This window comes from Procambarus clarkii, chromosome 61, assembly GCF_040958095.1.
Source record: "Procambarus clarkii isolate CNS0578487 chromosome 61, FALCON_Pclarkii_2.0, whole genome shotgun sequence".
Taxonomy (NCBI): Eukaryota; Metazoa; Arthropoda; class Malacostraca; order Decapoda; family Cambaridae; genus Procambarus; species Procambarus clarkii.
This window is the reverse complement of record NC_091210.1, coordinates 26,316,701-26,429,200: the sequence shown is the minus strand read 5'-3', so window position 1 is coordinate 26,429,200 and position 112,500 is coordinate 26,316,701. Positions and strand designations below refer to the sequence as shown.

Below are 112,500 nucleotides of genomic sequence, written 5' to 3'. Positions count from 1 at the left end.
TATACATATATATATATATACACATATATATACATATATATATATACATATATATATATACATATATATATATACATATATATATATATATATATATATATATATATATATATATATATATATATATATATATATATATATATATATATATATATATATATATGCAGGCCACGAGGCCACCTTGCCACCCGCCCATAGAAGCTGGGAGGCTCCCATGTGTGTCTACGCCACCCACCCACCCAATGTATACCCACACATTGTGTAGAGGTGGTATATGTATTACCACTCATCTGAGTAGTAAGTGCCACGGCCAGCTGATCATCCCCCCAGCCTCCAACCGCCGCCCACCCTCCAGTCTCCACCCGCCGTCCACCTTCCCGCTCAGCGCCCGTCCATGTCGCAGCTCTCAACAGACAGCCAGGCTTCTCCAAGCCAAGATGAGCCATCAAGCAGGGGTAGACAAGGTAGATGTCAGACGTGTGACAGGGTATGCTATATCCGGTTGAGGGACGATAATGTGCGCATTCATTCCAACAACAGAGCCAGGTGTTTGGGTTCTGAGCGCCCTCCCAGGGAGAACTCCAATCAACAGCCCACACCGCCCGTAAGGCAAAACACCTCCCAGACCTTCATTTCCACAGAAAATTTATTAGAAGCTATCAAAGCAACATCGGCCAGAACCTTGCAACACATCCCTAAAGCAGCCCGCCCCCATGCAGCAGCCTTATTATCATTCCTCCTGAGAAAGGTCAACGACTCTCCTGGAACGACCCAAGCATGGCACAACCTCCTAATGTTTGGCAACATATGTCTAGCCACCCCTGCAAGGAGAGACAAAACCTTAGCTGCCTCAGTCATCAAAGCTATAAATGATTTTCCCAGGGAGGACAACCAGGTGCGCCTTCCCACTCGCGCGAGAAACACCCACGGCAGGAAGAGCAACAGTGGCATATCCGAGACATCAAAAATCAGAACATCAGTCACCAAGAAAATAGAAGAAGGAAACACTATTGGCGCAATACGAGTCATCACCAGTGAGGACTCAATTGCCGACAGAGATGCCGCAACAGCTCAAGCCCTAAGGGTGAAACACCCACCCAGGGCTCCGCGTGAGGACGACATTGTACAAGTGGGGGCTACCGAAGCAGAACCTCTCTGGGTGGCTGAATCTGTGGTCCATAAAGCAGCCATGTCCTTCCCTACAGGATCAGCAGGTGGGTTCACAGGACTAAAACCCAACCACCTCAAGCAAATGCTCAACCCTGCACTGGGTGACATTGCAAAGAACCTCTTGGTGGAACTAACCAGATTCACCAACACATGTCTAGCTGGCAACATACCAGCGTCCATAAGACCTATCTTTTTTGGAGCATCTCTCTGTGCTCTAAAGAAAAAGGATGGAGGGATCAGGCCAATAGCTGTGGGCAGTTCTCTCCGGCGTCTCGTCGCAAAGGCAGCTGCAAGAACAGTTAGTGATGCAGCGGCCAACATGCTGAAGCCAAAACAGCTCGGGTTTGGCAATCCACAAGGGTGTGAGGCGGCAGCCCATGCAGCTCGAGCCTTCATCGCCAACATCACAGACGAAAAGGCCCTTATCAAGCTAGATTTCAAAAATGCCTTCAATTTGGTGCGGAGGGATGCTGTACTCCGTGCGGTTCATAGTCATTTCCCTTCCCTCTACCCTTTTGTACATTCATGCTACAGTATGGATCTTAAGCTACATTTTGGTGAACATGAAATTGACTCGCGAGAAGGCGTCCAACAGGGTGACCCCCTTGCTCCTCTCCTTTTCTGCTTAGTCATCAAACAAGTCACAGAGGTCCTGTCCAGCGAGCTTAACATCTGGTTCTTGGATGATGGTACCCTAGCTGGTTCCCAAGACTCAATCCTGGAGGACATTAGAAAAATCCAGGAGCAAGGTGCAGTTTTAGGCCTCACCCTGAACCCTTCTAAATGTGAAACAATATGTTCCAATCAGGGCATCGTAGAGAGAATAGAGGGTCTTCTGCCAAATATCCATAAAACTAAACCTGAAGACAGCACACTCCTAGGAGCTCCCCTGGGGTTGAAAGCCATCGATGAGGTCCTTGATAAGAAAATCGCCGACCTTAAGAGGATGGATGGGAGGATTGAGGATATTGATGCTCATGATGCACTCTACCTCATCACCAGATGTCTGTCCCTCCCCAGGTTAACCTACTTTCTGAGGTGTTCACCATCTTACAGTAGCCAAAAACTAAGTGAGTATGACCGGTTACTGAAATCAATGCTAGAAAAAGCCCTTAACCTCTCTCTCGATGACCTACAGTGGAAACAAGCCTCTCTTCCCGTAAGACTTGGGGGCCTCGGAGTTCGAACAGCAATGCAAATCGCTGTTCCAGCCTTCCTGTCCTCCTTATCAGCATCCGACGACCTTGTGAAGGAAATTCTACCTGCCCACTTACATCAGCTGGCAGGTGTACGTGATCCCAATTTTACACGCTGTGCCACAGAGTGGGCCTCTCGTGCAGGCCAATCACCTCAACCACCATCCCCAAAAGCCCACAAGCAATCCAGCTGGGATGGCCCCATTGTAGACCAAGTTGCTGCAGAGTGCCTGGGTGCTGCAACAACACAACACGACATTGCTCGCCTCACAGCAGTAGCAGCACCACATGCAGGGGATTTCCTGTTAGCAACCCCAATGTCAGCAACTGGCACGCATCTCACACCACACGCCCTCCGAATGGCTGTGGCCCTCCGCCTTGCTGCCCCAATCCACACCAGATGTAGGTGTATTTGCGGCGAGGTGGTGGCTGACAGGTACGGCCACCATGGCCTACTCTGCCAAAGCACAGGGGGATGGCACTCGAGGCACAGTGAAGTTAACGACATCATCAAGAGGAGCCTCACCACAGCTGGATGCCCAGCTGAAAGAGAGCCCCGTTACCTAACGCCCCGTAACTCTGATGCTCTTATTGATCGCCCAGATGGTATCACAGTGAACCCCTGGAAGAATGGCAAGCAGTTGGTATGGGACTACACGTCCGTATCAACCCTGGCTAACACCTACAATAACCTCAGTGTTGCACAACCAGGTGGCGCTGCCACCCACAGGGAAGCAGCCAAATCCCGTAAGTATAGAGAACTGGATCACCACTACAATTTTGTCCCCATTGCTTCTGAGACACTCGGCGCCTGGGGGAAAAGTGCTACCAGTATTTTGAAGGAACTGGGTTCTAGGCTCATTGAAACAACAAGGGACCCAAGAGCTGCAAGCTTTCTTTTCCAGCGCCTCAGTGTGGCGATACAGAGGGGAAATGCGCACTGCATCCAGGGTTCCTGCCCGCCATCTGAGGAGCTGGAGGAACTCGACAACCTATGATAACCATCTTTGTAACCCTTATGTAACTCCTTTTTTGTAACAAAGTTCAAATAAAGTAAATATATATGTGTACATACAAAAGAATGGGGGTGGTAGGAGAAGATAATATTAGTGTTCAGTGAGAAACCACAAGGTCTCCTCTGAATACTTTTTATTTTCTTCTCCGAGGCAATGGGTCCCCACATTGGTACCAGAGGTGGTACCCTCACAAACTTTTATATATATATATATTTATATATATATATATATATATATATATATATATATATATATATATCTTCAGAAGGTGAAGATATCACCTTCTGAAGATGTATTTAATATACGAAAGTACTTAAGGAAATTTCCTGTTTCATTTTTCCTCCGTGGTCTGACATTGTCATATATATATATATATATATATATTAGTATATTTTGGTAGCAGTCTTTCCTGTAGACATATATTATTAAATATGACCGAAAAAGTAAGATTAATAATTCTAACACGAATTTTCTCGATCTTTCGTACATTTCTTTTCAATGTTGGAGGTAATTCAAAAATCAGTTCTCCAAAATTCATTTTTATTTCTAGTCTGACGCGACACGAGCGCGTTTCGTAAAACTTATTACATTTCAAAGACTTTAGTTTACAAATACACAACTGAATAGAACTTAAACATCTCCGATTTTGTTTATATCTACATTTGAGTGAGGTGGATGGGGTGAGGTGGCATTAATAGGGAATAAATTTCATCAACACAAGACAGAACAAGAGGTGGCATTAATAGGGTATTAATTTCATCAACACAAGACAGAACACGAAACAATGGGTATTGAAATGGAAGTGATTGTAGAAAGCCTATTGGTCCATATTTCTTGATGCTTCTATATTGGAGTGGAGTCTTGAGGTGGGTAGAATATAGTTGTGCATTAATTGGCTGTTGATTGCTGGTGTTGACTTCTTAATGTGTAGTGCCTCGCAAACGTCAAGCCGCCTGCTATCACTGTATCTATCGATGATTTCTGTGTTGTTTACTAGGATTTCTCTGGCGATGGTTTGGTTGTGGGAAGAGATTATATGTTCCTTAATGGAGCCCTGTTGTTTATGCATCGTTAAACGCCTAGAAAGAGATGTTGTTGTCTTGCCTATATACTGTTTTTTTTGGAGCTTACAGTCCCCAAGTGGGCATTAGAAGGCATAGACGACGTTGGTCTCTTTTAAAGCGTTCTGCTTTGTGTCTGGAGAGTTTCTCATGAGTAGGCTGGCCGTTTTTCTGGTTTTATAGTAAATCGTCAGTTGTATCCTCTGATTTTTGTCTGTAGGGATAACGTTTCTATTAACAATATCTTTCAGAACCCTTTCCTCTGTTTTATGAGCTGTGGAAAAGAAGTTCCTGTAAAATAGTCTAATAGGGGGTATAGGTGTTTTGTTAGTTGTCTCTTCAGAGGTTGCATGGCGTTTCACTTTCCTTCTTATAATGTCTTCGACGAAACCATTGGAGAAGCCGTTGTTGACTAGGACCTGCCTTACCCTACAGAGTTCTTCGTCGACTTGCTTCCATTCTGAGCTGTGGCTTAGAGCACGGTCGACATATGCGTTAACAACACTCCTCTTGTACCTGTCTGGGCAGTCGCTGTTGGCATTTAGGCACATTCCTATGCTCGTTTCCTTAGTGTAGACTGCAGTGTGGAAACCTCCGCTCTTTTCCATGACTGTTACATCTAGAAAGGGCAGCTTCCCATCCTTTTCCATCTCGTAAGTGAAACGCAGCACAGAACTCTGCTCAAATGCCTCCTTCAGCTCCTGCAGATGTCTGACATCAGGTACCTGTGTAAAAATGTCGTCAACATACCTGCAGTATATGGCCGGTTTCAAGTTCATGTCGACTAAGACTTTTTGCTCGATGGTACCCATGTAGAAGTTTGCAAACAGGACACCTAGGGGAGAACCCATGGCGACCCCATCTACTTGCTTATACATGTGCCCATCCGGGCTCAAGAAGGGTGCCTCTTTAGTACAAGCTTGGAGTAGTTTCCTTAGAATGTTTTCGGGTATGTCAAGAGGAGTACAGGCTGGATCACGATACACTCTGTCGGCTATCATCCCGATTGTCTCGTCCACAGGTCCGTTGGTAAACAGCGATTCTACGTCCAACGAGGCTCTTATCCCTGTGGCCCGTGTGCCCCGCAGTAAGTCAACAAATTCCTTTGGAGACTTCAGGCTGAAGGCGCAAGGAACATAACAGTGGAAAGAAATGTACGAAAGATTGAGAAAATTCGTGTTAGAATTATTAATCTTACTTTTTCGGTCATATTTAATAATATATATATATATATATATATATATATATATATATATATATATATATATATATATATATATATATATATATATATATATAATATATATATATATAAATATGTATAAACCTAACCTATAAAGATAGGTTAGGTAAGGTAGGGTTTGTTAGGTTCGGTCATATATCTACGTTAATTTTAACTCCAATAAAAAAAATTGACCTCATACATAATGAAATGGGTAGCTTTATCATTTCATAAGAAAAAAATTGAAGAAAATATAATAATTCAGGAAAACTTGGCTTATTAGGGAAATCGGGCCTTGCATAGTAGGCTGAGAAGTGCGTTCTGGCTACTAGGTACGACATATATATATATATATATATATATATATATATATATATATATATATATATATATATATATATATATATATATATATATATATACATATATATATATATATAATATATATATATACATATATATATGTCGTACCTAGTTGCCAGAACGCACTTCTCAGCCTACTATGCAAGGCCCGATTTGCCTAATAAGCCAAGTTTTCATGAATTAATTGTTTTTCGACTACCTAACCTACCTAACCTAACCTAACCTAACCTAACTTTTTCGGCTACCTAACCTATAAAGATAGGTTAGGTTAGGTAGGGTTGGTTAGGTTCGGTCATATATCTACGTTAATTTTAACTCCAATAAAAAAAAATTGACCTCATACATAATGAAATGGGTAGATTTATCATTTCATAAGAAATAAATTTGAGAAAATATATTAATTTAGGAAAACTTGGCTTATTAGGCAAATCGGGCCCTGCATAGTAGGCTGAGTAGTGCGTTCTGGCTACTAGGTACGACATATATATATATATATATATATATATATATATATATATATATATATATATATATATATATATATATATATATATATATATATATATATATTTATATATTAGTATATTTTGGTAGCAGTCTTTCCTGTAGACATATATTATTAAATATGACCGAAAAAGTAAGATTAATAATTCTAACACGAATTTTCTCGATCTTTCGTACGTTTCTTTTCACTGTTGGTGGTAATTCAAAAATCAATTCTCCAAAATTCATTTTTATTTCTAGTCTGACGCGACACTTGAGCGCGTTTCGTAAAACTTATTACATTTTCAAAGACTTTAGTTTACACATACACAACTGAATAGAACTTACACATCTTCGATTTGTTTATATCTACATTTGAGTGAGATGGATGGGGTGAGGTGGTATTAATAGGGTATTAAATTCCTAAACACAAGACAGAACACGAAACAATGGGTATTGAATGAAAGTGATTGTAGAAAGCCTATTGGTCCATATTTCTTGATGCTTCTATATTAGAGCGGAGTCTTGAGGTGGGTAGAATATAGTTTTGCATTAATTGGCTGTTGATTGCTGGTGTTGACTTCTTGATGTGTAGTGCCTCGCAGACGTCAAGCCGCCTGCTATCGCTGTATCTATCGATGATTTCTGTGTTGTTTACTAGGATTTCTCTGGCGATGGTTTGGTTGTGGGAAGAGATTATATGTTCCTTAATGGGGCCCTGTTGCTTATGCATCGTTAAACGCCTAGAAAGAGATGTTGTTGTCTTGCCTATATACTGGGTTTTTTGGAGCTTACAGTCCCCAAGAGGGCATTTGAAGGCATAGACGACGTTGGTCTCTTTTAAAGCGTTCTGCTTTGTGTCTGGAGAGTTTCTCATGAGTAGGCTGGCCGTTTTTCTTGTTTTATAGTAAATCGTCAGTTGTATCCTCTAATTTTTGTCTGTATCTATCATCGCTGTATCTATCATCTATAGATACAGCGATAGCAGGCGGCTTGATGTCTGCGAGGCTCTACACATCAAGAAGTCAACACCAGCAATCAACAGCCAATTAATGCACAACTATATTCTATCTACCTCAAGACTCCGCTCCAATATAGAAGCATCAAGAAATATGGACCAATAGGCTTTCTACAAATCACTTCCATTCAATACCCATTGTTTCGTGTTCTGTCTTGTGTTTAGGAATTTAATACCCTATTAATACCACCTCACGCCATCTACCTCACTCAAATGTAGATATAAACAAATCGAAGATGTGTAAGTTCTATTCAGTTGTGTATGTGTAAGCTAAAGTCTTTGAAAATGTAATAAGTTTTACGAAACGCGCTCAAGTGTTGCGTCAGACTAGAAATAAAAATGAATTTTGGAGAATTGATTTTTGAATTACCATCAACAGTGAAAAGAAACGTACGAAAGATCGAGAAAATTCGTGTTAGAATTATTAATCTTACTTTTTCGGTCATATTTAATAATATGTGATATATATATATATATATATATATATATATATATATATATATATATATATATATATATCACACACTTGCATTAAAGTGCAAGGAATTTCAACAAACAGAACCCTTATGAGAGAATCGAAACCTGGGCCACCCAGGTGGCTGGCCAGAGCACTAACCAATAGGTCATGCCTCAGATCGTTAAAAAGGACTGAAACTCGAGCGGCTTTTCCACAAAATCTCAGTCCCCAACGAAACCAAAAGGATGCCTACAGATCAGACACTCATTTTCTATAAATCATATTTATTAGGAAAAACTCGTGCCTTGAATATACCACACACTTGCATGATCGCGCAAGGAATTTTTACAAACAGAACACTTCCCCTAGCCAGGTGGCTTGCCAGAGCATTAACCAATAGGTCACATTTCAAATCGTTAAAAAGACTTCGTTGGGACTGATAAAAAATATCAGTCCCAACGATACCAGAGAGATGGCTACAGATTAGACAATAATTTTCTGTCAATCATATATACTAGTGAAAACTCGTATCATGAATATACCACACACTTTCATGAACACATAAGGAATTTTAACAAACAGAACACTTCCCCTATGAGAGAATCGAAACCTGAGCCAACCAGGTGGAAGAGCACTAACCTCAGTTCTGAGGTAACCTCCTTCTGAGTTCTCGCCTCAGATTGTTAAATGGACTGAAACTCGGGCGGCTTTTCCACGAAATTTCAGTCCCCAACGACACCAGAGGGATATCTACTGATCAGACATTCATTTTCTATCAATCATACTTACGAATCTGAGGTGTATAAAGCAGCCATGTCTTTCCCAACAGGTTCAGCAAGGGAGCTTCACAGGCCTAAGACCCCAGTACCTCAAACAAATGCTGAACCCCGTGTTTGGAGATGCTGCAAAGGACCTTCTAATGGAATTTACCAGATTCTCCGACATGTGTTTGGCTGGCGGTATCCAGTCCCATTACCTGAGCAGAACTCCTAGGACATGCCCCCACTTTTATATATGAGTAATACTCCTGGTAAGACAATCTCACTTTTATGTGACGTTGATGTGAAAGAATAGAGCAGTGGCTATTCTGGCTAGTGTTAAGCCAATCACATAAAATAAAAAAAAGTAAAATAAAGTAAATAAGACTGCTACTGACCTCTTTACGGTGTGAGAGCTGCGGGATCAAATCCAAATGAATTAAAATCTTTAAATATTTAATATATCAAAAATGACTTTAACAACAATTAAAATAATTCCCATATTCTACTTGGTGATACACAATACAAATGAAATATGAACATGTGACAGTTGCGTTAATGACAAAGAAAGGTGTAAATTATTACAATATACAAAATGCTGTACACATCTACTGTTTCCTGGGAAGGCTACAGTACATGTTACTGTATAAGAGCTTTGTGCTTGAGAGCACGAGGCGAATTGCGAAGTGAGCTACTTAGATAGGCGGGCCAGGCTTAGTGTAGAGGGCGCTGATGTGCAGGTAACTATCGCCGGCAGTCTCAAACAAGCAGTAAAGGGCTGGTCGATCAGCTAGTGGCGTTAGGCCCCCGACAGCTGCTGTCCAAGTGTCTTGAGTACAAAAAGCTGTACGCATCTACTGTGTCCTGGGAAGGCTACAGTACATGTTACTGTATAAGCGCTTACAAGCTCTTTGTGCTTGAGAGCACGAAGCGTATTCTGAAGACTGGCTGGTGGTGAGCCGCTTACATTGGGGGACCAAGACTTAGTGTACATGGCGCTGATGTGCCATCTACACTAAGCGCTGATGTGCCACACTACACTAAACCATCTACACTAAGCCAACTATCGCCTTCAGTCTCAATAAAGCAGTAGAGGGCTAGTCGAAAGGTGAGTTACGCTAGGCCCCAGACAGGTAGTTCTTATACAGTAACAGTAGATGTGTATAGTCTTGAGTACATGAGGATGGAGGGGGGGGGGTGGTGTCTTGTCTAGACACGGACTTCTGAGTACGTATTGTTGTTGTTGTTGATGTTGATTTCTTATACTGGAGTATGCAGATATGTTGTTGAATAGGCAGGATCTCCTTGCCAAAGCAGGTGTTAACCGTAACAGCTCTCTCAGAAGCATGTTCCTATCGCCTCTGATGCTCCTGTGGAGTGGAGAGTTGAAGTGGGAGATTTCATCTCGCAGACTCGGGAGAGAGCGTTGGCGACGACGTTTTCCGAGCCTATGACGAAGATGTTGAGATTGTAGTTCTGCAGGTACAAGGCCCTGTGAAGCAGGTGCTAATTGGAGAATTGGGTCTGCTGCAGGAACTGAAGAGGATGTTGATTGTAGAAGATGTTAATTTAGTGCTATAGGGCTCAGTGAAGTACAAATCGGTTGGAGAACTGAGCCTGGTTAATGGATCAAAGGGAATGGTGATGCGAGAAGATGTTGAGGAGATGGTTTGTCAGATGCAAGGCCTAGCGAAACAAGTGCTGGTTGGAGAACTGGGTCTGCTATAGGAACCGAAGGAGATTGTGATAGGAGGTGTTGTTGATGTGGTGCTGCAGGACCCAGCGAAGTACGAGTCTGTTGAAGAACTGGGTCGGCTGCATGGACCGAAGAATATTGAGGTCCGAGGAGATTTTGATGTGGTGCTGCAGGACCCAGCGAAGTACTAGTCTGTTTGAGAACTGGGCCTGCTGCATAGACCGAAGAATATTGAGGTCCGAGGAGATGTTGATGTGATTGTAACCTTGTAGATTTGATGGATCGTTGTGTTGTACGCTGGTTAGGATGTTGAGTGGCTCCTTTATGACGGAAGTAGCTGCAGTGCACGATCCCATCTCGCTATAGTGTCAGGGTATTCCTATCGCCAGTGTTGCTGTTGTTAACATGGAAGACGAAAGGTTTCCTAACACCTGGTGAGGCGAGAATGGAATTATTACAAGATAAGGGTTTACGCCTTTCATATGAAATGGAATGTAAGTTTGTCCTACAATATTTTAGCTGAGGGCTGGTAAAGTTATCAAGAGGTGCACGTTTATTTGGAATTGGTTCGTAGATAGGAGGATCTTTCCTGGTGTTAGAACAGATCAGGGATTTAGAACCATTGCATTCAGGAGAAGTACAACAAGAAGGGCTAGTCAGTACCTGGGAGATGTTGATAGTTTTACACAGGTCGTTGGAGAGAATGGTGTCACCCTGCTCTCACTAGCCTGGGGATGTCTGCACTGCGGGCACTGTTTCACGAGGTGCTTCACAACGTTAACAGCCGTACAGTTCTTGACGGAAACTGCTGTAGGAAACCTGGTGGTAGAACACAAGATATTACTGATAGCTATGTTACCTGAGCTTGTCTTAGTGGCTCGACATTGTTGTTGATGAGATGGCTGAAAGGCTCAGAAGGCACTATTACCTGAATCAGTGGTGCCTTGGGTATAAGAGCGTTCGGCTTACCTGTTCTTTGACACGTGTTGCAGGTATTTACAAAGGTCTTGATGTCACGGATTATACCTGGCCAGTAGTAGTCTTGTTTTAGGCGTTGTAGGTCTTGTTGAAGTCGTAGCGTGAGAGAGGGCCGTGGGCCAGACGTACAATATCTGGCCGTAGGCTGGTAGGAACTACCAGTTAGTTGACGTTAGCCAAATCTTCATCCTCATTCAATTTACTGAGTGTATAACGGCGGTAGATTACATGGTTGTCCACAAAAAAACTAGGGATAGAATCTGATTGTGTCTCGGCCTGAAAGAATAAAGATGTTAGGGATTGATCTTCTCTCTGCAGCTCATGGAACTCCAGCAGGTTGAGATTCAGTGGGAGGGCCCTGAGAATCTTGAGGAACCGCTGGAGCGGCTGGTTGCGATTGAGTAGCTTGGCACGTGTAGTCACCATGACAGACTGGGAGATGTCCGCAGAATCGTCGGTCGATTTGACCTCCTCTGCAACATATTCCATAACAGGATCTTCTACGGATGAGTCATATATCTGGGGTTTGTCTCTGATGATGAGGTTCGTGGGTTGTTGATCTTCTCCCAAGCCGTTGCCCAGGAGAAGTTGAACTCCTGGCATGGGGAAGGTTTTACCCGGATGGCGACTTGGACTTCGCCATGAACGATTAAGCAATCCAGGTGTTCTGGCATGGGTGAGGGTTTCCCCCATGTATAATGAGGCATCTCCGGCTGCCTCTCCAATGGAGAAAGTGCGTCCCCCTCATCGCATTCCGGAGCCGTTGCGTCTGGCTCCGCTGGTACTGGAGCAGAAGTGAAGAAGGAAAGCTGCCTGTTTTGATGTTGTTATTCTGATGCTCTAATGTTGCCTGGTTGTGATTCACTGATTGTAAGGATGCGGTGGAAGAGTAGGAAGCGATGGCTGTGATTTGCGGTTGGTGTTGAAGTGGGGTCTGTCGCCCCTTCTCTAGGGAATTCCCTTTCTCCAACTCCCCCCCCCCCCCCACTTGCAGTTCAGAGTTCTGTGAGTGTTTTCAGGGATGGTGGTCCGGTACTGTTGGGACTTCCAGGGCAATGTTGCGGTACTGTCGGGGCTACCACCGCATGTTGGTTACGGTTTACTTGCTTGTGTGCTGGAGCTGTGCCTCTGCTTGAGCTAGAGTGTGCTCTCTCCGTTTGTTGCTTGCTTTGTTTGTCTTGAGAGTTGGTAGTGAGGGGTTTATTGTTATATTCCGTATGAGTGCGTTTTATTGCAAGAGTCGGAAGTGATCCCCCCCTTCATGCTTGCTTCGTGAAAGCTGTGTATGCATGTGTGCATGGTGCAGCTCTGATTTTGGAATGTACTCATTCCGCTCTTGTATGTGCCTCTATCTTCTGACCGTGGTCAGTTGTATTATTTTTTTTATCTTTGTTATGCTGTTTTTTTTTTTTTACTCTTTCACTTGTTGGGACTTATTTGTTATAGTTTCCTCTGTATTTTCTTGGTTTGGTGAAGGTGCCGGCCTCCGTTTGTTGAGGGCCAATGTGTATGTTTTCTTTTCTTTTATGTATTGTGTATTTTCGTGTCGTGTAGTCCTGGTTCTATCTTTGCAGTGCGTTAACAGTGTTTCCATAGTGTAGCTCAGTTCCCCTTTATGCTTGCATTTGCCTGGTGCTCTGGTACTTGTATTTCATTGGTATTTTTTGGTATATATGTACTGATTTGGAGTATTTGTTTTTTGTATTGGAATGATGCTCTGTTGCTGGTGATATATCCTGTGGTGTTTGACGTTTTAATGGTGATTCGGTACCTTGCATTTTAGTTGTATTTATATGCCATTTTATAATAAGGAAAAAACTAAAAAAATTGGATGGTGGTAGTGGGTGCAGTCCACTTCTGCTAGGCTTACGGTTTGTTCCCCAATACACTCATGTTTCGTAGAAGGTAGTAACTGTATCAACGAGGACTCTGGAGAAGGCCTCAACATTCGTTATTGTGTAATCATGATAGCATTTTGAAATACAATTAATTAAGTGGTTATGAAAACCATGTGGAATAATAATTTGCATCTCTGATATCTATTAGGTACATCACACTGTACTTTATTAGGAAGCAATAATTGCATAGTGATCGGCAACCAAGTGATTTACCAATGAGCATTCCATATTATCCTGCACAAGGATTCTACCCATTACGTAATCAAGTCTGCCTCCCAATAAATGCGTTTGGGTATCCGTAGTATACACAGTTAATCTGTTGTCATAAAATATTTTTAAAATTTTCATCCATTATCATTGTTAGTACTGTCTCCCAACATAATGTGTCTAGCATTAAGATCTCCCATGTATATTGTCCCATAATTGTCTAGATTTGGGAGCAATGTTACATTGAGTTTCTGATTTCTGATATATACGTTGAGGAATGAGAAGTGGACTGCTTCAGTTTGTACAAGGAAGTGATGGTACTGTGTATGTACATTGTGTGACGTGCTCACAAGAGCATGCGGTAAATCACTTCTGATGTATGTTAATAGGCCTGTGGCGTTACTGTTCGTATACGATACATACTCTCTGGTCTTTGGTAGGGTTTTCTTTATCATGTTGGACGTGTAGGGCTCTTGTATAGCTATTATAGCAATTTTGATGCTGGTAAAATGTGCAATTAGGTCATTCAGTCTTCTGGTGATGCTACAAATGTTCCAAATGAGAAACCTAATGTTCCTTGTGTCAGCAGCACCCATTGTGGCGCTGTGATAGTGACACCTATTTCTGTGTCACTATCACTGCTGTCATCACTGAGATGACTGACGACGACGTCGCCGCCTCTTCCTCTGCCGCCACTGCTGTGACACAGCTTTGTGGAGGCAGTTGTATCTCTTGTGAAGATGCCCGACATAGCGTCTGTATGGGTTTTGCCATTTCTGCTACCTGCGCTTGCAAGGCTGCCAACTTTCCTTCAAGTGTTGTCTCAGCCTGTTGTGTGTTGTTAGGGGTGGTTGCTGGCACTGTTACCACTATGGGATGGGTCACCAGTACTAGAGCTGGCTCCCATGGCTCATTAACAGTGAGTGAGTGAGCCATTAACTTGGCTCACTCATTAACATGGCTCACCCATTAACAGTGAGCCATGGGAGCCATTAATAGTGAGTGTGTGAGTGAGTGAGCCATTAACAGTGAGTTAGTTGTATGCGCTTGAAAAGATTCAATGCGCATACAACTATTGTATGCGCTTTTTGAGTCGTAGTCAATTGCCTCCTTGTGCCAAGGGAGGGTGGTCGTTTGGTACAGTCTGGTTGCTAAATGATTTCTCTTTCCTTACTACATTTGATACACATCAGCAGCGGTTTAGAAGGAGGCACAGTTTCAGGTTGTTTTCCTGCTTCTGTTACCATGCGCTGGTGTTCCTGGTTCAGCTTTCTTTGGTCTCTTGTCTTTTTTATTGACAGCCCTCAGTGCATGAGTACCGGAACAGCTGTTATGCACTTGGGTGTGTACCAGCAGTGCTTAGATATGTGCTCATTACCAAGGCATCCATAACACTCCACAGGGTCTTGCTGCCACATCCTGCACCTGCGTGGTGGCGCTTACCACCCGCCAAACAATACTGGTCAGGTGGGGGTTCAGACTTGTTCCAGACTATGATTATATTATTGGAAGGTTTACCAGTCTTATACATTCTCCTTGCTCTGTGTACTCTTAATTCATATAAAATTCTAGTGGATACTCTTGATGGTAACTGTAGACTACGTATTCATTCACTTTCTTGTTTTGTGATTGATTATCTTGAAGGGAGAGCTTTACATAACCTATTATCCCTTGCAGAAGATCATCCACAACATGATGATCCTTTCTTAAAAGTACACTGGGGAATTGACATGTCGAAGTACTAGGGAAAGTACATTAGGGAAGGCCACTCGCTCTTTAGTGTTAGTGGAGCTCGTCCACTCTGTTGTTCACCAAGTTTTTCTTTCCGTTGTTTTCTTTTCTGGTTTCTAGTTAACACCATCATAAACACATCACTGTATGTTGGGATAAGAGTATCACTGGTCATGTTGGCGGAGAGCCCTGATCCCAGCAAATATTAAACGATTTCTGACGTTTTTTCTGTCTCACTAAGGTGACACTGTAACTATTTATATAAAGTCGTCTTTTTAACATCTACAATTTATGTACGTTAATTTCAGTCAATCAAATGTGCGAATATGTGTATGTTTGTGTGTGTGAGAGTGTGTGTGTGTTTGTGTGTGTGTGTGTGTGTGTGTGTGTGTGTGTGTGTGTGTGTGTGTGTGTGTGTGTGTGTGTGTGTGTGTGTGTGTGTGTGTGTGTGTATGTGTGTGTGTGTGTAATTACCTAAGTGTAGTTACAGGATGAGAGCTACGCTCGTGGTGTCCCATCTTCCCAGCACTCTTTGTCATTGTGAGATTTTTTTCTACGCCTACCTCCCTTAGGAGGTGGACTACAAGTTTAAAGGCTGCTCACGGCAGTTAAGCATGAGTCCAATAGAAAAAGGGAAAGCGGGAGCAAACCGCCAGGCTTTCACCACTAGGGGTGAAAACCTGTTCACAATAGGTTCCTCCTAGTTAAACAGGACGTTAAAACTAATAAAGGGTAACCGACGGGTTCTCACAATCAAATATTTATATTTGATGTGGCGCTATGAATTGGAATTCGAATTCCCAAGAACAGCCGTCATATCAAGATCACATCAACATTCAATCGTATAAAGCAGAACATGGGTGGAAAAGAATGGCTGAAGGGTTGACATCAAAGACCGTTTTCTATAACATAACAATTTATTAATAACAAGAGACTAACTACTACATTACCAAGTTTACGTTACGTTAATGTACATCCAGTGGCACGATAACAAACAGCTAAATAGCAACCCTTGCTGTGAGGCTGCATACTGAACTAACCTGAACACAGGTGTGCCCACTGATGACGCAATATTGCAAATCAAAAAAATATCACAGACTAAGTTACACCACAGCGAGTGGTTACGTCATTGTCCATCCAGTCGCAATTGCAACACAGCTATTCAACAGCCCCTCGAGAAATGATAGCAGGCTCCATCCTGCTGACACTTCGGGCTGACAAGTGAACTAACTGAATAATGATGCCCACTGAAGACACAAGCATGCAATCAATATTGTCACGGCTTCCCCGACAGATACTCTAATCACAAGCTTAAGGGTCCTCCTTCCAAACAGGATTGACCCCTGTAACTAGGCGGGTAGTCCAACAGTGACTCCCCCTATCACAACCTAGTGTGAACACTCTTTGCAACTCCCTACAAGAAGTTTTTTTTTTTTTTTTTTACATGCGAACATGCAAATAAATACAATACAATAAATATAATAAAAGAAGAAACCAAGAACAAACAATCAGACAAACAAAATACAAAAGCACAAAGCAAATTAACACAAATACACTAAATACTGGCCTGAAGGGCCTACAACAAAATCACAACAATGAACATAAATACAATGAAACACAGGAAAAAGAAACAACAGTACTGGACAGAAGGGTAACGGAAATACAATAAATACAACAAAACAACAGTCATGAAAAACACAACACCGGCCTGAAGGGCACACAATAGGTACAATACATTGCAAACAAACCACAGGTCACAGCAAGCACACAGACTACTCAAATTGTTCATATATCCGGCCACTCTGCCGCCGGGAACCGAACACAATACGCCTCCCACAGTAACATGATGTCATCCGGAACAGGCACAGTATTAACAGTACGAGGATCAGGCATCAACTCGGGCACATCCACAACAAAACACCGAGCCCGCTGTACCCAGATGGAAGAAGGGCACCACGGAACAGGATGCACGCAGTCAATAATGTCAAACTGCAGAGGATGCTGCGCACCATGCGCCACCCCGGAGGCCAAGATGAGAGGGAGGGGCTCCTTCCCACGAGGCCGGGCAATGGGCAGCGCACTGGGAGCCTCCTCGGCCGCCTCACAGCGCTCCGCGTCAACCACCGGACGTTGTTCCTGCCGGGACTCCCCACGCTTGGCATCCTTCTTCAGCACCAGCTTGATGCCTCGGCGTGCACCAGAACTCTCACCATCCACGTCAGTAGGAGCGACTACCCCCCACTGCGGAGAACCTTCTGCAGGAGAAAGAACAGGAGGCAAATCATAGCTACAAACATCTTCAACAGCAGACACATGGACGTCAGCCACCACCAGCGTCGTAGAACGCGAAGCACCCGGAGGCGCCACATCATCCCCCGAAGCTCCACCCGCGTCGTAGTCCTCCGCATAAGTCCAAGCAGTAGAAGAACGCCTGGACCACTTGGACACTGGCCGCACATCCTCACAGCCGGAGGCGGACCCAGAACCACTGGCCTCACGAACCGGGCGAACCGACGCCCGTCGCAGAACGGCAGCAGCCTCTACCACAGGGGGAACCGGACAACACACAGCAGGAGGCACCGCAGCCATCCCATCACCCAGCACAGGAGGAACCCGAGGGCCAGGGCCAGGGTCCACAGCCGAAGACGAGGAAGCCGACGGCGACACTCCACAGGGATCACCAGGAAGGTCCATGGGAACGGCAGGGCCAGAGACAAGGTCAGGAGGAACATCCGACGGCACCGCAACACCCGGAGGAGGGTCTGCAACAACCGGGGGAACGTCGGGTGACACTGGGGGAGCCGCAGCAGCGAACGGGACGCTCACCTCCTCACCCCCGGAGTCCTCCTCCAGAGGGAGGGGCGGGAAATCCTCCTCACGGAACAAGTTCACAGGAGCGTCCGGATCAGCAGTACACCCGGCAGCCTGATGCCTCAACAAGCCACACCGGAAGCAAGTACGGGGTTGCCGGGCATAAAACACACGCACGTGGTACCCCAACAGCCGGACAGAGCACGGTATGTCCGACCTCAGTCGCATCCCGAGGGTCCGAATGTTGGTCTTCACACCCGAATAAGTGCCAGACGACAGTGAGTTCATCCGCACACTGACGACGGAGCCGTACCTCTGGAAGAATCGCCGGAGGAGAGTCTCAGGAAACTCCATGGGGGCGCCATGAACACTGACATACGTCACAGCACCACTACGGTCTGAAATGGTCACAGACCCGGTGCCGTCCTGTAGCTGCAAAGTACGTCCCTCGTACCTCCGTAAGAAAGCACGGTACACCGCCTCACCCACAAACTTGACAACAACACGGTGAGCAGTTACCAGCTCAATGCCATATACGTCCCCAACCGGGACACGAAGCATGGCACTCAATACCACGTCCACCAGCGGGTATCCAGCACGGCCAGTAAACTCCAATCCGATGGAGTTTACCCTCACGACAGGGGGAAGATGGCCGCCCATCGTAGAAGCGCCACGTCCACACCACCAGGAACAGCAGGGAGGGTAGCGACACCCACACCCCCTGCCGGCGAAAACGTCAACCACCTCAAACTACCGGAGCGAGCAGGCGACACGTCCTCACTGCACGGTAGCTCAGGAGCAACTCAAGAAGTTGCACTGTAAACAGTAAACAAAGTCAGGCAAGGTGGGATTCTAGGACACAGCTCCAGTAATCCCTAAGTTACTCTACTCTCGTCACCAGACGATAAACAAAAGAAATTGTCTTAATCAATTACCAAACTGATTATGTGATTCATTATGTTAATTGACTGATCACAGCAGTCAGCAACAAAGTACTACGGTAATCACAAACAATTGTCTCTCATAGACAACAACATGATGGTACTCTACGTTAATCATTAACACTTGTCTCTCTTAACACATGTCATCTTGTTAACATTAACTCAAAACTCTCTTACATTACATCACACTTGATTCCTTGCAAGTATTCAGTGAGTAATTCTTAATTAAGGTCAAACGGACCACTAATTACATCCCCATTGAGTTACGTTAACTAAGCCTACCCTAACTTGGTAGCTTCTCAACAGTCTGTGTCAAAATTTACTTTACTGAGTGTTAATTACCCTAATTAACTCCGAGCAATTAATTAACTGTCACCAGGACCGATAATTAATCATACCTAAATACGTCTCACTCCGCACTGCCTAAGCAGGTCTCACCAAACACTGTGAATTCACGGCAGAGGAGTTAATTACCCTAATTAACATGAGTGAAATTAATCCACTGTCCTCAGACAGGATATGATTAATATAACGATTTATGCTAGCGCCATGACCTCGCTTTACCGAGTCGTCTGAGTCCTCAATTATTCCACTAATTATCATGAGCCACTAATTGCTATACCCCAGAAAGGTAATTAGTCTCGAGCAATTTATGTTAACACAAATACAGACAGATCCTCTCCCACTACATGAATTCATGATGAGAAGGCTAATTGCATAATTAGCTAGAGTGGTCAATTAGTTGTCACACGGACAATTAATTGCTCCCGAGACATATCTCACTCAAGCTCAACACTGTTCTCCTATAACAGCTTTCACTTACTCAACAATAAGTGTGCACTCCTTATCCAGTTAATTTCCCCTTTAATTAACTCACTGAATCCTTAAGTCCTCAACACAACTTAAAGAACAAAGTAACCCCAGTGTTACATAGGTCACACTACAATGGCATGCAACATAAATGCACTGCTCACATACGGTTGCGGCTACTGCAACTCGTTAATTACTGTGCCCACACAGTAATGACACACGGCTGTGCAACAACAAGAGTATACCAATATTACTGCCCCCCTTATCTTGCAACCGTTGCAAAGGACTACTTCAGCAAGACAATTTACGTTAATATAAAGCAGCATCGCTACGCGGACAGCTGGCACTAATTCTCTTAATTAGGCAATTAACAAATCAATTGCTTGCTCTCATTAAGTACTGTGAATTCCCCTGAATAATCAAAGAGGCCCCTCGAAGCCTCAACACTGTTCCTAGGGCAGTAATATTGTATACCTGATAACAACACTGCACAAACCTACAGCATAATGATGCCGTCAGAATACCCCACATGCTAATGACATCATTAGGCAATCAGTCAGCAATCTCATCTACTGACTCACCACACAACACAGTACATAACATGCAAATGAACACATAGAAATGGCATTCACATAATCAATGAAAATTATATCACCAGATAAATGTATCCCTAACTACACAGACCTCAGGGTATCCACTGACATTCCTGCAACACTGGCATGCCTACCTCTGCAATGATATAATTAACATGCGGTACTCTAGCTTAATCCAGTCTGACCGATTATATAGAATCGACAACTGGATCATTATATGGTGTATCTCTACACTGGCCGGTTACATACCCGAGTCAGTCTACACACTTATATATAGCTATATATATATCTACCTGGACGACAGTCACCTGGATGACAGTACAGACAGCTGTCTCTCAGCTGCTTCCTCACTGTAACAACTTTTATTGTACTCACGGCTCCTCAAATCCTCAACAATCCTTTCCCTGGTCACTACCTCTCTGGCTGTAAACACCTAGCTTGCTCCTCGTGCGAGGTGTGGCCCTAGAATGTCCAGGGAAGGTGGCAAAAGCATGTGGCCAAAACATGTGGCCACCTCGTGGCCCTAGGGGTTGGCCACGGGTAGCGCATGACGTCACAGCACCCCACCCGGGCTGAGCTGGCGTGCAGGGTGGGGTGGGGTTTTGGCCGGGGTGGCCCTCCCGGGTGGCTGGCCAAGGTGGCTGGCGGCGTCACCACATGGCGGACCCAACACGGTGGAATACCAAGTCCAACAGGGGCCTGTAATAACACCTCACACTGCCCTTATTCCACAAATTGTCCATTGTCCATTAACACTCGACAGGATACTCAGACCCGAGGGATGAGGGATCAATCTGATACACCATGAGGCCAGCTGCCTCATGGGTTAACACTGTTACTGTCTCTTAGTTTGTCACTGTACCTTCCGTACCTCATCGGCCCCAATTTCACACAAATTGGGCCTTGACACAACCCAGGATGGCAGGAGTGCCATCCCCAATGAGTAACAAGGGATGACACAGCGATTAATGGGGGTGGAGGTGGCAGGCTGCCACCTCCACCCAATCACTTCTTCCCCAGCTTGCCGCCCAGCTCAAACTGAAGATTTGGCAGGCTTGTGGAACACAAAATGCCCATATCTCCCCCCCCCCCTACTTTGTCTTGACCAATCAGCACAAAGTCGGCACAACCTAAGGTGCCGCTACAAATCACAGCTGTTCGCGCCAAAACTCAGCTAGGAGTAGAGATGCCTAAACCAATCACAGGCCTCCCTCACCCTCAGGAGTCCCGTGACGTCACAAGGAGGGGGAGGCCTAAAGACAATGTCTGCCTGTCTCACATGTTTTGGGGGGGGGGGGGGCAACGTTCACCTCTCTGTCCTTCCCCCCTCTAACGGTTTTAGACAAGTATACTCCCACACCGCTCACTTTCAACTCCCATCCTATTTCACAATAACAGGAAAATTTCTGTAATTCTTTCTACAGAGCAATCACAGACTTCTGACTAGTCTTAAATGATAGTCCATAGCAAGAGCTTTCATCCAACACCCCACAAGTGTATGTTAGGTTGAAAACTTCTTGACTAGAGTTCCTAGAGCGACTAGCCTAATCTAGAAAACTAGGAAAACTAGCCGAGGGAATCTACATTCCCTCACAGTCATATAACGCTTTGAAACTACTGACGGTCTTGGCCACCACCACCTTCTTATGTTAGAGGGTGGTGTGTGTGTGTGTGTGTGTGTGTGTGTGTGTGTGTGTGTGTGTGTGTGTGTGTGTGTGTGTGTGTGTGTGTGTGTGTGTGTGTGTGTGTGTGTGTGTGTGTGTGTGTGTGTGTGTGTGTGTGTGTACTTACCTAATTGTGCTTGTGGGGGTTGAGATCTGGTTCTTTGATCCCGCCTATCAACTGTCCATCAACTAATGTACAGGTTTCTGAGCCTATTGGGCTCTTTCATATCTACACTTCAAGCTGTGTATGGAGTCAGGCTCCACCATATCACTGTGAGATTTTTCTCTACGCCTACCTCCCTTAAGAGGTGGACTACAAGTTTAAAGTCTGCTCACGGCAGTTAAGCATGAGTCCAGTAGAAAAAGGAAAAGCGGGAGCAAACCGCCAGGCCTCCACCAACAAGGGTGAAAACCTGTCCACAATTGGCCGCTGGCTCCTTCTAGTTAAACAGGACGTTAAAACTAATAAAGGGTAACCGACGGGTTCTCACAATCAAATATTTATATTTGAAGTGGCGCTATGAATTGGAATTCGAATTCCCAAGAACAGCCGCCTTATCAAGATCACATCAACATTTAATGATATTATGCAGAAATATAGTGGAATAATATGGTTGAAGGGTTGACATCAAAGACTGTTTTCTATAACATAACAATTTATTAATAACAAGAGACTAACTACTACATTACCGAGTTTACGTTACGTTAATGTCCATCCAGTGGCACGATAACAAACAGCTAACTAGCAACCCTTGCTGTGAGGCTGCATACTGAACTAACCTGAACACAGGTGTGCCCACTGATGACGCAATATTGCAAATCAAAGAAAAATATCACAGACTAAGTTACACCACAGCGAATGGTTACGTTATTGTACATCAAGTGGCATTTGCAACACAGCTATTCAACAACCCCTCGAGAAGTGACAGCAGGCTCCATCTTGCTGACACTTCGGGCTGATAACATGAACTAACTGAACAAATGAAGGATCCACTGAAACAAAGACACAAGCAGGCAATCAATAGTGTCACGGTTTCCCTGACAGCTACTATAATCACAAGCTTAGGAGTCCTCCCGCCCCCCAGGAGAGACCCACGTAACTAGGCGGAAGTCTAACAGTGACTCCCCCCTATCACAACCCCGTGTGAACACTCTTTGCAACTCCCACTAAGAAGTTGCCCTGTTGTAACCCGATACACCGACAGGCAAGGCGGGAATTCTGGGACACAGCTCCACAGATCCCTAGTATGACTCTACTCTCGTCACCAGACGACAACCAAAAGAAATTGCCTGAAGTGATTAATTACGTTAATTGACTGATCGCAGCAGTCAGCAACAAAGTACCACGGTAATCACAAACAATTGTCTCCCACTAGACAACAACATGATGATACTCTACGTTAATCTTTAACACTTGTCTCTCTCTTGTTAACAATAACTCAACATATTACAACACACTTGACTCCTTGCAAGTATTCAGTGAGTAATTCTCAATTAAGGTCAAACGGACCACTAATTACATCCCCATTGAGTTACGTTAACTAAGCCTACCCTAACTTGGTAGCTTCTCCACAGTCTGTGCCAAAAAATTACTAGTGAGTGTTAATTACCCTAATTAACCCACTAATTACTGAGCCATTAATTAACTGTCACCAGGACCGATAATTAACCATCCATAAATACGTCTCACTCCGCACTGCCTAAGCAGGTCTCATCAAACACTGTGAATTCACGGGAAAGGAGTTAATTACCCTAATTAACAAGATGTGCCAATAATCCACTGTCCTCAGACAGGATATGATTAATACAACGATTTATGCTAGCTCCATGACCTCGCTTTACCGAGTCACCGGAGCTCTCCAATGCTAATTACTCCACTAATTAACATGAGCCACTAATGCTATACCCCTGAAAGGTAATTAGTCTCGAGCATATTACGTTAACACAAATACTGACAGACTCTGACAGAACCTCTCCCACTACGTGAATTCATGATGAGAAGGCTAATTACATAATTAGCTAGAGTGGTCAATTAACTGTCACATGGACAATTAATTGCTCCCGAGACGTATCTCATTATAGCTCAACACTGTTCCCTTAACAGCCCCCACTCACTCCCCAATACTAAGTGTGCACCCCTTATCCAGTTAATTACCCCTAAATTAACTCACTGAATCCTTAAGTCCTCAACATAATTTAAAGAACAAAATAACCCCAGCGTTACATAGGTCACACTATAATGGCCTGCGACAACATATCAGCACTACCCACACATATAGTTGCAGCACTGCAACTCGCTAATTACTGTGCCCACACAATAAAACACACGGTTGTGCAACACACACAAGTATACTAATATTACTGCCCCTCCTCTTCTTTTACTTGCACCCGATTGCAAAGGAATACTGTGAACACACACATACTTCAGCCAGGCAATTAACCCATCAATTGCCTGCTCTCATTAAGTACTGAAAATTCCCCTGAATAATCCTAGAGGTCCCTTACTCTCAACACAGTTCCTGGGGCAATAATATTGTATACTGATAACAACACTGCACAAACCTGCAACATAATGATGCCGTCAGCATACCCCACATGCTAATGACATCATTAGGCACTCGGTCAGCAATCACCTCTACTGACCACCGCACAACACAGTACATAGACATGCAAATAAACACATAGAAATGGCCTTCACATACACTCTGAAAATTATATCACCAAGTAATATGTACTAATTACACATACTTCAGGGGTCCTCACTGACACTCCTGACTACCTCTAATGATTATAATTTTACCGTACTCAATGGCATTAATCCAGCCTGAACGATTATATAGAATCGACAGGCTGGATCACTTACATGGTAAATCTCTACACTGACTGGTCACATCCTCTAGTCAGTCTACCAACATACTACCATACAGCGTGGTCCCGTGTATAATCTCTATCTCCAGGTACCGCCCCTACCCGACATCTGGATTCCACTGACAGCTGCCCCCCAGCTGTTTTTTCCTAGCCTGGCGAGGCTCTGAGATAACTCTTACCGGGAACATCCACCGGTACTCATCACACTGTAATAGTACTCATTTCTACTCATTTCTACTGCCTTATTTTTTTCTCATTCCCAAAACTGACTACCACACTTAGCTTTTAGCTGACACACTTAGCTGGCTTGCTCCTCATGCGTCGACAAGATGTGGCCCTAGGCTGTCCCGGGAAAGTGGCCAAGGCAGGTGGCCAAGGCAGGTGGCCACAGCGCCCCTCCCGAGCTGAGAGAGGGGGGGGGGGTTGGGTGGCCTGGGGTGGCCGGCTCGCGGGTGGCCTGGGTGGCCGCCTCGCGGGCAGGCGGGTGGGTGGCCTGGGGTGGCCGGCGCGCGGGCAGGCGCGGGTGGCCACGGGTGGCCGCGGGCTGGCAGGCTGCCGCCCACAGGAGTACCCATGCGGCTGGGGAATCTCCACCCCATCACTCTAGAACCATGCCTTTGTTCTACACTGGGGTGACAATGGTTGGTGGCGTCCCCAGGCGGCGTCCCCCTACTGACGCAGCCTGGCGGAATGCAGAGTCCAACATGGGCCTGCAATCACACATACGCGTACACTGGCCAACATCAATTGTCCATTGCCACTAGACAGGATGCTCAGACCCGAGGGATGAGGGATCAATCTGATACTCCACGAGGCTTCTGCCAGCCTGCCTCATGCGTTCACACAGTCAACTGTCCCTTAGCTTTTTACTGTTTCTACCGTAAATCCCTGGCCCCAATTCACTTAATTAGGCCTTGAGACAACCCCTGATGGCAGGAGTGCCACCAATCGAGTAATTTGGACGACAGAAGCGATTAACAGGGGGTGGAGGCGGCAAGCGTGCCGCCCCACCCAAACACCTCTTCCTTCCCTGGCCGCCCAATTCAAACTGAAGATTTCGCGGGCTAAGGGTACCAGATACCCATACCTACTCCCTACACTGCCTAAACCAATCAGCTTGGAGCCGGCACAGGCCCTCGTGCCGCCCCCAATCAGAATTCTTCGCGCCAAAACTAGGCTTGGACCACACGTGCCCCAAACCAATCACCTCTCTCCGTCACCCTCGGCGTCTTGTGACGTCACAAGGAGGAGGAGGCCTAAGGAGTGGCGTGATGTCTCCCATGTGGGGGGGGAAGAGGCAGCGCTCACCCCACTCTCCCCCCCACCTCTAACGGTTTTAGTCAAGTATCCTCTCACACTCACTCTCAACTCACATCCTATTTCACAGAAACAGGAAAATCTCTGTAATTCTCTCTACAGAGCAATCACAGACTTCTAACTACTCTCAAGTGATAGTTCTTGACATAAGCTTTCATTCAACACCCAACAAGCATATGTTATTTTTTTGAAAGCTTCAATTTCTAGAGTGTCTAGCCTGCTCTAGAAACTAGGAAAACTAGCTGAGGGATCTAGATCCCTCACACAACCTCCCACTAAAGAATATATTTTCCTGCAAGGAAAATACATTCAAAACACCAGCTAGTTTTTCTGCACACACCTGCCCAACAGGTGTACTAGCTAAACAAGCGTGGAGTGTGAAACTCTGTTTCCTATCCATCCTGGCCTGAGGGTCTCTGCACTACCACCGGATCACCCTGGTGGTGCTGCCCGACCTTGGAGTGGCAACCTGTTCGGCTCCAGCTCTGGTCCTGGCCGGTTCAACACCTCGCAACCATTTCCATCACTGGACCTCCCATTTCCATCCTCGGTCTGTGTCATACTGGACACATGAGCAACACACTGGTGTGGCCTTACCGGTGAAGCACTTCTACACTCCCCTCAGCCTACAAAAGACTTACTGTCAGTCCTCCACCTGACCTAGCAACAAGTTGACAGGATCACTCTCACTGTCCAACTGCCCAACACCAGCCGGTCTTGCTCTACCGACTGAACTATCTGGGAGAAAACCCTCTTCTACAAGTACCTATGCTCCCCTACTGAGCCTGGGGTCCCTCCCTTGCTTCTCCTAGGTCCCCCTACTCTAACAAGGACTCAAGCACAACTTTTGACATCTGTCGAACCCTCTTGTCTAGTTCTCCCCTGGACCTAACTTGGAATGTGATCAGCATTCCCTCTGCAGATCTACTATAACCCTTTACCAAGGCAATCCTTAAAGAACAAAATCATTATGCTGCTGGGGATCTGAACCATGGAAAATCACCAGCCCAAAATGACCCTTGCCATCTTGCATTGGCAGCCTTTCTTCAAAAGGCGATCGATGTATGCATCCATCGAATCGTCTTTCTCAGAACTGCCAAGCTAGGCATCTTTACCTTCATACCTTGTCGCCGGGTTAAGTGCACTAGGGTGGGTTTGGCTTCCCTTCCCTGTGTGAGATTGACTCCTTGCAATCTGCACTGGAGCCAGCACTGACTTGCTGCGCTCTCACCTTCAGGCTCGAACTCGGCCCTGCTGTCACCTCTGCAAACGGGAGCCTCTGCTCAACCTCTCTAGTGACTACCATGAATTCTTCCTGGGGTTGTACCGTCCCCACTCTGGCAAGAAATTCCATCACCTGTCTAACTACAGATGAATTACTCACTTCCTCTAAAGAAGTCTACTCGGATCCTACTCTGGTGGCGCGACCTCCCACTAAGATCCTACTGTGTAACAATAACTACACTCCTATGACACCCTTGACAACTACAGTGTCGTCCAATAAGACCTCTCACACTTGAGGTCACTTCTAGAAGCTTCTTCTACCCTAAGGTAGGTGGTGTCTTGCACCTCAGGCAGATCCTGAGTGCACTCTTGCAACCACTGTTGCACGCTGGCTGTGTGTCCACGACACCTGCTGCTGAGCTGACACCCCTCACCAATGAGTGTGTCAATGTCCACTAGCTCGCAGCCACAAAAAGCCAGACAGATTTCCCCATATCTACCATGAAATACCTCTTTCATACTGTGTGTGTGTGGTGTGTGTACCTACGTGTGACAACCGTGCACAAAACATACCTCCAACAATACTGTTCCACAATATTCTGCAACGATATTTTATGTTACTTTAAAAATTCAATAAGACTACTCTTCATGGGCTCGAACCCAAGTTGCATAGCCCCACGTTGGGCGCCAGCTGTGAGATTTTTCTCTACGCCTACCTCCCTTAAGAGGTGGACTACAAGTTTAAAGTCTGCTCACGGCAGTTAAGCATGAGTCCAGTAGAAAAAGGAAAAGCGGGAGCAAACCGCCAGGCCTCCACCAACAAGGGTGAAAACCTGTCCACAATTGGCCGCTGGCTCCTTCTAGTTAAACAGGACGTTAAAACTAATAAAGGGTAACCGACGGGTTCTCACAATCAAATATTTATATTTGAAGTGGCGCTATGAATTGGAATTCGAATTCCCAAGAACAGCCGCCTTATCAAGATCACATCAACATTTAATGATATTATGCAGAAATATAGTGGAATAATATGGTTGAAGGGTTGACATCAAAGACTGTTTTCTATAACATAACAATTTATTAATAACAAGAGACTAACTACTACATTACCGAGTTTACGTTACGTTAATGTCCATCCAGTGGCACGATAACAAACAGCTAACTAGCAACCCTTGCTGTGAGGCTGCATACTGAACTAACCTGAACACAGGTGTGCCCACTGATGACGCAATATTGCAAATCAAAGAAAAGTATCACAGACTAAGTTACACCACAGCGAATGGTTACGTTATTGTACATCAAGTGGCATTTGCAACACAGCTATTCAACAACCCCTCGAGAAGTGACAGCAGGCTCCATCTTGCTGACACTTCGGGCTGATAACATGAACTAACTGAACAAATGAAGGATCCACTGAAACAAAGACACAAGCAGGCAATCAATAGTGTCACGGTTTCCCTGACAGCTACTATAATCACAAGCTTAGGAGTCCTCCCGCCCCCCAGGAGAGACCCACGTAACTAGGCGGAAGTCTAACAGTGACTCCCCCCTATCACAACCCCGTGTGAACACTCTTTGCAACTCCCACTAAGAAGTTGCCCTGTTGTAACCCGATACACCGACAGGCAAGGCGGGAATTCTGGGACACAGCTCCACAGATCCCTAGTATGACTCTACTCTCGTCACCAGACGACAACCAAAAGAAATTGCCTGAAGTGATTAATTACGTTAATTGACTGATCGCAGCAGTCAGCAACAAAGTACCACGGTAATCACAAACAATTGTCTCCCACTAGACAACAACATGATGATACTCTACGTTAATCTTTAACACTTGTCTCTCTCTTGTTAACAATAACTCAACATATTACAACACACTTGACTCCTTGCAAGTATTCAGTGAGTAATTCTCAATTAAGGTCAAACGGACCACTAATTACATCCCCATTGAGTTACGTTAACTAAGCCTACCCTAACTTGGTAGCTTCTCCACAGTCTGTGCCAAAAAATTACTAGTGAGTGTTAATTACCCTAATTAACCCACTAATTACTGAGCCATTAATTAACTGTCACCAGGACCGATAATTAACCATCCATAAATACGTCTCACTCCGCACTGCCTAAGCAGGTCTCATCAAACACTGTGAATTCACGGGAAAGGAGTTAATTACCCTAATTAACAAGATGTGCCAATAATCCACTGTCCTCAGACAGGATATGATTAATACAACGATTTATGCTAGCTCCATGACCTCGCTTTACCGAGTCACCGGAGCTCTCCAATGCTAATTACTCCACTAATTAACATGAGCCACTAATGCTATACCCCTGAAAGGTAATTAGTCTCGAGCATATTACGTTAACACAAATACTGACAGACTCTGACAGAACCTCTCCCACTACGTGAATTCATGATGAGAAGGCTAATTACATAATTAGCTAGAGTGGTCAATTAACTGTCACATGGACAATTAATTGCTCCCGAGACGTATCTCATTATAGCTCAACACTGTTCCCTTAACAGCCCCCACTCACTCCCCAATACTAAGTGTGCACCCCTTATCCAGTTAATTACCCCTAAATTAACTCACTGAATCCTTAAGTCCTCAACATAATTTAAAGAACAAAATAACCCCAGCGTTACATAGGTCACACTATAATGGCCTGCGACAACATATCAGCACTACCCACACATATAGTTGCAGCACTGCAACTCGCTAATTACTGTGCCCACACAATAAAACACACGGTTGTGCAACACACACAAGTATACTAATATTACTGCCCCTCCTCTTCTTTTACTTGCACCCGATTGCAAAGGAATACTGTGAACACACACATACTTCAGCCAGGCAATTAACCCATCAATTGCCTGCTCTCATTAAGTACTGAAAATTCCCCTGAATAATCCTAGAGGTCCCTTACTCTCAACACAGTTCCTGGGGCAATAATATTGTATACTGATAACAACACTGCACAAACCTGCAACATAATGATGCCGTCAGCATACCCCACATGCTAATGACATCATTAGGCACTCGGTCAGCAATCACCTCTACTGACCACCGCACAACACAGTACATAGACATGCAAATAAACACATAGAAATGGCCTTCACATACACTCTGAAAATTATATCACCAAGTAATATGTACTAATTACACATACTTCAGGGGTCCTCACTGACACTCCTGACTACCTCTAATGATTATAATTTTACCGTACTCAATGGCATTAATCCAGCCTGAACGATTATATAGAATCGACAGGCTGGATCACTTACATGGTAAATCTCTACACTGACTGGTCACATCCTCTAGTCAGTCTACCAACATACTACCATACAGCGTGGTCCCGTGTATAATCTCTATCTCCAGGTACCGCCCCTACCCGACATCTGGATTCCACTGACAGCTGCCCCCCAGCTGTTTTTTCCTAGCCTGGCGAGGCTCTGAGATAACTCTTACCGGGAACATCCACCGGTACTCATCACACTGTAATAGTACTCATTTCTACTCATTTCTACTGCCTTATTTTTTTCTCATTCCCAAAACTGACTACCACACTTAGCTTTTAGCTGACACACTTAGCTGGCTTGCTCCTCATGCGTCGACAAGATGTGGCCCTAGGCTGTCCCGGGAAAGTGGCCAAGGCAGGTGGCCACAGCGCCCCTCCCGAGCTGAGAGAGGGGGGGGGGGTTGGGTGGCCTGGGGTGGCCGGCTCGCGGGTGGCCTGGGTGGCCGCCTCGCGGGCAGGCGGGTGGGTGGCCTGGGGTGGCCGGCGCGCGGGCAGGCGCGGGTGGCCACGGGTGGCCGCGGGCTGGCAGGCTGCCGCCCACAGGAGTACCCATGCGGCTGGGGAATCTCCACCCCATCACTCTAGAACCATGCCTTTGTTCTACACTGGGGTGACAATGGTTGGTGGCGTCCCCAGGCGGCGTCCCCCTACTGACGCAGCCTGGCGGAATGCAGAGTCCAACATGGGCCTGCAATCACACATACGCGTACACTGGCCAACATCAATTGTCCATTGCCACTAGACAGGATGCTCAGACCCGAGGGATGAGGGATCAATCTGATACTCCACGAGGCTTCTGCCAGCCTGCCTCATGCGTTCACACAGTCAACTGTCCCTTAGCTTTTTACTGTTTCTACCGTAAATCCCTGGCCCCAATTCACTTAATTAGGCCTTGAGACAACCCCTGATGGCAGGAGTGCCACCAATCGAGTAATTTGGACGACAGAAGCGATTAACAGGGGGTGGAGGCGGCAAGCGTGCCGCCCCACCCAAACACCTCTTCCTTCCCTGGCCGCCCAATTCAAACTGAAGATTTCGCGGGCTAAGGGTACCAGATACCCATACCTACTCCCTACACTGCCTAAACCAATCAGCTTGGAGCCGGCACAGGCCCTCGTGCCGCCCCCAATCAGAATTCTTCGCGCCAAAACTAGGCTTGGACCACACGTGCCCCAAACCAATCACCTCTCTCCGTCACCCTCGGCGTCTTGTGACGTCACAAGGAGGAGGAGGCCTAAGGAGTGGCGTGATGTCTCCCATGTGGGGGGGGAAGAGGCAGCGCTCACCCCACTCTCCCCCCCACCTCTAACGGTTTTAGTCAAGTATCCTCTCACACTCACTCTCAACTCACATCCTATTTCACAGAAACAGGAAAATCTCTGTAATTCTCTCTACAGAGCAATCACAGACTTCTAACTACTCTCAAGTGATAGTTCTTGACATAAGCTTTCATTCAACACCCAACAAGCATATGTTATTTTTTTGAAAGCTTCAATTTCTAGAGTGTCTAGCCTGCTCTAGAAACTAGGAAAACTAGCTGAGGGATCTAGATCCCTCACAATCACTTCCTAATGCATTCCATTTGTCTACTACTCTGACACTGTAAAAAGTTCTTTCTAACGTCCCTATTGCACATTTGGGTACTCAATTTTCACCTGTGCCCCCTAGTGCATATGCCCCTTGGGTTAAATTGTCTGTATTTATATGCCCTATCAATTCCTTTGAGAATCTTGTATGCGGTGATCATGTCCCCTCTAACTCTCCTGTCTCCCAGTGAGGTTTAATTCCAGTAGTCTTTCCTCGTAGCTCATACCCCTCAGTTCGGGTACTAGTCTGGTGGCAAACCTTTGAACCTTTTCCAGTTTAGTCTTATGCCTGACTAGATGTGGTTTCCATGCTGGAGCCACATACTCCACACGCATACTCCAGGTTTGGTCTGACATATGTGGTATACAAAATTTTGAAAGATTCCTTACAAAGTTTCTAAAGGCCGTTCTTATCTTAGCCAACCTGGCATATGCCGCTGAAGTTATCCTCTTGATATGAGCTTCAGGGGACAGGTCTGGTGTGATATCAACCGCCAGGTCTTTCTCTCTCTCTCTCTCTCTTTCTCTCTCTTTCTAACTCTGGAAGTGTTTCATCTCTCAAATGATATCTTGTATCTGGTCTCCTTCTCCCTACACCTGCCTTTATTACATTGCATTTGCTCGGGTTATATTCTAACAACCTTTTGTTGGTCCATTCCTGCAGCTTGTCCAGGTCTTCTTCAAGTCTAAAGCTGTCCTCCTCTGTCTTAATCCTTCTCATAATTCTGGCGTCGTCACCAAACATTGAGAAGAACGAGTATACCACATATGTGGTATACTCGTTCGTCCTCTGGGAGATCATTTATGTATATCAGAAACAGGATAGGTCCGCGTAGTCCCTGTCGGACTCCTCTGGTAACTTCACACTAATCTGAGGTCTCACCCCTCACTGTAACTCTCTGCTTCCTATTGCTTAGGTACTCCCGAATCCACTTAGGTAATCCATACACTTAGTATACACTTACCATACACTTAGGTAATCCAGGAGTAACTGGAGCGCCCTACCAGTTACTCCTGCCTGTTTCTCCAGCTTATGCATCAGCCTTTTATGGGATACTGCATCAAAGGTTTTCTGACAATCCAAAGAAATGCAGTCCACCTGTCCTTCTCTTTATTGCATAATCTGTGTCACCTGATTGTAGAATTCTATAAAGCCTGCAAGGCAAGATTTACCCTCCCTGAACCCATGTTGATGGGTGGTCACGAAGTCCCTTTTCTCCAAATGTGTTACTAGTTTTTTTCTCACGATCTTCTCCGTCACCTTGCATGGTATACAAGTTAAGGACACTGGCCTGTAGTTCAGTGCCTCTTGTCTGTCACCCTTTTTGTATATTAAGACTGCATTAGTCGTCTTCCAAACTTCTGGTAGGTTTCCCATCTCCAGTGACCTACTATACACTATGGAGAGTGGCAAGCAAAGCGCTCCTGCACACTCTTTCAATACCCATGGTTAGATTTCGTCTGGGCCAACGGCTTTTCTCACGGCCAGATCCAACAGGTGCCTCTTGACCTCATCTCTTGTAACTTCGAACCCTGCCAAGGCCACCTGGGATACTGCCACCTCTCCTAGCGCAGTGACCTCTCCTTGTTCAATTGTGAAGACCTCCTAGAACCTCTTGTTGAGTTCTTCACACACCTCTTTGTCATTCTCTGTGTACCTGTCTTCCCCTATTCTAAGTTTCATTACCTGTTCTTTCACTTTTGTTTTCCTCCTGATGTGACTGTGTAGTAGCTTTGGTTCGGTCTTGGCTTTATTAGCTATATCATTTTCATACTTTTTCTGAGCTTCTCTTTCCACACTAACATACTCGTTCTTTGTTCTCAGGTATCTCTCTCTACTGTGTGGTGTTCTGTTATTTCGGAAGTTCCATCACACTCTTTTGTTCAGTTCCGTTGCTTTCATACATGCCCTATTAAAACACAGATTCTTGTTTTGCTTCTCGTTTTTTTCCTGTCGGGCCAGGATAAACTTGTTTGCTGCCTCCTGACTCTTTTGAGTGACATAGTCCATCATGTCTTGTATGGACTTAGTTGTGAGTTCTATGTCCCTTGGTATATCCCAAGGAATTTTCTCATCTCATAATTGCCCCTCCGGTATGCCAGCCCTTTGTTACCCATTCTTTTTTGGGGGAGATAATTTCTAGATCTACCAGGTACTCAAAGATCAGTACACTGTGATCACTCATTCCCAAGGGGTCTTCCAACTTAACTTCCTTTATATCCGACACATTTAGGGTAAATATCAGATCAAGCATAGCTGGTTCATCCTATCCTCCCATTCTTGTCGGTCCCTTGATGTGTTGGCTTAGAAAGTTTCTTGGTGCTACGTCCAGCAGCTTAGCTCTCCATGTGTCCAGTCCTCCATGTGGGTCTTTGTTCTCTCAATCTATCTTTCCATGGCTGAAGTCTCTCAAGATTAGTAGTCTGGATCCGTTCCTGTTAGCTACAGAAGCTGCTCTCTCTATTATATTGATGGTGGCCATGTTGTTTCTATCATATTCCTGTCTGGGTCTTCTGTCGGTTGGTGGTGCTGCGGGGGGGGGGGGGGGGTTATATATATGACTACTACTATACTTTCTTGTTCTCCAATTGCTATGGTACCTGTTATGTAGTCACTGAAATCTTCACAACCTTGAACATCCATCTTTTCAAAACTCCAGCCTTTTCTTATCAGCAAAGCTACACCACCTCTTTCTCCTTCTCTTTCTTTCCGCATTACATAGTAGTCCTGTGGAAACACTGTATTTGTTATGGTTGTCGTTAGCTTTGTTTCTGTGAGTGCTATTGTGTCTGGGTTTTCTTCTAGTGCCCATTCTCCAAGTTCACTTGTTTTATTCGTAATCCCGTCTATATTAGTGTACGTTGCCTTGAAGCTCTCTTTCTTCTGTTCATTCACTTGTCCTCTTCTTGGTGAGCGTTCTGCTGATGGAGGAATCTGTTCAATAGGTGTGAAGATCTGTGAGGTGCTTAACTGGGGGTCTCAGTGGATTCTGGGATGGGGGGTGGGGGTTCAAGGGAAGGGGGGACAGGTAGGGTATGGGGTAAGGAGGTAGGTGGGACATGGAGGATACGGGGTGAGAGGGGAGGAGGAATAGGGAGGGTATGGGATGAAGGGGGAAAGGGGACAGGGGGGGGGGGAAGGGGCTAGGGGGGATATGGTGGGAATGGGGGAGGGGTGACAGGGTCGGTATGGGGTTGGAGTGGGGGGGGAGGGTTGAGTGAGTATTTGAGTGGGGGCAAGTAGGGTGAGGGAGTAGGGAGGGTTTCTATGCAAAGGAGGGTGGTGGGGTTGCCCTCCCCCTCTGGTGTTGCTGGGATTCTGGTTGTGGGTTCCCCTCTTGTCTCTTGGACTGTTGTGTTGGGGGCTGGGATTTCCTGGTTTACTTCTCTCTCCCTGTACTTCTTCCTTGCCTCTGTCGCCCTGGCTCTCTCCTCCTTCGTCCTGTCACTCTGGAGGAATATATTTTTGCTTTCCTCCACATACTGTAGATGACTCTTCCTTTCTAGAAAAACCTCCATGTGGTCTCGTTTGCAAACATTATCTTTATCAGGTGATCTCTGTTATTGTTGTACCAGCCTAACCTGAAAACCATCTCAATGTTTTGTTCAGCCCCTTCCATCTTTAACCCCTTTAGTATCCCATTTACTGCCTCTCTGTTCTTGCTATTCCATTCTTGCCTATTGGATTCTCCCTGTTCTTTTATGCCTACAGCTATCACTGATCTTTTTCTTTCCAGCAGCTGACTGGTGCACCTTGCTGCTTTCTGTGAGATAGCTGCTTGGAAGGCTACCTCTCTCACTGTGGTCATTGCTTCAGTGCTCTTTCTCAGTATTTCTGCAAATGTTTCAGGTACAGAGGCATTTCCTCCCAATGCGACAATTCCATATTCTCTTTGGATGATTATCTGATGCTCAGTCTCATTCTTTTTCTCTGAGAGGGATTTGATCTCCTCCTTTGCTGCTGTCATTTCACTTTGCAGGTTGCTAATTGTATTCTTCATTTCATGCATCTCCTTCCTGAATTCGTCCCAAACTTGGGCTAACATTTCCTTCATTTGGTCACTTTGGCTATTCCCTGTGTCCCTGGTGTGTCCTGTCATCTTAGTCCCTTTCCCTGATATGTTTTGATAGGGGACAGAGAGGAAGGGAGAGAGAGAGAGAGAGAAAGGGAGAGGGCAAGAGAGAGAGGGAGGGCGAGATAGGGAGAGGGCGAGAGAGAGGGAGAGGGCAAGGGATGGGCGAGAGGGCGAGGGAGGGGGGGGGGAAGGTGAGGGAGGGGGAGAGGGCAAGAGAGGGAGAGGGCGAGAGAGGAAGGGTGAGATAGGGAGAAGGCGAGAGAGAGGGAGAGGGTGAGAGGGAGGGAGAGGGCGAGGGAGAGGGAGAGGGCGAGAGGGAGGGAGAGAGAGGGCGATAGGGAGGGAGGGAAGGAGGGTGAGAGAGAGGGAGGGAGGGAGGGAGAGAGGAAGGGAGGGCAAAAGCGAGGGAGAGAGGGGGGGGAAGAGAAAGGGAGGGAGATACATGCGAGAGAGAGGGAGGGAGGGAGAGAGAAAGAGAGAGGGAGGGAGGGAGAGAGAAAGAGAGAGGGACGGAGGGCGAGAGAGAGAGAGGGAGGGAGATGCGAGAAAGAGGGAAGGAGAGCGAGAGAGAGGGGGGTGGGATGGCGAGGGAGTGCGAGAGAGAGGGAGGGAGGGCGAGAGAGAGAGAGAGAGAGAGAGAGAGAGAGAGAGAGAGAGAGAGAGAGAAAGTGAGAGGGCAAGAGAGAGAGAGAGGGAGGGCGAGATAGGGAGAGGGCGAGAGAAGAGAAGAGGGCAAAGGATGGGCGAGAGGGCGAGGGAGGGGGGGGGGAAAGTTGAGGGATGGGGAGGGGGCAAGAGACTGAGAGGGCGAGAGAGGAAGGGTGAGATAGGGAGAAGGCGAGAGAGAGGGAGAGGGCGAGAGGGAGGGAGAGAGGGAGGGAGAGGGCGAGAGGGAGGGAGAGAGAAGGCGATAGGGAGGGAGGGAAGGAGGGTGAGAGAGAGGGAGGGAGGGAGGGAGAGAGGAAGGGAGGGCAAAAGCGAGGGAGGGAGAGAGAAAGAGAGAGGGAGGGAGGGAGAGAGAAAGAGAGAGGGAGGGAGGGAGAGAGAAAGAGAGAGGGAGGGAGGGAGAGAGAAAGAGAGAGGGACGGAGGGCGAGAGAGAGAGAGGGAGGGAGACGCGAGAAAGAGGGAAGGAGGGCGAGAGAGAGGGGGGTGGGATGGCGAGGGAGTGCGAGAGAGAGGGAGGGAGGGCGAGAGAGAGAGAGAGAGAGAGAGAGAGAGAGAGAGAGAGAGAGAGAGAGAGAGAGAGAGAGAGAGAGAGAGAGAGAGAGAGAGAGAGAGAGAGAGAGAGAGAGAGAAAGTGAGAGGGCAAGAGAGAGAGAGAGGGAGGGCGAGATAGGGAGAGGGCGAGAGAAGAGGAGAGGGCAAAGGATGGGCGAGAGGGCGAGGGAGGGGGGGGGGAAAGTTGAGGGAGGGGGAGAGGGCAAGAGAGGGAGAGGGCGAGAGAGGAAGGGTGAGATAGGGAGAAGGCGAGAGAGAGGGAGAGGGCGAGAGGGAGGGAGAGAGGGAGGGAGAGGGCGAGAGAGAGGGAGGGAAGGAGGGTGAGAGAGAGGGAGGGAGGGAGGGTGAGAGGAAGGGAGTGTTGAAGGGTAGTGTTGCTTCCTTCTGCAGTTCATCTATACATGCTTTGTTGTTGTCATCATACTCAAGATAACTCAAGATACTCCTGCCTGGGTCTTCTACTGTTTGGTGGGGGATTGTAGATTACCAAGATCACAATCTTCCTCCCATCTACTGTCAGAGTTCCATGTATGAAGCTTGTGCACTCATTGGTAACTCGATTTCCCAGGTCTTCAAACTTCCATTTCCGCTTTATTAGGAGTGCTAATCCCCCTCCCTGTCTCTGTGTCCTCTCTTTTCGTATCACCTGGTACCCTTCAGGAAAGATTGCATCTGAGATCATGTCATTAATTTTAGTTTCCACAATTGCAACTATGTCAGGATCTGCTGCACTCACTCTTTCTTTTATCTCTTCTGCTTTATTAGATACCCCATCAGCATTGGTGTACCAAACCTTGAGATTCTTCATGGAAACTCTTGTACCAGAGTTCCAGAGTTCTTGTACCAGTGTGTGTGTGTGTTAACAATAGTTGACTTTGTGGCAGTAGAGAAGGTGCCTGGGGCCTGGGTAATTCAATACTCTAGCCTGCAGTCAATAATTGGTAAGAGGGAGGTCGGATGAGCGGGGAGGGAGTCAGAGTCCCTCTAGCCTTCTTATAGGCCTCACAGAAGATTGTCGCCTTGAACCTGGTATAACATTTTCTCTCTCTCTCTCTCTCTCTCTCTCTCTCTCTCTCTCTCTCTCTCTCTCTCTCTCTCTCTCTCTCTCTCTCTCTCTCTCTCTCTCTCTCTCTCTCTCTCTCTCTCTCTCTTTCTCTCTCACACATTTTTCCTCTCTCTTTCTCTCTCACATATTTCTCCTCTCTCTCTCTCTCTTTCTCTCTCACATATTTCTTCTCTTTCGCTTTCTCTCTTCCTCTCTCTTTCTCTCTTTCTCTCTCTTTCTCACTTTCTCTCTCTTTCTCTCTCACATATTTTCCCTCTCTCTCTCTCTCTCTCTCCTTCTGTTTGTCTCACTTTTTTTCTCTTCTCTGTCTTTCTGTCTGTCTTTATCTTTCTAAATACAATAAAGATAATTATACCTAATATTTTCAATAATTAATAATTAGCTTCAACGTTTTAAAACCTTTGCTCTAAAATGTTAAATAACATAAAATGTTATGACATCACGTTTGATAATCATATTTACAAACTCTCAAAACACATGTAGAAAATGTAATTTAAAATGCGATAAAAACAATCAAATGTGGTTTTCATTACGTTATGAAAACGAGAAAATGTTTGCTGGGATGGTTCATTAGCTATCTCATCCATACTTGGTTCTTCAAGCCACATTCTTCGAAGTATTTTCGCCTGATTCCTGGTTAATTCCATTTGCTGAGGACAAGCATGACAAATGGAAGAAGAGACTGTTCTGCCATTTATTATGGCTACTATGGCGAGGAGCGTCTGGCCACATGTCTGTTCTGCCCAGAGGTTGGAAAGAGACTGACCTAGTTAGATAAATGATAAGTGACACAAAGCGTCTGACAGAGGCGCAGAGTGTAGGTACTGTCACGTGGGGGGGTGGGCCGGGCTCTGCTAGCACTCGGTTGCTAGGGGCTCAAAAGGCCGAATACTCAGCCCCTCCGACTCCCGGGATTCACCGGAGTCTCCTTGGTCACACAAGAGAAGACCAACAATGCCCACCTCCGCAGGTCTTTGCTTCCACCACAAAAGGGGGTGCCACTGATTCACCCTGGAAGCCCTTCAGTCAAACACGGGGAAACTGCTGTTAACAGTTACGGCCTAGACCCGTGGAGGAGTGAAGGAAGACTCAGGCTTACCTTATAACAATAACCTCCCTGAGTCTTGCCTGCCAGACAAAAAGGTTGCAGGAACTCCTTTCCCGCCTGTCTTCTCTATCTTCTTCTTAACAAGGTCGCCAGCTGGGTTATTATATCTGCACCCCAGTAACAGTACATAGACTTACTTGCTGAAAGCATGGTAATACATAGGTTATTCTCGTAGCGAGTTCATACAGTGATGAACACTGAATGGTTGCGAGATGTTCATTAAGATTGAAAACTATTGTGTCAGTAATATCTTTCAAGAGTGATTTAGCCTGCTCCTTCCTACATCGTGTTACTTCTATACGTCTGCATCATCATACTACATTCAAGAATATTATATATGTGGAATAACAGACATCTCTTAGAGGGTACACTACCCTACACTCACTCCTCACCCTCCTCCCTCACTGTCGGCGCACCACCTCGTCGATCACCAAACTACCACTTTAAACCAATCACTCTCCCCATTGGTGAATCGGCGACTTCACGCGACTCCAGCGCCATCTGCATCGCCTATATATAGCCTTGCACAAGCAGTTGGCCTCAGAATATTCTCGTGCTCTCGAGCTGACGGTTTTATCTAAGCATACGTTATGTATATTAGTAGAGGTTCCAGCCAGCCAATATTCTCAGCACCTTTAACTAATTTTTGTCATGCTTATTGTGGAGTAACGTAATAATTATCTTATTTTATATTGTGTTTTGTCTTTGTATTTATTTTGATCCGCACTGTACATAGCCAAAATATTATCTTTATTTTGTTTATATTTGTTTAAAGTAAATTAAAGTTTATTATTTATAAGATTTGTTTTGTTTTTTTGTCCCTTTTACTTTACCACAGGAGGCACCCGCCAAGCAGTCAACATTTTTTTTTTCTAATGTGATTGGCATTTACACCAGCCATAGAGAAAACTGCCTTAACTCATACATTTCTCGTCACACTATAAATAAAATTAACATAATAGTGTGCAACGAGGCCAAGAAAATTTAATGAACTTAAATGAACAATAATATGAAACTGGCACCCCACGTTGGTGGTGAGGATCTGACCTAGGGAGAAGCCAACCCCACCACGCTGGGGGTGATGGTCTGGCCCAGGGAGAAGCCAACCTCACCACGCTGGGGGTGATGGTCTGGCCCAGGAAGAAGCCAACCTCACCACGCTGGGGGTGATGGTCTGGCCCAGGGAGACGCCAACCTCACCACGCTGGGGGTGATGGTCTGGCCCAGTGAGAAGCCAACCTCACCACGCTGGGGGTGATGGTCTGGCCCAGGGAGAAGCCAACCCCACCACGCTGGGGGTGATGGTCTGGCCCAGGGAGAAGCCAACCCCACCACGCTGGGGGTGATGGTCTGGCCCAGGGAGAAGCCAACCCCACCACGCTGGGGGTGATGGTCTGGCCCAGGGAGAAGCCAACCCCACCACGCTGGGGGTGATGGTCTGGCCCAGGGAGAAGCCAACCCCACCACGCTGGGGGTGATGGTCTGGCCCAGGGAGAAGCCAACCCCACCACGCTGGGGGTGATGGTCTGGCCCAGGGAGAAGCCAACCCCACCACGCTGGGGGTGATGGTCTGGCCCAGGGAGAAGCCAACCCCACCACGCTGGGGGTGATGGTCTGGCCCAGGGAGAAGCCAACCCCACCACGCTGGGGGTGATGGTCTGGCCCAGGGAGAAGCCAACCCCACCACGCTGGGGGTGATGGTCTGGCCCAGGGAGAAGCCAACCCCACCACGCTGGGGGTGATGGTCTGGCCCAGGGAGAAGCCAACCCCACCACGCTGGGGGTGATGGTCTGGCCCAGGGAGAAGCCAACCCCACCACGCTGGGGGTGATGGTCTGGCCCAGGGAGAAGCCAACCCCACCACGCTGGGGGTGATGGTCTGGCCCAGGGGGAAGCCAACCCCACCACGCTGGGGGTGATGGTCTGGTCCAGGGAGAAGCCAACCCCACCACGCTGGGGGTGATGGTCTGGCCCAGGGAGAAGCCAACCCCACCACGCTGGGGGTGATGGTCTGGCCCAGGGAGAAGCCAACCCCACCACGCTGGGGGTGATGGTCTGGCCCAGGGAGAAGCCAACCCCACCACGCTGGGGGTGATGGTCTGGCCCAGGGAGAAGCCAACCCCACCACGCTGGGAGTGATGGTCTGGCCCAGGGAGAAGCCAACCCCACCACGCTGGGGGTGATGGTCTGGCCCAGGGAGAAGCCAACCCCACCACGCTGGGAGTGATGGTCTGGCCCAGGGAGAAGCCAACCTCACCACGCTGGGGGTGATGGTCTGGCCCAGGGAGAAGCCAACCTCACCACGCTGGGGGTGATGGTCTGGCCCAGGGAGAAGCCAACCCCACCACGCTGGGGGTGAGGGTCTGGCCCAGGGAGAAGCCACTGTAAGAGAACTTCCTTCCAAAAATACAGATACACAACAGACACAACAACAGCAGCAAACTAGGCAACATGGCCGTAAACAAACTAACTTGTGGTCATTGCAACAAAACCTTAATGATCAAAGCAAAGGGATGTTACTAGCTGCATTTGATTCCATTTTCTTTTCTCATGTTATCTATGTCAGAATAGATTTCCCTTGGTTTGTACAGAGGTGAGCAGCACCAGGGGCCTGAAAGCTGGCCATTTACTCCGGGTATGCAGCAATGACTTACCAGCTTGGAATATATTAAAACAACTTCTAGATACCATAACTCATAATAGAAAAATTTTATTCATTGAAATCTTACCGGCCATCCAGGAAGAGTGGGAACCAAATAATAATGGAATAGGAGCCGAGGCTGTAGACAGGGAGGAAACTGATATAGAAATTCAGGACGTTGTATATTCTGATTCATTATGCCAGGATAAAATGACAGTTGACTATAAAATGTAACAAACAGCACTGCAGCTTGATAGCCACAGACACTACAACATTCCTCGATAGAGACAGACCAGAAGAACAGACATTTGCACATTACATTTAAAGAGCATTTGCAGACATAGATCTTCTGGAAATAGAAAGGTATTCAAAAGCATCTACCATCATGAGCCGGTGGCTGAGCGGACAGAACACTGGACGCGTACGCGATCCTGTGGTCCCGGGTTCGATCCCGGGTGCCGGATAGAAACAATGGGCAGAGTTTCTTTCACCCTATGCCCCTGTTACCTAGCAGTAAAATAGGTACCTGGGTGTTAGTCAGCTGTCACGCGCTGCTTCCTGGGGGTGGAGGACTGGTCGAGGACCGGGCCGCGGGGACACTAAAAGCCCCGAAATCCTCTCAAGATAACCTCAAGAAGGTACTTGGGAGTTAATCAGCCATCACGGGCTGCTTCCTGGGGGTGGAGGCCTGGTCGAGGACCGGGCCGCAGGGACACTAAAGCCTCGAAATCATCTCAATATAACCTCAAGATAAGATCATCATCCCAGAATGTTTAAATTAGCTTGGGAAAAGAAAATGTCGATTTAGATGAACCTGTCCCCCTCCCCATCTGGCCCGTTGGCGTCGTGAGGGGGCCTTAGTGGACGGCTGCTGGAGTGTGATGCTCCGTGGAACAGTCCTCTGTCCTTTGATGGCCTTGCACTCCTGCTGCTGTCTTCTCTAATTGTGCCGGATCGCTTTTCCTTTTCCTTTTGTTTCGTTTTTCTCCCCCCTCTTCTCCTATCTGCTTGTCTTTTCCTGCCGACTTTTTGCTTGTTTTGGTTCTTCCTTTGGACTTCTATTTTGACGCCCGGGTGCTTGAGGAGGCATACTCCTGCACCCGTAGAACTGTAGTACCCGACGTCTCGAGCGAGGGGGACCTTTTATTGTCAATCCCCCTTTCATCGCTGAACTCGATCTCGACGGACTGACGGTTCTTAAGGTGGCGTTTGTGGGGCGTATACTCACGACGCACCCCTAGGGGGCCCCGGCATGATCAGCAATAGCTTCCTATTGGGTGTCCTGCCTCTAATTGTGGCTCCATGGTGGGTATGGGGGCACATTCGTGGATGAATTTCTTTCTCTACGTCTCTATGTCGTTAAAAGTTTCTGTTGTACCCTCTCAGGCTAGTGGGGTGGGCGACCAAGCCCCCGAGTAGGCCTGTATTGGAAGCCCAGGCTCTGTAGCCCCCCTGCATTGGGCCCCCGACCTTGCTCCTCCTTTGACCGTCCTGAATTCTTCCCCCAGCTCCCCTCCCTCCTCTGTGGTTGGGTCGAGCCTCACGCCCCGAGTGGTGACCAGTTCGTCCCCTGGTGCGGCTAAGTCTCTCGTTGTGACTACTGCGCCTTTTGCCCCTCTCTGTCTCTGGGGGTTTTCAATGCCGTCGGCGCCACGGCCGCGCTCGCTTGTTTCCTTCCTGTACTGATGCGTATCAGGCCTTATTTGGTCCTGCTTCGTGGGCCAAATACTTTGATCTCCTCCCTCTTGATTCTGCGCCGCCTGACGATTTCTCCCTCCATCGGCATCTCGTTGATTCCGTGGATGCGTCTGTTACTTTCAACCCCACTCGTCTCGGTACACGTGTCGTTGCTGCTCCTTCTCAGGTTGTGGCTTCCTGCTTGGCTGCCTTATCCTGCCTTGGCGAGATCCCTGTTCAGGTCTCAAAGAACGTTCAGTTGAACGCCAGTGTTGGCACTATTCTCCTCCCGCCCCATATTGCGACCGATGTTCGAGATCTGCGAGACTGCTACGACGATATTCGACATATCCATGATGCCCAAGGCCATTCTGGCCCTGGGCATCAAGGATAAACTAGTAGACTAGTTTACTTGTCCCCCTCGTGGTTGTCGCCGTCAACCCCTTCGAGTTGTGAAGGTCACCTTTGATGGTAGGACCCTTCCATCCTCTATCATTCTTGCTGGTGCCAGGTGCTCTGTCCAGGAGTATATTCCTTCTCCTCGGCTTTGTAACCAGGAGTATATTCCTTCTCCTCGGCTTTGTAACCAGGAGTATATTCCTTCTCCTCGGCTTTGTAACAAGTGCTGGAGGTTTGGGCATGGTGCCCTCCGCTGCTCTGGGACTGTCTCTCTCTGTCCTTTGTGTGGGGATGAAGGTCACTCTAAGTCGGAATGCACTTCTCCCCAAGCTCGCTGCCTCAACTGCGGTGAGGCCCATCCTACCTTCTCCCGTGCCTCTTCATTACAAGCTTGAGGCAGCCGTCCTCAACTTGAAGCATCGGGAGCGTTTATCTTTTCCCGAGGCGAGGCGCCAGGTTCGCCGGCTCCCGCCTTATGCTAACGTCTCTTATGCTCGTGTGTTGCGCTCTTCCTCTCCTCGTCCTTCCCACCTTCCTCAGACTCTCAACCGTTTCCGGGCCTTGGACCCTGATGCGCCCACTGCCCCCTCCTCTGTTCCTTTGAGTTCTGTCCTGAAGGGTCCCTCTCCTGGTCCTCTGTCTGGGGTTCCCCTTCTTTCTACCCGGTCTGCCATGTCTCCTGTGTCTTCTTCCTCGTCTCCCTCCGATCCTCCTTCCCATCCTTCTCCTCCATCTATTGACTCTCCCCGCCGCCTGTCGGTGTAGGCGGATGTCCATCGCTCTCCTAACGGCCGTCGTGTGTGCTCTCGTTCAGCTTCTCCTGTTGAGACGCTGGAATCCGTTGCCCAGTACGTAGTTGCTGGAACACCGGTCTCTTTGCGTCAGAAGCGTAAGCCTGGCTCCTCTCCTTCCTCCTCCCTGGCGGGTAAGAAGGCTTCGCTTTCTTCCTCGGCCCCTACTACTGGCTCTATTGCTCCTTCCCCTGCCATTTCAGTGGTTGCGCCCCCTGTTCCTGCTATGGAGGTTTCTTTGACCCCCCGCTTCCCTCTCGGTTGCTGCCCTTGCTAAGGTGCGCTCCTCTCTTTCTACATCCCCTCTTCCTGCTGCTGTCCTTGACTGCTCCTCTCCGTTGTCTCCTCCTCTTCCTCCTCCTCCGGACCCCGCCCGCCCACCTCTAGTCTGTTCCCCTGCTTCTTTCCCTCCGTCTTTGCTCAGTTTACCCATGCGCCCCCTAACCCTGACTTTGCTGACCCTGATATTCTTTAACGTGCTCTCTTGCTCTTTCGCCTTTGTATGTTCCTTGTTCTGTTGTTGTCCTTTCTCTTCTCGTCGATGTCTATTCTTCAATGTAACGTTCGAGGTTTTTACGCTAATTTCCTCGAACTATTCGACAGAATTGTCAGACCAATTCTGCAGAATACAGCTCCAGCCTGGAGCCCATACCTAGTTAAACTCAACAAACATTAGAGAAGATTCAGAGGTATGCCACCACACTAGTCCCAAAACTGAGAGGTATGAGTTACGAGAAAAGGCTACAAGTGCTAAACTCACGTCCCAGGAAGACAGAAGAGTAAGGGAAAACATGATCACCACCTTTTTTATTTATTGTATATAATCATAAACATTCCGAACTGGGTTCCCACTTTTCTTCTGTTAGCTCTGGTCTTCATCTTCCCCAATCTTTCCTTCTTCGTAAACCTGTCCTTGAGTCTCGTCCTTTAGATTTCTGCACTCATCTTCAGCTTCCCAATAATGATCCCTTCTTTCTCTCTCTGAACTTCGTTCTGCCCTGGCCCTTTGCGGTTCTACGGTGGCGGGCTCCGATGGTATTCATTATGAGATGCTTCGCCATCTCCCTCCGTGCACGTCTCAGTATTTACTGAGTCTGTATAATCGGATCTGGGAGTCGTCGTCAGTCCCTGATGACTGGCTCGATGCCGTTGTCCTTCCTGTTTGCAAACCCGGGTCTCTGGGTATTTCCCCCTAAGGACTTTTGCCCTATTGCCCTCACAAGTTGTGTCTGCAAACTCTTTGAACGTATGGTTAACGTTCGTCTGATGTGGTTCCTGGAACACCATCACCTCCTCTCCCCTTCTCAATTTGGTTTCCGCAAGTGCCGCAGCACGACAGATGTCCTGGTGAACTTGGAGGTCTATATTCGTACTGCTTTTGCTGCGAAGACCTCCGTTGTTGCCGTCCTTTTTGACCTGGAAAAGGCTTACGACACCACTTGGCGATATCATATTCTATCTCAACTTCATTCTTTTGGCCTTCGTGGTCATCTCCCTCTCTTTCTCCGCAGCTTCCTCTCTCGTCGTTCCTTTCGGGTGCGCCTTGGTACCGCTCTCTCTGCCTCTTTTCAGCAATACGAAGGTGTGCCCCAGGGTAGTGTTCTGAGCACTACTCTTTTTCTGGTTGCCCTCAATGGTCGTCTTTCCTCTCTTCCTTCAGGTGTCTTCTCCGCTCTCTATGTCGACGATCTTACCCTTAGCTGTCAGAGTGATGATTCGCCTCTCCTTCAGCGCCGGCTTCAACTTGCAATTGATGCCGTGTCGTCTTGCACCACCGATCATGGCTTCAAGTTCTCTACTTCTAAGACTTGTGCCATGACTTTTACGCGGAAACGGGTCGTTCTTCGTCCCTCTTTGTCACTTTATGGTCATCCCCTTGAGTACAAAGATTCCGCAAAGCTTTTGGGGTTATTCCTTGACACTCGTTTGTCTTGGTCTCCCCATATCTCTTACCTCCGTGTTGAGTGCTCTAAGGCCCTTACCCTCCTTCGGGTCTTGTCCCATACTTCTTGGGGGGCAGATAGGCGCACTCTCCTTGCTTTACATTCCTCTCTCGTCCTGTCTAAGCTCGATTATGGTTGCCCTGCTTACTCGTCTGCTTCTCCTTCTACTCTTCGCCGTCTTGATGCTTTACACCATACTGGGTTGCGCCTCAGTTCTGGTGCCTTTCGTTCGACTCCCGTCCTTAGCTTGTATGTTGACACTGGCTTCCTGTCTCTCCAGGACCGCCGTGATCGCTACTGTCTTCGCTATCTTGCGCGGTCCTTAAAACATCCTTCCTCTCGCCTCTGTCGTGCTTTAACTTTTACCCCTCCTGCGGTTCCCGTTCCTCTTCCCCACCTCCCTCTTTCTGTCCGGTTATCTCGCCTACAGGATTCTCTTTCCGTTCGTATTTCTAATGTTTCTCCTCGTGTTTTTCCTTCTTTGCCCCCGTGGAGAGTCCCTCTTCCGCGGTTTTGTACATCCTTGACCCGTATCACTAAAGCTTTTACCCCTCCTATGGTTCTAAAACGCCTTTTCCTTGAGCACTTTTCTTCTCACTCCCGCTCCGTTTCTGTCTTCACTGATGGGTCTAAGTCTGCGGACGGTGTTGGCTACTCTGTTGTTTTTCCTGATCGCACTTATATGTGTCGCTTACCTCCGGAGACAAGCTTCTTTACAGCGGAGCTTTATGCTATTCTCTATGCTCTTCGTCTCCTGCTTTCTCGTTGTCAGTCTTCCTATGTAGTTGTTGTTGACTCTCGTAGTGCCCTCATGGCTCTCGGGTCCTTTAATCCGGTTCATCCAGTAGTTGTCGAGATCCAGCATTGGCTGTTTCTTGTTCACAGTAAATTTAAGTCGGTTGAGTTTTGTTGGGTTCCCAGCCATATTGGTGTGTCTTTAAATGAGCGTGCGGATACTGCCGCCAAGGAAGCTGTCCGCTCTTGTACCATCTCTCGTAAAGGTATTCCATATTCCGACGTTTACCCGGTTATCCATTCCTCCGTCCTTACCCGTTGGCAGGCTTCTTGGTCGTCTATTACTGGTAACAAACTACGCACTCTTAAATGTTGTGTTTCCTTGTTGCCGTCCTCCTACCACCGTAACCGGCGATGGGAAACAGCTCTGGCGAGGTTGCGTATTGGCCATACTCGCTTAACCCATGGTCACTTGATGGAGCGCCGCCCTGCTCCTTATTGTCCTAGTTGCATTGTCCCTCTTACGGTCGTGCATGTCCTTCTTGAATGTCCTGACTTCCAGGAGGAGCATGTGTCTTGCTTTCCGACCGCCCCTCGCGGTCACCTGTCCCTCAATAGAACTCTTGGTGACTCGGATACTTTTGATATCGTTCATCTTATGCGTTTTTGTTCTCGTATTGGCATCCTTGGTGATATTTAGCGCCCTCTGATTATTCTGCGCATTTGATGGTGCTACATAGCCTTCCCGGTTTGGTGCCTTCTTTTGATAATTACTTACTTAGATGAACCTGTAGGTTTTTCCATCCTGACATGTGGAAAACCTCATTCGAGGACAGAAAATGTTATGACTGCAGCTGCCCATACTTTCACGTGAAAGACACGAAACGCTACATAAATAGTGGCAAACAAAAAATGGCTTTGCAGAAAAGTCAAATACTTTATTCATACCCAGACAAGAGGTTATAAAAAAAGTGGAACAGAAAGAATGTATTGAATTGGATGAAAGACCCACTTGTATAGCAGAATCACATATACAATTACACCATACAACAGAACTACAAATAGAACAAGCTACAACCCTACAACAATCAGTACTGCTCAGAACAAATTAGATATGTCCAAGCAAATTGGACCTGCCAGAAAAGTCTCCCAGTTACACTACCCGAAACAGAGTACTTGATTTCCTGAACAAGATGATAATCAAACATCAATTGCCTAGTCCATTAAAGTACTGAGCCTAGCGAGCCAAGACTGAAGCCTATTGGGATGGATTATAAAAACCTCCCAGATAAACTAGTAAATGATCTAAGTCTCTGGTTTGACTCAGACAGTAACAATATCTTAAGGTGCGGAGAGGGGGGGGGGGGAGGGGGCGTTTACAGCACGCAGATATAGACTTGGATGTTAAGAACCCAATATTTCTTCCCCCGACACCACATCATCAGCCAGCTAACTGTGTTACATGTACAAGCACGGTACCTTACATGGTTGGGTACTGAATATTCTCATCGATTTGAGACAAAAGTTCTGGCTTCCTCAAGGTCGTCTGACTGTAAAATCCATCATAAAATCCTGTGTAATCTGCAAGAGGTGTGACGCTTGGGTGTGTCATTATCCAGGATCACCACCACTTCGAAGAAAACGAGTTGTACACATTCGCCCTTATGAGACTACTAGGGTAGATTACACAGGAGCGTTAACCCCTCACAGGCATTAAGGACAACGTTCCGGTGAAGTCATACATTTTCCTCTTCTGCTGTACCACAACAAAAGGGAGTACACTTAAAAGTGACACCCCGATATGAGTGCTGAGGCATTCTTACAAGCATTCTGCAGATTAGCTGCCTGTCGATAATGCTCCAAGTTGATGATCCCAGACAATGAGTTCACCTTGGTGGTTGGGGAAGCCTGTCTTCAAGAAATTTGGAATCACCCAGAGGTACATACTGCCCTTCAACAAGGGCAGTGCCACTGGAAGTTCATACCTCTCAGAGCACCATGAGATGAAGGTTTCTATGAACGGATGATATGTACGGTAAAACGTTGCCTACGAATATAATCTATCATAGACTTACACTGTCAACAAACTTATTTGCAGGAACTCTAAACCGTTGTCATCGAAATAGAAGTTCGAGTTAACAACCAACCACTGACCTACTTCTCGGATGATATTTCACAACGAGAGCCACTAAGTCGTCCCATCTGATGTGTAGGAGACTTCTTAGCCCTCTAGTGTCCCTAACAAACGAGGAACCAGAAGATCCTTCATATGTTGGAGGGGAGTGACTTAGTCCAGAGTTTCAAACATCTCTCACGAGTGATAGGTCAGTCGAATGATGTTTGGACTGGAGAATATCTAACTGGTCTGAGAGAGTATCATTATGGAGCAAGTAGCCCTTGAACAAAATTAATTTAAAACTTGGCGATATTGTCCTGGTGGACAGTGACGGACCCTGTACAGAGTGGCCTATAGGAAAAGTAGTTTCTGTCCACCCGAACCACCAGGGTATCTTAATAATATTGAAAGTCAATTGTCGAGGTAACACTACCTTCAAAAAGTTAGAAAAGCTGGTTCCCTTTGGAATTGGCAGGAAGTGAAGTCACTGAAGGACCAAATCAACCTGCAAACCCAGAAGAGAACACTCTTTCAGAAAGGAACTCACGTCGCGAATGGACAGAAGCACAACAGTGCAGAATTAAACTCGAGCAATATTATAGCTCTGAGTAAATATAGCTGAATATCTTTGTGGGGCAAACAACCCCTATAAAAATATTATAACTGAATAAATTCAGTAATACCTAAGTAAGCAGGACAGTGAAACACTCACTAATATCCAATACCTGCTACTCTAATATGGAGCAGCTGTACAGTACAAACAGACGTGCAGACGTGTTACTAATGTAATCTCAATCTATAATTTCGAGGTGGGAGGATCAGTGTATGTCAGTCCTAAACAGTGGACTCTGACCCATGTTTCTCTCCCCGGAGTTATTTTGGAAATTTCCGACCTCAGTAACCAACCCCTGGCAGACCTAGATGGATAGGTTATGTCAGGTTTATCATACAGCACTATTGAATATATTGAGAAAGTCGTAGCAAATAATTCCCACGCAAATCTGGGAAAGTGTTGTGTCAGCCAAGCAGTGGAAGTACTTATTGTTTTTCCTAATAAATGCAATGTTTCCAGTTAAATAGTTAAAGTACCAAGAAAAGTATTTGTTAAAACTGGATATATCAATAAATTATAATTAAATAAGTCTCTTTCCTCCTATAACTCATAAATAGACCCAATAAACTAGATACATCTAAAACAGATGGGAGGAAGGGGGGGGGGCCTTATGTCATTTGTTGAGGAGGACGAAGGGAAGGGGGGAGGAGGGGAATGGTGGGGAGGACGAGGGAGTGGGGAATGGTTGAGAGGACGAAGGGACGGGGGAGTGAAGAATGGTCAGGAGGAGGAGGGGGGAATGGTGGGGAGGAATGGCAGACAGAAGTGTGCTGTAGCTCAGCAATGCACATGCATTGCTGAGCCACAGCAATGCGTGGCAGGGTACAGCTAGTTTATAAATATTTAAAGTAAATAATACATTGAAGTAATCAAAGATCAAACAACTCTTGCTAGGCATTTCACTCACACAGCCCGGTAGGACTCTGCTTGTGACATCTCGCCACCTTCATGTCTCCTCCCTCACAGTTTCCTCTTGTTTTGACGCTCCTTTATCCATTGGAGCACCTTACCTTTTACTGCTGCCTGTTTCTCCAACTTTTGTTAGTGCCTTTAATGGGGTATTGTGTCAAAGGTTTTCTGACAGTCCAAGAAAATGGCCCACCCTTCTCCTTCATGCCTAATTTTTGTTGCTTGGTTATAAATTTATATAAAGCCTGTGAGGTACGATTTACCTTCCCTGAACCCATGCTAGTGGTTTGTTACAAAGCTCTTTCCCTCCAGATGTTCTACAAGCCTTTTCCTCACGATCTTCCCCATCACCTTGCAAGTATAAAAGTTAGGGAAACTGGCCTGTAGTTCAGTGCCTCTTACCTGTCACCCTTTTTGTATATTGGGACTACATTAGCCGTCTTCCAGCTTTCCAGTAGGTCTCTTGTTTCCAGTGACCTGTTATACACAATAAAGGGTGGCACACTTTATCCATGGTGAGATTATGTCAGGCCCAACAGCCTTTGTAACATTCAGCACCAACAGATTACTTTTGATTTCATCACTGGTAAGCTCAAATTTTCCAAGGTTCTTGGTTTGCCGCCTCCTCTTTTAGTACAAGGGTATCAGAAATTTCCAACACTCATTAACCTTTAATACTAATCTCAATGCAAAAATTAAGTTATACATTAAGAGATAGAACACAGTAATTTTCTCTAGAAAACGAGAATATTAATTTGCGTGTGTATTACATCTCGTTAAAAAATAATAATAATCAATTAATATTAAAATCTACAGACAGATGGCTGTATTTAATAAAAAGCGCTTATATGTAACAAACAGAATTATCGGTAATCAAATATACAAAATAAAACTACTCCCGAAATCAATAAGGAACCATTTCTTGACGTATCCAGATTGGAAGGGAGGAGAAGCCATTACAGTTGGTGAGAGAAAATGTCATGGTGCAACCCAAGTGACTGAGCACCTGATCATGTATATCTAAGCGTACCAATGTAATTATTATCTAACAACTAAGAAAGGACGTCTTCGACCACGACAACCACAGGGAAGTGCTCATTATTTTTGTCTATTTCTCATTAACTATTTTAAGGCCGTAAATGTTAGGTTAAAGGCGTAGGTGATGATGATGCACGAATCCCGACCCTGCAGGGTAGGTCTTACTTTTATCTCATACAGATTGAGTTACACACTTTATAATAATACGAAAATTAACAAAATCAATACTGTGCTCAGTAATTATATAATATAATATAATATCAATATAATGTGGTTGGTATCTAAATATTTCGTCAGGCTGGAGTCGGGAATCAACCATTTCATTACAGTGTGATTAACTGAATATATAAGCCCCCCCCAGGTTTATGTGTAGGAATTTACTGGTGATATTAATTCATACATACAGTCCACTTTGAAATTATAAATAAGTAATAAAATTAAATATAAATACAGTCCATTTATAGTAATCGAAAATTGAAAAAAAAAAAATTATGACTGGTAGATTTCCCACAAGGGGCTTAGCATTGCTCTATTGTGAAGACCTCCTGGACACTTTTGTTGAGTTCGTCACACACTTTGTCATTCTCTGTGTATCTGTTCTTCCTTTTTCAGTTTTATCACTTCTTCCTTTGCCACTTCTTTCTCTGTATGTGAGTGTGTGCATTCACAGCCTTTCTAACTACTGGTTCTCTAATACAGCTACTCCTGCTTCATTCCTCTAAGTCATCTTCTTTAAGACTATGAATGGAATATGCTTAGCCAACTTACACATTTAGTTCATTCCTTTTTACCTCTACTCTTATAGATGCCAGAAAATAAAAGAAAGCTTTCTAGCATCTATGAGACTCATCTGTTTCTCAAGCTTCCATTTATGTCCTTTTTACAACTGGTATTCATTACGAAAGTCTCATATTTTCCCACTTTGTCAATTCCTTTAATTATTTCACAATTCACTATCATGTCTTGTTTCTCACTCTCAAACTTTCTCTTAAGCACCTTCCCTCTCTGTCTCTCACACTTTCACCTTTCTGTCTCTGTCACAAACACACTCTCCTTTTCTTTAGTGACATCCGGTCTAGTTATTTCATTCTTCATTGCATATCTCTCGCAATTCCGGAACGAGGCTTGTTGCAAATCTTTGAACATCATCTAGATTTCTTAGGTATTTTATGAGATGAAAGCTCAAGATTGGGGCAGCATACTGTAAGACTCCCATTATAACTCTTCACATCATTAAAGATGAGAGCTAGAGGTATACTGAGGGCCTCTGCTACTTCCTATAACATTCATTGTGAAATAATTTCTGGTCCCATAGCTTTATTTCACCTAATGATGCCAGTTGTCTTATTATTTACTCATAATATTTCACGCTCTTGTATAAAGTTATCTCCTCTCCAAGCTCTGGGAGCTGCTCTGGCTCAGTCGTGAACAAACCATGAAAAAGGCATTGAGGTCTTGTCAAATATCCTTGTCATTTTCTGTATGTTCTTCTCCCTTCTTGCATAATCTAGTCAGTTGGTCATATACACTCATTTACTTTGTATAAGTTCTTGTAGTAACTTTGCTTGTCTCTTTGTTATGCATGCAATGTCACTTCATAATTTTTCTGATTCTTTTGTTATGTTTACGTATTTGTTCTGTGCTCTGTTGTGTATGCAGCAATTTTCTTTTGGCCTCTGTCCTCCTTTTTTTTTTGTCCACTTCCTCCTGCCTTATATTTTGTTTCTTGGCATTGTCTGTTCAACCATAGTTAGACGTATTCCCTCAAACTTGTTTTCCTGATTGTTGCTATGTTTCACCTTTCAGCCTTAGTTCCCATCTCCTTAGCCCTTTAACTGCGCCGCCTCCAAATATGACACCCCCTAGTGTGCAGGAAATAAATTATCTTGAAAAAGTTCTTTTGTTTTTTTTATAGTGTCAAAAACCCTTCCCTCAGTATGGGTATGTAAAAAAAATCGAAATTGTACTTACTTTGGCTGCTATGGGGTCCGTAAGGTGGCGCATGACGTCATCATTCCCCGTTCGTCCGTGACGTACACTCCCGGGGCCAGTAGGGCGCCCAGGGCGGGGCGCGCGAGTTGCTGCTAATATATTTTTGTTCATTTTTTGCGCACAGGTCCAAATACATTTTATTTGTTTTTACGTGCTAATCCTATATATAATGAACACGTACACTATATTATGGCAGCAAAACATCCGTACTGTCTGAGGACACTGTGTTACGTGCATGACACTTGTGTACACATAAGTTGCACATATTTACCATGTATCACGATAATTTATGCATATATACAATCTATTTACAGACTATACACTGTCACACACTATATACTTTCACCATCAACACATTTAGAACACCATGAGTGTGAGCTGTCACACCTAGCCAGCCCTCTCCCACTCCTCCAACATTGTATTCGCCAATATTGCTCCTCCAATCATACAGTTATTCACACCAATGTTTCATGTTCATTTATGTATATTTACAACATATGTACACACTATACACTGTTACACACTATATATATTTACCATCAACACATTCAGAACATCGCGAGTGTAAGCAGCCACACCCAGACAGCCCTCCCTCACTCCAACATCTTACTCGCCAATATTGCTCCTCCCACCATACTGTTATTGTTTTTATTACACTATTTACACATGTTTTATATATACCTATCTACATGTTTTATTTACCAGAACTATGCAAGTAAACCGGTATTGTGTCCAAACAGAACAGTGGCCATCATACATTGCATGAGAAATCACACAGCAGACTACAGACGACGCTACGATTACGTCACCTTCCTCACCAAAATAACTCTACTCAACATACTCCTGTTGCTGTTATTACACTATAAACACACACACACACACACTGTATATACCCATGTACATGTGTGTTTCCATAGCGAACCACGAAGCTAGTATGGTGAGCAAAACAAGAGTGGCTGCCACACAGTGAGGCTACCTCAATTTTCTCCCTTCCTCCCCCCCTCATCTAAATTCCTCGCTCCCTCACCAAAATTCCTCCTTCCACAATACTACGCACAACGCTAATTTTAAGCACAATCCTGGTCACTAATTCCTGCAAATGAATAACTGACCACAAGTTTATTTTGAAAAGGAACCTAAGAAGTCGTTTGAAGATTCTTAGATGGGCGACATAAAGCTGTGGTGCTGTGGCTAGTGCTGTGAACATCGTGAACAGCATTGAATCACTGATATTTTAACATTGTACCCAGTCATTATCACACTCAGGCTCTTCTATAAGACTATCATGGCTGAATAATACACGTTATATATATATTTTTGACGATGCGATGCTGTTGTCACATGCTGAACAGCAGTGCTGTGCGCTCATGCTGCGAGCGCCAGCCTTGGTTGCTCACTCACTACTGAGGCTCTCACACCCGGGAATGTGGACCATGATTTTTTTTAAAGATGGCGTCTGTTTACAAGAGCCCTGAGGAAGCTGATGTGAACCCCATGTAGCCGCAGGAGTTTTGAAAGGAACGTGAAAAATACAAATACCTGGAGGCGCGTAGCGCACCCCAGACGTGGGCCTGCAGGCACGTTGCGCAGTTAAAGGTCTAAACGTCATTTATCATTTCCTGTAAAATTGTTCCCTAAAGTTGTTCCTCCAATTGTTTACTTTCTATTTATTCTCTTACTCATGTGTAACTTTCTTTTTTGTACTCTACTCTCCTTTCGTTGTCACCGAGATTTATTGCTCTTAGTTCAGTCGAATAATCAAGCCCAGGACAGAATGGTCGCTTCCTCATAAAGTGATTTCTTTCTCAAAGTTCCCAATGTGATCCTTATTCTGGGTGAGTATGTTGATGAATAAGTATCTATGCACGAGTGTGCACATGATACACATGTGAATGTGTGGGCAGGTGTGCATTGAGAAACGAGAGTTTATATACCCAAATTAAGCAAAGGTGTTAAAAGGTTCAGAAGAGTAACTTACAGAAAAGTCAGCTAGGTCGAAGAAAAAGGTGAGGTAGCAGATGACGAGAAGGAGCAGGGTGGGCACGTAGGTGCTGCTCACGTAGTACCCGACAAGGTTCCTCAGCTCCAACGACACCTGCACAAGGCAATCAGTTACACTATTATTTTTTGTGATGATGTTAACTAGCTCAATGTGTGATGGGTAATATTAATTAGGTCAAGGTGGGAGGGGTGAGATGAAGGTGGAATGGGTGATGTTAATGAGGTGCAGGTGGGATGGGTCATTTTAAGTAGGAAATGGTGGGAGAGATAAAACTAAGAAGGAAGAGGTGACGTAATGAGGAGAAAGTGAGATGTTTCACATTAACTAGTTGAAGGTGTGAGGGAAGATGTTAGTAAGGTGCATGTGGGATAGGTCATGTTAGAGTGCTGAAGGTGATGAAAGATGAAGGTCATGATAATGAGCAGAATGTGGGATGCGTCATGTTAATTAGGTGAAAGGGGAGGACTGAGGTGACGATGGGGGGGGGGGTGAGACGAAGGTCCAAGATGTGAGGTGAAGGTGGGAGGGTTAGGTGAGGTGTTGGTGGGGGGGGGGAGAGGAGTGAGGTGAAGGTCCAAGATGTGAGGTGAAGGTGGGAGGGTGAGGGGAGGTGAAGGTACAAGATGCGAAGTGAAGGGTGAGGTGTTGGTAGGAAAGGTGAGATGAAAGGTCCAAGATGTGAGGTGAGGTGTTGGTGGGAGGGGTGAGATGAAAGGTCCAAGATGTGAGGTGAAGATATGAGTGTGAGGTGAGGTGTTGGTGGGAGGGGTGAGGTGAAGGTCCAAGATGTGAGGTGAGGTGTTGGTGGGAGGGGTAAGGTGAAGGTCCGAGATGTGAGGAGCGAGGTGAAGGTGCGAGAGGTGGGTTGAAGGTGTGAGGGTGAGGTGCTCTTGGGATGGGTTAGGTGAAGATTGGTGGGTAATATTAATGGTGAAGGTTTGTGGGTCATATTAATGGTGCAGGTTGGTGGGTCATATTAATGGTGCAGGTTGGTGGGTCATATTAATGGTGCAGGTTGGTGGGCCATATTAATGGTGCAGGTTGGTGGGTCATATTAATGGTGCAGGTTGGTGGGTCATATTAATGGTGAAGGTTTGTGGGTCATATTAATGGTGAAGGTTGGTGGGTCATATTAATGGTGCAGGTTGGCGGGTCATATTAATGGTGCAGGTTGGTGGGTCATATTAATGGTGCAGGTTGGTGGGTCATATTAATGGTGCAGGTTGGTGGGTCATATTAAATTAATGGTGAAGATTGGAGGGTAATATTAATGGTGAAGGTTTGTGGGTCATATTAATGGTGCAGGTTGGTGGGTCATATTAATGGTGCAGGTTGGTGGGTCATATTAATGGTGCAGGTTGGTGGGTCATATTAATGGTGAAAGTTGTGGGTCATATTAATGGTGATGGTGGTTGGGTCATATTAATGGTGAAGGTTGTGGGTCATATTAATGGTGATGGTGGTTGGGTCATATTAATGGTGAAGGTTGGTGGGTCATATTAATGGTGAAGGTTGGTGGGTCATATTAATGGTGCAGGTTGGTGGGTCATATTAATGGTGCAGGTTGGTGGGTCATATTAATGGTGCAGGTTGGTGGGTCATATTAATGGTGAAGGTTGTGGGTCATATTAATGGTGAAGGTTGTGGGTCATATTAATGGTGCAGGTTGGTGGGTCATATTAATGGTGCAGGTTGGTGGGTCATATTAATGGTGCAGGTTGGTGGGTCATATTAATGGTGCAGGTTGGTGGGTCATATTAATGGTGAAGGTTGTGGGTCATATTAATGGTGATGGTGGTTGGGTCATATTAATGGTGAAGGTTGGTGGGTCATATTAATGGTGAAGGTTGGTGGGTCATATTAATGGTGCAGGTTGGTGGGTCATATTAATGGTGCAGGTTGGTGGGTCATATTAATGGTGCAGGTTGGTGGGTCATATTAATGGTGAAGGTTGTGAGTCATATTAATGGTGAAGGTTGTGGGTCATATTAATGGTGCAGGTTGTGGGTCATATTAATGGTGAAGGTTGGTGGGTCATATTAATGGTGCAGGTTGGTGGGTCATATTAATGGTGCAGGTTGGTGGGTCATATTAATGGTGCAGGTTGGTGGGTCATATTAATGGTGCAGGTTGGTGGGTCATATTAATGGTAAAGGTTGGTGGGTCATATTAATGGTGAAGGTTGGTGGGTCATATTAATGGTGCAGGTTGGTGGGTCATATTAATGGTGCAGGTTGGTGGGTCATATTAATGGTGCAGGTTGGTGGGTCATATTAATGGTGAAGGTTGTGGGTCATATTAATGGTGCAGGTTGGTGGGTCATATTAATGGTGAAGGTTGTGGGTCATATTAATGGTGAAGGTTGTGGGTCATATTAATGGTGCAGGTTATGGGTCATATTAATGGTGAAGGTTGGTGGGTCATATTAATGGTGAAGGTTGGTGGGTCATATTAGTGGTGAAGGTTGTGGGTCATATTAATGGTGCAGGTTGTGGGTCATATTAATGGTGAAGGTTGGTGGGTCATATTAATGGAGAAGGTGGTTGGGTCATATTAATGGTGAAGGTGAAATTGTGAAACTGAGAACGAAAGATCCATGTTACACGGACTATAGTGAGTTCGTAATTGAGTTTGGCTATTCGCAATTACCTTCTAAATGTGATAATTGGGATAAAGTTTTAAATGGTGGTGGGGTTTCCTCCTTTTCTGTTGTTTCTTTCTCGCTTCTGTATAAGCGCACCGGTTTATGTCTTGCTTTAACAACATTATTTTGATGGCGGATATCGATAAAGAATGTTCAGTAGTGAGTCCCATTCTTCAACTACTTTTCTAACCATTGTAGTCGCTGTGGATTTTGCATCTAAAACAGCTGCTCTCCTTGGATTAATGTTGAATTTGATGCACAGGGCTTCAGTTGCTTTACATTCCAGTAAGTGATGTAATAGTGGCGCCTCTGCATCTGTTCTACAGATATGACACTCTTTAACCATTGGCTTTATTACTTCCCAGCACTTGTAACCAAGTGGGAGTCTGAGTATAGCTACTGCAATATCTCTGGATATCTTTTTACCAGGCTTGAAAGAGTAGTACCCAGTGGCTTGTTCGTACCATATCGCAGTGGATCTTCCTTCGGCTACTTTGGCTACCTTGAGGTTACCTTGAGGTGCTTCCGGGGCTTAGCGTCCCCGCGGCCCGGTCGTCGACCAGGCCTCCTGGTTGCATATTGTCCTGGGGACCATTCAGGCTTGTTCGCATTTGTGTTCCTCACGTGTGCCCCAAAGAATGAGGTGATTTGGTAAAATGCTATGCCCAAGATTACTATCCGAGTGCCGGCGGTGGGGTGGTTCAAATAGCCTCGGCTATCACCTCATTATGTCCGGTCATGATGGTCAAGTGGATTAAGGCGTCTTGTACATACCAGTTGCGTTGCTTCTGGGAGTATGGGTTCGAGTCACTTCTGGGGTGTGAGTTTTCAGTTGCATATTGTCCTGGGGACCATTCAGGCTTGTTCGCATTTGTGTTCCTCACGTGTGCCCCAAAGAATGAGGTGATTTGGTAAAATGCTATGCCCAAGATTACTATCCGAGTGCCGGCGGTGGGGTGCTTCAAATAGCCTCGGCTATCACCTCATTATGTCCGGTCGTGATGGTCAAGTGGATTAAGGCGTCTTGTACATACCAGTTGCGTTGCTTCTGGGAGTATGGGTTCGAGTCACTTCTGGGGTGAGTTTTCAGTTGCATATTGTCCTGGGGACCATTCAGGCTTGTTCGCATTTGTGTTCCTCACGTGTGCCCCAAAGAATGAGGTGATTTGGTAAAATGCTATGCCCAAGATTACTATCCGAATGCCGGCGGTGGGGTGGTTCAAATAGCCTCGGCTATCACCTCATTATGTCCGGTCGTGATGGTCAAGTGGATTAAGGCGTCTTGTACATACCAGTTGCGTTGCTTCTGGGAGTATGGGTTCAAGTCACTTCTGGGGTGTGAGTTTTCAGTTGCATATTGTCCTGGGGACCATTCAGGCTTGTTCGCATTTGTGTTCCTCACGTGTGCCCCAAAGAATGAGGTGATTTGGTAAAATGCTATGCCCAAGATTACTATCCGAGTGCCGGCGGTGGGGTGGTTCAAATAGCCTCGGCTATCACCTCATTATGTCCGGTCGTGATGGTCAAGTGGATTAAGGCGTCTTGTACATACCAGTTGCGTTGCTTCTGGGAGTATGGGTTCGAGTCACTTCTGGGGTGTGAGTTTTCAGTTATATATATATATATATATATATATATATATATATATATATATATATATATATATATATATATATATATATATATATATATATATATTGGTGTATACTGGCAGCAGGTTTTCTTTCAAACATGTTTCATTGAATATGACCGCATATTCTGTATTTATTATTTTCTGGTTTAGGGCTTCTATCCCTCTAACTATTTTCTTAGCATCAGGGCTTAATTGAAATAGGAGTTCTCCAAAACTCATTTTCGTACTTTTAAGGTGAAGAAAAGAAGTGATTTACTATAGAGTGTATTACACTTATTTGAATAATTTGCACGACGTTTCGAACCTCCATGGTTCATTCTCAAGTGAACAGATCTTACAATACTAGTTGATTTTATACCCGCATTAGGTCAGGTGATAATACAATGAAGGTGAAAACATGGGGGGGATACATAAGGGATAAACATAGGGGCTGCAGAAGGCTTATTGGCCCATACGAGGCATCTCCTATCTAAACACAAAGATTAATCCAGTGTAATTGGCCTGTTATGTTGGACATTGTCTTCTGTGTTGGCGTCGATATGTTCTTGTCTTGTCCTTACTCTCATGGTGGGTAGAGTAAATAGTTCCGTGATTTGGGTGTTCATGGTAGGTCGCTCTATTCTTATGTGAATTGCCTCAAGAATTTGTAATCTTCTTGAATCTTGGGTTTTGTCTATTATGCAAGTATTCTTGTTCAACATTTCTCTTGTTAGAGTAATGTCATGGGCTTGTCTCATGTGATTCCTAGGGGCACCAGATTGAAGATGGCATGTCAAACGCCTCGTCAGCTTGGTCGACGTCATACCTATGTACTTACATTGAAGGTTACATCCTTCGTGGGGGCAAGTGTACATGTATACAACGCTTGACTGCTGTAGAGGGTTCTCCGTCGGCTTCGGGCTGTTTTTGATAAGGAGTTCGGAAGTCTTCTTGGTTTTGTAGAATATTATCAGGTTTATGTTTTGGTTAGGAGTAGTGCTTTTTACTCCTTTACGGATTATTTCTTTCATTATTCTTTCCTCTTTTATATGTTCACTGTGCATGGTTGATTTGTAATATAATTTTATTGGGGGTGTTGTGGTTTCTGTTCTAGGTTCTGAATTATACCAACGGTCCAAGTGTCTTCTTATAGCAGCGTTTATTTCCGCGTTGCTATATCCGTTGTTCACCAATACCTGAGTTACTCTTTCAAACTCTCTACTCACGTTGCTCCATTCAGAGCAGTGGGTAAGCGCTCGACGAATATAAGCATTGAGAACACTGGCTTTGTATCTTTGGGGGCACTCACTTCTACCGTTCAGGCATAATCCTATGTTGGTGGGCTTGGTATATACGTTGGTGCTTAAAGAGGTTCCTGTTTTTGTTATTAGTACATCCAAGAATGGCAGACTGTTATTTTCACTATTTTCATGTGTAAATCGGAGTACTGACTCTCTCTCTAGGTGTCTTTTTAGGTCAATTAGTTCATCTGAGTCTTTTACTATTACGAATATGTCATCTACATAACGGCAGTATACAGTTGGTTTTTGTCTGCTACTGAAGACCCTATCTTCGATGGTTCCCATATAAAAATTAGCAAATAATACTCCTAAGGGGGAGCCCATTGCTACTCCGTCTATTTGTAAATACATGTCTCCTTGTGGACTGATGAAAGGGGCTTCCTTTGTACATGCTTCGAGAAAACTTTTCAAGTGTGGCTCAGGTATGTCTAATTTGGGGGTGCTCTCGTCTCTGTATACTCTGTCCAGTATCATTCCTATGGTTGTGTCGACTGGGACGTTGGTAAAAAGGGATTCAACGTCCAGGGAAGCGATGATTCCATCGGGCTGGGTAGATTTGATCAATTCTAGGAAATCTGCTGATGATTGTAGACTAAACTTACTTGGAGTGTATGGAGTTAGGAGTTCATTGAGTTTCTTTGCCAGGTGATAAGTTGGAAACAATAAGAAAAGCCGACAAAACAGCAGCATATGTATTGATTCCTACCCATGAATACATGAACAAAATTAGCGACATCCTAAGTGACGACTCCAAATTTCAACGAATCACGAGGAACCCCGTAGAAGACCTTAAGCGGAAAGTAAACAAAACAATTACAGCAATCAACGCAAAGAAAGGTAGTGTGCATTTCAATAAACTTCAAGGCGACTATGGCTTAGGATATGCCTACGGCAATGTTAAGACGCATAAACCAGGTAACCCACTACGCCCTATAATCAGCCAAATACCAACCCCAACTTATCACCTGGCAAAGAAACTCAATGAACTCCTAACTCCATACACTCCAAGTAAGTTTAGTCTACAATCATCAGCAGATTTCCTAGAATTGATCAAATCTACCCAGCCCGATGGAATCATCGCTTCCCTGGACGTTGAATCCCTTTTTACCAACGTCCCAGTCGACACAACCATAGGAATGATACTGGACAGAGTATACAGAGACGAGAGCACCCCCAAATTAGACATACCTGAGCCACACTTGAAAAGTCTTCTCGAAGCATGTACAAAGGAAGCCCCTTTCATCAGTCCACAAGGAGACATGTATTTACAAATAGACGGAGTAGCAATGGGCTCCCCCTTAGGAGTTTTATTTGCTAATTTTTATATGGGAACCATCGAAGATAGGGTCTTCAGTAGCAGACAAAAACCAACTGTATACTGCCGTTATGTAGATGACATATTCGTAATAGTAAAAGACTCAGATGAACTAATTGACCTAAAAAGACACCTAGAGAGAGAGTCAGTACTCCGATTTACACATGAAAATAGTGAAAATAACAGTCTGCCATTCTTGGATGTACTAATAACAAAAACAGGAACCTCTTTAAGCACCAACGTATATACCAAGCCCACCAACATAGGATTATGCCTGAACGGTAGAAGTGAGTGCCCCCAAAGATACAAAGCCAGTGTTCTCAATGCTTATATTCGTCGAGCGCTTACCCACTGCTTTGAATGGAGCAACGTGAGTAGAGAGTTTGAAAGAGTAACTCAGGTATTGGTGAACAACGGATATAGCAACGCGGAAATAAACGCTGCTATAAGAAGACACTTGGACCGTTGGTATAATTCAGAACCTAGAACAGAAACCACAACACCCCCAATAAAATTATATTACAAATCAACCATGCACAGTGAACATATAAAAGAGGAAAGAATAATGAAAGAAATAATCCGTAAAGGAGTAAAAAGCACTACTCCTAACCAAAACATAAACCTGATAATATTCTACAAAACCAAGAAGACTTCCGAACTCCTTATCAAAAACAGCCCGAAGCCGACGGAGAACCCTCTACAGCAGTCAAGCGTTGTATACATGTACACTTGCCCCCACGAAGGATGTAACCTTCAATGTAAGTACATAGGTATTACGTCGACCAAGCTGACGAGGCGTTTGACATGCCATCTTCAATCTGGTGCCCCTAGGAATCACATGAGACAAGCCCATTACATTACTCTAACAAGAGAAATGTTGAACAAGAATACTTGCATAATAGACAAAACCCAAGATTCAAGAAGATTACAAATTCTTGAGGCAATTCACATAAGAATAGAGCGACCTACCATGAACACCCAAATCACGGAACTTTTTACTCTACCCACCATGAGAGTAAGGACAAGACAAGAACATATCGATGCCAACACAGAAGACAATGTCCAACATAACAGGCCAATTACACTGGATTAATCTTTGTGTTTAGATAGGAGATGCCTCGTATGGGCCAATAAGCCTTCTGCAGCCCCTATGTTTATCCCTTATGTATCCCCCCATGTTTTCACCTTCATTGTATTATCACCTGACCTAATGCGGGTATAAAATCAACTAGTATTGTAAGATCTGTTCACTTGAGAATGAACCATGGAGGTTCGAAACGTCGTGCAAATTATACAAATAAGTGTAATACACTCTATAGTAAATCACTTCTTTTCTTCACCTTAAAAGTACGAAAATGAGTTTTGGAGAACTCCTATTTCAATTAAGCCCTGATGCTAAGAAAATAGTTAGAGGGATAGAAGCCCTAAACCAGAAAATAATAAATACAGAATATGCGGTCATATTCAATGAAACATATATATATATATATATATATATATATATATATATATATATATATATATATATATATATATATATATATATATATATATATATATATATATATATATATATATATATATATATATATATATATATATATATATGTGTGTGTATACCACGAAAATAAACACGTGATTAAGAATGTGACAATGTCAGACCACGGAGGAAAATGAAACAGGAATTTCCTTAAGTACTTTCGTATATTAAATACATCTTCAGAAGGAATGTATTTAATATACGAAAGTACTTAAGGAAATTCCTGTTTCATTTTCCTCCGTGGTCTGACATTGTCATATATATATATATATATATATATATATATATATATATATATATATATATATATATATATATATATATATATATATATATATATATATATATGCAAACAAGCCTGAATGGTCCCCAGGACTATATACAACTGAAAACTCACACCCCAGAAGTGACTCGAACCCATACTGCCAGGAGCAACGCAACTGGTATGTACAGGGACGCCTTAATCCGCTTGACCATCACGACCGGACGAAAGGAAGTGATAGCTGAAGCTATTTAACGTTAAGGAGGAACATTAAGGAACATATAATCTCTTCCCACAACCAAACCATCGCCAGAGAAATCCTAGTAAACAACACAGAAATCATCGATATATACAGCGATAGCAGGCGGCTTGACGTTTGTGAGGCACTACACATCAAGAAGTCAACACCAGCAATCAACAGCCAATTAATGCACAACTATATTATACCCACCTCAAAACTCCTATCCAATATAGAAGCATCAAGAAATATGGACCAATAGGCTTTCTACAAACACTTCTATTCAATACCCATTGTTTCGTGTTCTGTCTTGTGTTGATGAAATTAATACCCTATTAATGCCACCTCTTGTTCTGTCTTGTGTTGATGAAATTAATACCCTATTAATGCCACCTCACCCCATCCACCTCACTAAAATGTAGATATAAAATCGGAGATGCATAAGTTCTATTCAGTTGTGTATTTGTAAACTAAAGTCTTTGAAAATGTAATAAGTTTTACGAAACTCGCTCGTGTCGCGTCAGACTAGAAATAAAAATGAATTTTGGAGAATTGATTTTTTATTTACCTCCAACAGTGAAAAGAAATGTACGAAAGATTGAGAAAATTCGTGTTAGAATTATTAATCTTACTTTTTCGGTCATATTTAATAATATATATATATATATATATATATATATATATATATATATATATATATATATATATATATATATATATATATATATATATATATATATATATATATATATATATATATATATATAATATATATATATATATATATATATAATATATATATATATATATATATATATATATATATATATATATATATATATTTATATATATATATATATATATTTATATATATATATATATATATATATATATATATATATATATATATATATATATATATATATATATATATACCGTGTTTATATAAAGGGAAGACGGCTGAGAAAGAGACAACGTGAGTATGAGTGCTTGTATAATAAATGAGGAAGCACAATGTATGTTTGGGTTGCGTGATGTAACTTCTCTCTTATCTACAAAAGTGTAATAGGAAATATTTAATAAATGACAATTTGTCAAAATAATTGCAATGATATAGCGTGACAGAGAAGGGAGCTGTGTGTAATGAGTGCGTCCGTTGAATCATTTGTGATTTCGCTCTGATTATATCTTCATTCGATTATTCATGAGTGAGCGCTCAGTTTGATAATGCGTTCTGAGGTCCGAGTCTGTCTGAGTCCTCAATACACTGGCTAGTCCAGTGTACTCAGGACAACTCAGCAATCTGACTGGTTGTGAACGCGTCCATTGAATCCTATGTGCAGCACGATATTTCTTTATTCATGTCTTTGACCCACGAGTAAAAGGGAGCATGAGTGTTGAGTGATGTGGGTGACAGCGTAATGTTGAGTGAGGAGGCCGAGTATGAGAATGGAGGAGTGTAACGTTAGGAAAAGAATATGAGAAGGTAGAGGAGCAAGCGAGTGCTGTGTGCTATGAGAAGAGGTGAATGAAAACAGAACCTATATTCATAGACTCACCCGCTGGCCTGAAGTGAGGTGGCCATGCAGGATCGTCATGTTGAAGCTGGTCACCTCGTACTCCAATAGTGTCTTCAGCCCTGTGAACCACAACCCCTCCTCATGCTGTAATGAAATATCAGTCACATACACATATTCCCGGCTCCTTTGGCTCAGTCGGCTACGTAAATTAAATAAAACTGAGGATTGCAGAATGAATCCCCGGGGTAGGATAGAAGCAGTTGGTAAATGTTTCCTTTCACCTGAGGTCACTCACTATTCACTAAGCAGTAAATAAGTATCTGGGAGTTAGACAGCTGCTACAGGCCGTTTTCTGGGGATGTGTGTGTGTGTTGGAGGGAAATATATTTAGTAGACATAACTGAGGAATATAGATTTGTTAAAAAGGCAGGGTCCAAGAGCCTATAGCTCGATTCTCCAGGCACAAATTGAAAATACAATCTCATACACACATACAGGAGAAGGGGCAGGGAGACTAACATGGCAGGAACAAACTCAGAGGATGGGTGGGTCAGGATGCCTGGATTAAGAAAACAATCAGACATATGTGGAGTCAATTCAGTGAAGGACTGAGGGTAATCAGGGTGACAGTAATCAACCTGCAAGATGAGCTGAAGGCAGCAAAGGAGGAAATAGGAAGTCTGAAAGAGAATCCTCCCCAATGCCAAACACAAACCATCCCTCAAGGAGATGGTAATGTTCCTGCAGAGGGGACTTTTACAAGGACAAAAACGAAGTTAATGAGATCCTTAAAAGGGTAAAGATGGCGAGGGCTGACCAGAAAAGATTTTCAGGCTCGGACAATACAACAATAGAGACCGATTGATAGAGGTGGTATTCATAAACGATAACACAAAAGAGGATATGTTAGCAATGAAGAGCAGACTAGCAAATGTACTGAAGTTCAAAAAAGTATTCCTGCAGAGAGATATGACAACGGATGAGAGAATGAGGGCAGCAGCCATGAGGAAGGAGCGCAGGGAGAAAGAAAGGAATCAGGGAACCATAACACCAAACCTTACAATCCCAGAGGGGAGTGGGGAACCCTTCACAAGCATTTCAACAGCCACAGTGAGAGAAACATTACCCCCTCCCCTTCCACCCAATAACATCCTATCTGCCAGGTCTCCACTAGGTGCCCACTTAGGGCACCCTCCCTCCACTCCCCCTTCCCAGGACCTTCCTTCTCACCCCACCCCCCAAGCCCTCCCTTTTCCCCTAATGCCCTCCATTAGCCCCCCCCCACCTCCAAGCCCTCCATTTCCCCCCCCCCTAAGCCCTCCATTCTTCCTCACCCCCCTCAGCTTCTCCCTTCCTTCTCTCCTGCCCCCCAAGCCCCCCTTCTCCCCCCAACTCCTCGAGCCCTCCCTCCTCCCATACCCCTCGTAGGGACCTCGTAGCCTGGTGGATAGCGCGCAGGACTCGTAATTCTGTGGCGCGGGTTCGATTCCCGCACGAGGCAGAAACAAATGGGCAAAGTTTCTTTCACCCTGAATGCCCCTGTTACCTAGCAGTAAATAGGTACCTGGGAGTTAGTCAGCTGTCACGGGCTGCTTCCTCGGGGTGGAGGCCTGGTCGAGGACCGGGCCGCGGGGACACTAAAGCACCGAAATCATCTCAAGATAACCTCAAGATAACCCCACCAAGCATCCCCTTCTCCAACACTATCCCAAGCCTCCCCCCTCTCACTCACCTTCCGAAGCCTCCTCCTTCACCCCAAGCCCTCTCTTCATCCCCTCTCCCCATCCCAAGGCCCTCCCTCCTCCACCTCCCTCCTCTTACCAGATCCTCCTAGCCCCCGTACACCCCAGATCTCCCAGGTCCCCCCTTCCTAGGCCCTCCCATCCCGGACCCTCCTTGTTTTCCTGCTTCAGGGGAACCAACAGAAGCTGAGAAAGGACAGAAGAGGATCAGTTTCATGGTGTTGTACTCAAACATAGATGGGATTACAAGCAAGGCAAGTGATCTAAGGGAAAGAGCACAAGAAGTGAACTCAGATGTAATCGGACTTACAGAATCAAAAGTCACAGGAATCATAACAAATGCGGTGTTTCCCCAGGATTACACTGTAATAAGGAAAGAGAGGGAAGGAAGGGGAGGAGGTGAAGTGGCCCTACTAATGAGAAAAGAATGGAGTTTCCTGGAGATGGTTATCCCAGGCTGCGAGGGATTCAGAGACTACATAACAAGCATCATGACAAAGGGAGGACCAAGAGTAGTAGTAGCAGTGATGTATAACCCTCCACCAAATAACAGAAGACCTAGGCAAGAGAATGACAACAACACCAACAGAGCAGTTAACACTTTAATTGAGAGGGCAGCCTCTACTGCCTGTAGAAATAGATCCCATCTGCTCATCATGGGAGGACTTCAATAACGGAAGGATAGATTGCTAGAACATAGAACCGCGTGGAGATGAGGATACATAGAGAACAAAACTATTGGAGGTGACGACAAGCAATTTTTTAAGCAAGCATGTTAGGGAATCCACAAGAATGAGAGGAAACGATGAACCAGCGAGACTCGACCCCTTCACTCTGAATTTACTCCGATATAAGGGAAATCGGTTTCGAGGCCCCAGTAAGAATGAATGACCACAGTGTACTGACGTTTGAGAATCTGATTGAAGAAGGGTTAATGAACCCGAGGAGGGGTACTAAAAACAAATGGCTGGTATTTCAAAAGGGAAACTATGGGGAGATAAGAAATTTCCTAACAGATATAACATGGGAAACAGAGCTCAGGGGAAAGACGGCACACGACATGATGGATTACATCAGGCAGAAGTGTAAGGAGGAAGCATACAAGATTCTTTTCCACAAGGAAAACAATGAAATGAAGATAAGAAACCCATGAAAAATAATCAGAGCTGTAGGCTAGCTAAGCAGCAAAGTAAAAGAGGCGGGGAGAAACTATAGAAATAACAGGACACTTGAGAGCAGAGAAAGATACCAGAGTACCGGGAATGAATATGTCAGGTTGAGAAGAGAGGTAGAAGGGCATTACGAAAATGATATTGCAAGCAAGGCAAAGACTCAACGAAAATTGCTGCACAACCACATCAGGAGAAAAACAACAGTAAAGGTACAGCTAATGAAACTGAGGATTGTTATGATCTCAGCCTGCAGGAGAAACGAGTCTCCCTCCTTGAGAGTTATTCATCAAGCCTGACCTTATTAGAAGGTCTAGCAAATATTGAGGTGATAACCCATATGTAAAATAGTTGCTTGGATATATATAACAGTTTGAGATTATGGGCAGTGTAGAAGAAAACAGATAAATGACTGGCTAGGAAATGTGAACATTTTGCTGGAGGCGTGAGGCTCGCTTCTGGAGGGGCTTTGACCTCACTTGAGTACCAGATATCGCAGGGGAAAGCCGCGCTCCGTTGAGCTCCCGTCAGAAGGGAACCCCTAGTGATATATCTCGAAGAGAAGAGAAGTGTGCAGACGTACCAGCTGTAGAATCGAGCTGGGAACGTTGTGGTCTCAAGTCCTGGTCGACGAGCAGATATTAAATCACCCTGAGGCATTATCGTGGGCCGTGGCAGCGCCCTGACCAACTTCGTCAGAGGAAGGAGCGCCCTCGACCAGACAATCTGTGGTAAGCACGATATACGCCAGTTCATAGTGATTGCTTGTAGTTGGTCGTGTGCCCAGCGACAGTAGCAATGTTTATTGATAAGTTAGACATGTTTTAATAAGGCAGAAAGCCTGAAATAAGAGAGTGGAGAGGGAGGAACACGGAGCGACATCCGTCCCCTCTGAGCGCTGGCGGGCAACTGAGGGAGCCCGGCTCCTGATGGTGAAGGACCCTCCCTGAGTGAGGAGGCCCGCCGGGCGAGGTGGAGTATGGACCCGCCCAAAATGGGGGAGTCCACTCTCACTGTATGTAGAGGACAGATAGAGATTTGAGGCAAACATATTGTGTGATTATTTTTGTTTATGTGTTAAAGGGGAAACATTTTATTGGAGTGTCGATGGGTTGCAGGTTTGTCTTTGGGGAAGAAGTTGCTGAGAACTTCGAAGCCAGCATAGATGAATTAATTGATGAGATTCCAAGGTAGTGGAGCAGAGGACCTCGAGCTGTGAGGAAAAGCAGTGAAGAGGAGTGTCACGTGCTTCTGTAGAGGTGGTGGAGCACCATAGTTGCTCGAGGAAACTTCATGGTGTAGCAGCCAGGAGAGCTGTGGAGGACCCTAGCAGAAGGGTGGAGCACCGTAGTTGCTCAAGGAAACTTCATGATAGCAGCCTGGAGGAGCTGCAGAGGATCCTGGTAGTGAAGCCCAGAAGAACCTAAGGATATTAGGGTAGTGAACTTCCAGAGGTGGAAGGGAAGTTCTGGTGGATTACTTGTAGGGAGTTGATAGTGTTTGGTTGTCATTAGCGTGCAAGACGCAGTGAGAGGTGAGTGATTGTTGGCATTCTTATGTCAAGGAGTGTTTTATACTGAAGTTTAGAGTCACAGACGTAGGCTGGATTACCTACAGACGTATGCGTTCTAGGACTGATAGAGTGAACGATTGATCATTGTTGTGTATCAATGAACATTTATACTGATATATGTTATTGCATTCAAGTGCTGATTTTCTTTGTACACATTTATAGATACATATATATATTATCTTGCTGATGGTGCAACAGTGTATGTAGACTTGATCAACTTGAGGAGGTTGATAGTATCAGGTGGTGAACCAGGAGATAGGATACCACTTGATAAGCTGAAGGTAGAGTTCTGGTTGTGTTGGAGTGCAACCCGATTGTGATAGTATAGAGTATAGGATTCATTATTACTGTATGTGTGTATGTATTGTGTATGTGCTTTGTCCAGTAAATGTATCCCAATTTGCCGGTGTTTGCCCTTGTCCTAGTGAGGCTTCCCAGGAGGTAGTAAAGAAGGAGAGAGAGAGAGAAAGAACCAAGAACCACTGCTGTGGACAGGGTAGGAGGTAATACTAGTAAGTCATAGGCGATTGAGGAGATCATATCTCATAAGGAGAGAGTGGGGAGTCACAGCGGCTCGAGTGGGTGTGTGCACATGACAACGAGGCTAAGTGTTGGAGCCGCATCCCCTAAACGTGTGACGTTGAGCCCCTCTCCAAGAGCCAGAAGCGCCAAGGGTGATCTCCTAGTATAAGCACTCTACCGAGTTGTGGGTTGGGGTTGTCCATAGAGAAGGATCAACACGACAACATCAACCAACCCACGATCTATAATAGGATATGAGCAGACAGATTCACTATGAAACGACAAGGAAGTGTGTGAGAAACTGAATAAGAAATTCCAGGAGGTTGTCACATTAGAGCATGGAGAAGTTCCAGAGATAAGAGAGGAAATAGTTAACCAGGAACCACTAAAAGAGTTTGAGACTACCTTTGGGGAAGTATGGAAGCTTTTGCTAGAGTTGGATGTGACAAAGACTAAAGGCCTAGATGGAATCTCCCCTTGGATACTAAAGGAAGGAGCAAAAGCACTGTGCCTGCCACTGTCCATAGTGTATAACACATCTCTGGTAACAGGGGAACTGCCAAGAATTAGGAAGACGGCTTATGTAGTATCGATATACAAGAAGAGAGAGAGACCGGAGGCACGGAACTACAGGTTAGTGTCCCTAACATGCATACCATGCAAGCTGATGAAGAAGATTGTGGGAAAAAAGCTAGTGGATGATCTGGAGCGAATGAACTTTGTAACAAAGCATCAACATGAATTCAGGAATGGCAAGTCCTGCCTCTACGACCAGGCAACAAAAATCAGGCAAGAAAGAGAAGGGTGGGCAGACTGCATATTTTTGGATTGCCAGAAAGCCTTTGACAAAATACCACACAAGAGGCTAATGAAAAAGCTCGAATTACAAGCAGGAGTGAACGGGAAGGTACTCCGTTGTATAAGGGAGTACCTAAGCAGTAGAAGACAGCGAGTCACTGTGAGGGATGAGGTTTCAGTCTGGCGAGACGTCACCAGTGGAGTCCCGTAGGGTTCAGTCTTTGGACCTATACTGTTTCTGATATATGTAAATGATCTCCCAGAGAGTATAGAATCGGTTCTCTCATTGTTTGTTGATGATGAAAACTTATGAGGAGAATTAAAACAGAAGAAGATAGTAGGAGGTTACAAGATGACCTGGACAGACTGAATGAATGGTCCAAGAAATTGCTACAAAAGTTCAACCATAGTATATCCAAGTTAATGAAACTTGGCCGTGGAAACATGAGGCCAGACACAGGATACAGAATAGGAGATGAAGTACATCATGAAGCGGACAGGGACAAAGATCTAGGAGTTGATATCACAGCAAACTTGTGTCCTGTAGCCCACATAAGAAGAATACCTTAAGCGGCGAATGCAAGGCTGGCTAGCATCAGAATTGCATTCAGGAACCTGTGTAAGGAAGCATTCAGAACCATGTACACCACTTATGTAAGATATATCCTGGAGTATGCAGCCCCAGCATAGAGCCCCGTAGCATAAGTAGAAGAGGAAGCTCGAAAAAGTTCAGAGGTATGCCACTAGACTGGTTCCAGAGGTATGAGCCATGAGTTACAAGGAAAGACTACGAGAAATGCAGCTGACGACACTGGAAGACAGAAGAGTAAGGCGGGACATGAACACTACCCACAAAATTCTCAAAGGTATTGATAAGGTAGATAAAGATAAACTGCTTAACACGAGGGGTATGCGAACTTTGGGACACAGGTGGAAACTGAGTACCCAAAAGAGCCACAGGGACGTTAGAAAGAACTTTTTCAGTGTCAGAGTAGTTAACAAATTGAATGCATTAGGCAAAGATGTAGTGGAGGCTGACACCATACACAGTTTCAAATGTAGATATGATAGAGCCCAGTAGGCTCAGGAATCTGTACATCAGTTGATTGACGGTTGAGAGGCGGGACCAAAGAGCCAAAACTCAACCTCCGGAAGCACAACAAGGTAATTACAACTAGGTGAGTATGCACACACACACACACACACACACACACACACACACACACACACACACACACACACACACACACACACACACACACACACACACACATACACACACACACGCACACACACACATACACACACACACGCACACACACACAGACCCCCCCCCCCACACACACACGAGTTCCTTAAGGGGACTCGTGACACACGCACGCACGCACGCCCACATACGTATGCACGCACGCACATGCAAAAACGCACACACAAACGTTCAGTCAGGGAAGAAAGGATTAACACCTTTTGTGGAAAGAGCCAAGCCCCTACTATACCCCACCTCCTCTCTTACCTCCCATCTGACCTGACCTGACCTGACCTGGTCGCCACCACCCCCCCCCCCACCCCCCAGTCCCCCGCATCCCCCTTACACATACTCTTCCCCTCTCACTCCTCACTCTCTCTCCCACTTTCTCCTTTCTCTCCCACTCTCTCCTCTCTCTCTCTCTCTCTCTCTCTCTCTCTCTCTCTCTCTCTCTCTCTCTCTCTCTCTCTCTCTCTCTCTCTCTCTCTCTCTCTCTCTCTCTCTCTCTCTCTCTCTTTATCTCTCTCTCTCTTTATCTTTCTCTCTCCTTCCCAACCTCTCTCTCTATCTCTCTCTCTCTCTCTCTATCTCTCTCTCTCTCTCTCTTTCTCTCTCTTTCCCTCTCTCCCTTTCCGTCCAGCTCCAATAGGGGCTTCTTGACCTCATCTCTTGTAATTTCGAACCTTTTCAAGGTCGCCTGGTATGCTGCTCCTCTCCAAGCACCGTGACTTCCCCCTGTTCTGTTGTAAAGCCCTTGTAGGGGTTTACAACAGAAGTTGCCCTTTTTGTAGCCCTTGCAGCCCTCCTGGAACCTTTTGTTGAGTTCTTCGCACACGTCTCAAGTTTCATCACTTGTTCCTTCACTGTGGTCGTCCTCCTGATGTGGCTGTAGTAGCATTGGTTCGGTGTTGGATTTATTAGCTATATCTTTTTCATACCTTTTCTCAGCTCCTCTTCTCACACTAACATACTCGTTCCTGGTTCTCTGGTATCTCTCTCTACTTTCTGGTGTTCTGTTATTACGGAAAATCCTCTATGCCCTCTTTTCAGCTCCTTTCGTTTTCATACATTCCCTATTAAACTACGGATGTGTGTGTGTGTGTGTGTGTGTGTGTGTGTGTGTGTGTGTGTGTGTGTGTGTGTGTGTGTGTGTGTGTGTGTGTGTGTGTGTGTGTGTGTGTGTGTGTGTGTGTGTGAGAGAGAGAGTGTGTGTGTGTGTGTGTGTGTGTGTGTGTGTGTGTGAGAGAGAGAGAGAGTGTGTGTGTGTGTGTGTGTGTGTGTGAGAGAGAGAGAGTGTGTGTGTTTGTGTGTACTCACCTATTTGTGCTAGCGGGGGTTGAACTCTGGCTCTTTGGTCCCGCCTCTCAACCGTCAATCAACAGATTTACAGATTCCTAGGCCTAATGGGTTCTGTCATATCTACACTTGAAACTGTGTATGGAGTCAGTCTCCACCACATCACTTCTTAGTCCGTTCCATTTATTAACTACTCTGACACTGAAAAAATTCTTTCTAACGTCTCTGTCGCTCATTTGGGTACTAAATTTCCACCTGTGTCCCCGTGTTCGTGTCCCACCCGTGCTGAAGAGTGTGTCTTTGTCCACCCTGTCAATTTCCCTGAAAATTTTGTAGGTGGTTATCATTTCTCCACTTACTCTTCTGTTTTCCAGGGACGTGAGGTTCAACTTCTTTACCCTTTCCTCGTAGCTCTTTCCTCTCAGTTCCGGGACGAGCCTGGTGACATACCACTCAATCTTCTCTAACTTTGTCTTGTGTTTATCTAGGTATGGACTCAAGCCTGTAGCTGCATATTCCAGGATTGGTCTGACATAAGTGGTATTCAGGGTCCTGAACGATTCCTTACACAAGTTTCTAAAGGCAGTTCTTATGTTAGCCAACCTAGCATATGCCGCTGATGATATTCTTTTGATGTGGGCTTCTGGGGACGGGTTCGGTCTGATATCAACCCCCGGATCTTTTTCTCTATCTCTCTATTTGACTCTCGCAGGATTTCACCTCCCAGATGGTACCTTGTGTTCAGCCTCCTGCTCCCTTCGCCTAATTTCATTACTACTTTCCTAAGTTGAACTTTAGCAGCCATTTTCTAGACCATTCCTTCAGTTTGTCCAGGTCATCCTGTTGTCTCTGTTTATCTTCATCTGTCTTGATTCTTCCCATAATTTTTGCATCATCAGCAAACATTAAGAGGAATGAGTTTATACCCTCCAGAAGATCGTTTACATATATTAGAAATAGGATGAGTGCAAATATTGAGCCCTGTGGGACTTCGCTGGTGACATCTCGCCAATCTGATGTCTCCTCCCTCACAATTACTCGTTGTTTCCTGTTGCTTAAGTACTTCCTTATCCACCGGAGCACCTTCCGTTTTACTCCTGTTAAAAAAGTTCAAACTTTTTTAACAGCCTTTGATGGGGTACTGTATCAAAGGCTTTCTGGCAGTCCAGGAAAATGCAGTCTGCAGTGTGTGTGTGTGTGTGTGTGTGTGTGTGTGTGTGTGTGTGTGTGTGTGTGTGTGTGTGTGTGTGTGTGTGTGTGTGTGTGTGTGTGTGTGTGTGTGCGTGCGTGCGTGTGTGTGTGTGTGTGTGCGTGCGTGTGTGTGTGTATGTGTGTATGTGTTTGTGTGTTGTACTCACCTAGTACTTACCTAGTTGTGTTTGCGGGAGTTGAGCTCTGGCTCTTTGGTTCCGCCTCTCAAGCGTCAATCAACAGGTGTACAGATTCCTGAGCCTATTGGGCTCCATATCATACACTTGAAACTGTGTATGGAGTCAGCCTCCGCCACATCACTTCCTAATGCATTCCATTTGTCAACCACTCTGACACTAAACAAGTTCTTTCTAATATCTCTGTGGCTCATTTGGGCACTCAGTTTCCACCTGTGTCCCCTTGTGCGTGTGCCCCTTGTGTTAAATAGCCTGTCTTTATCTTCGCTATCAATTCCCTTCAGAATCTTGAATGTGGTGATCATGTCCCCTCTAACTCTTCTGTCTTCCAGCGAAGTGAGGTTTAATTCCCGTAGTCTCTCCTCGTAGCTCATACCTCTCAGCTCGGGTACTAGTCTGGTAGCAAACCTTTGAACCTTTTCCAGTTTAGTCTTATCCTTGACTAGATATGGACTCCATACTTGGGCTGCATACTCCAGGATTGGCCTGACATATGTGGTATACAAAGTTATGAATGATTCTTTACACAAGTTTCTGAATGCCGTTCGTATGTTGGCCAGCCTGGTATATGCCGCTGATGTTATCCTCTAGATAACTGCAGGAGACAGGTCTGGCGTGATATCAACCCCCAAGTCTTTATCTTTCTCTGACTTCTGAAAAATTTCCTCTCCCAGATGATACTTTGTATCTGGCCTCCTGCTCCCTACACCTATCTTCATTACATTACATTTGGTTGGGTTAAACTCCAACAACCATTTGTTCGACCATTCCTTCAGCTTTTCTAGATCTTCTTGAAGCCTCAAACAGTCCTCTTCTGTTTTAATCCTTCTCATAATTTTAGCATCGTCTCAAACATTCAGAGAAATGAATAGATACCCTCCGGGAGATCATTTACATTTATCAGAAACAAGATAGGACCGAGTACAGAGCCCTGTGGGACTCCACTGGTGACTTCACGCCAATCGGAGGTCTCACCCCTCACCGTAACTCTCTGCTTCCTATTGCTTAGATACTCCCTTATCCACTGGAGCACCTTTCCAGCTACACCTGCCTGTCTCTCCACCTTATTTACCAGCCTCTTATGTGGTACTGTGTCAAAGGCTTTCCGACAAACCAAGAAAATGCAGTCCGCCCAGCCCTCTCTTTCTTGCTTAATCTTTGTCACCTGATCGTAGAATTCTATCAAGCCTGTAAGGCAAGATTTACCCTCCCTGAACCCATGTTTACCCTCCCTAATACCCTCCGGGAGATCATTTACATTTATCAGAAACAAGATAGGACCGAGTACAGAGCCCTGTGGGACTCCACTGGTGACTTCACGCCAATCGGAGGTCTCACCCCTCACCGTAACTCTCTGCTTCCTATTGCTTAGATACTCCCTTATCCACTGGAGCACCTTTCCAGCTACACCTGCCTGTCTCTCCACCTTATGTACCAGCCTCATATGTGGTACTGTGTCAAAGGCTTTCCGACAAACCAAGAAAATGCAGTCCGCCCAGCCCTCTCTTTCTTGCTTAATCTTTGTCACCTGATCGTAAAATTCTATCAAGCCTGTAAGGCAAGATTTACCCTCCCTGAACCCATGTTGGCAATTTGTCGCGAAGTCCCTTCTCTCCAGATGTGTTACCAGGTTTTTTCTCACGATCTTCTCCATCACCCTGCATGGTATAGAAGTCAAGGACACTGGCCTGTAGTTCAGTGCCTCTTGCCTGTCGCCCTTTTTGTATATTGGGACCACATTCGCCATCTTCCATATTTCTGGTAGGTCTCCCGTCTCCAGTGACTTACTATACACTATGGAGAGTGGCAAGCAAGTGCCTCTGCACACTCTTTTAGTATCCATGGTGAGATTCCATCTGGACCAACAGCCTTTCTAACATTCAGATCCAGCAGGTGTCTCTTGACCTCCTCTCTCGTAATTTCGAACTCTTCCAAGGCCGCCTGGTTTACCTCCCTTTCTCCTAGCACAGTGACCTCACCTTGTTCTATTGTGAAGACCTCCTGGAACCTCTTGTTGAGTTCTTCACACACCTCTCTGTCATTCTCTGTATACCTGTCCTCGCCTGTTCTAAGTTTCAATACCGGTTCTTTCTCTGTTGTTTTCCTTCTGATGTGACTGTGGAGTAGCTTTGGTTCGGTCTTGGCTTTGTTTGCTATATCATTTTCCAAATTTTTCTCTGCTTCTCTTCTCACCCTGACGTACTCATTCCTGGTTCTCTGGTATCTCTCTCTGCTTTCTGGTGTTCTGTTATTCCGGAAGTTCCTCCACGCCCTTTTGTTCAGTTTCTTCGCTTCCATACATGCCCTATTATACCATGGATTCTTCTGTTGCTTCTCGGATTTTTCCCTTTGGGCCGGGATGAACCTGTTAACTGCCTCTTGACACTTTTGGGTAACATAGTCCATCATACCCTGTACAGACTTATCTCTGAGGTCTGTGTCCCAAGGTATTTCACTTAGGAAACTTCTCATCTGTTCATAATTCCCCTTTCGGTATGCCAGCCTTTTGATTCCTAGTTCTTTTTTGGGGGAGACAATTCCTAGCTCTACCAGGTACTCAAAGTTCTATACACTGTGGTCACTCATTCCCAAGGGCGCTTCCATCTTAACTTCCCTTATCTCCCACTCATTTAGGGTAAATATCAAATCAAGCATTGCTGGTTCATCTTCTCCTCTCTATCTTGTTGGTTCTTTGATGTGCTGGCTTAGAAAGTTTCTTGTTGCCACGTCCAGCACCTTAGCTCTCCATGTTTCTGGTCCTCCATGCGGGTCTCTGTTCTCCCAATCTATCTTCCCATGGTTGAAGTCTCCCATAATTAGTAGTCCAGATCCATTCCTGCTTGCAACAGAAGCACCTCTTTCTATTATGTTAATAGTGGCCATGTTGTTTCTATCATATTCCTGTCTAGGTCTTCTGTCATTTGGTGGTGGATTATATATGATTACGACTATAATTTTTTCCCTCCATTTGTTATGGTACCTGCTATGTAGTCACTGAAACCTTCACAGCCCTGAATAACCATTTCCTCAAAATCCCAGCCTTTTCTAACCAGTAGAGCTACACCACCCCCACCTCTTCCTTCCCTCTCTTTCCTCATAACATAATAGTCCTGTGGGAACACTGCATTTGTTAACGTTTTTGTTAGCTTTGTTTCTGTGAGGGCTATTATGTCTGGGTTTTCCTCTAGTACCCATTCTTCAAGCTCATTTGCTTTATTTGTAATTCCATCTATGTTAGTGTAAATTGCTTTGAAGCTCACTTTCTTCTGTTCCTTCTCAAATCGCCTCCTTGGTGAGTGTTCTGCTGGTGGGGGAAGCTGTTCCATGGGTGTGAGGACCTGTGAGGTGGATAACAGGGTCTTAGAGGATACTGGGATGAGGGGCAGGGGATCCAGTGAAGGGAGAGGGACAGGGAGGGTATGGGGTGAAAGGGGAGGGAGGACAGGAAGGAAAGGGGGGGAGGGAGGACTCGGCGGGAGGGGAGGGGTTGAATGGCGAGGATTGGATGTGGGGGGAGGGAGATTTGGCTGAACATTTGAGTGGGGGCAGGGAGGGTTTGGGGTAGGGGGATTTTCTATGCAGAGGAGGGTGGCGGGGTTGTCCTCCCCTCTGGTGTTACTGGGTAGCTGGTTGTGGGTTCCCCCCTCGCCTCTGGGAGTGTTGTGTTCGGAGCTGTGACTTCCTGGTTTTCCCCTCTCGCCCTGCGCCTCTTCCTTGCTTCTGCCGCCACAGCTCTCTCCTCCCTTGTGTGTGTGTGTGTGTGTGTGCTTGTGGGTGTATTAGGTTAGGTTAGGATGGATGGGTTTGGCGAGGTAGAGTACAATAAGCAATGATATAATTTGGTACAAGACCTCCTTGCATATCCTGCAATGTTAAAAATGCCACTACTCTTATGACCCCTTGGTGATAATACTAGTTTAATCTAAGCCTTCATTGAGCGCTCCTGTGATCTCACACGCCACTGACGTAACACCATCATTGGTTGGTGCATACTCCTTGGTCCTAGGGTGAAAAGCCACACAAGATTTGTATTGTATTATGATGCTGTTGTAAGTCGAGTGCGTACGTCCCTTCTGTACAACCAACCAAAACCTGTAGAGTGCTTGTATTTTGACCAGGAGATCACCCTGTACGCTTCCTTGACTTTGTAGCTCAGCGTCACACATTAAGGGGGTGCGGCCCCAACATTGGCCTCGTTGTCACGTACACACACCCAATGGAGCCACTGTGACTCTCCACTCTCTCCTTATTTTGGTATGACCTCCTCAATCCCCCCTTTCTTCGAATTATAATTTTGTACCACCCTGTCCACAGCTGTGGTTCTTTCTCTCTCTTTCTTTTCTATTTTCTGAGAAGCCTCACTTGGACAAGGGCAAACACTGGCAAATTATATACATTTACATAGACAGTGAACATGTACAACATACATACAAGATACAATAATGTGACTCCAATACTCTATGCTATTATAATCAGGTTGCATCCAATCTTATCATGACTCTGTCAGCTGCTTATATCAAGAGCTAACCCAACTACTGGCTTGCCACTTATGCTACCATCCTCACCAAGTGGGTTAAATCTAGTAATACTATATGGCACTATCAGCCCTAGAATATATATAAATAAATATACACAAGGAATCCAGCCAATGGCTGCGTCAACACAAACATCAGTATAAATATTCGTTGATTCAAAAATATCCAATCACTCACCTCCGGGTCTTCCACAGCTCTTCCGGCTGCTACACCATGAAGTTTTCCTTAAACAGCAATGGTGCTTCACCACTAGTACCACAGAAGCACGTGACATTCCTCTTCACTGTTTCTCCTCAAACACCTCTAGGTCCTATTCCTTACTGTGGGGTACTCTTCCTTAGAGTACACTGTTCCCCCATCTGCCTTGGAGTTTCATCCACTAACTCCCTCCACTGGACTCAAAGCTCTCTCGGCAACTCCTTTCCCCTGACAAACCTGCATCCCATGGACACGCCATAAAGATGTTTCTCTTCAAACATATAACTAAAATAAACTACACATAACAAATGTCTCCACTCGACATCCCTCTCATTCCCGCCTGCCATGAGGTGACTCCCCCATGCCCAGGCAAGTCCATTCTCTGTCTTCCCTGGGAGCGCTCCACCTTCTGGGTGGTCCACAAGCAACCGGCAGGAGAGGACGTGCCACTCGTCTCTCCAGCTGGCTCCCTCATCTCTATTCTCTTATTTAGGCTTTCTGCCTTAATAAAATATGCCTAATATTTCAATAGACACTTTCTACTGTCGCCAGGCACACGACCAACTATAGGCAATCACCGTTAACTGGTTAAAATGAGCTTACCACAGAATTTGGTCTGCTCGCGGCGCTCACTGACTAAGCGGTCGCCACCAGGGCACTCTCAGACGCCCGCTAAACCTCTATAGAGACTGCTCCACACTCTCCCTGCAATCCATGACTTGAACTGACACGTCCACAGACTTATTCCTCAATCGAGACGTTTGTCCACTTCCTTCTTCTTAACGACCAACTATAGGCAATCACCGTTAACTGGTTAAAATGAGCTTACCACAGAATTTGGTCTGCTCGCGGCGCTCACTGACTAAGCGGTCGCCACCAGGGCACTCTCAGACGCCCACTAAACCTCTATAGAGACTGCTCCACACTCTCCCTGCAATCCATGACTTGAACTGACACGTCCACAGACTTATTCCTCAATCGAGACGTTTGTCCACTTCCTTCTTCTTGAAGGTATATCAAACAGGGGTTCTTTTTCAGCAGGGGCTCGATGGGGTGCGACCTCCCCCTCACGATTTTTTCAGCTCAAGTGAGGTCAAGACCTTCAGAAAGCGAGCCTCACGCCTCCAGCAAACTCTCTACATCTCATGTTAAGTCATTTATTTGTATTCTTATTCACTGCCCATACTTTTAATCTACTTGTCAAATTCAATCGAGTGTCTACTATATACACTTCCAGGTTTATATTCCTTTGACCCCTTAGTTAGGTCAGGTCTGACAGAATAACTCTCAGGGGTAGACTCGTTTCTCAGGCAGTCCGAGATCACAACAATTGTTACTTAATAAGCAATTATATTGATAGGGGAAGAGTGAATGTTTAGTATGTTCAGTATAGTCTAGTATGATCACTCCCATAGATCACACACATTATAGTCTAGTATGATTACTCCCATAGATAACAATATAGTCTATTGTGATCACTCCCATACATCACACAATATAGTCTAGTGTGATCATTCCCATAGATCACTTTATAGTCTAGTATGATCACTCCCGTAGATAACACTATAGTCTAGTGTGATCACTCCCATACATCACACAATATAGTCTAGTGTGATCACTCCCATAGACTCCGGGCCCCGTCCTCCACACTATAGTCTAGTGTGATCACTCTCATAGATAACACTATTGTCTAGTGTGATCACTCCCATACAACACACAATATAGTCTAGTGTGATCACTCCCATAGATCACACACTATTACCTAGTGTGATCACTCCCATAGATCACACACTATTACCTAGTGTGATCACTCCCATAGATCACACTATAGTCTAGTGTGATCACTCCCATAGATCACACACTATTACCTAGTGTGATCACTCCCATAGATCACACTGTAGCTTAATGTGATCACTCCCATAAATCACACTATAGTGTAGTGTGATCACTCAGGGCCTTTATCTGAGCATGGATGATGTAGTACCCACCTGAAGGAGGAGGACAAAGGAGGGCGGGAGATCGACGAGGCTGAATGTAATAGAGCACTCCTGGGAGTCGAAGGGGTAACGCTGCAGGAGGAACTGGCAGGTGAAGGCTACCGTGTACATCTGCCGCAGCTCCAGCGTGTTCTCCGAGCCCAGGTAGATATCGTCTGCGTGACCAATCAGAACAACGCATCACATAATGACAAGTCTCATCAAAATAAATTATTCTCACAATGCCCAATCAGCAGGGAAAGTCTTACCTTCGAGAAGTCTTGTGTGATCATCAGGGAGCGGACTTGCCTCCCGCTGCACCACCAAGGACTCGGACCTGAGCGTCAGGTCCGCCAGACTCCGGGCCCCGTCCTCCACCTGCACCACCGGCACCCATATAACTTTGTGATCCTGCACTTTGTTAGAATTAGCATCTTCTCTTAAGTTTATCATTGTCAGTCTCCCATCTCGCCAGAACATCCTGAGGATGATGTCCAACACCATCTTGAAGCTCAGAATGTCTATTTCCCTTATGGAAGTGATTTCGACGAAGATTTCAATAGGAACTGGCTCATTTTTCTTCTTCGGGGGCGGCATCTCCACGGAGTAGCCATTGGGGACTTGTACCATGTTACAGTTGAGTTCATCACTCATGTCCGGGCAGTCGGCGACCAGATTGCATCTCTTGGTCTTCCCGATGCACGTGCCGTCGCTACAGGTATATTCTCCCTCGCCACAAGCAGTTATCAACATATCCATCTAGGAGTACACAACAATATATTCAGTGATCAATTAGTGAGTTTATCAATGCATGCATAAAATTGTGATAAACTTTACAGTTATTACTCTTACCTCACTATGCATGCACTTGTCGCCTGTTACAGTCCACTTGTGAATACCGACAGGATATTCATTTGGTACCATGATCTGCATGCTGCCTGAGAGGTTCCTGTGGCCTCGACTTCCCAGCTTCCAGGTCATGATGTCGGTGTCCCAAGAGATGACCGTATAAAACGACCCCAAAAACTGCGGTTTATTATTTTTATAATCTCTCAGAAAAAGTATTTTGTCGAGGATGGAGTTTGCACATAGGCCGCGTACCCTGAAGATGGGCGTGGATGTGAAGTTACATATGGGACACATCACGGTGTGGCAAGGTGTGGCATACCAGTCGTACGACGGCGTGATGCTGTCCACACTTGCACACACCTGTCCCAATTTTACTTTATCATAACCTTTGATCAGTTTGTTCCAGGTTAAGGGCTGATTATAGGTCAATGTCAGCCACTTACCAGATTCCAGGTCCCCCTTAAAACCGAGCCAGAATAGCGTTCCAAAGTCGTTAGTACACAGGGCATTAAATTTATTGAATTCGTTGAATATTTCTGTGTTTTCACCGTTACTATTGGGAACGATTATTGATCCTTTCAGTCTCGAGCAAACTGTGTATGAGGACTGAAAATTCATTCTTTCTGGTATTATAACTCGACTACTGGAATCTTTGTGGCAGAGTGAGTTAAGCTGCGCCTCAGAGACCTCTACAGAACCCCTCACCTTAAAGAGAGACATATTCATGTTGAAATAGATGATTGGACTAAAAGTGGTGTTTAGCTGCTGACACCTGACAAAGGCTCTGAGGCTAGAGGAAGGAAGTGCATGAGAAAATACTAAGAGATGTGCCAGGTCTCCATGAACGCTCTGACGAATGTCAAAGCTGTCCACAAAGAAATCCAGGTCTTGGGCTACCACCAGTCGCCCGCCACCAGCAATCTGTAGTGTGCTTGAGTCCTCCACCTCCAGCGCTCCCTCCTTGAACTGTAAACACAATATTCACTATAATTATCTAACACTTGGAACTCGAAACACTTATTCTCACGAGCTAAATTAACAAGACACGTATTGCTGAGCTTCAAGACACATAATTTCGAAGAAGGATGGCCTCATAAGCACTCACTATATCGTCGTAGAGGAACCAATACTTGCGGCTGGTGAGATCCAGTGCGAGGCAGAAATGGATCCACGTGAAGAGCACCACCGGGACTGGTACCTCCATAAAGAGTCGGTACTTGCAGCAACCAATCTCCACCTTCTGATCCACCCAGTTCACGGCTGTCTCAGTAAGAGAATTATCATGTTAAGATCCCCGCAGTAAAAATTGTCATGAATAACAACCAACATAGTTCACATATCCCCAACTCACATGTCGCACTTTGTGACCCAACAACACCCAGTTGCACCACACATTCTCCCAGGACAAGCACGACTACACACATCCCTTCCTCACATGTCACTAGTGACCCAACAACACCCAGCATGCATCACTCAACTAAACAATGAAGTACAAGGGCACAGAGAAACTTAAGAAATAATATGAACCCAGAGAGCAGTGAGAGATATCCGAGGGCCAAGAATGAGTAGCATAGGGTGAGAAGTGTGGCAAAAAGGCACTACGAAAATGATTTAGCAAATAAGGTAAAGACTCAACCCAAACTGCTGTACAGCCACATCGGAAGGAAAACAACAATGAAGGAGCAGGTCATGAAACTTAATTAAGATAAGAATAGACCGGTTAAATAACAAGGAGGTGGTGTGTGAGGAATTCAATTGAAGTTTGAGATTACCAGTGGGGAAGTAAGGAAGCATTTGATTTAATTGGAAGCTGCAAAAGCTATTGACCTGGATGTAATATCACCATGGATACTAAAAGAATGAGCAGAAGAACTGTGCCTGCCACTCGCATTGTATATATCAAGTCACTGGTAACAGAAGAACTAACAAAAATTTAGGAAACGACTAATGTAGTCCCAATATACAAGATGGAGACAGACAGGAGGCCCTGCCAGAATCTTTAACTTGAATACATGCAAGGTGATCGAGAACATTTTGAGAAAAAACTAGTAGACCATCTGGAGAGATAATCTTTGTAAAACATCATCAGCATGGGTTTATTGATGGAAATCTTAACTCTCAGGTTAAATAAAATTCTATGGCCAGATGACCAAAACTAGGTAAGATAGAGAAAGGTGGACAAACAGCATAATTTTGTTAAGGCTAGAAAGACTCACCGAACATGTTTCTTGAAAACAACCTAAAAAGGGTAACAAAAGTGGCATATTGGAAACAGACTAACATAAGAACTGCCATTAGAAAATTGTGTAAGGAGTGATGTAGAACCACAGGAGTTATGTACTCACAATTCGGTGAGTACAACTAGGTATACATCCTCCCAGGACAGCCACATATCCGTATGTGACTTACACCATAATACTGTAGGGTGAGAGAGAGAGAGATAGGGAGTGTGATAGAGAGTGTGTGTGAGAGAGAGAGAGAGAGAGATAGGGAGTGTGATAAGGAGTGTGTGAGAGAGAGAGAGAGAGAGAGAGAGAGAGAGAGAGAGAGAGAGAGAGAGAGAGAGAGAGAGAGAGAGAGAGAGAGAGAGAGAGAGAGAGAGAGAGAGAGAGAGAGAGGGAGAGTGTGAGAGAGAGAGAGAGAGAGAGAGAGAGAGAGAGAGAGAGAGAGAGAGAGAGAGAGAGAGAGAGAGAGAGAGAGAGAGAGAGAGAGAGAGAAGAGAGGAGATGAGAGAGAGAGAGAGAGAGAGAGAGAGAGAGAGAGAGAGAGAGAGAGAGAGAGAGAGAGAGAGAGAGAGAGAGAGAGAGAGAGAGAATAGGGAGTGTGATAGAGAGAGAGAGATAGAGAGAGAGAGAGAGAGAGAGAGAGAGAGAGAGAGAGAGAGAGAGAGAGAGACAGAGAGAGAGAGACAGAGAGAGAGAGACAGAGAGAGAGAGACAGAGAGAGAGAGAGAGAGAGAGAGAGAGAGAGAGAGAGAGAGAGAGAGAGAGAGAGAGAGAGAGAGAGAGAGAGAGAGAGAGAGAGAGAGAGAGAGAGAGAGAGAGAGAGAGAGAGAGAGAGAGAGAGACAGAGAGAGAGAGAGACAGAGAGAGAGAGAGACAGAGAGAGAGAGACAGAGAGAGAGAGACAGAGAGAGAGTGAGTTGAGAGACGTACCTACATGAAGTTCTTTGTCGAAATCGTCAGCGAAGTAACTGATGATTGGGGAGTCGCTCTCTGCAGCGTGCAGCAGTCGGCACCTGACACACACTGTCACCTGCAACATTAGATGACACTCACTACTTGGAGGCACTTGACGCTGGGTGACGCTCACTGCTGGGTAACACTCACTGCTCGGAGACACTCACTACTTGGAGGCACTTGTTGCTGGGTAACACTCACTGCTGGGTGACACTCACTGCTGGGTGGCACTGCTGGGTAACACTCACTGCTGGGTGACACTCACTGCTGGGTGACACTGCTGGGTAACACTCACTGCTGGGTGACACACTGCTGGGTGACACTCACTGCTGGGTGACACTCACTGCTGGGTGACACTCACTGCTGGGTGACACTCACTGCTGGGTGACACTCACTGCTGGGTAACACTCACTGCTGGGTAACACTCACTGCTGGGTGACACTCACTGCTGGGTGACACTCACTGCTGGGTGGCACTAACTGCTGGTTCACAACACAGTACGGCACTAACTGCTGATTCACACTATAGATTGTCACTAACTGCTGATTCACACTATACGGTGTCACTAACTGCTGGTTCACACTATAGGGTGTCACTAACTGCTGGTTCTCACTATAATGTGGCACTTATTGCTGGTTGAAAACTATACTGTGACACTCACTGCTGGTTCATAATATAGGGTGCTGTGAATGCTGGTTCACACTGTGTAACCTACCAGATCCTGATGGGGACACATGACAAATAAATAGAAAGATAGAACGAAATGAAATAACAGAAATTCTACTTTTCTCATTCAAGAAAGAGATGCAACAAGGAAAATGGAGCATTTCTGCAGGCTAGGTCAATTTCAGAGAGGAAGAATCAACCAGTGCATGTTATTTTTATGAACATCAACCCAGTTCAGCATATACCGGCAGAGAAGCTACAGTTAGAAATGAAGAATACTATTTTACAGTGTTAATTAGACAGGACATGTCCATGGAGGGAAGGTAGGCAGCAAAGAGAATCAGAGAGGAAAAGCAAAAAAGAGAGTAGAACACCGGTAAATTGTTGGGCAGCTCAGCTTAACATTAAAACATGCAGTACTACAGAGCTATATAGCAGGGCTGCACAGCCTAACGAGGCACCTACACAAGTGAATCGGCAAGAATATCCATTTCCTCCTCCCTCTATCAGATATGGAAATGCAGCCAAATGGACAAATACTCCTCAGGGGAAAATAAAAGCAGCCCAATTGTCATGAATAATTTAAAAGTAATGTACACAAATTCAGATGGAATTGCTAATTAAGGAATATAATTACCGGAAAGATTGACAGAAGTACAGTTGCACTTGATCGTAATAATGGATATGAAACCAGACATAATAGAAAATGCAATCTTCCCCCCGAGGGTATCAAGTAATCAGAAGAAATAGTTTACACAGATAGGGAGTTGCTTACTCAGTTGTTAGAGCTTTGAAGAGCTAAAAACACAAAGGAAGCTAACCAGCAAGAGTATATACTAGGAGTAGCAACAGTGGGAAGCGTGAAAATAGTGGTAGCAGTGGTTTATAATCCCCACCAAACAAAAGGCCCTTTGAAGAATACGATTCATGCAATGCAAATTGCCTAAAAGTGATGGCAAAAGCAGCCACAGTAGCAACGGAAACGAGAGCTAAAATTCTAATACTGGAGGACTTCACCCCACAGGAAAATAGACTGGATAAATGAGGATCCCCGTGTGGGTGATGAGACGCGAAGAGGAAAACTGGTAGACATAAGAGGAGACGATCTAAAAGCATCACTAGACATAGTGTTTTCACAAAATGAAGCAGATGTTGAAAAAATTTAGTATGAGATGCCTCGAGGAGCCTTGCGACCAGCTTAAGCTTAAAGCATTGTCATGCTTTAATACATAGTGGAACTGAAGGAATTGGTTACACAAAGAAACCCGTTGATGAATAAGAGAGATTATAGACGCGGGACGACAACAGGATGAGAGACTTTCTGTGGGAAATTTAATTGGAAAGAGAAATGGAAATGAAGACAGCAAACGAGATGATGAAATTCATTGTTGTGAATTGTGTCAATGCAACGGAACAGTTGATACCACTCATAAAAGAGGTGGATTGAAAAAAAATAGTAAACCTATGGTTCAATAGGCGATGCATGGAAGCTAAAGAAAGAACAAAAAATCATGGAAAAAATACAGAGAAATGAGAACAGAGAAAAATAGAGACACTAAAATGAACTAGGAATAAATACAGCTGAATTAGGAGCGAAGCCCTAGAGGCAATTTGAAAATGACGTTTCTGCAAAAGCTAAGTATTAGAACCACCTTGGAGACCAAGGTTGCAAGATGAAAGGCCAGAAGATATACTGGATGGTATTATGGTCATGGTGGAAGAGGTGAAAAAATCCTGGGGGACCTAGACGGTACAAAATCATTGGGTCAGACCTAATCTCACCATGGCTGCTGAGGGAGGCTACAAAAGCACTCTGCCACACATTGTCTAAAATTTGGAATAAAACATTTGAGACAGGAAGTGTCCGTGTTGTCTGGAAAAATCAAATGTATTCACATTATTTAAAAAATTAGATGGCAGGAGGCATTAAACAACAGGCTAGTATCATTGACACGATTCCATATAGAGTGATGGAAAAAATAATATGGTTGTGAATTATGGAGCATCTTGAGAGGATCGACTTTGTAACAAAAAGACAGCATGGATTTAGAAATGGAAAATCGTGCCTGACCTAGCACGACCTACCCGAGCGGCCGAGCGATTATATTACGTAGCTGTCACCCATGCAACCCCCCCCCCCCCTTTCAATGGCACCGAAAGTCTCCAATAAAAAGCCAAATTCTAATATGATTGGTTCCAGACAAGTTGCAGGAACTGCCAGAACAAAGACCAAGGTTGCAACAGTTGAAGGCAACAACAAACTTCCCTAGGGGATCCAACTTCAGAGTTTACCTCAAAGTAGGTGAAAGAAGGCACAAGGACTCCAAACCCGGAGCCCGCCGTGGTCATGGTCGGAGAAGAACCACCCAATCAAGGGCAAGAAAGACCCCAGCCTCCTGAAGGAGAGCTTGGGCCTCACGAGCCCCAGGAGGTGAACGTCCGAGCCCCGCACCTACGGGTTCCAGACACTGATCGTCACAGCCCTCTTTCACCCGATGCCACCTTCCTTCATGACCCAGCAGAAGGAAGAGTAATAATTATTAATTATATTATTATTATAATAATAATAATTGTTTTAATTATTACTCTACCTTCACCTATTGCAGACCCAGCATTATTACTCTACCTTCACCTATTGCAGACCCAGCATTATTACTCTACCTTCTCCATCGCAGACCCAGCAGAATGGGTCTGCGATGGTGCTGGACCAAAATCATTGGGTCAGACCTAATCTCACTATGACTGCTGAGGGAGGCTACAGAAGCACTCTGCCACACTCGGTATTGGCGTTTGTGTTTCCATTGGAGACATTTGGCAAAGTGGAAAGTGGGGACCTGCTGCATGGGTGACAGCTTCTCCCTCACAACCCGTCTCAACCTACCCTCCGGCTTTGCAACCTGGATAGGCCACACCAGACCGATAACCAGAGCACATATATAACCCTCAGTTATATCACTTGGTGATGTAACTGAGGGTTACTACTGGGTGATACTACTGTTTTAATTATTGGGTGAAAACACTGGTTGTTATTATCGAATAAAACTGGATGATTCTAATGGGTCAAACTACTGATTGATACTACTGGCAGTTACTTCTGTGTGATACTACTGGCAGTTACTTCTGTGTGATACTACTGGCAGTTACTTCTGTGTGATACTACTGGCAGTTACTTCTGTGTGATACTACTGGCAGTTACTTCTGTGTGATACTACTGGCAGTTACTTCTGTGTGATACTACTGGCAGTTACTTCTGTGTGATACTACTGGCAGTTACTTCTGTGTGATACTACTGGCAGTTCCTTCTGTGTGATACTACTGGCAGTTACTTCTGTGTGATACTACTGGCAGTTACTTCTGTGTGATACTACTGGAAGTTACTTCTGTGTGATACTACTGGCAGTTACTTCTGTGTGATACTACTGGCAGTTACTTCTGTGTGATACTACTGGCAGTTACTTCTGTGTGATACTACTGGCAGTTACTTCTGTGTGATACTACTGGCAGTTACTTCTGTGTGATACTACTGGCAGTTACTTCTGTGTGATACTACTGGCAGTTACTTCTGTGTGATACTACTGGCAGTTACTTCTGTGTGATACTACTGGAAGTTACTTCCGTGTGATACTACTGGCAGTTACTTCTGTGTGATACTACTGGCAGTTACTTCTGTGTGATACTACTGGCAGTTACTTCTGTGTGATACTACTGGCAGTTACTTCTGTGTGATACTACTGGCAGTTACTTCTGTGTGATACTACTGGCAGTTACTTCTGTGTGATACTACTGGCAGTTACTTCTGTGTGATACTACTGGCAGTTACTTCTGTGTGATATTACTGGGTGATACTACTGGGAGTTACTGCTGAGTGTTACTACTGTGTGATACTACTGGGTGTTGCTGCTGGGTGTTGCTGCTGGGTGATACTACTGGGTGTTACTACTGAGTGACACTACTGGGAGTTACTGCTGAGTGTTACTATTGTGTGATACTACTGGGTGTTGCTACTGGGTGATACTACTGGGTATTACTACTGGGTGATACTACTGGGAGTTACTGCTGAGTGTTACTACTGTGTGATACTACTGGGTGTTGCTGCTGGGTGATACTACTGGGTGTTACTACTGAGTGACACTACTGGGAGATACTACTGGGTGATACTACTGGGTGTTACTACTGGGTGATACTACTGGGAGATACTACTGGGTGATACTACTGGGTGATACTACTGGCTGTTACTACTGGGTGTTACTACTGGGAGATACTACTGGGTGATACTACTGGGTGTTACTACTGGGTGATACTACTGGGTGATACTTCTGGGTGATACTACTGGGTGTTACTACTGAGTGACACTAATGGGTGATACTACTGGGTGATAGTACTGGGTGATAGTACTGGGTGATACTACCGGGAGATAGTATTGGGAGTTACTATTGGGTGTTACTACTGGGTGTTAGTACTGGGTGTTACTACTGGGAGATACTACTGGGTGACACTACTGGGTGATATTACTGGGATGATACTACTGGGTGTTACTACTGGGTGTTAGTACTGGGTGTTACTACTGGCTGTTACTACTGGCTGTTACTACTGGGTGTTACTACTGGGAGATACTACTGGGTGATACTACTGGGTGATACTACTGGGTGATACTACTGGGTGATACTACTGGGTGTTACTACTGAGTGACACTACTGGGTGATAGTACTGGGTGATAGTACTGGGTGATACTACTGGCTGTTACTACTGGGTGTTACTACTGGGTGTTACTACTGGGTGATAGTACTGGGTGATACTACTGGGTGATACTACTGGGTGTTACTACTGAGTGACACTACTGGGTGATACTACTAGTTGATACTACTGTGTGTTACTACTGGGTGATACTACTGGGTGATAGTACTGGGTGATACTACTGGGTGATACTACTGGGTGTTACTACTGAGTGACACTACTGGGTGATACTACTGGGTGATACTACTAGTTGATACTACTGTGTGTTACTACTGGGTGATATTACTGGGTGTTACTACTGGGTGATACTACTGGGTGACACAACTGGGTGATACTAATGGGTGATACCAGTGTGTGATACTAATGTAGGATACTAATGTGTGATATATCTCTGTGATACTACTAGTATTATCACCCAGTTGTATCCCACAGTAGAAACTCCCAGCAGTATCTCCTATTACTATCACCCAGTAGTATCACACAGTGATAATTGGTGATAATCATTAGGTTACACCCATTACTGGATGACTTTCATTAATGAGTGTCTTATTACTGTGAGATACACATTACTGTGTGACACACATTACTGTGAAACACACATTACTGTGAGACAAGCAATACTGTGAGACACAATACTGTGTGACACACATATTTGTGTGACACACATTAATGTGAGACACACATTACTGTGAGACACACATTACTGTGAGACTTAAGTGTGGGATACACATTACTGTGAGACTTAACTGTGGGATACACATTACTGTGAGACTTAACTTTGGGATACACATTACTGTGAGACTTAACTGTGGGATACACATTACTGTGAGACATAACTGTGGGATACACATTACTGTGAGACTTAACTGTGGGATACACATTACTGTGAGACTTAACTGTGGGATACACATTACTGTGAGACTTAACTGTGGGATACACATTACTGTGAGACTTAACTGTGGGATACACATTACTGTGAGACTTAACTGTGGGATACACATTACTGTGAGACTTAACTTTGGGATACACATTACTGTGAGACATTGTTTTGAGACTCATTACTGTGATACTTTACTGGGATTACTGGGATATTTTACTGTGAGACATTACTGTGTGACAAACTTTACTGTGAGACATTTTTGTGTGACAAATTTTACTGTGAGACATTAATGTGAGACACGCATTACTGTGAGACATTACTGTGAGACACACATTTATTGTGAGACATTACTGTGAGACACACATTACTGTGAGACACACATTACTGTGAGACATTAATGTGAGACACATTACTGTGAGACACTACTGTGAGACACTTATTTATTGTGAGACATTTCTGTGAGTCACACATTACTGTGAGACACAAACTACTGTGAGACACATTACTGTGCGACACAAATTACTGTGACACACATTACTGTGAGACACACAATACTGTGAGATACACGTTACTGTGAGACACACGTTACTGTGAGACACACGTTACTGAGAGACACACATTACTGTGAAACATAAGTGTGAGCCATTACTGTGAGACACACATTACTGTGAGACACACAATACTGCGAGACATACGTGTAAGGCATTACTGTGAGACACATTACTGTGAGACATAAGTGTGAGACATTACTTTGAGAAACACATTACTGTAAGACACACATTACTGTGAGACACACATTACTGTGAGACATAAGTGTGAGACATTACTGTGAGAAACACATTACTGTGAGACACACATTACTGTGAGACATTACTATGAGAAAGACATTACTGTGAGACACACATTACTGTGACACACACATTACTGTGAGACACACATTACTTTGAGACACATTACTGTGAGACATTACTGTGACACACATTACTGGGAGACACACATTACTGTGAGACACACATTACTGTGAGACATTACTGTGAGACACATTACTGTGAGACAATACTGTGAGACACACATTACTGTGAGAAACACATTACTGTGAGACACATTACTGTGAGACAATACTGTGAGACACATTACTGTGAGAAACACATTACTGTGAGAAACACATTACTGTGATACACACATTGCTGTGAGACTCACATTACTGTGAGATACACAATACTGTGAGACACACATTACTGTGAGACACACAATACTGTGAGACACACAATACTGTGAGACACACATTACTGTGAGATACACAATACTGTGAGACACACATTACTGTGAGATACACAATACTGTGAGACACACATTACTGTGAGACACACAATACTGTGAGACACAATACTGTGTGAGAGTCATTACTGTGGGTGATTACTAGTGTAGGGGGATGTGTAGTGTACCTGGGAGGTGTTGGGCATGACCCCGGGGAGTGCGTCCAGAAGGGCCTCTGTGGTGGCTAATTCCTCCGTCTGGAACCTCACCACAGTCACCGACTCACCGCCTGAAAATGTCCATCTTAGTGCGTGTGCCTATCATAACACTGAACATTATGCATGACACAGAACAAGATTAAATTTGGTGTCACACACACACACACACACACACACACACACACACACACACACACACACACACACACACACACACACACACACACACACACACACACACACACACACACACACACACACACATATCCCGGCCCAAAGGGAAAAATCCGAGAAGCAACAGAAGAATCCATGGTATAATAGGGCATGTATGGAAGCGAAGAAACTGAACAAAAAGGCGTGGAGGAACTTCCGGAATAACAGAACACCAGAAAGCAGGGAGAGATACCAGAGAACCAGGAATGAGTACGTCAGGGTGAGAAGAGAAGCAAAGAAAATTTTGAAAATGATATAGCAAACAAAGCCAAGACCGAACCAAAGCTACTCCACAGTCACATCAGAAGGAAAACAACAGTGAAAGAACAGGTATTGAAACTTAGAACAGGCGAGGACAGGTATACAGAGAATGACAGAGAGGTGTGTGAGGAACTCAACAAGAGGTTCCAGGAGGTCTTCACAATAGAACAGGGTGAGGTCACTGTGCTAGAAGAAAGGGAGGTAAACCAGGCGGCCTTGGAGGAGTTCGAAATTACGAGAGAGGAGGTCAAGAGACACCTGCTGGATCTGGATGTTAGAAAGGCGGTTGGTCCAGATGGGATCTCACCATGGGTACTGAAAGAGTGTGCAGAGGCACTTTGCTTGCCACTCTCCATAGTGTATAGTAAATCACTAGAGACGGGAGACCTACCAGAAATATGGAAGACGGCGAATGTGGTCCCAATATACAAAAAGGGCGACAGACAAGAGGCACTGAACTACAGGCCAGTGTCCTTGACTTGTATACCATGCAAGGTGATGGAGAAGATCGTGAGAAAAAACCTGGTAACACATCTGGAGAGAAGGGACTTCGTGACAAATCGCCAACATGGATTCAGGGAGGGTAAATCTTGCCTTACAGGCTTGATAGAATTCTACGATCAGGTGACACAGATTAAGCAAGAAAGAGAGGGCTGGGCGGACTGCATTTTCTTGGATTGTCGGAAAGCCTTTGACACAGTACCGCATAAGAGGCTGGTACATAAGCTGGAGAGACAGGCAGGTGTAGCTGGTAAGGTGCTCCAGTGGATAAGGGAGTATCTAAGCAATAGGAAGCAGAGAGTTACGGTGAGGGGTGAGACCTCCGATTGGCGTGAAGTCACCAGTGGAGTCTCACAGGGCTCTGTACTCGGTCCTATCTTGTTTCTGATATATGTAAATGATCTCCCGGAGGGTATCGATTCATTTCTCTCAATGTTTGCGGACGATGCTAAAATTATGAGAAGGATTAAAACAGAAGAGGACTGTTTGAGGCTTCAAGAAGACCTAGACAAGCTGAAGGAATGGTCGAACAAATGGTTGTTAGAGTTTAACCCAACCAAATGTAATGTAATGAAGATAGGTGTAGGGAGCAGGAGGCCAGATACAAGGTATCATCTGGAGAGGAAATTCTTCAGGAGTCAGAGAAGGAAAAAGACTTGGGGGTTGATATCACGCCAGACCTGTCTCCTGCAGCACATATCAAGCGGATAACATCAGCGGCATATGCCAGGCTGGCCAACATACGAACGGCATTCAGAAACTTGTGTAAAGAATCATTCAGAACTTTGTATACCACATATGTCAGGCCTATCCTGGAGTATGCAGCCCCAGCATGGAGTCCATATCTAGTCAAGGATAAGACTAAACTGGAAAAGGTTCAAAGGTTTGCCACCAGACTAGTCCCCGAGCTGAGAGGTATGAGCTACGAGGAGAGACTACGGGAATTAAACCTCACTTCGCTGGAAGACAGAAGTTAGGGGGGACATGATCACCACATTCAAGATTCTGAAGGGGATTGATAGGGTAGACAAAGACAGTCTATTTAACACAAGGGGAACACGCACAAGGGGACACAGGTGGAAACTGAGTGCCCAAATGAGCCACAGAGATATTAGAAAGAACTTTTTTAGTGTCAGAGTGGTTGACAAATGGAATGCATTAGGGGGTGATGTGGTGGAGGCTCACTCCATACACAGTTTCAAGTGTAGATATGACAGAGCCCGATAGGCTCAGGAATCTGTACACCTGTTGATTGACGGTTGAGAGGCGGGACCAAAGAGCCAGAGCTCAACCCCCGCAAACACAACTAGGTGAGTACACACACACACACACACACACACACACACACACACACACACACACACACACACACACACACACACACACACACTCTCTCTCTCTTCCCGCCCTCCCTCCTATCCCTACCACTACCCCCCAAATCATCCCTTCCCTCTATGAACCCCCCCATTCACACAGACTCGGGCTCAGATACTAGGTGTAAAGTGACCATCCCCACCCCATGCGACACCCCCAGTTTCCACGCATCCCCCCTACAAACACACACACATGTGCAAGCGCGCGCACACACGCAAGCACATGCAAGTGCACCCTCATGCACACACATGCACACGCAAGCACACACACACCCACACGCATGCACACGCACAAACACTCACATATTCAACAAACACACATACATATAAACACATGCACGAGGAAAAGAGAGAGCATTTCCCCTCAGCCAGAGAAAATGATTGAGGGACATCACCACACACAGGGACAGGGGAGAATGGTGGATACCACCTGTGAATTGATCAGCCATGCCTTAGGGGGATTTGGCAAAGACCTGCAGGAAATGCAAAAGGGATTCAGCAGAGACCTGCAAGAAATGAAAATGAGATTCAGCAGAGACCTGCAGGAAATGAAAGTGGGATCCGGCAGAGACATGCAGGAAATGCAAGCATTAATTCAGAGCCAAAGAAGTGAGTTGGAGGAAGCCAGGGAGGAGATAAAGAGATTCAGGGAGAATCAGAATTCGAACCAGTACGGGGTATGCAACCTTTTGGAAACAGGGGATGAAGCTGATGGAAGGCTCCTTCCAGGGGGACTCTCTTTTACAGAAATACTGCAAAAAGCCCAAGTGCCAAGGCCGCTTTAGAGGCAGCAGCTATGAAAGCAGATACCTCACAGGAAGCCACAAAATACATTGAACAAATGCTGGAAAGGAAAAGAGCAGTTATAATTGTAGGAGTACAGGAACCAGAGGGATCCAATCGGGAGCAGTGGAGAAGAAGGGACCGAACAACTTTGACAGAGATCTTGGAGGGACTGGATATGGAAGACACTAATGGCAACATAGAGAAGGTTTTCAGGCTAGGCTAGGAAACGACTGATAAAGGTAGTGCTCACGAACGAGGAAACAAAGGAGAATATACTTTCCAGGAAGAGCAGACTTGTAAGGTTAGGGGGATATGAGAAAGTCTTTCTGCAAAGGGACATGACGAGGGAAGAGAGAAGGAAGGCTGCAGAAGCAAGAAGGAGACGCAAAGAAAGGGGTGGGGATATGGGAGTCACCGGACTCTGCTCAGTGTCTCTAGGAACCTCAGAGGGAAGTGGTACTCACCCCACCAGCAGGCCAGCACCCCCAGGGAGTATTGTAACAGAAGCCTCCCACCATCCAATCCCTCAACCATCCACCACCAATCACCTACACCTCCCCAGATAGTAAAGTTCCTCTTCAGACCATGCCTCCCATGTTCCCTGACCCCAGCAATGTTCACCCTGTTACCTATCTGGTTCAGCAAAGCTCATATATCGGTCAGCAGGGAAAATATATCTAGGGGGACAGTCCCATGCAGGTAATTGATATACCAGAATGCAACCATGTAGATACAAACACTAATGGATAACGAAAACACATATATAAATAAAAGAAAAAATATATAAATTCCTCAGTAAACATAATAAAACAATTATATTCCTAATTGAAGTATGTGAAGTATGGCTTAGACAATTAATGTCTCATCAGATAAAAAAATATCACCTACACTAGAACAAAGAACCATTACAAGACTTAACTTAAGAAGAATATATGTTATCAGTTCAACCGTTCACTAGCTACTGAGCTCCTCTAGCATGACTCAAGCGCTGTCTGGCAAGTCCTCAAGGCTACCACACAGTAGATACACTCTCCAATTATACACAATACAAATGGAAGTAACCATTCCAAAACATACACAATCATACAAAAATAATGTTTAATACTTGCAAATATTATAACTAAAAGAATAAACATTCTTAATTGGCTTAAAATAATATATTTACTTCTAAAAGAAGGCGACTTCTGGCAACCGAAAGGCTGATCCATACTCGCCCCACTTTCCACAATCTCACAGGTATCAGACAAGAACATATCGTGGTCACTTAACAGGTCAGCCATGACACCAATCATACAGCATACAGTGTAATACATCATACAATATAATACATCATACAATATAATACATCATACAATACTATCATGCATTCTGTTTTGTCATTCAATACATCATTCATTCTGCTTTATCACTTAATACTTCATATCATACATTCTGCTTTATCATTCAATACATCATTCATATTGCAAATAAATATGCCAATTTCTCTCATACAAATACTACCATTTGAGATGATTGTTTACAATATGATTACAGTGAGTCAGGTATTCATAATCATTACCTGGATCGTAACATACCCCTCACCTCAGATAAAAAAAAAAATGGAATTAATTGAAGATTAATTACATTTTTGACTAAAGTAAGTACAATACATAGTACATTAATGGCAAAGTATGCATACATAAAAGAATATGTAAAATGAATCATATGCTCATTGAAATGTACAGAATCAACGACACTGAACATCCTATGCAAATAATAATAAACATGAAATATCTGTTTGCCAAAAATGAAAACACAAGTATACTTTATTTCTCCAACACTCAAATTTCAACCAATTAGGTCTCACATGAAAATCAAAAAGTTCAGTCCTTTTATCATGTCCTACATCACTGTCTGTATATATCACGAGTTTCGCACCCGTTCCACTGGTGTATGCAAATTTATCTCTCCAGGGCACTATCTCATTCTGTTCACTTATATTCATGAGGTAATACTTCACTCTCCTGTCAATAATTTTATAATGATGCACACGAATAGCAATATTAATTAATGGACCCACTCTATCAAGGTCTATGCCACGAGTTATCTTTTCATCTGTTTTCACTGTTAAACTTATATCAGTCCCAAACTTCCGCAGTACCCAATTTCTACATGGTGACCTTTTCCAATACAGGTTCCATTTTTCATAACTCCTTGTTTCTGGAGTTTAACCACTTTGATGAAACTGACTGGATGCAAGGTGGTTTAGTGACTTCTCTTGGGTAATGAGGTTGATCTGAGCATGCCCTGGCAAGGATATTTGTATCCCATCACACTGGATCCTCTGTGGAACATACATCCTCAACCAATTGGTTCTAAAAGTAGAAGAAACATGGTTAAACCACACAGATACATCTGAAATATCTTCACTCATAGAACCCTCAGAAACACAACACATGTTCTCAGAAGACCTTTGACATCCAACCCAACAGACACAAACCACAAGGACAAGTGCAGGGACTACCTGATTGAACTGACTCAGATGATCATCAGTGAACACATAAGTCAATTGTTTCATAACTCTGTCATAACGATCAGTGAAAGAAAACAGGATTATTCCTATGCACAATATCCAAATCACTACTCCAAAAACAAGCTCACACCCCTCTAATGGTGAACTTTAGTACAAACCACACCTTCATAACCATCCTGGTCTCCCAAGAAAATAACAAAACCATGCAGAAACCTTGACAACCCCTACTATGGATTTCACTCAGTAAGTGACTTCCTCCTGGTGACATCGAACAATCAAACAATAGGTTTAAGGGTCTTATCATCTTGAAGATGAAAAGCAGCTTACTTGGGAACCACCCAAGGACAACCTGTAACCCTTCACACTCATCAAACCAAATAGGTGGGATAACCTTGTCCCACTCCAACTTGTACCACACTCCTGGGACATGGAACATCCGCTCCAACTTCTAACGAAATCCTCCAACACCATTTTGACTCTGAAAGTCAGTACCACACTTGAGCGGAACATACATTTTTTTCATTATTCTTGCAGCAAAATAAACTAGATCTAAAAGTAGAGACACATCTAGAATGACACACAATTTTCTCAGGACAACTGGATATACTACTTACTGGAGTAAACTCTCTCTGTTCAACAACAAGGCTGGACAAAGATGCCCCACAGTCCATTACTACAAGGGAGAATGGCTCCTGCGGAATAACAATAGATTGCAAGAACATCCTAAGAACACTCTGCCTCAATTTACCCAATGATAAAACATTTACTCCCCATGGAATAAGAATAACTGCTCACAACTCTCTACAACTTAGGCCTAGAAGAAATTATTCTACTATTACACAAGATTTACCAAATTTTCTTCCCGTGACATAAAAAAAAAACAGTCTCCGTGGTGTAGTGGTAAGACACTCGCCTGGCGTTCCGCGAGCGCTATGTCATGGGTTCGTATCCTGGCCGGGGAGGATTTACTGGGCGCAATTCCTTAACTGTAGCCTCTGTTTAACGCAACAGTAAAATGTGTACTTGGATGAAAAAACGATTCTTCGCGGCAGGGGATCGTATTCCTGGGACCATAGGATTAAGGACTTGCCCGAAACGCTACGCGTACTAGTGGCTGTACAAGAATGTAACAACTCTTGTATATATCTCAAAAAAAAAAAAAAAAAAAATATGAAGATGCTTGGAGTACTGTCTGTTTACATTCAATAACTCTACCAGGCTGGGTCACATCCTCACAGACAACTGAAGAGGGAGGCTCAATGAGTCTCCATCTACTCGTCAGAAGCTCTGGCTGATCTCCCACACTCTCCAGACTGATCTCCCACCGAAGTACAGACTGTCTCCTTGCACCTCTCTGATGTCTTGGGGGTCAGTTGTACTCAATATACACAAATTAAATGACTCAAAATCTGAAGCGAGCATGCAAGTATCAGGTAATTTTGCCTCCTCCCCTTCACCATCCTCTAGTCTAGGGTGAGGCGGGGCCTCTACAACGGACTGACTCTCGTCAACTGATTCTAACTTTGGAGTGAGCGGGAAAGCCCCTGTCAACCCGACATCCTTTCCCAAACCATTCACCTGGTTAGAATAAAGCGAAGTCAAGGCAACAACTTATTTTCTCTCAACTCCTGGCACAACGTTCGTAAGAGCAGGCAAGACAATGGCACATGGACGTCCTGTTTCAAATCATTCACCGGATTAGAATAAAACGGGATCATAGTACCAGACTTACTCTCAACAACTAGGTTGGCCACACAGGAATCCTGAAAACCCACATCCCACTTCTCCTCTGAAAGGGTACTGGTCTTGGAGAACTGATAACTGGAACAATAATAGAACTGGAATCATCACAGGTAGGGTAGATAACTCTATCCACTACAACAGACTGTTCATTCACTGAACTAGACTCGGCACAAGCAGGGTATACAACACTTTCCACTGCAACTGGCTGTTGATTCAAAATAACTGATTCTGGTAACAAAATAGGATCAACCTTCCCAACATGATTTATAGCCACATCAATGCCCAAAATAACATCCACACCTGGGATGGGCAACTGTTTACTAACACCAACAGTGCACAAGCCTGGGGTAAGGTTGGACTACATAGTAACATCTATCAGAGGTACAGTTTGACATCCTACAACACTCTGAAGAACTACAAATTCCCCAATAACTCTCTCTTTGTAACAATAGAGAGTACACAAGCTGAAATTAGTGTTTGTGAAGCACCATTATCACGGAGAAGAACATCTGGTTTCTATTTCCTATTAGTACATAAAACTTCACCAGAATGGATATATGGGTGCTAATTGGACTTCCATTTGGGATCTACAGTAACATGTTTATTATTAACTCTTCTCTGCACACCCCTACAAAAAATGAGACCTTAGGTCTTAACTCTGGGTGTTTCTGAAAGCAGGAAGTTATGACATGACCTCTTCTCCTGCAATGACTGCAAAAGCCACTGTCAGTGGTTGACCCTGTCACACTCCCTGAAGATTTATTAATTACATTACTGGGGTCTTGCATCCCTGACTGTGTATTCTCAATCTTAGACTTAACAAGAGAAGAATTTATGTGAGTAGCAGGTGGATTATTACTGGGTTTGGTCTGGTGAACATTTTTATCAGCATTAGGATTTACTCTACTATTAAAATTATTAGACTGGGCTTTAAATTGTACCCTGGTAAGTAACTCATGCTCAATAGCGAGCTTTGAGAGCTCATATATATCCGTTATGGTATTTTTTTCAACCATATTGATGGATAGTCTATCTGGAAGACAAGATAATACTTCTTCAGTAAATAAAATATTTTTCGAGTCTCAAACTCTGTAACTGAAAGTGATTTAAGCCATATCTCACAATAGTTTACTTTTAACCTAGTAAAATCAGCAATAGTCTGATCATGTGTGTCAGGAGGCAGATTTTTCCTGCTCTTTCGTGGACTGGATGAGGTACGAAACTGCATAGAGCACCAGTAATGTGCACCGTAACTCAACTTTCTGAATATAACTTCTACACAGTCGTGTTGGGTGTTGTTAGACAGCCCGTGACATTTGCTAGCCATTGATGTCATTCTGATCGCTGTATCAGGTCTGTAAATGAAATTACATAAGGGAGTTGATTTCAGGGAAATTTTTGTACTAGTTCAATTGTTGCGGGAGGTTTGGGGGGTTAACGATTGTCGGCTTCTCCCCATCACGTGTCCACAGCGTGAGAGATGGAGTAGCGTCGTGAGGCCGGTACGCCATTGGCCAAGGCGCTTGGTCCTCAGGAATGCCGTGATTGGCCAAGAGGCTGAGGGGTACCGCATGGCACCTAGAGCCATGTTGGCGCCAAAATAGCTATTCTTACTAGGAATGTTGCTAAGGAAGGACGTACTTTCTCGTGCTAAGGCCAAGCACCAGGAAATACCACCTGCAACGTCAGTAAAGTCACATTCGTCGTCGTACTATCTTTCCAGGTGCCGTGCGAAAGAATCCGGCGTCGCGCGAAGGTGTATTCAACGATATTAACAGTGTTAACTTTGTCATTTAAGCTGCGTGATCGTGAGACGCCATCTCAGAGCAACTGGCCTGAGGGAAGCTGTTATCGTCGTGTGTTAGTGACATCCGCCGTCTATCGCACCTTAGCTTCAAGGTATCGCAGTGAGTCAAGCTAGGGAATGTTTTATTGATATGATGGAAACCTTACATTCATAATTGTGAGGAATTAGCAGTGAACAGTGAAGGACTCTGTCATTCTCGTGTGGCGTGTAGCACCGCGTACCGTTGTACATGTTGTACCGCTTCAGTAAGGAGGGCGTAGTACCACCATCAGCTCTGTGTGTAATTGTGTGCCGCGTGTACCCTTGGCGACGTTGAGACGAGCGTCCTGCATCACCCTGGTCTGTGTGTGTGGTCCACCTACCCGTGCTTCAGCCTACCCGTGTCCAGCCGACCCCGTGGTCCAGCCGACCATGTGTATGAAGTAGTGAGGACGTCTATTTCACCAACAGCAGCAGCAGAGTGGGGAATGGTAGACGTAGTAAATGGTAGATGTGTGTGTATGTATGTACCGGCCGGTGAATTAATGTAAGTACACTGTTTAATCTCTGGAGCTGGTTTCGTACCCAGTGGTCCGTCTGTCCTCTGTCCTTGTCGACAACCTGGTGAAGTGAATGGGAATTGAAGACGTGTGAGTTACCCCTGTTTGACGTCAAGTTGAGGTGGAGCGCAACTGTGAGGTTGACGTGTGTGAGGACACAGAGACACATTCAGTGGTGGAGCAAAGTGATCTTTAATTGTTTCCATGTCTCTATATGTGCTGTGTATGTAATTTTATTGTAATTGTTTCCCGTTTCAGCAGTAAAGTGGTAACAGGGATATTTCCCTTGGTTATTGATAATTCTTTATTATATTGTTCAGCGCTTATTTTACTGTTGTGTTGTGGAAAAGTTGTGAACTATTGGGGAAGATAATTTACTGGGGAAGTCATTTACAAGTTTTGCCGTGAGTGGCAAGGATGTACCGTGTTGTACTGTGATGTACTGTGTTGTACTATGTGTGAACTGTAGAGAAGTTGTGTCTTTGATGGAATGCGTTTTGTACTGTGAAGGATTCCTTCAGAATTGAAGTCATTTAACGTTACCGGGAGTCACGATTTATTTAACGAGGTCATTTTTGTTTATTTATAAAAGAAAACCACAGTACAAACAGAAAACCATACACAAAAAACATGAGTACATACAAAATACACAGAATACAGTAATATATCAGTCAAAGAACCCAAAGACAAGAATAATCAAAAGGGAAATACACGAATAATCAATAGAGAACTACACATGATACAAGCACATAACAAACTCCAACACGGGTACATAAGACAAACTAAAAGCAGTACAGGACACAAGGCATTAATAACAGAAAACAGAATCACACAAGGACCCGTAAGTACAAAAAAAAAACACTCTTTTTTATATTTAAAAGGCAGAATACAAAGCACAAAAAGGATAGAACAGAAAATAATACATAACTAGCACAAGTCAAAAACACATGGCACATGAAAGAGACAAATAACAGCAAGAAAAGGCAAAGAGGCAAAAAGAACATCCATAAAACAGGAACATGAATACAAATACCCCGATAAGTGAAAGGGGCGGATAAAGTATAAACTCGGGCACTCCAAACCCCACACACAGAGAAGCGCAAATTACACAAAGACACGCTCCAGAGACATAAGAGTTAAAGCACATATACCATAAATAACAAAAGGCACAAAGAATACAACCCTTACAGGGCAAACAAAAAAGCCCATGCAGGAGCCAGGAAAAAACACACCCACCCACAAACGCACCAAGCCTAACACACAAGCACAGAAGCAGCCGCAACAGAAACAAAACCTCCACACACGTGATGCACACAGGCACCAAGGGAAACAACACGCACAATACAGACAGAAACCAAGCACACCAATCACGTATACTTCCCCGGGTACTCCCGAGCTGGAAAACGTAAGCAATAAGCTTCCCAAACAAGTTGGTCACATTCAGAAAGCGGATGGCCAGTAGTCGCAAGAGGCCGAGGCACAGAATCTGGCGTGCCCAAGATAAAACAGTGTTGTAATCCACAAGTTAGTAGGGATTATTAGCTAGAGGATCATTACTACAACACTTAACGAATGATGATTGGAAGTACATGTTAAGTAGACAGACTATGGATCACATATCTAAGAAAGGTCAATGGATTAAGACCGCAGCTGCTTAGCCAAATTAATAATTCCTGAAAAGAGGACTCAGGCTTCTAGGAACAAGGTTACCGCTCTAGGGATAAGGTTAATCGGATTATACCTTCCTTGAGAGGCAGGGTGAAATGGTTGAGGTAGATGGCTGACTGGAGACATTCTTGTTATGGGAGTGGAACTGGCAAGTCCTCCGAGTCTCCGTTTGTGGCAGCAGCGAAGTGTAGCAGACAGCTATGCAAGAACCTGGTGTGATCTTAGTGATCAAGTTAAGTTTGCAGTATGTGAGTATTGAATGAAAGATTAACCGGGTGTGGAGCGTTGAAGTAATCAATCCGTATTAGGGACTTAGGCGGAAGTTACGAGTGCAAGTGGTGACCGCGGAGGTCAAGTGGTCTATGGGTATTGAGAGTGTATTTACCTAAGAGAGTACATCAATATGTTATTAATTGTCAGAGTTTATTCTTGAAATTAAATGACAAAACCCGACGGCCTTTAAATACCTTACATATTTTCACTCATTGTGTTCCAGTACAAACCTAGTGGTACGCCTCAAGGGTCTGGTGTGTGCAGGAGTACACGGTGGTGGGAACGGTTGCTGAGGCAAGGTGTTATGTGTTGTGTAATCGCTGTGTTCGGAATGAACCGGGGTTCATCGTCACGACATATTTGGTGGCAGCGCAAACAGGTTTGGAACGCTTTGAGAGATGAAGGAAGTGTGTTACTGGTTTAGTTGGGAATTGGTAGACGACATATTTGGGGGCAGCGCAAACAGGTTTTGGGACACTTTGAGAGATGAAGGAAGTGTGTTACTGGTTTAGTGGTGAGGGAATGTTCGGGAATTGGTAGACGTCGGGTTGTGTTCAGGACGGTGGATATTGGAGTGAGGAAGGGAAGGTGTGTGGGCCAGTGAGTGGCCGTAGTGGGGTGTGGGGCCAAGGTGTGTGACCAAGTGGAGTGGTCACGTTGTGCGGCAGGGAAAGGTCCCCTAAGGGGTGGAAACAGTAGTGTGGGGAACTGATAAGTGACGTTGTTAATGGTGGCTTAAAATTATAAGTGATTCTAGTGAGATTAAGGGAATAAGGCCAAGTAAGGTTACTGTACGGCAAAGCGTCAAGCTGGTTCATACACGAGCACATAAGGGGCGAGTAGCCATGACGGGTACGGGTAGTAATAGGGGCGCCAGTGGCCAGGCCACGAGTAATGTCGGTCAGGGTGAGAGTGGTGATAACACGGCGGCGTTGCTTACGGCGCAGGCGGCAGCGTCAGAGACAATTGGGCAGGTTGCACAGTGGTTGAAAAATGTGTTGAGCACGCATGAGACGACTAATGCAGGACCTAAGGTATATGGAGACATACCCACGTTTTGGGGCGCCAAACGGGATTCGAAAGGTCAGTTACTGATGGATATTAGAACATTTTTCTTTGCTCTAGAGAAGGCGACTAGTGTGGGGTCATGGTCGGATCAGGCAAAGATTGCATTGGCATATTCCAAGGTGAAAGGGGAAGCAAAGACCCTGCTCAACTCGGCGGAAATTAGAGAAATAAATAGTTATAGCGAGTTTAAGCAGGAACTGATAGATCATTACGATGTGCAGCACGATGTAGTAGAACTAAAGGCTCAGTTAGCTGCACTTAAACGAGAACCAGGGGAACAATTAAGTCGTTTGGCCATAGAATAAGACTCTTGGGTGATGTGATTGAGCGGACGGAAACGAAGTTCACGGGGGTAGTAAGAGATTCTATGCAACGGAGTGTTTTTTTCGGTGCATTACCGCGGGAAAGTGCGTTACACTGCAGGGAAGCTAAGTCTTTTAAGGAAGCGGTGAAACATGCAGTGTTTTGGGCGGAGAATAGCCCGACACATAAACTGACAGAGGATGACATTTTCAAGGAAGTGTCCCCTAAGGAACAGGCATATCTTGCAGACACGCAAGAGAGACAGGCTCAGCTCTGGGCCCCAGTAGCTCAGCCAGTGGAGGATGGACCCCGCGGCGGGGGTCACACATTCCAGGGCAAGGGGCGAGGTGCTCCTCGACGTAACAATAATAAGGGCTGGGAGCCAAGGGTGTTCCAGGGACACAATACGAGTGAGGTGTCGTGGGGACCCCATCAGGGTACTCGTGGGCAGCGAGGAGACTATAATCAAGGGGCACGTGGAGGCAGGTTCACTCCTGCTCCACCACGATACACGCCTGCTCAGGGAGCAACAGGAATGTACCACCAGAACCAGGGTACCGGTAGAGGGTATCCCCGGGGAACGGGGTACACTGCAGGTAAACACGAGCCAGAACGACCTAAGCAGACAAAAGTGTGTAAGCTGTGTGGTGACGGTAGTCACTTGGCCTGGCAGTGTAAGCTTTTTGTTCCGCCTAATTACCCAGTGTGTACAGTAGGGGGTGGCGGACAGTGGTTGTGTACCGTCGGGTCGGGTCATCCCATAAAGGTGCATTTACGGTTAAAGGGCACTATCTATACAGCCTTGGTGGACACCGGTGCTTCCGTGTCCATCATGAGTCGTAGCGTGTTAGGATCAGACGTCAGGCTGATACCGAACAACAGGAGATTAACGGCGGTGGGGGATAATGCGTTGCGGGTGTTGGGTGAGACAACTGTGGATTTCCAGCTAGAAGATAGACGGTTTAAACATAGTTTTGTAGTAATACAGGATATAGGGCTGAAACATACCAACATTATCCTGGGAATTGATTTCCTCGAAAAATACTCATGTACTCTTGCGTTCAGCGCAAGGGGGAATAAATTGGTATGTGGAGGTCAAAGCGGTAGACCTTAACAAGGTGAGGAGTAGAGAAGGAGTAGCAGTAGTGAGGGGTAACTGTGGTAACTCGGCTGGGGACCAGAATATACAGTGGGCAGTCACGGTACCCAAGGATGTCACCATTCCGGGAGAAGTATCCTTAGTGATTAAAATGGCATGTAAAGCCAAGGGAGTAGACGTTTGTGCAAATTGAGCCATTAGATAATCCAGCAGGGTTGGTGATAATGGAGACTATTGAAGACATAAATGAAGGTGTAATTCGGTTGAGGGTTTTTAATCACTCTCGCTGGTCTGTCACCTTGAGTAGCATGCATAGGTAGCGTGGGGGCACCCTGTGGAGGAGATTATTGCAGCCATATCAGTAAGTCAGTGTGAGGGCGATGAGGATAGAATGGATAAATTAATGGGAATAGTGGATAGGATGTCCATGGAAAGGGAGGTTAAGGAAGCCTTAAGGGGCTTAGTCAGGGAGTTCCCGGGATGGTTTTGCGTTGAGAGGGGAACCCCCAGGGTGCATTACTCAAGGAGCACATAGGATTGACGTAGAGGGCGCACATCCAGTATATACGAGAGCATATAGCATACCAATGGCACACCAGAGGGAGGTGAAGGAGGAGATAAGCCTGCTAAGAGATCATGATATCATTGAACCATCCAGTTCACCGTGGCACAGCCCTCTCGTAGTAGTCAGGAAAAAGAATGGGGGAGTGAGGTTATGCGTAGATTTCCGCAGAATAAACAAGCTGACGAAAGACGAGGCATACCCATTACCAAACATACAGGACACATTGACACACTTGAAGGGTACACAATATTTTACCACATTAGACCTACTCAGTGGGTATCACCAGATACCGCTGGAGAAGAGTCGAGGGAAGTCACAGCGTTTAGTGCGTGCAACAACGAGCTCTGGCAATATAAACGACTTCCTTTCGGGTTGAAGTCAGCACCTGCTGTGTTCAGTAGGCTAATGATGAGTGTATTATCGGGGTTGATAGGTCCCACAGCGTTGCTGTACCTCGATGACGTAATCGTGCCTGGGAAAGTCATTAGAGGAGCACATGCATAATTTGAGGAAACTCTTGCTAAGGCTGAGGTCACACAACCTCAAAGTGAATTTCGAAAAATGCAGTTTTTTTTTTTGGAGAATCGGTAACATTCCTGGGTCATACAGTGGGGCGGATGGGTATCAGTCCATTGCCAGATAAAACCAGGGATATTCAAGAGTTCCCAGTTCCACAGAACAAGAAAGAGTGCAAATCTTTCTGGGGTTGGTTAGCTATTATCGGCGATTTATTAAAGATTTTTCAAAAATTGCAAGACCATTACATGAGATCAGTGGACTTGCAGAGTTCGTGTGGGGGAAGGAACAACAGCAGGCGTTCCAGGTACTGAGGGCTGCTGTCAGCTCTCGCAGTATCTTGGCGCACCCAGATTTTAGCAAACCGTTTCTGGTGTATGCGGATGCTTCTGGAGCAGCGATAGGTGGTGTGGTAGCTCAGGTGGATGAGCGAGGACGGGAGCGTCCCATTGCATTTTGTTCACGAGTACTATGTCCTGCAAAGAGGAACTATAGTACGATTGAGAGGGAAGCGCTAGCGATCACATTCATATTACAACGGAATCGGTACAATCTTGCTTGGACATGAAATTTGGCTCAGAAGCGATCACAAACCCCTTAAGTATGCGTTCGAGTCCAAGGAGCCTTGTCAGCGGCTGGCACGAGTGGGTTATCTCGCTCTCAGAGTTTAACATTACAAAATTTAAACATGTACCAGGGAAAAGCAATGTGGTCGCTGACGCGTTGTCAAGGTGTCAATGTAGCAGTGGTGAGTGAAAGGGGGGAGGAAGATGTGTCGTGGAATGTGAGGGAGTTGATACGGAGTCAGGAAGGTCACCCCCTGTGGGGGGAGGTAAGGAAGTTTTTGAGGGGTCAGCGTGCGGAGTTGAGGAAGTCACTTCCAGCCCAGTGGATGAGTTTGTGGTTGAAGATGAGGTGTTGTATCATCTTGGTAGGGTTTCGGGTATACGGTCTGAACCAGTATACCAGGCAGTCTTGACACCGGAGTTCCAGAGGACTGCAATGTATCTGTGTCATAACATCCCAGCAGCAGGCCATGGAGGGGAGTCCAAGACGTTGCAGAGGGCACGTCAAAGGTTCTATTGGCCATCCATGGGTAAAGATATCAAGGTCTATGTAGCCTCTTGTGACAGTTGTCTGAGGTACAAGGCACATAGGTTGGGGGCGGAACCTTTGCGTAGGTGGCCGGAGGTGAGTACTCCCTTCGAGAGAGTACACATAGATCTCATTGGGCCGCTACCACAAGCTCATTCAGGGGCGAGGTACATATTTGTAGCAGTGGATGCACTCACACGGTTCACTGTGGTGAGTGCACTCCGTTCTAAGTCGGCAGAGGATGTGACCCAGGCCATGGTGGAAAGTGTGTTAACCAGGTTTGGGGCTCCTCAACAAGTTGTGTCAGACCAAGGGTCAGAGTTTATCAATCAAGTATTTCAAAGCATCGCGAGTGTGTATCAATTCAAACATACTCCAGTGCTGGCATATCGACCATCGGCGAATGGTTTGGTTGAAAGACACAATGCTGAAGTAATCAGTATTCTGCGGCATTTGGCTGCAGATGATGTGCTTGCATGGGATCAGAGTTTGTCGATGGTGGAGTCGGCGCTCAACACGGCGTTCAATAGGTCGGTGGGAGAAACCCCGCATTTTTTGTTGCATGGGTTCGATCCCCGACTTCCGTTCACGACGTTCACAAGCAAGCAACCGCCATGCTATGCGTTAGACTTCAAAAGTGTTGTCTGTAGGCGAGCAACCAAGGCATTTGACTTGGTGAAACTACATTTAAGAAAGTCGACAGAGGTAGCAGAGGCATATTATAATGCGCGGAACAAGGTCCAAGCAAAGGTGATCAATGAAGGTGATAGGGTATTCGTGAAGCAGATGCACGCTCAGGCAGAAGGTAAGTTGGCACCCAAGTTTGTGGG

The 112,500-nt window shown here is 45.1% G+C and overlaps 1 protein-coding gene across 2 annotated transcripts; it reads right to left on the bottom strand.

The window, feature by feature from the left end:
• Positions 1-9,303: 9,303 nt before the first annotated feature.
• LOC123751016 (uncharacterized) lies at positions 9,304-95,445 on the bottom strand. 2 transcript variants are annotated; one of them, XM_069307764.1, is made up of 10 exons: positions 95,319-95,445; positions 87,570-87,669; positions 85,520-85,674; positions 84,418-85,380; positions 83,835-84,324; positions 83,578-83,741; positions 67,162-67,266; positions 56,667-56,783; positions 11,104-11,259; positions 9,304-10,871 (listed from the first exon to the last, which is right to left on the bottom strand). In XM_069307764.1, exons 1-9 carry the CDS (start codon positions 95,334-95,336, stop codon positions 11,218-11,220), a joined length of 2,154 nt encoding a protein of 717 aa, XP_069163865.1. In that variant the 5' UTR covers positions 95,337-95,445; the 3' UTR covers positions 9,304-10,871; positions 11,104-11,217. The 2 variants fall into 2 exon arrangements, with proteins under 2 accessions (XP_069163865.1, XP_069163866.1); XM_069307765.1 differs by having other exon boundaries at positions 87,574-87,669; positions 95,319-95,362.
• Between the last annotated feature and the right edge of the window lie 17,055 nt (positions 95,446-112,500).

What these genes read in the sequence shown, in the direction of transcription:
- LOC123751016 (XM_069307764.1), bottom strand. An exon ending in CCTTTGTCCTCCTCCTTCAG is followed by an intron (nt 67,267 to 83,577) that starts GTGGGTACTACA and finishes ATTTCATTACAG; the next exon opens with CATGAGGAGGGGTTGTGGTT. An exon ending in ACCTCACTTCAGGCCAGCGG is followed by an intron (nt 56,784 to 67,161) that starts GTGAGTCTATGA and finishes TGCCTTGTGCAG; the next exon opens with GTGTCGTTGGAGCTGAGGAA.